Source organism: Dromaius novaehollandiae, chromosome 14, assembly GCF_036370855.1.
Source record: "Dromaius novaehollandiae isolate bDroNov1 chromosome 14, bDroNov1.hap1, whole genome shotgun sequence".
NCBI classification, from domain to species: Eukaryota; Metazoa; Chordata; class Aves; order Casuariiformes; family Dromaiidae; genus Dromaius; species Dromaius novaehollandiae.
Genome location: NC_088111.1, coordinates 22,642,435 through 22,777,976, shown reverse-complemented (window position 1 = coordinate 22,777,976; position 135,542 = coordinate 22,642,435).

Genomic DNA, 135,542 nt, shown 5'->3' with positions numbered 1-135,542 from the left:
TGCTGGCTCTGCTTGTGAGGTCACAGCAGCCTCAGTGCCTCATAGGCCAGTGGTAGGCTCATGGCTGATGGCTGTGCTTGTGAGGCCACAGCAGACTCAGTGCCTGCTAGGTTAGTCTACAACGCCCCCTGCTGGCTGTGCATGTGAGGTCAGAGCAGCCTCAGTGCCTCCTAGGCCAGTTGCAGACTCCTGGCTGCTGGCTGTGCTTGTGAGGTCACAGCAGCCTGAGTGTCACCTAGGCCAGTGTCAGGCTCCTGGCGGCTGTCTGTGTTTGTGAGGTCACAGCAGCCTCACTGATGACTGTGTTTGTGAGGTCACAGCAGCCTCAGTGCCTCCTAGGTTAGTCTACAGCACCCCCTGCTGGATGTGCTTGTGAGGTGACAGCCACCGGAATGCTTCCTAGGCCAGTGGCAGGACTCTGGCTGATGGCTCTGCTTTTGAGGTCATAGCAGCCGGAATGCTTCCTAGGCCCGTGGCAGGATCCTGGCTGCTGGCTGTGCTTGTGACATCACAGCAGCCTGAGTGTCTCCTAGGCCAGTGGCAGGCTCCTGGCTGCTGGCTGTGCTTGTGACGTCATAGCAGCCTCAGTGCCTCATAGGTTAGTCTACAGCACCCCCTGCTGGCTGTGCTTGTGAGGTGACAGTAGCCTCAGTGCCTCCTACGCCAGTGTCAGACTCATGGCTGCTTGCTGCGCTTATGATGTCACAGCAGCCTCCGTGTCTCCGAGGCCAGTGGCAGGCTGCTGGCTGCTGGCTGTGCCTGTGAGGTCACAGCAGCCTCAGAACCTCATAGGTTAGTGGCAGGCTCCTGGCTGCTTTCTGGCTGTGCTTGTGAGGTCACAGTAGCCTGAGTGCCTCAGAGGCCAGTGTCAGGCTCATGGCGGATGGCTGTGCTTGTGAGGTCACAGAAGCCTGAGAGCCTGACAGGCCAGTGGCAGGCTCATGGCTGCTGGCTGTGCTTGTGAGGTGACAGCAGCCTGAGTGCCTCCGAGGCCAGTGGCAGGCTCCTGGCTGCTGGCTGTGCTTGTGAGGTCACAGCAGCCTGAGAGCATCATATGTTAATAGCAGACTAATGGCTGCTGGCTGTGCTTGTGAGGTCACAGCAGCCTCAGTGCCTCCTACGTTAGTCTACAGCGTCCCCTGTTGGCTGTGCTTGTGAGATCACAGCAGCCTCTGTGCCTCCGAGGCCAGTGGCAGGCTCATGGCTGCTGGCTGCGCTTGTGACATCACAGCAGCCTGAGTGCCTCCTAGGCCAGTGGCAGGCTCATGAGTGCTGGCTGTGCTTGTGAGGTCACAGCAGCCTCAGTGCCTCCGAGGCCAGTGGCAGGCTGCTGGCTGCTGGCTGTGCTTGTGAGGTCCCAGCAGCCTCAGAGCCTCATAGGCCAGTGGCAGGCTCACGGTGCTGGCTGTGCTTGTGACGTTACAGCAGCCTGAGTGCATCTGAGGCCAATGGCAGACTACTTGCTGCTGGCTGTGCTTGTGAGGTCACAGCAGCCATAGTTCATAGGAGGCCAGTGGCACGGTTATGTCTGCTGGCTGTGCCTGTGAGGTCACAGCAGCCTGAGTGTCACCTAGGCCAGTGGCAGGCTGCTGGCTGCTGGCTGTGCTTGTGAGGTCACAGCAGCCTCAGTGCCTCATAGGTTAGTGGCAGGATCCTGGCTGCTTGCTGGCTGTGCTTGTGAGGTCACAGCAGCCTCAGTGCCTGCTAGGCCAGTGTCTGGCTCATGGCTGCTGGCTGTGCTTGTGAGGTCACAGTAGCCTCCGTGCCTCCAAGGTCTGTCGCAGGCTCCTGGCTGCTGGCTGTGCTTGTGAGGTCACAGCAGCCTGAGAGCATCATATGTTAAGAGCAGACTAATGGCTGCTGGCTGTGCTTGTGATGTCACAGCAGCCTGAGTGCCTCCGAGGCCAGTGGCAGGCTCATGAGTGCTGGCTGCGCTTATGACGTCACAGAAGCCTGAGTGCGTCATAGGTTAGTGTCCTGCGCCCCCTGTTGGCTGTGCTTGTGAGGTCCCAGCAGCCTCAGTGCCTCCTAGGTTAGTCTACAGCGCCCCCTGCTGGCTGTGCTTGTGAGGTCACAGGAACCTCTGTCCCTCCTAGTCCAGTGGCAGGCTCATGCCTGCTGGCTGTGCTTGTGAGGTCACAGCAGCCTGAGTGCATCTGAGGCCAATGGCAGACTACTTGCTGCTGGCTGTGCTTGTGAGGTCACAGCAGCCTCGGTGCCTCCGAGGCCAGTGGCAGGCTCATGAGTGCTGGCTGTTCTTGTGAGGTCACAGCAGCCTCAGTGCCTCCTAGGTTAGTCTGCAGCGCCCCCTGCTGGCTGTGCTTGTGAGGTCACAGCAGCCTGAGAGCATCATATGTTAATAGCAGACTAATGGCTGCTGGCTGTACTTCTGAGGTCACAGCAGCCTCAGTGCCCCCTAGGCCAGTGGCAGGCTCATGGCTGCTCGCTTTGCTTGTGAGGTCACAGCAGACTCAGTGCCTCCTACGTTAGTCTACAGCGCCCCCTGTTGGCTGTGCTTGTGAGATCACAGCAGCCTCTGTGCCTCCGAGGCCAGTGGAAGGCTCATGGCTGCTGGCTGTGCTTGTGACATCACAGCAGCCTGAGTGCCTGCGAGGCCAGTGGCAGGCTCCTGGTTGCTTGCTGGACTTGTGAGGTCACAGCAGCCTCAGTGCCTCGCAGGCCAGTGGCAGGCTGCTGGCTGCTGGCTGTGCTTGTGAGGTCGCAGCAGCCTGCGTGTCACCTAGGCCAGTGGCAGGCTGATGGCTGATGGCTGTGCTTGTGAGGTCACAGCAGCCTCAGTGCCTCCTAGGACAGTGGCAGGCTCATGGCTGCTGGCTCTGCTTGTGACGTCACAGCAGCCTCAGTGCCTCATAGGCCAGTGGTAGGCTCACGGCTGATGGCTGTGCTTGTGAGGCCACAGCAGACTCAGTGCCTGCTAGGTTAGTCTACAACGCCCCCTGCTGGCTGTGCATGTGAGGTCACAGCAGCCTCAGTGCCTCCTAGGCCAGTTGCAGACTCCTGGCTGCTGGCTGTGCTTGTGAGGTCACAGCAGAATCAGTACCTCTGAGGGCAGTGGTAGGCTACCGGCTACTGGCTGTGCTTGTGAGGTCACAGCAGCCTCAGTGCCTCCTAGGCCAGTGTCAGGCTCCTGGCGGCTGGCTGTGTTTGTGAGGTCACAGCAGCCTCACTGATGGCTGTGTTTGTGAGGTCACAGCAGCCTCAGTGCCTCCTAGGTTAGTCTACAGCACCCCCTGCTGGATGTGCTTGCGAGGTGACAGCTGCCTGAATGCTTCCTAGGCCAGTGGCAGGACTCTGGCTGATGGCTCTGCTTTTGAGGTCATAGCAGCCGGAATGCTTCCTAGGCCCGTGGCAGGATCCTGGCTGCTGGCTGTGCTTGTGAGGTCACAGCAGCCTCAGTGCCTCGTAGTTTAGTCTGCAGCGCCCCCTGCTGGCCGTGCTTGTGAGGTCACAGCAGCCATAGTTCATAGGAGGCCAGTGGCACGGTTATGTCTGCTGGCTGTGCCTGTGCGGTCACAGCAGCCTGAGTGTCACCTAGGCCAGTGGCAGGCTGCTGGCTGCTGGCTGTGCTTGTGAGGTCACAGCAGCCTCAGTGCCTCATAGGTTAGTGGCAGGATCCTGGCTGCTTGCTGGCTGTGCTTGTGAGGTCACAGCAGCCTCAGTGCCTGCTAGGCCAGTGTATGGCTCATGGCTGCTGGCTGTGCTTGTGAGGTCACAGCAGCCTGAGAGCATCATATGTTAAGAGCAGACTAATGGCTGCTGGCTGTGCTTGTGACGTCACAGCAGACTCAGTGCCTCCGAGGCCAGTGGCAGGCTCATGAGTGCTGGCTGTGCTTGTGAGGTCACAGCAGCCTGAGTGCCTCCGAGGCCAGTGGCAGGCTCATGGCTGTTGGCTGCGCTTATGACATCACAGAAGCCTGAGTGGTTCATAGGTTAGTGTCCTGCGCCCCCTGTTGGCTGTGCTTGTGAGGTCCCAGCAGCCTCAGTGCCTCCTAGGTTAGTCTACAGCGCCCCCTGCTGGCTGTGCTTGTGAGGTCACAGCAGCCTCTGTGCCTCCGAGGCCAGTGGCAGGCTCATGCCTGCTGGCTGTGCTTGTGAGGTCACAGCAGCCTGAGAGCATCATATGTTAATAGCAGACTACTTGCTGCTGGTTGTGCTTCTGAGGTCACAGCAGCCTCAGTGCCTCCTAGGCCAGTGGCAGGCTCATGCCTGCTGGCTGTGCTTGTGAGGTCACAGCAGACTCAGTGCCTCCTACGTTAGTCTACAGCGCCCCCTGTTGGCTGTGCTTGTGAGATCACAGCAGCCTCTGTGCCTCCGAGGCCAGTGGCAGGCTCATGGCTGCTGGCTGCGCTTATGATGTCACAGCAGCCTGATTGCCTCATTGGTTAGTGTCCTGCGCCCCCTGTTGGCTGTGCTTGTGAAGTCACAGCAGCCTCTGTGCCTCCGAGGCCAGTGGCAGGCGCATGGCTGCTGGCTGTGCTTGTGACATCACAGCAGCCTGAGTGCCTCCCAGGCCAGTGGCAGGCTGATTGCTGCTGGGTGAGCTTGTGAGGTCACAGCAGCCTCAGTGCCTCCTAGGCCAGTGGCAGGCTGCTGGCTGCTGGCTGTGCTTGTGAGGTCACAGCAGCCTGCGTGTCACCTAGGCCAGTGGCAGGCTGATGGCTGATGGCTGTGCTTGTGAGGTCACAGCAGCCTCAGTGCCTCCTAGGACAGTGTCAGGCTCACGGCTGCTGGCTCTGCTTGTGAGGTCACAGCAGCCTCAGTGCCTCATAGGCCAGTGGTAGGCTCATGGCTGATGGCTGTGCTTGTGAGGCCACAGCAGACTCAGTGCCTGCTAGGTTAGTCTACAACGCCCCCTGCTGGCTGTGCATGTGAGGTCAGAGCAGCCTCAGTGCCTCCTAGGCCAGTTGCAGACTCCTGGCTGCTGGCTGTGCTTGTGAGGTCACAGCAGCCTGAGTGTCACCTAGGCCAGTGTCAGGCTCCTGGCGGCTGTCTGTGTTTGTGAGGTCACAGCAGCCTCACTGATGACTGTGTTTGTGAGGTCACAGCAGCCTCAGTGCCTCCTAGGTTAGTCTACAGCACCCCCTGCTGGATGTGCTTGTGAGGTGACAGCCACCGGAATGCTTCCTAGGCCAGTGGCAGGACTCTGGCTGATGGCTCTGCTTTTGAGGTCATAGCAGCCGGAATGCTTCCTAGGCCCGTGGCAGGATCCTGGCTGCTGGCTGTGCTTGTGACATCACAGCAGCCTGAGTGCCTCCTAGGCCAGTGGCAGGCTCCTGGCTGCTGGCTGTGCTTGTGACGTCATAGCAGCCTCAGTGCCTCATAGGTTAGTCTACAGCACCCCCTGCTGGCTGTGCTTGTGAGGTGACAGTAGCCTCAGTGCCTCCTACGCCAGTGTCAGACTCATGGCTGCTTGCTGCGCTTATGATGTCACAGCAGCCTCCGTGTCTCCGAGGCCAGTGGCAGGCTGCTGGCTGCTGGCTGTGCCTGTGAGGTCACAGCAGCCTCAGAACCTCATAGGTTAGTGGCAGGCTCCTGGCTGCTTTCTGGCTGTGCTTGTGAGGTCACAGTAGCCTGAGTGCCTCAGAGGCCAGTGTCAGGCTCATGGCGGATGGCTGTGCTTGTGAGGTCACAGAAGCCTGAGAGCCTGACAGGCCAGTGGCAGGCTCATGGCTGCTGGCTGTGCTTGTGAGGTGACAGCAGCCTGAGTGCCTCCGAGGCCAGTGGCAGGCTCCTGGCTGCTGGCTGTGCTTGTGAGGTCACAGCAGCCTGAGAGCATCATATGTTAATAGCAGACTAATGGCTGCTGGCTGTGCTTGTGAGGTCACAGCAGCCTCAGTGCCTCCTACGTTAGTCTACAGCGTCCCCTGTTGGCTGTGCTTGTGAGATCACAGCAGCCTCTGTGCCTCCGAGGCCAGTGGCAGGCTCATGGCTGCTGGCTGCGCTTGTGACATCACAGCAGCCTGAGTGCCTCCTAGGCCAGTGGCAGGCTCATGAGTGCTGGCTGTGCTTGTGAGGTCACAGCAGCCTCAGTGCCTCCGAGGCCAGTGGCAGGCTGCTGGCTGCTGGCTGTGCTTGTGAGGTCCCAGCAGCCTCAGAGCCTCATAGGCCAGTGGCAGGCTCACGGTGCTGGCTGTGCTTGTGACGTTACAGCAGCCTGAGTGCATCTGAGGCCAATGGCAGACTACTTGCTGCTGGCTGTGCTTGTGAGGTCACAGCAGCCATAGTTCATAGGAGGCCAGTGGCACGGTTATGTCTGCTGGCTGTGCCTGTGAGGTCACAGCAGCCTGAGTGTCACCTAGGCCAGTGGCAGGCTGCTGGCTGCTGGCTGTGCTTGTGAGGTCACAGCAGCCTCAGTGCCTCATAGGTTAGTGGCAGGATCCTGGCTGCTTGCTGGCTGTGCTTGTGAGGTCACAGCAGCCTCAGTGCCTGCTAGGCCAGTGTCTGGCTCATGGCTGCTGGCTGTGCTTGTGAGGTCACAGTAGCCTCCGTGCCTCCAAGGTCTGTCGCAGGCTCCTGGCTGCTGGCTGTGCTTGTGAGGTCACAGCAGCCTGAGAGCATCATATGTTAAGAGCAGACTAATGGCTGCTGGCTGTGCTTGTGATGTCACAGCAGCCTGAGTGCCTCCGAGGCCAGTGGCAGGCTCATGAGTGCTGGCTGCGCTTATGACGTCACAGAAGCCTGAGTGCGTCATAGGTTAGTGTCCTGCGCCCCCTGTTGGCTGTGCTTGTGAGGTCCCAGCAGCCTCAGTGCCTCCTAGGTTAGTCTACAGCGCCCCCTGCTGGCTGTGCTTGTGAGGTCACAGGAACCTCTGTCCCTCCTAGTCCAGTGGCAGGCTCATGCCTGCTGGCTGTGCTTGTGAGGTCACAGCAGCCTGAGTGCATCTGAGGCCAATGGCAGACTACTTGCTGCTGGCTGTGCTTGTGAGGTCACAGCAGCCTCGGTGCGTCCGAGGCCAGTGGCAGGCTCATGAGTGCTGGCTGTTCTTGTGAGGTCACAGCAGCCTAAGTGCCTCCTAGGCCAGTGTCAGGCTCACGGCTGATGGCTGTGCTTGTGAGGTCACAGCAGCCTCAGTGCCTCCTAGGTTAGTCTGCAGCGCCCCCTGCTGGCTGTGCTTGTGAGGTCACAGCAGCCATAGTTCATAGGAGGCCAGTGGCACGGTTATGTCTGCTGGCTGTGCCTGTGCGGTCACAGCAGCCTGAGTGTCACCTAGGCCAGTGGCAGGCTGCTGGCTGCTGGCTGTGCTTGTGAGGTCACAGCAGCCTCAGTGCCTCATAGGTTAGTGGCAGGATCCTGGCTGCTTGCTGGCTGTGCTTGTGAGGTCACAGCAGCCTCAGTGCCTGCTAGGCCAGTGTCTGGCTCATGGCTGCTGGTGTGCTTGTGAGGTCACAGCGGCCTCACTGATGGCTGTGTTTGTGAGGTCACAGCAGCCTCAGTGCCTCCTAGGTTAGTCTACAGCACCCCCTGCTGGATGTGCTTGTGAGGTGACAGCTGCCTGAATGCTTCCTAGGCCAGTGGCAGGACTCTGGCTGATGGCTCTGCTTTTGAGGTCATAGCAGCCGGAATGCTTCCTAGGCCCGTGGCAGGATCTTGGCTTCTGGCTGTGCTTGTGAGGTCACAGCAGCCTCAGTGCCTCGTAGTTTAGTCTGCAGCGCCCCCTGCTGGCCGTGCTTGTGAGGTCACAGTAGCCATAGTTCTTAGGAGGCCAGTGGCACGGTTATGTCTGCTGGCTGTGCCTGTGCGGTCACAGCAGCCTGAGTGTCACCTAGGCCAGTGGCAGGCTGCTGGCTGCTGGCTGTGCTTGTGAGGTCACAGCAGCCTCAGTGCCTCATAGGTTAGTGGCAGGATCCTGGCTGCTTGCTGGCTGTGTTTGTGAGGTCACAGCAGCCTCAGTGCCTGCTAGGCCAGTGTATGGCTCATGGCTGCTGGCTGTGCTTGTGAGGTCACAGCAGCCTGAGAGCATCATATGTTAAGAGCAGACTAATGGCTGCTGGCTGTGCTTGTGACGTCACAGCAGACTCAGTGCCTCCGAGGCCAGTGGCAGGCTCATGAGTGCTGGCTGTGCTTGTGAGGTCACAGCAGCCTGAGTGCCTCCGAGGCCAGTGGCAGGCTCATGGCTGTTGGCTGCGCTTATGACGTCACAGAAGCCTGAGTGCGTCATAGGTTAGTGTCCTGCGCCCCCTGTTGGCTGTGCTTGTCAGGTCCCAGCAGCCTCAGTGCCTCCTAGGTTAGTCTACAGCGCCCCCTGCTGGCTGTGCTTGTGAGGTCACAGCAGCCTCTGTGCCTCCGAGGCCAGTGGCAGGCTCATGCCTGCTGGCTGTGCTTGTGAGGTCACAGCAGCCTGAGAGCATCATATGTTAATAGCAGACTACTTGCTGCTGGTTGTGCTTCTGAGGTCACAGCAGCCTCAGTGCCTCCTAGGCCAGTGGCAGGCTCATGCCTGCTGGCTGTGCTTGTGAGGTCACAGCAGACTCAGTGCCTCCTACGTTAGTCTACAGCGCCCCCTGTTTGCTGTGCTTGTGAGATCACAGCAGCCTCAGTGCCCCCTAGGCCAGTGGCAGGCTCATGGCTGCTGGCTGTGCTTGTGAGGTCACAGCAGACTCAGTGCCTCATTGGTTAGTGTCCTGCGCCCCCTGTTGGCTGTGCTTGTGAAGTCACAGCAGCCTCTGTGCCTCCGAGGCCAGTGGCAGGCGCATGGCTGCTGGCTGTGCTTGTGACATCACAGCAGCCTGAGTGCCTCCCAGGCCAGTGGCAGGCTGATTGCTGCTGGGTGAGCTTGTGAGGTCACAGCAGCCTCAGTGCCTCCTAGGCCAGTGGCAGGCTGCTGGCTGCTGGCTGTGCTTGTGAGGTCACAGCAGCCTGCGTGTCACCTAGGCCAGTGGCAGGCTGATGGCTGATGGCTGTGCTTGTGAGGTCACAGCAGCCTCAGTGCCTCCTAGGACAGTGGCAGGCTCACGGCTGCTGGCTCTGCTTGTGAGGTCACAGCAGCCTCAGTGCCTCATAGGCCAGTGGTAGGCTCATGGCTGATGGATGTGCTTGTGAGGCCACAGCAGACTCAGTGCCTGCTAGGTTAGTCTACAACGCCCCCTGCTGGCTGTGCATGTGAGGTCAGAGCAGCCTCAGTGCCTCCTAGGCCAGTTGCAGACTCCTGGCTGCTGGCTGTGCTTGTGAGGTCACAGCAGCCTGAGTGTCACCTAGGCCAGTGTCAGGCTCCTGGCGGCTGTCTGTGTTTGTGAGGTCACAGCAGCCTCACTGATGACTGTGTTTGTGAGGTCACAGCAGCCTCAGTGCCTCCTAGGTTAGTCTACAGCACCCCCTGCTGGATGTGCTTGTGAGGTGACAGCCACCGGAATGCTTCCTAGGCCAGTGGCAGGACTCTGGCTGATGGCTCTGCTTTTGAGGTCATAGCAGCCGGAATGCTTCCTAGGCCCGTGGCAGGATCCTGGCTGCTGGCTGTGCTTGTGACATCACAGCAGCCTGAGTGCCTCCTAGGCCAGTGGCAGGCTCCTGGCTGCTGGCTGTGCTTGTGACGTCATAGCAGCCTCAGTGCCTCATAGGTTAGTCTACAGCACCCCCTGCTGGCTGTGCTTGTGAGGTGACAGTAGCCTCAGTGCCTCCTACGCCAGTGTCAGACTCATGGCTGCTTGCTGCGCTTATGATGTCACAGCAGCCTCCGTGTCTCCGAGGCCAGTGGCAGGCTGCTGGCTGCTGGCTGTGCCTGTGAGGTCACAGCAGCCTCAGAGCCTCATAGGTTAGTGGCAGGCTCCTGGCTGCTTTCTGGCTGTGCTTGTGAGGTCACAGTAGCCTGAGTGCCTCTGAGGCCAGTGTCTGGCTCATGGCGGATGGCTGTGCTTGTGAGGTCACAGAAGCCTGAGAGCCTGACAGGCCAGTGGCAGGCTCATGGCTGCTGGCTGTGCTTGTGAGGTCACAGCAGCCTGAGTGCCTCCGAGGCCAGTGGCAGGCTCCTGGCTGCTGGCTGTGCTTCTGAGGTCACAGCAGCCTGAGAGCATCATATGTTAATAGCAGACTAATGGCTGCTGGCTGTGCTTCTGAGGTCACAGCAGCCTCAGTGCCTCCTACGTTAGTCTACAGCGTCCCCTGTTGGCTGTGCTTGTGAGATCACAGCAGCCTCTGTGCCTCCGAGGCCAGTGGCAGGCTCATGGCTGCTGGCTGCGCTTGTGACATCACAGCAGCCTGAGTGCCTCCTAGGCCAGTGGCAGGCTCATGAGTGCTGGCTGTGCTTGTGAGGTCACAGCAGCCTCAGTGCCTCCGAGGCCAGTGGCAGGCTGCTGGCTGCTGGCTGTGCTTGTGAGGTCCCAGCAGCCTCAGAGCCTCATAGGCCAGTGGCAGGCTCACGGTGCTGGCTGTGCTTGTGACGTTACAGCAGCCTGAGTGCATCTGAGGCCAATGGCAGACTACTTGCTGCTGGCTGTGCTTGTGAGGTCACAGCAGCCATAGTTCATAGGAGGCCAGTGGCACGGTTATGTCTGCTGGCTGTGCCTGTGAGGTCACAGCAGCCTGAGTGTCACCTAGGCCAGTGGCAGGCTGCTGGCTGCTGGCTGTGCTTGTGAGGTCACAGCAGCCTCAGTGCCTCATAGGTTAGTGGCAGGATCCTGGCTGCTTGCTGGCTGTGCTTGTGAGGTCACAGCAGCCTCAGTGCCTGCTAGGCCAGTGTCTGGCTCATGGCTGCTGGCTGTGCTTGTGAGGTCACAGTAGCCTCCGTGCCTCCAAGGTCTGTCGCAGGCTCCTGGCTGCTGGCTGTGCTTGTGAGGTCACAGCAGCCTGAGAGCATCATATGTTAAGAGCAGACTAATGGCTGCTGGCTCTGCTTGTGATGTCACAGCAGCCTGAGTGCCTCCGAGGCCAGTGGCAGGCTCATGAGTGCTGGCTGCGCTTTTGACGTCACAGAAGCCTGAGTGCGTCATAGGTTAGTGTCCTGCGCCCCCTGTTGGCTGTGCTTGTGAGGTCCCAGCAGCCTCAGTGCCTCCTAGGTTAGTCTACAGCGCCCCCTGCTGGCTGTGCTTGTGAGGTCACAGGAACCTCTGTCCCTCCTAGTCCAGTGGCAGGCTCATGCCTGCTGGCTGTGCTTGTGAGGTCACAGCAGCCTGAGTGCATCTGAGGCCAATGGCAGACTACTTGCTGCTGGCTGTGCTTGTGAGGTCACAGCAGCCTCGGTGCCTCCGAGGCCAGTGGCAGGCTCATGAGTGCTGGCTGTGCTTGTGAGGTCACAGCAGCCTAAGTGCCTCCTAGGCCAGTGTCAGGCTCACGGCTGATGGCTGTGCTTGTGAGGTCACAGCAGCCTCAGTGCCTCCTAGGTTAGTCTGCAGCGCCCCCTGCTGGCTGTGCTTGTGAGGTCACAGCAGCCATAGTTCATAGGAGGCCAGTGGCACGGTTATGTCTGCTGGCTGTGCCTGTGCGGTCACAGCAGCCTGAGTGTCACCTAGGCCAGTGGCAGGCTGCTGGCTGCTGGCTGTGCTTGTGAGGTCACAGCAGCCTCAGTGCCTCATAGGTTAGTGGCAGGATCCTGGCTGCTTGCTGGCTGTGCTTGTGAGGTCACAGCAGCCTCAGTGCCTGCTAGGCCAGTGTCTGGCTCATGGCTGCTGGTGTGCTTGTGAGGTCACAGCGGCCTCCGTGCCTCACAGTTTAGTGTCAGGCTACTGGCTGCTGGCTGTGCTTGTGACGTCACAGCAGACTCAGTGCCTCCGAGGCCAGTGGCAGGCTCATGAGTGCTGGCTGTGCTTGTGAGGTCACAGCAGCCTGAGTGCCTCCGAGGCCAGTGGCAGGCTCATGGCTGTTGGCTGCGCTTATGACGTCACAGAAGCCTGAGTGCGTCATAGTTTAGTGTCCTGCGCCCCCTGTTGGCTGTGCTTGTGAGGTCCCAGCAGCCTCAGTGCCTCCTAGGATAGTCTACAGCGCCCCCTGCTGGCTGTGCTTGTGAGGTCACAGAAGCCTCAGTGCCTCCTAGGCCAGTGTCAGGCTCATGGCTGATGGCTGTGCTTGTGAGGCCACAGCAGCCTCAGTGCCTCCTAGGTTAGTCTGCAGCGCCCCCTGCTGGCTGTGCTTGTGAGGTCACAGCAGCCATAGTTCATAGGAGGCCAGTGGCACGGTTATGTCTGCTGGCTGTGCCTGTGAGGTCACAGCAGCCTGAGTGTCACCTAGGCCAGTGGCAGGCTGCTGGCTGCTGGCTGTGCTTGTGAGGTCCCAGCAACCTCAGTGCCTCACAGGTTAGTGGCAGGATCCTGGCTGCGTTTGTGAGGTCACAGCAGCCTCAGTGCCTGCTAGGCCAGTGTCTGGCTCATGGCTGCTGGCTGTGCTTGTGAGGTCACAGTAGCCTCCGTGCCTCCAAGGTCTGTCGCAGGCTCCTGGCTGCTGGCTGTGCTTGTGAGGTCACAGCAGCCTGAGAGCATCATATGTTAAGAGCAGACTAATGGCTGCTGGCTGTGCTTGTGACGTCACAGCAGACTCAGTGCCTCCGAGGCCAGTGGCAGGCTTATGAGTGCTGGCTGTGCTTGTGAGGTCACAGCAGCCTGAGTGCCTCCGAGGCCAGTGGCAGGCTCATGGCTGTTGGCTGCGCTTATGACATCACAGAAGCCTGAGAGCGTCATAGGTTAGTGTCCTGCGCCCCCTGTTGGCTGTGCTTGTGAGGTCCCAGCAGCCTCAGTGCCTCCTAGGTTAGTCTACAGCGCCCCCTGGTGGCTGTGCTTGTGAGGTCACAGCAGCCTCTGTGCCTCCGAGGCCAGTGGCAGGCTCATGCCTGCTGGCTGTGCTTGTGAGGTCACAGCAGCCTGAGAGCATCATATGTTAATAGCAGACTAATGGCTGCTGGCTGTGCTTCTGAGGTCACAGCAACCTCAGTGCCTCCTAGGCCAGTGGCAGGCTCATGCCTGCTGGCTGTGCTTGTGAGGTCACAGCAGCCTCAGTGCCTCCTACGTTAGTCTACAGCGCCCCCTGTTGGCTGTGCTTGTGAGGTCACAGCAGCCTCTGCGCCTCCGAGGCCAGTGGCAGGCTCATGGCTGCTGGCTGCGCTTATGATGTCACAGCAGCCTGATTGCCTCATTGGTTAGTGTCCTGCGCCCCCTGTTCGCTGTGCTTGTGAAGTCACAGCAGCCTCTGTGCCTCCGAGGCCAGTGGCAGGCTCATGGCTGCTGGCTGTGCTTGTGACATCACAGCAGCCTGAGTGCCGCCGAGGCCAGTGGCAGGCTCCTGGTTGCTTGCTGGACTTGTGAGGTCACAGCAGCCTCAGTGCCTCCCAGGCCACTGGCAGGCTGCTGGCTGCTGGCTGTGCTTGTGAGGTCACAGCAGCCTGCGTGTCACCTAGGCCAGTGGCAGGCTGATGGCTGATGGCTGTGCTTGTGAGGTCACAGCAGCCTCAGTGCCTCCTAGGACAGTGGCAGGCTCATGGCTGCTGGCTCTGCTTGTGAGGTCACAGCAGCCTCAGTGCCTCATAGGCCAGTGGTAGGCTCACGGCTGATGGCTGTGCTTGTGAGGCCACAGCAGACTCAGTGCCTGCTAGGTTAGTCTACAACGCCCCCTGCTGGCTGTGCATGTGAGGTCACAGCAGCCTCAGTGCCTCCTAGGCCAGTGGCAGACTCCTGGCTACTGGCTGTGCTTCTGAGGTCACAGCAGCCTGAGTGTCACCTAGGCCAGTGTCAGGCTCCTGCGGGCTGGCTGTGTTTGTGATGTCACAGCAGCCTCACTGATGGCTGTGTTTGTGAGGTCACAGCAGCCTCAGTGCCTCCTAGGTTAGTCTACAGCACCCCCTGCTGGATGTGATTGTGAGGTGACAGCCACCTGAATGCTTCCTAGGCCAGTGGCAGGACTCTGGCTGATGGCTCTGCTTTTGAGGTCATAGCAGCCGGAATGCTTCCTAGGCCCGTGGCAGGATCCTGGCTGCTGGCTGTGCTTGTGACATCACAGCAGCCTGAGTGCCTCCTAGGCCAGTGGCAGGCTCCTGGCTGCTGGCTGTGCTTGTGACGTCATAGCAGCCTCAGTGCCTCCTAGGTTAGTCTACAGCACCCCCTGCTGGCTGTGCTTGTGAGGTGACAGTAGCCTCAGTGCCTCCTACGCCAGTGTCAGACTCATGGCTGCTTGCTGCGCTTATGATGTCACAGCAGCCTCCGTGTCTCCGAGGCCCGTGGCAGGCTGCTGGCTGCTGGCTGCTGGCTGTGCCTGTGAGGTCACAGCAGCCTCAGAGCCTCATAGGTTAGTGGCAGGCTCCTGGCTGCTTTCTGGCTGTGCTTGTGAGGTCACAGTAGCCTGAGTGCCTCTGAGGCCAGTGTCGGGCTCATGGCGGATGGCTGTGCTTGTGAGGTCACAGAAACCTGAGAGCCTGACAGGCCAGTGGCAGGCTCATGGCTGCTGGCTGTGGTTGTGACGTCACAGCAGCCTGAGTGCCTCCGAGGCCAGTGGCAGGCTCATGGCTGCTGGCTGTGCTTGTGAGGTCACAGCAGCCTGAGAGCATCATATGTTAATAGCAGACTAATGGCTGCTGGCTGTGCTTCTGAGGTCACAGCAGCCTCAGTGCCTCCTACGTTAGTCTACAGCGTCCCCTGTTGGCTGTGCTTGTGAGATCACAGCAGCCTCTGTGCCTCCGAGGCCAGTGGCAGGCTCATGGCTGCTGGCTGCGCTTATGATGTCACAGCAGCCTGATTGCCTCATTGGTTAGTGTCCTGCGCCCCCTGTTGGCTCTGCTTGTGAGGTCACAGCAGCCTCTGTGCCTCCGAGGCCAGTGGCAGGCTCATGGCTGCTGGCTGTGCTTGTGACATCACAGCAGCCTCAGTGCATCTGAGGCCAGTGGCAGGCTCATGAGTGCTGGCTGTGCTTGTGAGGTCACAGCAGCCTGAGTGCCTCCTAGGCCAGTGGCAGGCTGCTGGCTGCTGGCTGTGCTTGTGAGGTCCCAGCAGCCTCAGAGCCTCATAGGCCAGTGGCAGGCTCACGGCTGCTGGCTGTGCTTGTGACGTTACAGCAGCCTGAGTGCATCTGAGGCCAATGGCAGACTACTTGCTGCTGGCTGTGCTTGTGAGGTCACAGCAGCCTCGGTGCCTCCGAAGCCAGTGGCAGGCTCATGAGTGCTGGCTGTGCTTGTGAGGTCACAGCAGCCTAAGTGCCTCCTAGGCCAGTGTCAGGCTCATGGCTGCTGGCTGTGCTTGTGACGTCACAGCAGCCTGAGTGCCTCTGAGGCCAGTGGCAGGCTCATGGCGGATGGCTGTGCTTGTGAGGTCACAGAAGCCTGAGAGCCTGACAGGCCAGTGGCAGGCTCATGGCTGCTGGCTGTGCTTGTGAGGTCACAGCAGCCTGAGAGCATCATATGTTAATAGCAGACTAATGGCTGCTGGCTGTGCTTGTGAGGCCACAGCAGCCTCAGTGCCTCCTGTGTTAGTCTACAGCGTCCCCTGTTGGCTGTGCTTGTGAGATCACAGCAGCCTCTGTGCCTCCTAGGCCAGTGGCAGGCTCATGGCTGCTGGCTGCGCTTACGATATCACAGCAGCCTGATTGCCTCATTGGTTAGTGTCCTGCGCCCCCTGTTGGCTGTGCTTGTGAGGTCACAGCAGCGTCTGTGCCTCCGAGGCCAGTGGCAGGCTCACGGCTGCTGGCTGTGCTTGTGACATCACAGCAGCCTGAGTGCATCTGAGGCCAATGGCAGACTACTTGCTGCTGGCTGTGCTTGTGAGGTCACAGCAGCCTCAGTGCCTCCTAGGTTAGTCTGCAGCGCCCCCTGCTGGCTGTGCTTGTGAGGTCACAGCAGCCATAGTTCATAGGAGGCCAGTGGCACGGTTATGTCTGCTGGCTGTGCCTGTGAGGTCACAGCAGCCTGAGTGTCACCTAGGCCAGTGGCAGGCTGCTGGCTGCTGACTGTGCTTGTGAGGTCACAGCAGCCTCAGTGCCTGCTAGGCCAGTGTCTGGCTCATGGCTGATGGCTGTGCTTGTGAGGTCAAGAAGCCTGAGAGCCTGACAGGCCAGTGGCAGGCTCACGGCTGCTGGCTGTGCTTGTGACGTTACAGCAGCCTGAGTGCATCCGAGGCCAATGGCAGACTACTGGCTGCTGGCTGTGCTTGTGAGGTCACAGCAGCCTCGGTGCCTCCGAGGCCAGTGGCAGGCTCATGAGTGCTAGCTGTGCTTGTGAGGTCACAGCAGCCTCAGTGCCTCCTAGGCCAGTGTTAGGCTCACGGCTGATGGCTGTGCTTGTGAGGTCACAGCAGCCTCAGTGCCACCTAGGTTAGTCTGCAGCGCCCCCTGCTGGCTGTGCTTGTGAGGTCACAGCAGCCATAGTACACAGGAGGCCAGTGGCACGGTTATGTCTGCTGGCTGTGCCTGTGAGGTCACAGCAGCCTGAGTGTCACCTAGGCCAGTGGCAGGCTGCTGGCTGCTGGCTGTGCTTGTGAGGTCACAGCAGCCTGAGAGCATCATATGTTAATAGCAGACTAATGGCTGCTGGCTGTGCTTGTGAGGTCACAGCAGCCTCAGTGCCTCCTACGTTAGTCTACAGCGTCCCCTGTTGGCTGTGCTTGTGAGATCACAGCAGCTTCTGTGCCTCCGAGGCCAGTGGCAGGCTCCTGGCTGCTGGCTGCGCTTATGATGTCACAGCAGCCTGATTGCCTCATTGGTTAGTGTCCTGCGCCCCCTGTTGGCTGTGCTTGTGAGGTCACAGCAGCCTCTGTGCCTCCGAGGCCAGTGGCAGGCTCATGGCTGCTGGCTGTGCTTGTGACATCACAGTAGCCTGAGTGCCTCCTAGGCCAGTGGCAGGCTCATGGCTGCTGGCTGTGCTTGTGAGGTCACAGCAGCCTCAGTGCCTCCTAGGTTAGTCTGCAGCGCCCCCTGCTGGCTGTGCTTGTGAGGTCACAGCAGCCTGAGACCATCATATGTTAATAGCAGACTAATGGCTGCTGGCTGTGCTTCTGAGGTCACAGCAGCCTCAGTGCCTCCTAGGCCAGTGGCAGGCTCATGGCTGCTGGCTGTGCTTGTGACATCACAGCAGCCTGAGTGCCTCCCAGGCCAGTGGCAAGCTCCTGGTTGCTTGCTGGACTTGTGAGGTCACAGCAGCCTCAGTGCCTCCCAGGCCAGTGGCAGGCTCCTGGCTGCTGGCTGTGCTTGGGAGGTCGCAGCAGCCTGCGTGTCACCTAGGACAGTGGCAGGCTGATGGCTGATGGCTGTGCTTGTGAGGTCACAGCAGCCTCAGTGCCTCCGAGGCCAGTGGCAGGCTCATGGCTGCTGGCTCTGCTTGTGAGGTCACAGCAGCCTCAGTGCCTCATAGGCCAGTGGTAGGCTCACGGCTGATGGCTGTGCTTGTGAGGCCACAGCAGACTCAGTGCCTCATAGGCCAGTGGCAGGCTCATGGCTACTGGCTGTGCTTGTGAGGCCACAGCAGACTCAGTGCCTGCTAGGTTAGTCTACAACGCCCCCTGCTGGCTGTGCATGTGAGGTCACAGCAGCCTCAGTGCCTCCTAGGCCAGTTGCAGACTCCTGGCTGCTGGCTGTGCTTGTGAGGTCACAGCAGAATCAGTACCTCTGAGGGCAGTGGCAGGCTACTGGCTACTGGCTGTGCTTGTGAGGTCACAGGAGCCTGAGTGTCACCTAGGCCAGTGTCAGGCTCCTGGCGGCTGGCTGTGTTTGTGAGGTCACAGCAGCCTCACTGATGACTGTGTTTGTGAGGTCACAGCAGCCTCAGTGCCTCCTAGGTTAGTCTACAGCACCCCCTGCTGGATGTGCTTGTGAGGTGACAGCCGCCTGAATGCTTCCTAGGCCAGTGGCAGGACTCTGGCTGATGGCTCTGCTTTTGAGGTCATAGCAGCCGGAATGCTTCCTAGGCCCGTGGCAGGATCCTGGCTGCTGGCTGTGCTTGTGACATCACAGCAGCCTGAGTGCCTCCTAGGCCAGTGGCAGGCTCCTGGCTGCTGGCTGTGCTTGTGACGTCATAGCAGCCTCAGTGCCTCCTAGGTTAGTCTACAGCACCCCCTGCTGGCTGTGCTTGTGAGGTGACAGTAGCCTCAGTGCCTCCTACGCCAGTGTCAGACTCATGGCTGCTTGCTGCGCTTATGATGTCACAGCAGCCTCCGTGTCTCCGAGGCCCGTGGCAGGCTGCTGGCTGCTGGCTGTGCCTGTGAGGTCACAGCAGCCTCAGAGCCTCATAGGTTAGTGGCAGGCTCCTGGCTGCTTTCTGGCTGTGCTTGTGAGGTCACAGTAGCCTGAGTGCCTCTGAGGCCAGTGTCAGGCTCATGGCGGATGGCTGTGCTTGTGAGGTCACAGAAGCCTGAGAGCCTGACAGGCCAGTGGCAGGCTCATGGCTGCTGGCTGTGCTTGTGAGGTCACAGCAGCCTGAGTGCCTCCGAGGCCAGTGGCAGGCTCATGGCTGCTGGCTGCGCTTATGATGTCACAGCAGCCTGATTGCCTCATTGGTTAGTGTCCTGCGCCCCCTGTTGGCTGTGCTTGTGAGGTCACAGCAGCCTCTGTGCCTCCGAGGCCAGTGGCAGGCTGCTGGCTGCTGGCTGTGCTTGTGACATCACAGCAGCCTGAGTGCCTCCTAGGCCAGTGGCAGGCTCACGGCTGCTGGCTGTGCTTGTGACCTTACAGCAGCCTGAGTGCATCTGAGGCCAATGGCAGACTACTTGCTGCTGGCTGTGCTTGTGAGGTCACAGCAGCCTCGGTGCCTCCGAGGCCAGTGGCAGGCTCATGAGTGCTGGCTGTGCTTGTGAGGTCACAGCAGCCTCGGTGCCTCCGAGGCCAGTGGCAGGCTCATGAGTGCTGGCTGTGCTTGTGAGGTCACAGCAGCCTCAGTGCCTCCTAGGTTAGTCTGCAGCGCCCCCTGCTGGCTGTGCTTGTGAGGTCACAGCAGCCATAGTTCATAGGAGGCCAGTGGCACGGTTATGTCTGCTGGCTGTGCCTGTGAGGTCACAGCAGCCTGAGTGTCACCTAGGCCAGTGGCAGGCTGCTGGCTGCTGGCTGTGCTTGTGAGGTCACAGCAGCCTGAGAGCATCATATGTTAATAGCAGACTAATGGCTGCTGGCTGTGCTTGTGAGGTCACAGCAGCCTCAGTGCCTCCTACGTTAGTCTACAGCGTCCCCTGTTGGCTGTGCTTGTGAGATCACAGCAGCCTCTGTGCTTCCGAGGCCAGTGGCAGGCTCCTGGCTGCTGGCTGCACTTATGATGTCACAGCAGCCTGATTGCCTCATTGGTTAGTGTCCTGCGTCCCCTGTTGGCTGTGCTTGTGAGGTCACAGCAGCCTCTGTGCCTCCGAGGCCAGTGGCAGGCTCATGGCTGCTGGCTGTGCTTGTGACGTTACAGCAGCCTGAGTGCATCTAAGGCCAATGGCAAACTACTTGCTGCTGGCTGTGCTTGTGAGGTCACAGCAGCCTCGGTGCCTCCGAGGCCAGTGGCAGGCTCATGAGTGCTGGCTGTGCTTGTGAGGTCACAGCAGCCTAAGTGCCTCCGAGGCCAGTGTCAGGCTCACGGCTGATGGCTGTGCTTGTGAGGTCACAGCAGCCTCAGTGCCTCCTAGGTTAGTCTGCAGCGCCCCCTGCTGGCTGTGCTTGTGAGGTCACAGCAGCCATAGTTCATAGGAGGCCAGTGGCACGGTTATGTCTGCTGGCTGTGCTTGTGAGGTCACAGCAGCCTGAGTGTCACCTAGGCCAGTGGCAGGCTGCTGGCTGCTGGCTGTGTTTGTGAGGTCACAGCAGCCTCAGTGCCTGCTAGGCCAGTGTCTGGCTCATGGCTGATGGCTGTGCTTGTGAGGTCAAGTAGCCTGTGAGCCTGACAGGCCAGTGGCACGCTCATGGCTACTGGCTGTGCCTGTGACGTCACAGCACCCTGAGTGCGTCTTAGGCCAGTGGCAGGCTCCTGGCTGCTGGCTGTGCTTGCGACGTCACAGCAGCCTGAGTGCCTCCGAGGCCAGTGGCAGGCTCACGGCTGCTGGCTGTGCTTGTGAGGTCACAGCAGCCTGAGAGCATCATATGTTAAGAGCAGACTAATGGCTGCTGGCTGTGCTTGTGACGTCACAGCAGCCTGAGTGCCTCTGAGGCCAGTGGCAGGCTCATGGCGGATGGCTGTGCTTGTGAGGTCACAGAAGCCTGAGAGCCTGACAGGCCAGTGGCAGGCTCATGGCTGCTGGCTGTGCTTGTGAGGTCACAGCAGCCTGAGAGCATCATATGTTAATAGCAGACTAATGGCTGCTGGCTGTGCTTGTGAGGCCACAGCAGCCTCAGTGCCTCCTGTGTTAGTCTACAGCGTCCCCTGTTGGCTGTGCTTGTGAGATCACAGCAGCCTCTGTGCCTCCTAGGCCAGTGGCAGGCTCATGGCTGCTGGCTGCGCTTACGATATCACAGCAGCCTGATTGCCTCATTGGTTAGTGTCCTGCGCCCCCTGTTGGCTGTGCTTGTGAGGTCACAGCAGCCTCTGTGCCTCCGAGGCCAGTGGCAGGCTCACGGCTGCTGGCTGTGCTTGTGACATCACAGCAGCCTGAGTGCATCTGAGGCCAATGGCAGACTACTTGCTGCTGGCTGTGCTTGTGAGGTCACAGCAGCCTCTGTGCCTCCGAGGCCAGTGGCAGGCTCATGAGTGCTGGCTGTGCTTGTGAGGTCACAGCAGCCTCAGTGCCTCCTAGGTTAGTCTGCAGCGCCCCCTGCTGGCTGTGCTTGTGAGGTCACAGCAGCCATAGTTCATAGGAGGCCAGTGGCACGGTTATGTCTGCTGGCTGTGCCTGTGAGGTCACAGCAGCCTGAGTGTCACCTAGGCCAGTGGCAGGCTGCTGGCTGCTGACTGTGCTTGTGAGCTCACAGCAGCCTCAGTGCCTGCTAGGCCAGTGTCTGGCTCATGGCTGATGGCTGTGCTTGTGAGGTCAAGAAGCCTGAGAGCCTGACAGGCCAGTGGCAGGCTCACGGCTGCTGGCTGTGCTTGTGACGTTACAGCAGCCTGAGTGCATCCGAGGCCAATGGCAGACTACTGGCTGCTGGCTGTGCTTGTGAGGTCACAGCAGCCTCGGTGCCTCCGAGGCCAGTGGCAGGCTCATGAGTGCTAGCTGTGCTTGTGAGGTCACAGCAGCCTCAGTGCCTCCTAGGCCAGTGGCAGGCTGCTGGCTGCTGGCTGTGCTTGTGAGGTCACAGCAGCCTGAGAGCATCATATGTTAATAGCAGACTAATGGCTGCTGGCTGTGCTTGTGAGGTCACAGCAGCCTCAGTGCCTCCTACGTTAGTCTACAGCGTCCCCTGTTGGCTGTGCTTGTGAGATCACAGCAGCTTCTGTGCCTCCGAGGCCAGTGGCAGGCTCCTGGCTGCTGGCTGCGCTTATGATGTCACAGCAGCCTGATTGCCTCATTGGTTAGTGTCCTGCGCCCCCTGTTGGCTGTGCTTGTGAGGTCACAGCAGCCTCTGTGCCTCCGAGGCCAGTGGCAGGCTCATGGCTGCTGGCTGTGCTTGTGACATCACAGTAGCCTGAGTGCCTCCTAGGCCAGTGGCAGGCTCATGGCTGCTGGCTGTGCTTGTGAGGTCACAGCAGCCTCAGTGCCTCCTAGGTTAGTCTGCAGCGCCCCCTGCTGGCTGTGCTTGTGAGGTCACAGCAGCCTGAGACCATCATATGTTAATAGCAGACTAATGGCTGCTGGCTGTGCTTCTGAGGTCACAGCAGCCTCAGTGCCTCCTAGGCCAGTGGCAGGCTCATGCCTGCTGGCTGTGCTTGTGAGGTCACAGCAGACTCAGTGCCTCCTACGTTAGTCTACAGCGCTCCCTGTTGGCTGTGCTTGTGAGATCACAGCAGCCTCTGTGCCTCCGAGGCCAGTGGCAGGCTCATGGCTGCTGGCTGTGCTTGGGAGGTCGCAGCAGCCTGCGTGTCACCTAGGACAGTGGCAGGCTGATGGCTGATGGCTGTGCTTGTGAGGTCACAGCAGCCTCAGTGCCTCCCAGGCCAGTGGCAGGCTCATGGCTGCTGGCTCTGCTTGTGAGGTCACAGCAGCCTCAGTGCCTCATAGGCCAGTGGTAGGCTCACGGCTGATGGCTGTGCTTGTGAGGCCACAGCAGACTCAGTGCCTCATAGGCCAGTGGCAGGCTCATGGCTACTGGCTGTGCTTGTGAGGCCACAGCAGACTCAGTGCCTGCTAGGTTAGTCTACAACGCCCCCTGCTGGCTGTGCATGTGAGGTCACAGCAGCCTCAGTGCCTCCTAGGCCAGTTGCAGACTCCTGGCTGCTGGCTGTGCTTGTGAGGTCACAGCAGAATCAGTACCTCTGAGGGCAGTGGCAGGCTACTGGCTACTGGCTGTGCTTGTGAGGTCACAGGAGCCTGAGTGTCACCTAGGCCAGTGTCAGGCTCCTGGCGGCTGGCTGTGTTTGTGAGGTCACAGCAGCCTCACTGATGGCTGTGTTTGTGAGGTCACAGCAGCCTCAGTGCCTCCTAGGTTAGTCTACAGCACCCCCTGCTGGATGTGCTTGTGAGGTGACAGCCGCCTGAATGCTTCCTAGGCCAGTGGCAGGACTCTGGCTGATGGCTCTGCTTTTGAGGTCATAGCAGCCGGAATGCTTCCTAGGCCCGTGGCAGGATCCTGGCTGCTGGCTGTGCTTGTGACATCACAGCAGCCTGAGTGCCTCCTAGGCCAGTGGCAGGCTCCTGGCTGCTGGCTGTGCTTGTGACGTCATAGCAGCCTCAGTGCCTCCTAGGTTAGTCTACAGCACCCCCTGCTGGCTGTGCTTGTGAGGTGACAGTAGCCTCAGTGCCTCCTACGCCAGTGTCAGACTCATGGCTGCTTGCTGCGCTTATGATGTCACAGCAGCCTCCGTGTCTCCGAGGCCCGTGGCAGGCTGCTGGCTGCTGGCTGTGCCTGTGAGGTCACAGCAGCCTCAGAGCCTCATAGGTTAGTGGCAGGCTCCTGGCTGCTTTCTGGCTGTGCTTGTGAGGTCACAGTAGCCTGAGTGCCTCTGAGGCCAGTGTCAGGCTCATGGCGGATGGCTGTGCTTGTGAGGTCACAGAAGCCTGAGAGCCTGACAGGCCAGTGGCAGGCTCATGGCTGCTGGCTGTGCTTGTGAGGTCACAGCAGCCTGAGTGCCTCCGAGGCCAGTGGCAGGCTCATGGCTGCTGGCTGCGCTTATGATGTCACAGCAGCCTGATTGCCTCATTGGTTAGTGTCCTGCGCCCCCTGTTGGCTGTGCTTGTGAGGTCACAGCAGCCTCTGTGCCTCCGAGGCCAGTGGCAGGCTGCTGGCTGCTGGCTGTGCTTGTGACATCACAGCAGCCTGAGTGCCTCCTAGGCCAGTGGCAGGCTCACGGCTGCTGGCTGTGCTTGTGACATCACAGCAGCCTGAGTGCCTCCGAGGCCAGTGGCAGGCTCCTGGTTGCTTGCTGGACTTGTGAGGTCACAGCAGCCTCAGTGCCTCCTAGGCCAGTGGCAGGCTCCTGGCTGCTGGCTGTGCTTGGGAGGTCGCAGCAGCCTGCGTGTCACCTAGGACAGTGGCAGGCTGATGGCTGATGGCTGTGCTTGTGAGGTCACAGCAGCCTCAGTGCCTCCGAGGCCAGTGGCAGGCTCATGGCTGCTGGCTCTGCTTGTGAGGTCACAGCAGCCTCAGTGCCTCATAGGCCAGTGGTAGGCTCACGGCTGATGGCTGTGCTTGTGAGGCCACAGCAGACTCAGTGCCTCATAGGCCAGTGGCAGGCTCATGGCTACTGGCTGTGCTTGTGAGGCCACAGCAGACTCAGTGCCTGCTAGGTTAGTCTACAACGCCCCCTGCTGGCTGTGCATGTGAGGTCACAGCAGCCTCAGTGCCTCCTAGGCCAGTTGCAGACTCCTGGCTGCTGGCTGTGCTTGTGAGGTCACAGCAGAATCAGTACCTCTGAGGGCAGTGGCAGGCTACTGGCTACTGGCTGTGCTTGTGAGGTCACAGGAGCCTGAGTGTCACCTAGGCCAGTGTCAGGCTCCTGGCGGCTGGCTGTGCTTGTGAGGTCACAGCAGCCTCACTGATGGCTGTGTTTGTGAGGTCACAGCAGCCTCAGTGCCTCCTAGGTTAGTCTACAGCACCCCCTGCTGGATGTGCTTGTGAGGTGACAGCCGCCTGAATGCTTCCTAGGCCAGTGGCAGGACTCTGGCTGATGGCTCTGCTTTTGAGGTCATAGCAGCCGGAATGCTTCCTAGGCCCGTGGCAGGATCCTGGCTGCTGGCTGTGCTTGTGACATCACAGCAGCCTGAGTGCCTCCTAGGCCAGTGGCAGGCTGCTGGCTGCTGGCTGTGCTTGTGACGTCATAGCAGCCTCAGTGCCTCCTAGGTTAGTCTACAGCACCCCCTGCTGGCTGTGCTTGTGAGGTGACAGTAGCCTCCGTGCCTCCTACGCCAGTGTCAGACTCATGGCTGCTTGCTGCGCTTATGATGTCACAGCAGCCTCCGTGTCTCCGAGGCCCGTGGCAGGCTGCTGGCTGCTGGCTGTGCCTGTGAGGTCACAGCAGCCTCAGAGCCTCATAGGTTAGTGGCAGGCTCCTGGCTGCTTTCTGGCTGTGCTTGTGAGGTCACAGTAGCCTGAGTGCCTCTGAGGCCAGTGTCAGGCTCATGGCGGATGGCTGTGCTTGTGAGGTCACAGAAGCCTGAGAGCCTGACAGGCCAGTGGCAGGCTCATGGCTGCTGGCTGTGCTTGTGAGGTCACAGCAGCCTGAGTGCCTCCGAGGCCAGTGGCAGGCTCATGGCTGCTGGCTGCGCTTATGATGTCACAGCAGCCTGATTGCCTCATTGGTTAGTGTCCTGCGCCCCCTGTTGGCTGTGCTTGTGAGGTCACAGCAGCCTCTGTGCCTCCGAGGCCAGTGGCAGGCTGCTGGCTGCTGGCTGTGCTTGTGACATCACAGCAGCCTGAGTGCCTCCTAGGCCAGTGGCAGGCTCACGGCTGCTGGCTGTGCTTGTGACCTTACAGCAGCCTGAGTGCATCTGAGGCCAATGGCAGACTACTTGCTGCTGGCTGTGCTTGTGAGGTCACAGCAGCCTCGGTGCCTCCGAGGCCAGTGGCAGGCTCATGAGTGCTGGCTGTGCTTGTGAGGTCACAGCAGCCTCGGTGCCTCCGAGGCCAGTGGCAGGCTCATGAGTGCTGGCTGTGCTTGTGAGGTCACAGCAGCCTCAGTGCCTCCTAGGTTAGTCTGCAGCGCCCCCTGCTGGCTGTGCTTGTGAGGTCACAGCAGCCATAGTTCATAGGAGGCCAGTGGCACGGTTATGTCTGCTGGCTGTGCCTGTGAGGTCACAGCAGCCTGAGTGTCACCTAGGCCAGTGGCAGGCTGCTGGCTGCTGGCTGTGCTTGTGAGGTCACAGCAGCCTGAGAGCATCATATGTTAATAGCAGACTAATGGCTGCTGGCTGTGCTTGTGAGGTCACAGCAGCCTCAGTGCCTCCTACGTTAGTCTACAGCGTCCCCTGTTGGCTGTGCTTGTGAGATCACAGCAGCCTCTGTGCTTCCGAGGCCAGTGGCAGGCTCCTGGCTGCTGGCTGCGCTTATGATGTCACAGCAGCCTGATTGCCTCATTGGTTAGTGTCCTGCGTCCCCTGTTGGCTGTGCTTGTGAGGTCACAGCAGCCTCTGTGCCTCCGAGGCCAGTGGCAGGCTCATGGCTGCTGGCTGTGCTTGTGACGTTACAGCAGCCTGAGTGCATCTAAGGCCAATGGCAAACTACTTGCTGCTGGCTGTGCTTGTGAGGTCACAGCAGCCTCGGTGCCTCCGAGGCCAGTGGCAGGCTCATGAGTGCTGGCTGTGCTTGTGAGGTCACAGCAGCCTAAGTGCCTCCTAGGCCAGTGTCAGGCTCACGGCTGATGGCTGTGCTTGTGAGGTCACAGCAGCCTCAGTGCCTCCTAGGTTAGTCTGCAGCGCCCCCTGCTGGCTGTGCTTGTGAGGTCACAGCAGCCATAGTTCATAGGAGGCCAGTGGCACGGTTATGTCTGCTGGCTGTGCTTGTGAGGTCACAGCAGCCTGAGTGTCACCTAGGCCAGTGGCAGGCTGCTGGCTGCTGGCTGTGTTTGTGAGGTCACAGCAGCCTCAGTGCCTGCTAGGCCAGTGTCTGGCTCATGGCTGATGGCTGTGCTTGTGAGGTCAAGTAGCCTGTGAGCCTGACAGGCCAGTGGCACGCTCATGGCTACTGGCTGTGCCTGTGACGTCACAGCACCCTGAGTGCGTCTTAGGCCAGTGGCAGGCTCCTGGCTGCTGGCTGTGCTTGCGACGTCACAGCAGCCTGAGTGCCTCCGAGGCCAGTGGCAGGCTCACGGCTGCTGGCTGTGCTTGTGAGGTCACAGCAGCCTGAGAGCATCATATGTTAAGAGCAGACTAATGGCTGCTGGCTGTGCTTGTGACGTCACAGCAGACTCAGTGCCTCCGAGGCCAGTGGCAGGCTCATGAGTGCTGGCTGTGCTTGTGAGGTCACAGCAGCCTGAGTGCCTCCGAGGCCAGTGGCAGGCTCATGGCTGTTGGCTGCGCTTATGACGTCACAGAAGCCTGAGTGCGTCATAGGTTAGTGTCCTGCGCCCCCTGTTGGCTGTGCTTGTGAGGTCCCAGCAGCCTCAGTGCCTCCTAGGTTAGTCTGCAGCGCCCCCTGCTGGCTGTGCTTGTGAGGTCACAGCAGCCTCTGTGCCTCCTAGTCCAGTGGCAGGCTCATGCCTGCTGGCTGTGCTTGTGAGGTCACAGCAGCCATAGTTCATAGGAGGCCAGTGGCACGGTTATGTCTGCTGGCTGTGCCTGTGAGGTCACAGCAGCCTGAGTGTCACCTAGGCCAGTGGCAGGCTGCTGGCTGCTGGCTGTGCTTGTGAGGTCACAGCAGCCTGAGAGCATCACATGTTAATAGCAGACGAATGGCTGCTGGCTGTGCTTGTGAGGTCACAGCAGCCTCAGTGCCTCCCACGTTAGTCTACAGCGTCCCCTGTTGGCTGTGCTTGTGAGATCACAGCAGCCTCTGTGCCTCCGAGGCCAGTGGCAGGCTCCTGGCTCCTGGCTGCGCTTATGATGTCACAGCAGCCTGATTGCCTCATTGTTTAGTGTCCTGCGCCCCCTGTTGGCTGTGATTGTGAGGTCACAGCAGCCTCTGTGCCTCCGAGGCCAGTGGCAGGCTCATGGCTGCTGGCTGTGCTTGTGACATCACAGCAGCCTGAGTGCCTCCTAGGCCAGTGGCAGGCTCCTGGCTGCTGGCTGTGCTTGTGAGGTCACAGCAGCCTCAGTGCCTCCGAGGCCAGTGGCAGGCTGCTGGCTGCTGGCTGTGCTTGTGAGGTCCCAGCAGCCTCAGAGCCTCATAGGCGAGTGGCAGGCTCACGGCTGCTGGCTGTGCTTGTGACGTTACAGCAGACTCAGTGCCTCCGAGGCCAATGGCAGACTACTTGCTGCTGGCTGTGCTTGTGAGGTCACAGCAGCCTAAGTGCCTCCTAGGCCAGTGTCAGGCTCACGGCTGATGGCTGTGCTTGTGAGGTCACAGCAGCCTCAGTGCCTCCTAGGTTAGTCTGCAGCGCCCCCTGCTGGCTGTGCCTGTGAGGTCACAGCAGCCTGAGTGTCACCTAGGCCAGTGGCAGGCTGCTGGCTGCTGGCTGTGCTTGTGAGGTCACAGCAGCCTCAGTGCCTGCTAGGCCAGTGTCTGGCTCATGGCTGATGGCTGTGCTTGTGAGGTCAAGAAGCTTCAGAGCCTGACAGGCCAGTGGCACGCTCATGGCTACTGGCTGTGCCTGCGACGTCACAGCACCCTGAGTGCGTCTTAGGCCAGTGGCAGGCTCCTGGCTGCTGGCTGTGCTTGCGACGTCACAGCAGCCTGAGTGCCTCCGAGGCCAGTGGCAGGCTCATGAGTGCTGGTGTGCTTGTGAGGTCACAGCGGCCTCAGTGCCTCACAGTTTAGTGTCAGGCTCATGGCTGCTGGCTGTGCTTGTGAGGTCACAGCAGCCTCATTGCCTCCAAGGTCTGTCGCAGGCTGCTGGCTGCTGGCTGTGCTTGTGACATCACAGCAGCCTGAGAGCATCATATGTTAAGAGCAGACTAATGGCTGCTGGCTGTGCTTGTGACGTCACAGCAGACTCAGTGCCTCCGAGGCCAGTGGCAGGCTCATGAGTGCTGGCTGTGCTTGTGAGGTCACAGCAGCCTGAGAGCATCATATGTTAATAGCAGACTAATGGCTGCTGGCTGTGCTTCTGAGGTCACAGCAGCCTCAGTGCCTCCTAGGCCAGTGGCAGGCTCATGAGTGCTGGCTGTGCTTGTGAGGTCACAGCAGCCTGAGAGCATCATATGTTAATAGCAGACTAATGGCTGCTGGCTGTGCTTGTGAGGCCACAGCAGACTCAGTGCCTGCTAGGTTAGTCTACAACGCCCCCTGCTGGCTGTGCATGTGAGGTCACAGCAGCCTCAGTGCCTCCTAGGCCAGTTGCAGACTCCTGGCTGCTGGCTGTGCTTGTGAGGTCACAGCAGAATCACTACCTCTGAGGGCAGTGTCAGGCTACTGGCTACTGGCTGTGCTTGTGAGGTCACAGCAGCCTCACTGATGGCTGTGTTTGTGAGGTCACAGCAGCCTCAGTGCCTCCTACGTTAGTCTACAGCGCCCCCTGCTGGCTGTGCTTGTGAGGTCACAGCAGCCATAGTTCATAGGAGGCCAGTGGCACGGTTATGTCTGCTGGCTGTGCCTGTGAGGTCACAGCAGCCTGAGTGTCACCTAGGCCAGTGGCAGGCTGCTGGCTGCTGGCTGTGCTTGTGAGGTCACAGCAGCCTCAGTGCCTCCTAGGTTAGTCTACAGCACCGCCTGCTGGATGTGCTTGTGAGGTGACAGCCGCCTGAATGCTTCCTAGGCCAGTGGCAGGACTCTGGCTGATGGCTCTGCTTTTGAGGTCATAGCAGCCGGAATGCTTCCTAGGCCCGTGGCAGGATCCTGGCTGCTGGCTGTGCTTGTGACATCACAGCAGCCTGAGTGCCTCCTAGGCCAGTGGCAGGCTCCTGGCTGCTGGCTGTGCTTGTGACGTCATAGCAGACTCAGTGCCTGCTGGGTTAGTCTACAGCGCCCCCTGCTGGCTGTGCTTGTGAGGTCACAGCAGACTCAGTGCCTCCGAGGCCAGTGGCAGAGTCCTGGCTGCTGGCTGTGCTTGTGAGGTCACAGCAGAATCAGTACCTCTGAGGGCAGTGGCAGGCTCCTGGCTACTGGCTGTGCTTGTGAAGTCACAGCAGCCTCAGTGCCTCCTAGGCCAGTGTCAGGCTCCTGGCTGCTGGCTGTGCTTGTGAGGTGACAGCAGCCTGAGTGCCTCCTAGGCCAGTGGTAGGCTCCTGTCTGCTGGCTGTGCTTGTGAGGTCACAGCAGCCTCAGTGCCTCCTAGGTCAATGGCAGGCTCCTGGTTGCTTGCTGGACTTGCTAGGTCACAGCAGCCTCAGTGCCTCCCAGGCCAGTGGCAGGCTCCTGGCTGCTGGCTGTGCTTGGGAGGTCACATAGCCTCAGTGGCTGATAGGCCAGTGGGAGGCTGCTGGCTGTGCTTGTGAGGTCACAGCAGCCTCAGTGCCTCCTAGGACAGTGTCAGGCACATGCCTGCTGGCTGTGCTTGTGAGATCACAGCAGCCTCAGTGCCTCCGAGGCCAGTGGCAGGCTCCTGGCTGCTGGCTGTGCTTGTGAGGTCACAGCAGCCTCAGTGCCTCCGAGGCCAGTGGCAGGGTCATGGCTACTGGCTGTGCTTGTGAGGTCACAGCAGCCTGAGAGCATCATATGTTAATAGCAGACTAATGGCTGCTGGCTGTGCTTGTGAGGTCACAGCAGCCTCAGTGCCTCCTACGTTAGTCTACAGCGTCCCCTGTTGGCTGTGCTTGTGAGGTCACAGCAGCCTCTGTGCCTCCGAGGCCAGTGGCAGGCTCATGGCTGCTGGCTGCGCTTATGATGTCACAGCAGCCTGATTGCGTCATTGGTTAGTGTCCTGCGCCCCCTGTTGGCTGTGCTTGTGAGGTCCCAGCAGCCTCTGTGCCTCCGAGGCCAGTGGCAGGCTCATGGCTGCTGGCTGTGCTTGTGACATCACAGCAGCCTGAGTGCCTCCTAGGCCAGTGGCAGGCTCATGGCTGCTGGCTGTGCTTGTGAGGTCACAGCAGCCTCAGTGCCTCCGAGGCCAGTGGCAGGCTGCTGGCTGCTGGCTGTGCTTGTGAGGTCCCAGCAGCCTCAGAGCCTTATAGGCCAGTGGCAGGCTCACGGCTGCTGGCTGTGCTTGTGACGTTACAGCAGCCTGAGTGCATCTGAGGCCAATGGCAGACTACTTGCTGCTGGCTGTGCTTGTGAGGTCACAGCAGCCTCGGTGCCTCCGAGGCCAGTGGCAGGCTCATGAGTGCTGGCTGTGCTTGTGAGGTCACAGCAGCCTAAGTGCCTCCGAGGCCAGTGTCAGGCTCACGGCTGATGGCTGTGCTTGTGAGGTCACAGCAGCCTCAGTGCCTCCTAGGTTAGTCTGCAGCGCCCCCTGCTGGCTGTGCTTGTGAGGTCACAGCAGCCATAGTTCATAGGAGGCCAGTGGCACGGTTATGTCTGCTGGCTGTGCCTGTGTGGTCACAGCAGCCTGAGTGTCACCTAGGCCAGTGGCAGGCTGCTGGCTGCTGGCTGTGCTTGTGAGGTCACAGCAGCCTCAGTGCCTGCTAGGCCAGTGTCTGGCTCATGGCTGATGGCTGTGCTTGTGAGGTCACAGCAGCCTCAGTGCCTCCGAGGCCAGTGGCAGGCTGCTGGCTGCTGGCTGTGCTTGTGAGGTCCCAGCAGCCTCAGAGCCTCATAGGCCAGTGGCAGGCTCACGGCTGCTGGCTGTGCTTGTGACGTTACAGCAGACTCAGTGCCTCCTAGGCCAATGGCAGACTACTTGCTGCTGGCTGTGCTTGTGAGGTCACAGCAGCCTAAGTGCCTCCTAGGCCAGTGTCAGGCTCACGGCTGATGGCTGGGCTTGTGAGGTCACAGCAGCCTCAGTGCCTCCTATGTTAGTCTGCAGCACCCCCTGCTGGCTGTGCTTGTGAGGTCACAGCAGCCATAGTTCATAGGAGGCCAGTGGCACGGTTATGTCTGCTGGCTGTGCCTGTGAGGTCACAGCAGCCTGAGTGTCACCTAGGCCAGTGGCAGGCTGCTGGCTGCTGGCTGTGCTTGTGAGGTCACAGCAGCCTCAGTGCCTGCTAGGCCAGTGTCTGGCTCATGGCTGATGGCTGTGCTTGTGAGGTCAAGAAGCTTCAGAGCCTGACAGGCCAGTGGCACGCTCATGGCTACTGGCTGTGCCTGCGACGTCACAGCACCCTGAGTGCGTCTTAGGCCAGTGGCAGGCTCCTGGCTGCTGGCTGTGCTTGCGACGTCACAGCAGCCTGAGTGCCTCCGAGGCCAGTGGCAGGCTCATGAGTGCTGGTGTGCTTGTGAGGTCACAGCGGCCTCAGTGCCTCACAGTTTAGTGTCAGGCTCCTGGCTGCTGGCTGTGCTTGTGAGGTCACAGCAGCCTCAGTGCCTCCAAGGTCTGTCGCAGGCTCCTGGCTGCTGGCTGTGCTTGTGAGGTCACAGCAGCCTGAGAGCATCATATGTTAAGAGCAGACTAATGGCTGCTGGCTGTGCTTGTGACGTCACAGCAGACTCAGTGCCTCCGAGGCCAGTGGCAGGCTCATGAGTGCTGGCTGTGCTTGTGAGGTCACAGCAGCCTGAGAGCATCATATGTTAATAGCAGACTAATGGCTGCTGGCTGTGCTTCTGAGGTCACAGCAGCCTCAGTGCCTCCTAGGCCAGTGGCAGGCTCCTGGCTGCTGGCTGTGCTTGTGAGGCCACAGCAGACTCAGTGCCTGCTAGGTTAGTCTACAACGCCCCCTGCTGGCTGTGCATGTGAGGTCACAGCAGCCTCAGTGCCTCCTAGGCCAGTTGCAGACTCCTGGCTGCTGGCTGTGCTTGTGAGGTCACAGCAGAATCACTACCTCTGAGGGCAGTGTCAGGCTACTGGCTACTGGCTGTGCTTGTGAGGTCACAGCAGCCTCACTGATGGCTGTGTTTGTGAGGTCACAGCAGCCTCAGTGCCTCCTAGGTTAGTCTACAGCACCCCCTGCTGGATGTGCTTGTGAGGTGACAGCCGCCTGAATGCTTCCTAGGCCAGTGGCAGGACTCTGGCTGATGGCTCTGCTTTTGAGGTCATAGCAGCCGGAATGCTTCCTAGGCCCGTGGCAGGATCCTGGCTGCTGGCTGTGCTTGTGACATCACAGCAGCCTGAGTGCCTCCTAGGCCAGTGGCAGGCTCCTGGATGCTGGCTGTGCTTGTGACGTCATAGCAGACTCAGTGCCTGCTGGGTTAGTCTACAGCGCCCCCTGCTGGCTGTGCTTGTGAGGTCACAGCAGACTCAGTGCCTCCGAGGCCAGTGGCAGGCTCCTGGCTGCTGGCTGTGCTTGTGACGTCATAGCAGACTCAGTGCCTGCTGGGTTAGTCTACAGCGCCCCCTGCTGGCTGTGCTTGTGAGGTCACAGCAGCCTCAGTGCCTCCGAGGCCAGTGGCAGACTCCTGGCTGCTGGCTGTGCTTGTGAGGTCACAGCAGAATCAGTACCTCTGAGGGCAGTGGCAGGCTCCTGGCTACTGGCTGTGCTTGTGAAGTCACAGCAGCCTCAGTGCCTCCGAGGCCAGTGTCAGGCTCCTGGCTGCTGGCTGTGCTTGTGAGGTGACAGCAGCCTGAGTGCCTCCTAGGCCAGTGGCAGGCTACTGGCTACTGGCTGTGCTTGTGAGGTGACAGCAGCCTGAGTGCCTCCTAGGCCAGTGGCAGGCTCCTGGCTGCTGGCTGTGCTTGTGAGGTCACAGCAGCCTCAGTGCCTCCTAGGTCAATGGCAGGCTCCTGGTTGCTTGCTGGACTTGCTAGGTCACAGCAGCCTCAGTGCCTCCCAGGCCAGTGGCAGGCTCCTGGCTGCTGGCTGTGCTTGGGAGGTCACATAGCCTCAGTGCCTGATAGGCCAGTGGGAGGCTGCTGGCTGTGCTTGTGAGGTCACAGCAGCCTCAGTGCCTCCTAGGACAGTGTCAGGCACATGCCTGCTGGCTGTGCTTGTGAGATCACAGCAGCCTCAGTGCCTCCGAGGCCAGTGGCAGGCTCCTGGCTGCTGGCTGTGCTTGTGAGGTCACAGCAGCCTCAGTGCCTCCGAGGCCAGTGGCAGGGTCATGGCTACTGGCTGTGCTTGTGAGGCCACAGCAGACTCAGTGCCTGCTAGGTTAGTCTACAGCGCCCCCTGCTGGCTGTGCTTGTGAGGTCACAGCAGCCTCAGTGCCTCCTAGGTCAATGGCAGGCTCCTGGTTGCTTGCTGGACTTGCTAGGTCATAGCAGCCTCAGTGCCTCCCAGGCCAGTGGCAGGCTCCTGGCTGCTGGCTGTGCTTGGGAGGTCACATAGCCTCAGTGCCTGATAGGCCAGTGGGAGGCTGCTGGCTGTGCTTGTGAGGTCACAGCAGCCTCAGTGCCTCCCACGTTAGTCTACACCGTCCCCTGTTGGCTGTGCTTGTGAGATCACAGCAGCCTCTGTGCTTCCGAGGCCAGTGGCAGGCTCCTGGCTGCTGGCTGCGCTTATGATGTCACAGCAGCCTGATTGCCTCATTGGTTAGTGTCCTGCGTCCCCTGTTGGCTGTGCTTGTGAGGTCACAGCAGCCTCTGTGCCTCCGAGGCCAGTGGCAGGCTCATGGCTGCTGGCTGTGCTTGTGACGTTACAGCAGCCTGAGTGCATCTAAGGCCAATGGCAAACTACTTGCTGCTGGCTGTGCTTGTGAGGTCACAGCAGCCTCGGTGCCTCCGAGGCCAGTGGCAGGCTCATGAGTGCTGGCTGTGCTTGTGAGGTCACAGCAGCCTAAGTGCCTCCGAGGCCAGTGTCAGGCTCACGGCTGATGGCTGTGCTTGTGAGGTCACAGCAGCCTCAGTGCCTCCTAGGTTAGTCTGCAGCGCCCCCTGCTGGCTGTGCTTGTGAGGTCACAGCAGCCATAGTTCATAGGAGGCCAGTGGCACGGTTATGTCTGCTGGCTGTGCTTGTGAGGTCACAGCAGCCTGAGTGTCACCTAGGCCAGTGGCAGGCTGCTGGCTGCTGGCTGTGTTTGTGAGGTCACAGCAGCCTCAGTGCCTGCTAGGCCAGTGTCTGGCTCATGGCTGATGGCTGTGCTTGTGAGGTCAAGTAGCCTGTGAGCCTGACAGGCCAGTGGCACGCTCATGGCTACTGGCTGTGCCTGTGACGTCACAGCACCCTGAGTGCGTCTTAGGCCAGTGGCAGGCTCCTGGCTGCTGGCTGTGCTTGCGACGTCACAGCAGCCTGAGTGCCTCCGAGGCCAGTGGCAGGCTCACGGCTGCTGGCTGTGCTTGTGAGGTCACAGCAGCCTGAGAGCATCATATGTTAAGAGCAGACTAATGGCTGCTGGCTGTGCTTGTGACGTCACAGCAGACTCAGTGCCTCCGAGGCCAGTGGCAGGCTCATGAGTGCTGGCTGTGCTTGTGAGGTCACAGCAGCCTGAGTGCCTCCGAGGCCAGTGGCAGGCTCATGGCTGTTGGCTGCGCTTATGACGTCACAGAAGCCTGAGTGCGTCATAGGTTAGTGTCCTGCGCCCCCTGTTGGCTGTGCTTGTGAGGTCCCAGCAGCCTCAGTGCCTCCTAGGTTAGTCTGCAGCGCCCCCTGCTGGCTGTGCTTGTGAGGTCACAGCAGCCTCTGTGCCTCCTAGTCCAGTGGCAGGCTCATGCCTGCTGGCTGTGCTTGTGAGGTCACAGCAGCCATAGTTCATAGGAGGCCAGTGGCACGGTTATGTCTGCTGGCTGTGCCTGTGAGGTCACAGCAGCCTGAGTGTCACCTAGGCCAGTGGCAGGCTGCTGGCTGCTGGCTGTGCTTGTGAGGTCACAGCAGCCTGAGAGCATCACATGTTAATAGCAGACGAATGGCTGCTGGCTGTGCTTGTGAGGTCACAGCAGCCTCAGTGCCTCCCACGTTAGTCTACAGCGTCCCCTGTTGGCTGTGCTTGTGAGATCACAGCAGCCTCTGTGCCTCCGAGGCCAGTGGCAGGCTCCTGGCTCCTGGCTGCGCTTATGATGTCACAGCAGCCTGATTGCCTCATTGGTTAGTGTCCTGCGCCCCCTGTTGGCTGTGCTTGTGAGGTCACAGCAGCCTCTGTGCCTCCGAGGCCAGTGGCAGGCTCATGGCTGCTGGCTGTGCTTGTGACATCACAGCAGCCTGAGTGCCTCCTAGGCCAGTGGCAGGCTCCTGGCTGCTGGCTGTGCTTGTGAGGTCACAGCAGCCTCAGTGCCTCCGAGGCCAGTGGCAGGCTGCTGGCTGCTGGCTGTGCTTGTGAGGTCCCAGCAGCCTCAGAGCCTCATAGGCGAGTGGCAGGCTCACGGCTGCTGGCTGTGCTTGTGACGTTACAGCAGACTCAGTGCCTCCGAGGCCAATGGCAGACTACTTGCTGCTGGCTGTGCTTGTGAGGTCACAGCAGCCTAAGTGCCTCCTAGGCCAGTGTCAGGCTCACGGCTGATGGCTGTGCTTGTGAGGTCACAGCAGCCTCAGTGCCTCCTAGGTTAGTCTGCAGCGCCCCCTGCTGGCTGTGCCTGTGAGGTCACAGCAGCCTGAGTGTCACCTAGGCCAGTGGCAGGCTGCTGGCTGCTGGCTGTGCTTGTGAGGTCACAGCAGCCTCAGTGCCTGCTAGGCCAGTGTCTGGCTCATGGCTGATGGCTGTGCTTGTGAGGTCAAGAAGCTTCAGAGCCTGACAGGCCAGTGGCACGCTCATGGCTACTGGCTGTGCCTGCGACGTCACAGCACCCTGAGTGCGTCTTAGGCCAGTGGCAGGCTCCTGGCTGCTGGCTGTGCTTGCGACGTCACAGCAGCCTGAGTGCCTCCGAGGCCAGTGGCAGGCTCATGAGTGCTGGTGTGCTTGTGAGGTCACAGCGGCCTCAGTGCCTCACAGTTTAGTGTCAGGCTCATGGCTGCTGGCTGTGCTTGTGAGGTCACAGCAGCCTCATTGCCTCCAAGGTCTGTCGCAGGCTGCTGGCTGCTGGCTGTGCTTGTGACATCACAGCAGCCTGAGAGCATCATATGTTAAGAGCAGACTAATGGCTGCTGGCTGTGCTTGTGACGTCACAGCAGACTCAGTGCCTCCGAGGCCAGTGGCAGGCTCATGAGTGCTGGCTGTGCTTGTGAGGTCACAGCAGCCTGAGAGCATCATATGTTAATAGCAGACTAATGGCTGCTGGCTGTGCTTCTGAGGTCACAGCAGCCTCAGTGCCTCCTAGGCCAGTGGCAGGCTCATGAGTGCTGGCTGTGCTTGTGAGGTCACAGCAGCCTGAGAGCATCATATGTTAATAGCAGACTAATGGCTGCTGGCTGTGCTTGTGAGGCCACAGCAGACTCAGTGCCTGCTAGGTTAGTCTACAACGCCCCCTGCTGGCTGTGCATGTGAGGTCACAGCAGCCTCAGTGCCTCCTAGGCCAGTTGCAGACTCCTGGCTGCTGGCTGTGCTTGTGAGGTCACAGCAGAATCACTACCTCTGAGGGCAGTGTCAGGCTACTGGCTACTGGCTGTGCTTGTGAGGTCACAGCAGCCTCACTGATGGCTGTGTTTGTGAGGTCACAGCAGCCTCAGTGCCTCCTACGTTAGTCTACAGCACCCCCTGCTGGATGTGCTTGTGAGGTGACAGCCGCCTGAATGCTTCCTAGGCCAGTGGCAGGACTCTGGCTGATGGCTCTGCTTTTGAGGTCATAGCAGCCGGAATGCTTCCTAGGCCCGTGGCAGGATCCTGGCTGCTGGCTGTGCTTGTGACATCACAGCAGCCTGAGTGCCTCCTAGGCCAGTGGCAGGCTCCTGGCTGCTGGCTGTGCTTGTGACGTCATAGCAGACTCAGTGCCTGCTGGGTTAGTCTACAGCGCCCCCTGCTGGCTGTGCTTGTGAGGTCACAGCAGACTCAGTGCCTCCGAGGCCAGTGGCAGAGTCCTGGCTGCTGGCTGTGCTTGTGAGGTCACAGCAGAATCAGTACCTCTGAGGGCAGTGGCAGGCTCCTGGCTACTGGCTGTGCTTGTGAAGTCACAGCAGCCTCAGTGCCTCCTAGGCCAGTGTCAGGCTCCTGGCTGCTGGCTGTGCTTGTGAGGTGACAGCAGCCTGAGTGCCTCCTAGGCCAGTGGTAGGCTCCTGTCTGCTGGCTGTGCTTGTGAGGTCACAGCAGCCTCAGTGCCTCCTAGGTCAATGGCAGGCTCCTGGTTGCTTGCTGGACTTGCTAGGTCACAGCAGCCTCAGTGCCTCCCAGGCCAGTGGCAGGCTCCTGGCTGCTGGCTGTGCTTGGGAGGTCACATAGCCTCAGTGCCTGATAGGCCAGTGGGAGGCTGCTGGCTGTGCTTGTGAGGTCACAGCAGCCTCAGTGCCTCCTAGGACAGTGTCAGGCACATGCCTGCTGGCTGTGCTTGTGAGATCACAGCAGCCTCAGTGCCTCCGAGGCCAGTGGCAGGCTCCTGGCTGCTGGCTGTGCTTGTGAGGTCACAGCAGCCTCAGTGCCTCCGAGGCCAGTGGCAGGGTCATGGCTACTGGCTGTGCTTGTGAGGTCACAGCAGCCTGAGAGCATCATATGTTAATAGCAGACTAATGGCTGCTGGCTGTGCTTGTGAGGTCACAGCAGCCTCAGTGCCTCCCACGTTAGTCTACAGCGTCCCCTGTTGGCTGTGCTTGTGAGGTCACAGCAGCCTCTGTGCCTCCGAGGCCAGTGGCAGGCTCATGGCTGCTGGCTGCGCTTATGATGTCACAGCAGCCTGATTGCGTCATTGGTTAGTGTCCTGCGCCCCCTGTTGGCTGTGCTTGTGAGGTCCCAGCAGCCTCTGTGCCTCCGAGGCCAGTGGCAGGCTCATGGCTGCTGGCTGTGCTTGTGACATCACAGCAGCCTGAGTGCCTCCTAGGCCAGTGGCAGGCTCATGGCTGCTGGCTGTGCTTGTGAGGTCACAGCAGCCTCAGTGCCTCCGAGGCCAGTGGCAGGCTGCTGGCTGCTGGCTGTGCTTGTGAGGTCCCAGCAGCCTCAGAGCCTTATAGGCCAGTGGCAGGCTCACGGCTGCTGGCTGTGCTTGTGACGTTACAGCAGCCTGAGTGCATCTGAGGCCAATGGCAGACTACTTGCTGCTGGCTGTGCTTGTGAGGTCACAGCAGCCTCGGTGCCTCCGAGGCCAGTGGCAGGCTCATGAGTGCTGGCTGTGCTTGTGAGGTCACAGCAGCCTAAGTGCCTCCGAGGCCAGTGTCAGGCTCACGGCTGATGGCTGTGCTTGTGAGGTCACAGCAGCCTCAGTGCCTCCTAGGTTAGTCTGCAGCGCCCCCTGCTGGCTGTGCTTGTGAGGTCACAGCAGCCATAGTTCATAGGAGGCCAGTGGCACGGTTATGTCTGCTGGCTGTGCCTGTGTGGTCACAGCAGCCTGAGTGTCACCTAGGCCAGTGGCAGGCTGCTGGCTGCTGGCTGTGCTTGTGAGGTCACAGCAGCCTCAGTGCCTGCTAGGCCAGTGTCTGGCTCATGGCTGATGGCTGTGCTTGTGAGGTCAAGAAGCCTGAGAGCCTGACAGGCCAGTGGCATGCTCATGGCTACTGGCTGTGCCTGCGACGTCACAGCACCCTGAGTGCGTCTTAGGCCAGTGGCAGGCTCCTGGCTGCTGGCTGTGCTTGAGACGTCACAGCAGCCTGAGTGCCTCCGAGGCCAGTGGCAGGCTCATGAGTGCTGGTGTGCTTGTGAGGTCACAGCGGCCTCAGTGCCTCACAGTTTAGTGTCAGGCTCATGGCTGCTGGCTGTGCTTGTGAGGTCACAGTAGCCTCCGTGCCTCCAAGGTCTGTCGCAGGCTCCTGGCTGCTGGCTGTGCTTGTGAGGTCACAACAGCCTGAGAGCATCATATGTTAAGAGCAGACTAATGGCTGCTGGCTGTGCTTGTGACGTCACAGCAGACTCAGTGCCTCCGAGGCCAGTGGCAGGCTCATGAGTGCTGGCTGTGCTTGTGAGGTCACAGCAGCCTCAGTGTCTCCGAGGCCAGTGGCAGGCTCCTGGCTGTTGGCTGTGCTTGTGAGGTCACAGCAGCCTCAGTGCCTCCGAGGCCAGTGGCAGGCTGCTGGCTGCTGGCTGTGCTTGTGAGGTCCCAGCAGCCTCAGAGCCTCATAGGCCAGTGGCAGGCTCACGGCTGCTGGCTGTGCTTGTGAGGTCACAGCAGCCTCGGTGCCTCCGAGGCCAGTGGCAGGCTCATGAGTGCTGGCTGTGCTTGTGAGGTCACAGCAGCCTAAATGCCTCCTAGGCCAGTGTCAGGCTCACGGCTGATGGCTGTGCTTGTGAGGTCACAGCAGCCTCAGTGCCTCCTAGGTTAGTCTGCAGCGCCCCCTGCTGGCTGTGCTTGTGAGGTCACAGCAGCCATAGTTCATAGGAGGCCAGTGGCACGGTTATGTCTGCTGGCTGTGCCTGTGAGGTCACAGCAGCCTGAGTGTCACCTAGGCCAGTGGCAGGCTGCTGGCTGCTGGCTGTGCTTGTGAGGTCACAGCAGCCTGAGAGCATCACATGTTAATAGCAGAAGAATGGCTGCTGGCTGTGCTTGTGAGGTCACAGCAGCCTCAGTGCCTCCCACGTTAGTCTACAGCGTCCCCTGTTGGCTGTGCTTGTGAGATCACAGCAGCCTCTGTGCCTCCGAGGCCAGTGGCAGGCTCCTGGCTCCTGGCTGCGCTTATGATGTCACAGCAGCCTGATTGCCTCATTGGTTAGTGTCCTGCGCCCCCTGTTGGCTGTGCTTGTGAGGTCACAGCAGCCTCTGTGCCTCCGAGGCCAGTGGCAGGCTCATGGCTGCTGGCTGTGCTTGTGACATCACAGCAGCCTGAGTGCCTCCTAGGCCAGTGGCAGGCTCCTGGCTGCTGGCTGTGCTTGTGAGGTCACAGCAGCCTCAGTGCCTCCGAGGCCAGTGGCAGGCTGCTGGCTGCTGGCTGTGCTTGTGAGGTCCCAGCAGCCTCAGAGCCTCATAGGCCAGTGGCAGGCTCACGGCTGCTGGCTGTGCTTGTGACGTTACAGCAGACTCAGTGCCTCCTAGGCCAATGGCAGACTACTTGCTGCTGGCTGTGCTTGTGAGGTCACAGCAGCCTAAGTGCCTCCTAGGCCAGTGTCAGGCTCACGGCTGATGGCTGGGCTTGTGAGGTCACAGCAGCCTCAGTGCCTCCTATGTTAGTCTGCAGCACCCCCTGCTGGCTGTGCTTGTGAGGTCACAGCAGCCATAGTTCATAGGAGGCCAGTGGCACGGTTATGTCTGCTGGCTGTGCCTGTGAGGTCACAGCAGCCTGAGTGTCACCTAGGCCAGTGGCAGGCTGCTGGCTGCTGGCTGTGCTTGTGAGGTCACAGCAGCCTCAGTGCCTGCTAGGCCAGTGTCTGGCTCATGGCTGATGGCTGTGCTTGTGAGGTCAAGAAGCTTCAGAGCCTGACAGGCCAGTGGCACGCTCATGGCTACTGGCTGTGCCTGCGACGTCACAGCACCCTGAGTGCGTCTTAGGCCAGTGGCAGGCTCCTGGCTGCTGGCTGTGCTTGCGACGTCACAGCAGCCTGAGTGCCTCCGAGGCCAGTGGCAGGCTCATGAGTGCTGGTGTGCTTGTGAGGTCACAGCGGCCTCAGTGCCTCACAGTTTAGTGTCAGGCTCCTGGCTGCTGGCTGTGCTTGTGAGGTCACAGCAGCCTCAGTGCCTCCAAGGTCTGTCGCAGGCTCCTGGCTGCTGGCTGTGCTTGTGAGGTCACAGCAGCCTGAGAGCATCATATGTTAAGAGCAGACTAATGGCTGCTGGCTGTGCTTGTGACGTCACAGCAGACTCAGTGCCTCCGAGGCCAGTGGCAGGCTCATGAGTGCTGGCTGTGCTTGTGAGGTCACAGCAGCCTGAGAGCATCATATGTTAATAGCAGACTAATGGCTGCTGGCTGTGCTTCTGAGGTCACAGCAGCCTCAGTGCCTCCTAGGCCAGTGGCAGGCTCCTGGCTGCTGGCTGTGCTTGTGAGGCCACAGCAGACTCAGTGCCTGCTAGGTTAGTCTACAACGCCCCCTGCTGGCTGTGCATGTGAGGTCACAGCAGCCTCAGTGCCTCCTAGGCCAGTTGCAGACTCCTGGCTGCTGGCTGTGCTTGTGAGGTCACAGCAGAATCACTACCTCTGAGGGCAGTGTCAGGCTACTGGCTACTGGCTGTGCTTGTGAGGTCACAGCAGCCTCACTGATGGCTGTGTTTGTGAGGTCACAGCAGCCTCAGTGCCTCCTAGGTTAGTCTACAGCACCCCCTGCTGGATGTGCTTGTGAGGTGACAGCCGCCTGAATGCTTCCTAGGCCAGTGGCAGGACTCTGGCTGATGGCTCTGCTTTTGAGGTCATAGCAGCCGGAATGCTTCCTAGGCCCGTGGCAGGATCCTGGCTGCTGGCTGTGCTTGTGACATCACAGCAGCCTGAGTGCCTCCTAGGCCAGTGGCAGGCTCCTGGATGCTGGCTGTGCTTGTGACGTCATAGCAGACTCAGTGCCTGCTGGGTTAGTCTACAGCGCCCCCTGCTGGTTGTGCTTGTGAGGTCACAGCAGACTCAGTGCCTCCGAGGCCAGTGGCAGGCTCCTGGCTGCTGGCTGTGCTTGTGACGTCATAGCAGACTCAGTGCCTGCTGGGTTAGTCTACAGCGCCCCCTGCTGGCTGTGCTTGTGAGGTCACAGCAGCCTCAGTGCCTCCGAGGCCAGTGGCAGACTCCTGGCTGCTGGCTGTGCTTGTGAGGTCACAGCAGAATCAGTACCTCTGAGGGCAGTGGCAGGCTCCTGGCTACTGGCTGTGCTTGTGAAGTCACAGCAGCCTCCGTGCCTCCGAGGCCAGTGTCAGGCTCCTGGCTGCTGGCTGTGCTTGTGAGGTGACAGCAGCCTGAGTGCCTCCTAGGCCAGTGGCAGGCTACTGGCTACTGGCTGTGCTTGTGAGGTGACAGCAGCCTGAGTGCCTCCTAGGCCAGTGGTAGGCTCCTGGCTGCTGGCTGTGCTTGTGAGGTCACAGCAGCCTCAGTGCCTCCTAGGTCAATGGCAGGCTCCTGGTTGCTTGCTGGACTTGCTAGGTCACAGCAGCCTCAGTGCCTCCCAGGCCAGTGGCAGGCTCCTGGCTGCTGGCTGTGCTTGTGAGGTCACATAGCCTCAGTGCCTGATAGGCCAGTGGGAGGCTGCTGGCTGTGCTTGTGAGGTCACAGCAGCCTCAGTGCCTCCTAGGACAGTGTCAGGCACATGCCTGCTGGCTGTGCTTGTGAGATCACAGCAGCCTCAGTGCCTCCGAGGCCAGTGGCAGGCTCCTGGCTGCTGGCTGTGCTTGTGAGGTCACAGCAGCCTCAGTGCCTCCGAGGCCAGTGGCAGGGTCATGGCTACTGGCTGTGCTTGTGAGGCCACAGCAGACTCAGTGCCTGCTAGGTTAGTCTACAGCGCCCCCTGCTGGCTGTGCTTGTGAGGTCACAGCAGCCTCAGTGCCTCCTAGGTCAATGGCAGGCTCCTGGTTGCTTGCTGGACTTGCTAGGTCATAGCAGCCTCAGTGCCTCCCAGGCCAGTGGCAGGCTCCTGGCTGCTGGCTGTGCTTGGGAGGTCACATAGCCTCAGTGCCTGATAGGCCAGTGGGAGGCTGCTGGCTGTGCTTGTGAGGTCACAGCAGCCTCAGTGCCTCCTAGGACAGTGTCAGGCACATGCCTGCTGGCTGTGCTTGTGAGATCACAGCAGCCTCAGTGCCTCCGAGTCCAGTGGCAGGCTCCTGGCTGCTGGCTGTGCTTGTGAGGTCACAGCAGCCTCAGTGCCTCCGAGGCCAGTGGCAGGGTCATGGCTACTGGCTGTGCTTGTGAGGCCACAGCAGACTCAGTGCCTGCTAGGTTAGTCTACAGCGCCCCCTGCTGGCTATGCTTGTGAGATCACAGCAGCCTCTGTGCCTCCGAGGCCAGTGGCAGGCTCATGGCTGTTGGCTGCGCTTATGACGTCACAGAAGCCTGAGTGCGTCATAGGTTAGTGTCCTGCGCCCCCTGATGGCTGTGCTTGTGAGGTCCCAGCAGCCTCAGTGCCTCCTAGGTTAGTCTACAGTGCCACCTGCTGGCTGTGCTTGTGAGGTCACAGCAGCCTCTGTGCCTCCTAGTCCAGGGGCAGGCTCATGCCTGCTGGCTGTCCTTGTGAGGTCACAGCAGCCTGAGAGCATCATATGTTAATAGCAGACTAATGGCTGCTGGCTGTGCTTCTGAGGTCACAGCAGCCTCAGTGCCTCCTAGGCCAGTGGCAGGCTCCTGGCTGCTGGCTGTGCTTGTGAGGTCACTGCAGACTCAGTGCCTCCTACGTTAGTCTACAGCGCCCCCTGTTGGCTATGCTTGTGAGGTCACAGCAGCCTCTGTGCCTCCGAGGCCAGTGGCAGGCTCATGGCTGCTGGCTGTGCTTGTGAGGTCACAGCAGCCTGAGAGCATCATATGTTAATAGCAGACTAATGGCTGCTGGCTGTGCTTGTGAGGTCACAGCAGCCTCAGTGCCTCCTACGTTAGTCTACAGCGCCCCCTGTTGGCTGTGCTTGTGAGATCACAGCAGCCTCTGTGCCTCCGAGGCCAGTGGCAGGCTCCTGGCTGCTGGCTGCGCTTATGATGTCACAGCAGCCTGATTGCCTCATTGGTTAGTGTCCTGCGCCCCCTGTTGGCTGTGCTTGTGAAGTCACAGCAGCCTCTGTGCCTCCGAGGCCAGTGGCAGGCTCATGGCTGCTGGCTGTGCTTGTGACATCACAGCAGCCTGAGTGCCTCCGAGGCCAGTGGCAGGCTCCTGGTTGCTTGCTGGACTTGTGAGGTCACAGCAGCCTCAGTGCCTCCCAGGCCAGTGGCAGGCTCCTGGCTGCTGGCTGTGCTTGTGAGGTCACAGCAGCCTGCGTGTCACCTAGGCCAGTGGCAGGCTGATGGCTGATGGCTGTGCTTGTGAGGTCACAGCAGCCTGAGTGCCTTCTAGGCCAGTGTCAGACTCATGGCTGCTGGCTGTGCTTGTGAGGTCACAGCAGCCTCAGTGCCTCCGAGGCCAGTGGTAGGCTCACGGATGATGGCTGTGCTTGTGAGGCCACAGCAGACTCAGTGCCTGCTAGGTTAGTCTACAGCGCCCCCTGCTGGCTGTGCATGTGAGGTCACAGCAGCCTCAGTGCCTGCTAGGCCAGTTGCAGACTCCTGGCTGCTGGCTGTGCTTGTGAGGTCACAGCAGAATCACTACCTCTGAGGGCAGTGTCAGGCTACTGGCTACTGGCTGTGCTTGTGAGGTCACAGCAGCCTCACTGATGGCTGTGTTTGTGAGGTCACAGCAGCCTCAGTGCCTCCTAGGTTAGTCTACAGCACCCCCTGCTGGATGTGCTTGTGAGGTGACAGCCGCCTGAATGCTTCCTAGGCCAGTGGCAGGACTCTGGCTGATGGCTCTGCTTTTGAGGTCATAGCAGCCGGAATGCTTCCTAGGCCCGTGGCAGGATCCTGGCTGCTGGCTGTGCTTGTGACATCACAGCAGCCTGAGTGCCTCCTAGGCCAGTGGCAGGCTCCTGGATGCTGGCTGTGCTTGTGACGTCATAGCAGACTCAGTGCCTGCTGGGTTAGTCTACAGCGCCCCCTGCTGGCTGTGCTTGTGAGGTCACAGCAGACTCAGTGCCTCCGAGGCCAGTGGCAGACTCCTGGCTGCTGGCTGTGCTTGTGAGGTCACAGCAGAATCACTACCTCTGAGGGCAGTGGCAGGCTCATGGCTACTGGCTGTGCTTGTGAAGTCACAGCAGCCTCAGTGCCTCCTAGGCCAGTGTCAGGCTCCTGGCTGCTGGCTGTGCTTGTGAGGTGACAGCAGCCTGAGTGCCTCCTAGGCCAGTGGCAGGCTCATGGCTACTGGCTGTGCTTGTGAGGTGACAGCAGCCTGAGTGCCTCCTAGGCCAGTGGTAGGCTCCTGGCTGCTGGCTGTGCTTGTGAGGTCACAGCAGCCTCAGTGCCTCCCAGGCCAGTGGCAGGCTCCTGGCTGCTGGCTGTGCTTGGGAGGTCATAGCAGACTCAGTGCCTGCTGGGTTAGTCTACAGCGCCCCCAGCTGGCTGTGCTTGTGAGGTCACAGCAGCCTCAGTGCCTCCCAGGCCAGTGGCAGGCTCCTGGCTGCTGGCTGTGCTTGGGAGGTCATAGCAGACTCAGTGCCTGCTGGGTTAGTCTACAGCGCCCCCTGCTGGCTGTGCTTGTGAGGTCACAGCAGACTCAGTGCCTCCGAGGCCAGTGGCAGACTCCTGGCTGCTGGCTGTGCTTGTGAGGTCACAGCAGAATCAGTACCTCTGAGGGCAGTGGCAGGCTACTGGCTACTGGCTGTGCTTGTGAAGTCACAGCAGCCTCAGTGCCTCCTAGGCCAGTGTCAGGCTCCTGGCTGCTGGCTGTGCTTGTGAGGTGACAGCAGCCTGAGTGCCTCCTAGGCCAGTGGCAGGCTACTGGCTACTGGCTGTGCTTGTGAAGTGACAGCAGCCTGAGTGCCTCCTAGGCCAGTGGTACGCTCCTGGCTGCTGGCTGTGCTTGTGAGGTCACAGCAGCCTCAGTGCCTCCTAGGTCAATGGCAGGCTCCTGGTTGCTTGCTGGACTTGCTAGGTCACAGCAGCCTCAGTGCCTCCCAGGCCAGTGGCAGGCTCCTGGCTGCTGGCTGTGCTTGGGAGGTCACATAGCCTCAGTGCCTGATAGGCCAGTGCGAGGCTGCTGGCTGTGCTTGTGAGGTCACAGCAGCCTCAGTGCCTCCTAGGACAGTGTCAGGCAGATGCCTGCTGGCTGTGCTTGTGAGATCACAGCAGCCTCAGTGCCTCCGAGGCCAGTGGCAGGCTCCTGGCTGCTGGCTGTGCTTGTGAGGTCACAGCAGCCTCAGTGCCTCCGAGGCCAGTGGCAGGGTCATGGCTACTGGCTGTGCTTGTGAGGCCACAGCAGACTCAGTGCCTGCTAGGTTAGTCTACAGCGCCCCCTGCTGGCTATGCTTGTGAGGTCACAGCAGCCTCAGTGCCTCCTAGGTCAATGGCAGGCTCCTGGTTGCTTGCTGGACTTGCTAGGTCATAGCAGCCTCAGTGCCTCCCAGGCCAGTGGCAGGCTCCTGGCTGCTGGCTGTGCTTGGGAGGTCACATAGCCTCAGTGCCTGATAGGCCAGTGGGAGGCTGCTGGCTGTGCTTGTGAGGTCACAGCAGCCTCAGTGCCTCCTAGGACAGTGTCAGGCACATGCCTGCTGGCTGTGCTTGTGAGATCACAGCAGCCTCAGTGCCTCCGATGCCAGTGGCAGGCTCCTGGCTGCTGGCTGTGCTTGTGAGGTCACAGCAGCCTCAGTGCCTCCGAGGCCAGTGGCAGGGTCATGGCTACTGGCTGTGCTTGTGAGGCCACAGCAGACTCAGTGCCTGCTAGGTTAGTCTACAGCGCCCCCTGCTGGCTATGCTTGTGAGATCACAGCAGCCTCTGTGCCTCCGAGGCCAGTGGCAGGCTCATGGCTGTTGGCTGCGCTTATGACGTCACAGAAGCCTGAGTGCGTCATAGGTTAGTGTCCTGCGCCCCCTGTTGGCTGTGCTTGTGAGGTCCCAGCAGCCTCAGTGCCTCCTAGGTTAGTCTACAGTGCCACCTGCTGGCTGTGCTTGTGAGGTCACAGCAGCCTCTGTGCCTCCTAGTCCAGGGGCAGGCTCATGCCTGCTGGCTGTGCTTGTGAGGTCACAGCAGCCTGAGAGCATCATATGTTAATAGCAGACTAATGGCTGCTGGCTGTGCTTCTGAGGTCACAGCAGCCTCAGTGCCTCCTAGGCCAGTGGCAGGCTCCTGGCTGCTGGCTGTGCTTGTGAGGTCACAGCAGCCTGAGAGCATCATATGTTAATAGCAGACTAATGGCTGCTGGCTGTGCTTGTGAGGTCACAGCAGCCTCAGTGCCTCCTACGTTAGTCTACAGCGTCCCCTGTTGGCTATGCTTGTGAGGTCACAGCAGCCTCTGTGCCTCCGAGGCCAGTGGCAGGCTCCTGGCTGCTGGCTGTGCTTGTGAGGTCACAGCAGCCTGAGAGCATCATATGTTAATAGCAGACTAATGGCTGCTGGCTGTGCTTGTGAGGTCACAGCAGCCTCAGTGCCTCCTACGTTAGTCTACAGCGCCCCCTGTTGGCTGTGCTTGTGAGATCACAGCAGCCTCTCTGCCTCCGAGGCCAGTGGCAGGCTCCTGGCTGCTGGCTGCGCTTATGATGTCACAGCAGCCTGATTGCCTCATTGGTTAGTGTCCTGCGCCCCCTGTTGGCTGTGCTTGTGAAGTCACAGCAGCCTCTGTGCCTCCGAGGCCAGTGGCAGGCTCATGGCTGCTGGCTGTGCTTGTGACATCACAGCAGCCTGAGTGCCTCCGAGGCCAGTGGCAGGCTCCTGGTTGCTTGCTGGACTTGTGAGGTCACAGCAGCCTCACTGCCTCCCAGGCCACTGGCAGGCTCCTGGCTGCTGGCTGTGCTTGTGAGGTCACAGCAGCCTGCGTGTCACCTAGGCCAGTGGCAGGCTGATGGCTGATGGCTGTGCTTGTGAGGTCACAGCAGCCTGAGTGCCTTCTAGGCCAGTGTCAGACTCATGGCTGCTGGCTGTGCTTGTGAGGTCACAGCAGCCTCAGTGCCTCCGAGGCCAGTGGTAGGCTCACGGATGATGGCTGTGCTTGTGAGGCCACAGCAGACTCAGTGCCTGCTAGGTTAGTCTACAACGCCCCCTGCTGGCTGTGCATGTGAGGTCACAGCAGCCTCAGTGCCTGCTAGGCCAGTTGCAGACTCCTGGCTGCTGGCTGTGCTTGTGAGGTCACAGCAGAATCACTACCTCTGAGGGCAGTGTCAGGCTACTGGCTACTGGCTGTGCTTGTGAGGTCACAGCAGCCTCACTGATGGCTGTGTTTGTGAGGTCACAGCAGCCTCAGTGCCTCCTAGGTTAGTCTACAGCACCCCCTGCTGGATGTGCTTGTGAGGTGACAGCCGCCTGAATGCTTCCTAGGCCAGTGGCAGGACTCTGGCTGATGGCTCTGCTTTTGAGGTCATAGCAGCCGGAATGCTTCCTAGGCCCGTGGCAGGATCCTGGCTGCTGGCTGTGCTTGTGACATCACAGCAGCCTGAGTGCCTCCTAGGCCAGTGGCAGGCTCCTGGCTGCTGGCTGTGCTTGTGACGTCATAGCAGACTCAGTGCCTGCTGGGTTAGTCTACAGCGCCCCCTGCTGGCTGTGCTTGTGAGGTCACAGCAGACTCAGTGCCTCCGAGGCCAGTGGCAGAGTCCTGGCTGCTGGCTGTGCTTGTGAGGTCACAGCAGAATCAGTACCTCTGAGGGCAGTGGCAGGCTACTGGCTACTGGCTGTGCTTGTGAGGTCACAGCAGCCTCAGTGCCTCCTAGGCCAGTGGCAGGCTACTGGCTACTGGCTGTGCTTGTGAGGTCACAGCAGCCTGAGTGCCTCCTAGGCCAGTGGCAGACTCCTGGCTGCTGGCTGTGCTTGTGAGGTCACAGCAGAATCACTACCTCTGAGGGCAGTGGCAGGCTCATGGCTACTGGCTGTGCTTGTGAAGTCACAGCAGCCTCAGTGCCTCCGAGGCCAGTGTCAGGCTCCTGGCTGCTGGCTGTGCTTGTGAGGTGACAGCAGCCTGAGTGCCTCCTAGGCCAGTGGCAGGCTCATGGCTACTGGCTGTGCTTGTGAGGTGACAGCAGCCTGAGTGCCTCCTAGGCCAGTGGTAGGCTCCTGGCTGCTGGCTGTGCTTGTGAGGTCACAGCAGCCTCAGTGCCTCCCAGGCCAGTGGCAGGCTCCTGGCTGCTGGCTGTGCTTGGGAGGTCACATAGCCTCAGTGCCTGATAGGCCAGTGGGAGGCTGCTGGCTGTGCTTGTGAGGTCACAGCAGCCTCAGTGCCTCCTAGGACAGTGTCAGGCTGCTGGCTGCTGGCTGTGCTTGTGAGATCACAGCAGCCTCAGTGCCTCCGATGCCAGTGGCAGGCTCCTGGCTGCTGGCTGTGCTTGTGAGGTCACAGCAGCCTCAGTGCCTCCGAGGCCAGTGGCAGGCTCATGGCTACTGGCTGTGCTTGTGAGGCCACAGCAGACTCAGTGCCTGCTAGGTTGGTCTACAGCGCCCCCTGCTGGCTATGCTTGTGAGGTCACAGCAGCCTCAGTACCTCCTAGGCCAGTGTCAGGCTCCTGGCTGCTGGCTGTGCTTGTGAGGTCACAGCAGCCTGAGAGCATCATATGTTAATAGCAGACTAATGGCTGCTGGCTGTGCTTCTGAGGTCACAGCAGCCTCTGTGCCTCCTAGGCCAGTGGCAGGCTCCTGGCTGCTGGCTGTGCTTGTGAGGTCACAGCAGACTCAGTGCCTCCTACGTTAGTCTACAGCGCCCCCTGTTGGCTATGCTTGTGAGATCACAGCAGCCTCTGTGCCTCCGAGGCCAGTGGCAGGCTCATGGCTGCTGGCTGTGCTTGTGAGGTCACAGCAGCCTGAGAGCATCATATGTTAATAGCACACTAATGGCTGCTGGCTGTGCTTGTGAGGTCACAGCAGCCTCAGTGCCTCCTACGTTAGTCTACAGCGCCCCCTGTTGGCTGTGCTTGTGAGATCACAGCAGCCTCTGTGCCTCCGAGGCCAGTGGCAGGCTCCTAGCTGCTGGCTGCGCTTATGATGTCACAGCAGCCTGATTGACTCATTGGTTAGTGTCCTGCGCCCCCTGTTGGCTGTGCTTGTGAGGTCACAGCAGCCTCTGTGCCTCCGAGGCCAGTGGCAGGCTCATGGCTGCTGGCTGTGCTTGTGACATCACAGCAGCCTGAGTGCCTCCGAGGCCAGTGGCAGGCTCCTGGTTGCTTGCTGGACTTGTGAGGTCACAGCAGCCTCACTGCCTCCCAGGCCAGTGGCAGGCTCCTGGCTGCTGGCTGTGCTTGTGAGGTCACAGCAGCCTGCGTGTCACCTAGGCCAGTGGCAGGCTGATGGCTGATGGCTGTGCTTGTGAGGTCACAGCAGCCTCAGTGCCTCCTAGGCCAGTGTCAGACTCATGGCTGCTGGCTGTGCTTGTGAGGTCACAGCAGCCTCAGTGCCTCATAGGCCAGTTGCAGACTCCTGGCTGCTGGCTGTGCTTGTGAGGTCACAGCAGAATCAGTACCTCTGAGGGCAGTGGCAGGCTACTGGCTACTGGCTGTGCTTGTGAGGTCACAGCAGCCTGAGTGTCACCTAGGCCAGTGTCAGGCTCCTGGCGGCTGGCTGTGTTTGTGAGGTCACAGCAGCCTCACTGATGGCTGTGTTTGTGAGGTCACAGCAGCCTCAGTGCCTCCTAGGTTAGTCTACAGCACCCCCTGCTGGATGTGCTTGTGAGGTGACAGCCGCCTGAATGCTTCCTAGGCCAGTGGCAGGACTCTGGCTGATGGCTCTGCTTTTGAGGTCATAGCAGCCGGAATGCTTCCTAGGCCCGTGGCAGGATCCTGGCTGCTGGCTGTGCTTGTGACATCACAGCAGCCTGAGTGCCTCCTAGGCCAGTGGCAGGCTCCTGGATGCTGGCTGTGCTTGTGACGTCATAGCAGACTCAGTGCCTGCTGGGTTAGTCTACAGCGCCCCCTGCTGGCTGTGCTTGTGAGGTCACAGCAGACTCAGTGCCTCCGAGGCCAGTGGCAGACTCCTGGCTGCTGGCTGTGCTTGTGAGGTCACAGCAGAATCAGTACCTCTGAGGGCAGTGGCAGGCTACTGGCTACTGGCTGTGCTTGTGAGGTCACAGCAGCCTCAGTGCCTCCTAGGCCAGTGGCAGGCTACTGGCTACTGGCTGTGCTTGTGAGGTGACAGCAGCCTGAGTGCCTCCTAGGCCAGTGGCAGGCTCCTGGCTGCTGGCTGTGCTTGTGAGGTCACAGCAGCCTCAGTGCCTCCTAGGTCAATGGCAGGCTCCTGGTTGCTTGCTGGACTTGCTAGGTCACAGCAGCCTCAGTGCCTCCCAGGCCAGTGGCAGGCTCCTGGCTGCTGGCTGTGCTTGGGAGGTCACATAGCCTCAGTGCCTGATAGGCCAGTGCGAGGCTGCTGGCTGTGCTTGTGAGGTCCCAGCAGCCTCAGTGCCTCCTAGGCCAGTGTCAGGCACATGGCTGCTGGCTGTGCTTGTGACATCACAGCAGGCTCAGTGCCTCCTAGGCCAGTGGCAGGCTCATGGCTGCTGGCTGTGCTTGTGAGGTCACAGCAGCCTCAGTGCCTCCGAGGCCAGTGGCAGGCTCATGGCTACTGGCTGTGCTTGTGAGGCCACAGCAGACTCAGTGCCTGCTGGGTTAGTCTACAGCGCCCCCTGCTGGCTGTGCTTGTGAGGTCACAGCAGCCTCAGTGCCTCCGAGGCCAGTGGCAGACTCCTGGCTGCTGGCTATGCTTGTGAGGTCACAGCAGAATCAGTACCTCTGAGGGCAGTGGCAGGCTACTGGCTACTGGCTGTGCTTGTGAGGTCACAGCAGCCTCAGTGCCTCCTAGGCCAGTGGCAGGCTCCTGGCTGCTGGCTGTGCTTGTGAGGTCACAGCAGCCTCAGTGCCTCCTAGGCCAGTGGCAGGCTACTGGCTACTGGCTGTGCTTGTGAGGTGACAGCAGCCTGAGTGCCTCCTAGGCCAGTGGCAGGCTCCTGGCTGCTGGCTGTGCTTGTGAGGTCCCAGCAGCCTCAGTGCCTCCTAGGTCAATGGCAGGCTCCTGGTTGCTTGCTGGACTTGCTAGGTCACAGCAGCCTCAGTGCCTCCCAGGCCAGTGGCAGGCTCCTGCCTGCTGGCTGTGCTTGGGAGGTCACATAGCCTCAGTGCCTGATAGGCCAGTGGGAGGATGCTGGCTGTGCTTGTGAGGTCACAGCAGCCTCAGTGCCTCCTAGGCCAGTGTCAGGCACATGGCTGCTGGCTGTGCTTGAGACATCACAGCAGCCTCAGTGCCTCCGAGGCCAGTGGCAGGGTGCTGGCTGCTGGCTGTGCTTGTGAGGTCACAGCAGCCTCAGTGCCTCCGAGGCCAGTGGCAGGCTCATGGCTACTGGCTGTGCTTGTGAGGCCACAGCAGACTCAGTGCCTGCTAGGTTAGTCTACAGCGCCCCCTGCTGGCTGTGCTTGTGAGGTCACAGCAGCCTCAGTACCTCCTAGGCCAGTGTCAGGCTCCTGGCTGCTGGCTGTGCTTTTGAGGTCACAGCAGAATCAGTACCTCTGAGGGCAGTGGCAGGCTCATGGCTGCTGGCTGTGCTTGTGACATCAGAGCAGCCTCAGTGCCTCCTAGGTTAGTCTACAGCGCCCCCTGCTGGCTGTGCTTATGAGGTCACAGCAGCCTCTGTGCCTCCGAGGCCAGTGGCAGGCTCATGCCTGCTGGCTGTGCTTGTGAGGTCACAGCAGCCTGAGAGCATCATATGTTAATAGCAGACTAATGGCTGCTGGCTGTGCTTCTGAGGTCACAGCAGCCTCAGTGCCTCCTAGGCCAGTGGCAGGCTCCTGGCTGCTGGCTGTGCTTTTGAGGTCACAGCAGACTCAGTGCCTCCTACGTTAGTCTACAGCGCCCCCTGTTGGCTGTGCTTGTGAGATCACAGCAGCCTCTGTGCCTCCGAGGCCAGTGGCAGGCTCATGGCTGCTGGCTGCGCTTATGACGTCACAGCAGCCTGATTGCCTCATTGGTTAGTGTCCTGCGCCCCCTGTTGGCTGTGCTTGTGAGGTCACAGCAGCCTCTGTGCCTCCGAGGCCAGTGGCAGGCTCATGGCTGCTGGCTGTGCTTGTGACATCACAGCAGCCTGAGTGCCTCCGAGGCCAGTGGCAGGCTCCTGGTTGCTTGCTGGACTTGTGAGGTCACAGCAGCCTCCGTGTCTCCGAGGCCAGTGGCAGGCTGCTGGCTGCTGGCTGCTGGCTGTGCCTGTGAGGTCACAGCAGCCTCAGAGCCTCATAGGTTAGTGACAGGCTGCTGGCTGCTTTCTGGCTGTGCTTGTGAGGTCACAGTAGCCTGAGTGCCTCTGAGGCCAGTGTCAGGCTCATGGCGGATGGCTGTGCTTGTGAGGTCACAGAAGCCTGAGAGCCTGACAGGCCAGTGGCAGGCTCATGGCTGCTGGCTGTGCTTGTGACGTCACAGCACCCTGAATGCATCCGAGGCCAGTGGCAGGCTCATGGCTGCTGGCTGTGCTTGTGACATCACAGCAGCCTGAGTGCCTCCTAGGCCAGTGGCAGGCTCCTGGCTGCTGGCTGTGCTTGTGAGGTCACAGCAGCCTCAGTGCCTCCGAGGCCAGTGGCAGGCTGCTGGCTGCTGGCTGTGCTTGTGAGGTCCCAGCAGCCTCAGAGCCTCATAGGCCAGTGGCAGGCTCATGGCTGCTGGCTGTGCTTGTGAGGTCACAGCAGCCTCGGTGCCTCTGAGGCCAGTGGCAGGCTCATGAGTGCTGGCTGTGCTTGTGAGGTCACAGCAGCCTAAGTGCCTCCTAGGCCAGTGGTAGGCTCATGGGTGATGGCTGTGCTTGTGAGGTCACAGCAGCCTAAGTGCCTCCTAGGTTAGTCTGCAGCGCGCCCTGCTGGCTGTGCTTGTGAGGTCACAGCAGCCATAGTTCATAGGAGGCCAGTGGCACGGTTATGTCTGCTGGCTGTGCCTGTGCGGTCACAGCAGCCTGAGTGTCACCTAGGCCAGTGGCAGGCTGCTGGCTGCTGGCTGTGCTTGTGAGGTCACAGCAGCCTCAGTGCCTCCTAGGTTAGTCTACAGTGCCACCTGCTGGCTGTGCTTGTGAGGTCACAGCAGCCTCAGTGCCTCCTAGGTTAGTCTACAGTGCCACCTGCTGGCTGTGCTTGTGAGGTCACAGCAGCCTGAGAGCATCATATGTTAATAGCAGACTAATGGCTGCTGGCTGTGCTTCTGAGGTCACAGCAGCCTCAGTGCCTCCTAGGCCAGTGGCAGGCTCCTGGCTGCTGGCTGTGCTTGTGAGGTCACAGCAGACTCAGTGCCTCCTACGTTAGTCTACAGCGCCCCCTGTTGGCTATGCTTGTGAGATCACAGCAGCCTCTGTGCCTGCGAGGCCAGTGGCAGGCTCCTGGCTGCTGGCTGTGCTTGTGAGGTCACAGCAGCCTGAGAGCATCATATGTTAATAGCAGACTAATGGCTGCTGGCTGTGCTTGTGAGGTCACAGCAGCCTCAGTGCCTCCTACGTTAGTCTACAGCGCCCCCTGTTGGCTGTGCTTGTGAGATCACAGCAGCCTCTGTGCTTCCGAGGCCAGTGGCAGGCTCATGGCTGCTGGCTGCGCTTATGGTGTCACAGCAGCCTGATTGCCTCATTGGTTAGTGTCCTGCGCCCCCTGTTGGCTGTGCTTGTGAGGTCACAGCAGCCTCTGTGCCTCCTAGTCCAGTGGCAGGCTCATGGCTGCTGGCTGTGCTTGTGAGGTCACAGCAGTCTCACTGCCTCCCAGGCCAGTGGCAGGCTCCTGGCTGCTGGCTGTGCTTGTGAGGTCACAGCAGCCTGCGTGTCACCTAGGCCAGTGGCAGGCTGATGGCTGATGGCTGTGCTTGTGAGATCACAGCAGCCTCAGTGCCTCCTAGGCCAGTGTCAGAATCATGGCTGCTGGCTGTGCTTGTGAGGTCACAGCAGCCTCAGTGCCTCATAGGCCAGTGGTAGGCTCACGGCTGATGGCTGTGCTTGTGAGGCCACAGCAGACTCAGTGCCTGCTAGGTTAGTCTACAATGCCCCCTGCTGGCTGTGCTTGTGAGGTCACAGCAGCCTCAGTGCCTCCTAGGCCAGTTGCAGACTCCTGGCTGCTGGCTGTGCTTGTAAGGTCACAGCAGAATCAGTACCTCTGAGGGCAGTGTCAGGCTACTGGCTACTGGCTGTGCTTGTGAGGTCACAGCAGCCTGAGTGTCACCTAGGCCAGTGTCAGGCTCCTGGCAGCTGGCTGTGTTTGTGAGGTCACAGCCGCCTCACTGATGGCTGTGTTTGTGAGGTCACAGCAGCCTCAGTGCCTCCTAGGTTAGTCTACAGCACCCCCTGCTGGATGTGCTTGTGAGGTGACAGCCGCCTGAATGCTTCCTAGGCCAGTGGCAGTACTCTGGCTGATGGCTCTGCTTTTGAGGTCATAGCAGCCGGAATGCTTCCTAGGCCCGTGGCAGGATCCTGGCTGCTGGCTGTGCTTGTGACATCACAGCAGCCTGAGTGCCTCCGAGGCCAGTGGCAGGCTCCTGGCTGCTTGCCGTGCTTGTGACGTCATAGCAGACTCAGTGCCTGCTGGGTTAGTCTACACCGCCCCCTGCTGGCTGTGCTTCTGAGGTCACAGCAGCCTCAGTGCCTCCGAGGCCAGTGGCAGACTCCTGGCTGCTGGCTGTGCTTGTGAGGTCACAGCAGAATCAGTACCTCTGAGGGCAGTGGCAGGCTCCTGGCTACTGGCTGTGCTTGTGAAGTCACAGCAGCCTCAGTGCCTCCTAGGCCAGTGTCAAGCTCCTGGCTGCTGGCTGTGCTTGTGAGGTCACAGCAGCCTCAGTGCCTCCTAGGCCAGTGGCAGGCTGCTGGCTACTGGCTGTGCTTGTGAGGTGACAGCAGCCTGAGTGCCTCCTAGGCCAGTGGCAGGCTACTGGCTACTGGCTGTGCTTGTGAGGTGACAGCAGCCTGAGTGCCTCCTAGGCCAGTGGCAGGCTCCTGGCTGCTGGCTGTGCTTGTGAGGTCACAGCAGCCTCAGTGCCTCCTAGGTCAATGGCAGGCTCCTGGTTGCTTACTGGACTTGCTAGGTCACAGCAGCCTCAGTGCCTCCGAGGCCAGTGGCAGGCTGCTGGCTGCTGGCTGTGCTTGTGAGGTCCCAGCAGCCTCAGAGCCTCATAGGCCAGTGGCAGGCTCACGGCTGCTGGCTGTGCTTGTGAGGTCACAGCAGCCTCGGTGCCTCCGAGGCCAGTGGCAGGCTCATGAGTGCTGGCTGTGCTTGTGAGGTCACAGCAGCCTAAGTGCCTCCTAGGCCAGTGTCAGGCTCACGGCTGATGGCTGTGCTTGTGAGGTCACAGCAGCCTGAGTGTCACCTAGGCCAGTGGCAGGCTGCTGGCTGCTGGTTGTGCTTGTGAGGTCACAGCAGCCTCAGTGCCTCATAGGTTAGTGGCAGGATCCTGGCTGCTTGCTGGCTGTGCTTGTGAGGTCACAGCAGCCTCAGTGCCTGCTAGGCCAGTGTCTGGCTCATGGCTGATGGCTGTGCTTGTGAGGTCAAGAAGCTTCAGAGCCTGACAGGCCAGTGGCACGCTCATGGCTACTGGCTGTGCCTGCGACGTCACAGCACCCTGAGTGCGTCTTAGGCCAGTGGCAGGCTCCTGGCTGCTGGCTGTGCTTGCGACGTCACAGCAGCCTGAGTGCCTCCGAGGCCAGTGTCAGGCTCATGAGTGCTGGTGTGCTTGTGAGGTCACAGCGGCCTCAGTGCCTCACAGTTTAGTGTCAGGCTCCTGGCTGCTGGCTGTGCTTGTGAGGTCACAGCAGCCTCAGTGCCTCCAAGGTCTGTCGCAGGCTCCTGGCTGCTGGCTGTGCTTGTGAGGTCACAGCAGCCTGAGAGCATCATATGTTAAGAGCAGACTAATGGCTGCTGGCTGTGCTTGTGAGGTCACAGCAGCCTCAGTGCCTCCGAGGCCAGTGGCAGGCTCATGAGTGCTGGCTGTGCTTGTGAGGTCACAGCAGCCTGAGTGCCTCCGAGGCCAGTGGCAGGCTCATGGCTGTTGGCTGCGCTTATGACGTCACAGAAGCCTGAGTGCGTCATAGTTTAGTGACCTGCGCCCCCTGTTTTCTGTGCTTGTGAGGTCCCAGCAGCCTCAGTGCCTCCTAGGTTAGTCTACAGTGCCACCTGCTGGCTGTGCTTGTGAGGTCACAGCAGCCTCAGTGCCTCCGAGGCCAGTGGCAGGCTCCTGGCTGCTGGCTGTGCTTGTGAGGTCACAGCAGCCTCTGTGCCTCCTAGTCCAGTGGCAGGCTCATGCCTGCTGGCTGTGCTTGTGAGGTCACAGCAGCCTGAGAGCATCATATGTTAATAGCAGACTAATGGCTGCTGGCTGTGCTTCTGAGGTCACAGCAGCCTCTGTGCCTCCTAGGCCAGTGGCAGGCTCCTGGCTGCTGGCTGTGCTTGTGAGGTCACAGCAGACTCAGTGCCTCCTACGTTAGTCTACAGCGCCCCCTGTTGGCTATGCTTGTGAGATCACAGCAGCCTCTGTGCCTCCGAGGCCAGTGGCAGGCTCATGGCTGCTGGCTGTGCTTGTGAGGTCACAGCAGCCTGAGAGCATCATATGTTAATAGCAGACTAATGGCTGCTGGCTGTGCTTGTGAGGTCACAGCAGCCTGAGTGCCTCCTACGTTAGTCTACAGCGCCCCCTGTTGGCTGTGCTTGTGAGATCACAGCAGCCTCTGTGCCTCCGAGGCCAGTGGCAGGCTCCTAGCTGCTGGCTGCGCTTATGATGTCACAGCAGCCTGATTGACTCATTGGTTAGTGTCCTGCGCCCCCTGTTGGCTGTGCTTGTGAGGTCACAGCAGCCTCTGTGCCTCCGAGGCCAGTGGCAGGCTCATGGCTGCTGGCTGTGCTTGTGACATCACAGCAGCCTGAGTGCCTCCGAGGCCAGTGGCAGGCTCCTGGTTGCTTGCTGGACTTGTGAGGTCACAGCAGCCTCACTGCCTCCCAGGCCAGTGGCAGGCTCCTGGCTGCTGGCTGTGCTTGTGAGGTCACAGCAGCCTGCGTGTCACCTAGGCCAGTGGCAGGCTGATGGCTGATGGCTGTGCTTGTGAGGTCACAGCAGCCTCAGTGCCTCCTAGGCCAGTGTCAGACTCATGGCTGCTGGCTGTGCTTGTGAGGTCACAGCAGCCTCAGTGCCTCATAGGCCAGTTGCAGACTCCTGGCTGCTGGCTGTGCTTGTGAGGTCACAGCAGAATCAGTACCTCTGAGGGCAGTGTCAGGCTACTGGCTACTGGCTGTGCTTGTGAGGTCACAGCAGCCTGAGTGTCACCTAGGCCAGTGTCAGGCTCCTGGCGGCTGGCTGTGTTTGTGAGGTCACAGCAGCCTCACTGATGGCTGTGTTTGTGAGGTCACAGCAGCCTCAGTGCCTCCTAGGTTAGTCTACAGCACCCCCTGCTGGATGTGCTTGTGAGGTGACAGCCGCCTGAATGCTTCCTAGGCCAGTGGCAGGACTCTGGCTGATGGCTCTGCTTTTGAGGTCATAGCAGCCGGAATGCTTCCTAGGCCCGTGGCAGGATCCTGGCTGCTGGCTGTGCTTGTGACATCACAGCAGCCTGAGTGCCTCCTAGGCCAGTGGCAGGTTCCTGGATGCTGGCTGTGCTTGTGACGTCATAGCAGACTCAGTGCCTGCTGGGTTAGTCTACAGCGCCCCCTGCTGGCTGTGCTTGTGAGGTCACAGCAGACTCAGTGCCTCCGAGGCCAGTGGCAGACTCCTGGCTGCTGGCTGTGCTTGTGAGGTCACAGCAGAATCAGTACCTCTGAGGGCAGTGGCAGGCTAATGGCTACTGGCTGTGCTTGTGAGGTCACAGCAGCCTCAGTGCCTCCTAGGCCAGTGGCAGGCTACTGGCTACTGGCTGTGCTTGTGAGGTGACAGCAGCCTGAGTGCCTCCTAGGCCAGTGGCAGGCTCCTGGCTGCTGGCTGTGCTTGTGAGGTCACAGCAGCCTCAGTGCCTCCTAGGTCAATGGCAGGCTCCTGGTTGCTTGCTGGACTTGCTAGGTCACAGCAGCCTCAGTGCCTCCCAGGCCAGTGGCAGGCTCCTGGCTGCTGGCTGTGCTTGGGAGGTCACATAGCCTCAGTGCCTGATAGGCCAGTGCGAGGCTGCTGGCTGTGCTTGTGAGGTCACAGCAGCCTCAGTGCCTCCTAGGCCAGTGTCAGGCACATGGCTGCTGGCTGTGCTTGTGACATCACAGCAGGCTCAGTGCCTCCTAGGCCAGTGGCAGGCTCATGGCTGCTGGCTGTGCTTGTGAGGTCACAGCAGCCTCAGTGCCTCCGAGGCCAGTGGCAGGCTCATGGCTACTGGCTGTGCTTGTGAGGCCACAGCAGACTCAGTGCCTGCTGGGTTAGTCTACAGCGCCCCCTGCTGGCTGTGCTTGTGAGGACACAGCAGCCTCAGTGCCTCCGAGGCCAGTGGCAGACTCCTGGCTGCTGGCTATGCTTGTGAGGTCACAGCAGAATCAGTACCTCTGAGGGCAGTGGCAGGCTACTGGCTACTGGCTGTGCTTGTGAGGTCACAGCAGCCTCAGTGCCTCCTAGGCCAGTGGCAGGCTCCTGGCTGCTGGCTGTGCTTGTGAGGTCACAGCAGCCTCAGTGCCTCCTAGGCCAGTGGCAGGCTACTGGCTACTGGCTGTGCTTGTGAGGTGACAGCAGCCTGAGTGCCTCCTAGGCCAGTGGCAGGCTCCTGGCTGCTGGCTGTGCTTGTGAGGTCCCAGCAGCCTCAGTGCCTCCTAGGTCAATGGCAGGCTCCTGGTTGCTTGCTGGACTTGCTAGGTCACAGCAGCCTCAGTGCCTCCCAGGCCAGTGGCAGGCTCCTGCCTGCTGGCTGTGCTTGGGAGGTCACATAGCCTCAGTGCCTGATAGGCCAGTGGGAGGATGCTGGCTGTGCTTGTGAGGTCACAGCAGCCTCAGTGCCTCCTAGGCCAGTGTCAGGCACATGGCTGCTGGCTGTGCTTGAGACATCACAGCAGCCTCAGTGCCTCCGAGGCCAGTGGCAGGGTGCTGGCTGCTGGCTGTGCTTGTGAGGTCACAGCAGCCTCAGTGCCTCCGAGGCCAGTGGCAGGCTCATGGCTACTGGCTGTGCTTGTGAGGCCACAGCAGACTCAGTGCCTGCTAGGTTAGTCTACAGCGCCCCCTGCTGGCTGTGCTTGTGAGGTCACAGCATCCTCAGTACCTCCTAGGCCAGTGTCAGGCTCCTGGCTGCTGGCTGTGCTTTTGAGGTCACAGCAGAATCAGTACCTCTGAGGGCAGTGGCAGGCTCATGGCTGCTGGCTGTGCTTGTGACATCAGAGCAGCCTCAGTGCCTCCTAGGTTAGTCTACAGCGCTCCCTGCTGGCTGTGCTTGTGAGGTCACAGCAGCCTCTGTGCCTCCTAGTCCAGTGGCAGGCTCATGCCTGCTGGCTGTGCTTGTGAGGTCACAGCAGCCTGAGAGCATCATATGTTAATAGCAGACTAATGGCTGCTGGCTGTGCTTCTGAGGTCACAGCAGCCTCAGTGCCTCCTAGGCCAGTGGCAGGCTCCTGGCTGCTGGCTGTGCTTTTGAGGTCACAGCAGACTCAGTGCCTCCTACGTTAGTCTACAGCGCCCCCTGCTGGCTGTGCTTGTGAGATCACAGCAGCCTCTGTGCCTCCGAGGCCAGTGGCAGGCTCATGGCTGCTGGCTGCGCTTATGACGTCACAGCAGCCTGATTGCCTCATTGGTTAGTGTCCTGCGCCCCCTGTTGGCTGTGCTTGTGAAGTCACAGCAGCCTCTGTGCCTCCGAGGCCAGTGGCAGGCTCATGGCTGCTGGCTGTGCTTGTGACATCACAGCAGCCTGAGTGCCTCCGAGGCCAGTGGCAGGCTCCTGGTTGCTTGCTGGACTTGTGAGGTCACAGCAGCCTCCGTGTCTCCGAGGCCAGTGGCAGGCTGCTGGCTGCTGGCTGCTGGCTGTGCCTGTGAGGTCACAGCAGCCTCAGAGCCTCATAGGTTAGTGACAGGCTGCTGGCTGCTTTCTGGCTGTGCTTGTGAGGTCACAGTAGCCTGAGTGCCTCTGAGGCCAGTGTCAGGCTCATGGCGGATGGCTGTGCTTGTGAGGTCACAGAAGCCTGAGAGCCTGACAGGCCAGTGGCAGGCTCATGGCTGCTGGCTGTGCTTGTGACGTCACAGCACCCTGAATGCATCCGAGGCCAGTGGCAGGCTCATGGCTGCTGGCTGTGCTTGTGACATCACAGCAGCCTGATTGCCTCTTTGGTTAGTGTCCTGTGCCTCCTGTTGGCTGTGCTTGTGAGGTCACAGCAGCCTCTGTGCCTCCGAGGCCAGTGGCAGGCTCATGGCTGCTGGCTGTGCTTGTGACATCACAGCAGCCTGAGTGCCTCCTAGGCCAGTGGCAGGCTCCTGGCTGCTGGCTGTGCTTGTGAGGTCACAGCAGCCTCAGTGCCTCCGAGGCCAGTGGCAGGCTGCTGGCTGCTGGCTGTGCTTGTGAGGTCCCAGCAGCCTCAGAGCCTCATAGGCCAGTGGCAGGCTCATGGCTGCTGGCTGTGCTTGTGAGGTCACAGCAGCCTCGGTGCCTCCGAGGCCAGTGGCAGGCTCATGAGTGCTGGCTGTGCTTGTGAGGTCACAGCAGCCTAAGTGCCTCCTAGGCCAGTGGCAGGCTCATGGCTGATGGCTGTGCTTGTGAGGTCACAGCAGCCTAAGTGCCTCCTAGGTTAGTCTGCAGCGCGCCCTGCTGGCTGTGCTTGTGAGGTCACAGCAGCCATAGTTCATAGGAGGCCAGTGGCACGGTTATGTCTGCTGGCTGTGCCTGTGCGGTCACAGCAGCCTGAGTGTCACCTAGGCCAGTGGCAGGCTGCTGGCTGCTGGCTGTGCTTGTGAGGTCACAGCAGCCCCAGTGCCTCATAGGTTAGTGGCAGGATCCTGGCTGCTTGCTGGCTGTGCTTGTGAGGTCACAGCAGCCTCAGTGCCTGCTAGGCCAGTGTCTGGCTCATGGCTGATGGCTGTGCTTGTGAGGTCAAGAAGCTTCAGAGCCTGACAGGCCAGTGGCACGCTCATGGCTACTGGCTGTGCCTGCGACGTCACAGCACCCTGAGTGCGTCTTAGGCCAGTGGCAGGCTCCTGGCTGCTGGCTGTGCTTGCGACGTCACAGCAGCCTGAGTGCCTCCGAGGCCAGTGTCAGGCTCATGAGTGCTGGTGTGCTTGTGAGGTCACAGCGGCCTCAGTGCCTCCAAGGTCTGTCGCAGGCTCCTGGCTGCTGGCTGTGCTTGTGAGGTCACAGCAGCCTGAGACCATCATATGTTAAGAGCAGACTAATGGCTGCTGGCTGTGCTTGTGACGTCACAGCAGCCTCAGTGCCTCCGAGGCCAGTGGCAGGCTCATGGGTGCTGGCTGTGCTTGTGAGGTCACAGCAGCCTGAGTGCCTCCGAGGCCAGTGGCAGGCTCATGGCTGTTGGCTGCGCGTATGACGTCACAGAAGCCTGAGTGCGTCATAGGTTAGTGTCCTGCGCCCCCTGTTGGCTGTGCTTGTGAGGTCACAGCAGCCTCAGTGCCTCCTAGGTTAGTCTACAGTGCCACCTGCTGGCTGTGCTTGTGAGGTCACAGCAGCCTCTGTGCCTCCTAGTCCAGTGGCAGGCTCATGCCTGCTGGCTGTGCTTGTGAGGTCACAGCAGCCTGAGAGCATCATATGTTAATAGCAGACTAATGGCTGCTGGCTGTGCTTCTGAGGTCACAGCAGCCTCAGTGCCTCCTAGGCCAGTGGCAGGCTCCTGGCTGCTGGCTGTGCTTGTGAGGTCACAGCAGACTCAGTGCCTCCTACGTTAGTCTACAGCGCCCCCTGTTGGCTATGCTTGTGAGATCACAGCAGCCTCTGTGCCTGCGAGGCCAGTGGCAGGCTCCTGGCTGCTGGCTGTGCTTGTGAGGTCACAGCAGCCTGAGAGCATCATATGTTAATAGCAGACTAATGGCTGCTGGCTGTGCTTCTGAGGTCACAGCAGCCTCAGTGCCTCCTACGTTAGTCTACAGCGCCCCCTGTTGGCTGTGCTTGTGAGATCACAGCAGCCTCTGTGCCTCCGAGGCCAGTGGCAGGCTCCTGGCTGCTGGCTGCGCTTATGATGTCACAGCAGCCTGATTGCCTCATTGGTTAGTGTCCTGCGCCCCCTGTTGGCTGTGCTTGTGAGGTCACAGCAGCCTCTGTGCCTCCTAGTCCAGTGGCAGGCTCATGGCTGCTGGCTGTGCTTGTGAGGTCACAGCAGTCTCACTGCCTCCCAGGCCAGTGGCAGGCTCCTGGCTGCTGGCTGTGCTTGTGAGGTCACAGCAGCCTGCGTGTCACCTAGGCCAGTGGCAGGCTGATGGCTGATGGCTGTGCTTGTGAGATCACAGCAGCCTCAGTGCCTCCTAGGCCAGTGTCAGAATCATGGCTGCTGGCTGTGCTTGTGAGGTCACAGCAGCCTCAGTGCCTCATAGGCCAGTGGTAGGCTCACGGCTGATGGCTGTGCTTGTGAGGCCACAGCAGACTCAGTGCCTGCTAGGTTAGTCTACAATGCCCCCTGCTGGCTGTGCTTGTGAGGTCACAGCAGCCTCAGTGCCTCCTAGGCCAGTTGCAGACTCCTGGCTGCTGGCTGTGCTTGTGAGGTCACAGCAGAATCAGTACCTCTGAGGGCAGTGTCAGGCTACTGGCTACTGGCTGTGCTTGTGAGGTCACAGCAGCCTGAGTGTCACCTAGGCCAGTGTCAGGCTCCTGGCGGCTGGCTGTGTTTGTGAGGTCACAGCAGCCTCACTGATGGCTGTGTTTGTGAGGTCACAGCAGCCTCAGTGCCTCCTAGGTTAGTCTACAGCACCCCCTGCTGGATGTGCTTGTGAGGTGACAGCCGCCTGAATGCTTCCTAGGCCAGTGGCAGGACTCTGGCTGATGGCTCTGCTTTTGAGGTCATAGCAGCCGGAATGCTTCCTAGGCCCGTGGCAGGATCCTGGCTGCTGGCTGTGCTTGTGACATCACAGCAGCCTGAGTGCCTCCTAGGCCAGTGGCAGGCTCCTGGCTGCTTGCCGTGCTTGTGACGTCATAGCAGACTCAGTGCCTGCTGGGTTAGTCTACACCGCCCCTTGCTGGCTGTGCTTCTGAGGTCACAGCAGCCTCAGTGCCTCCGAGGCCAGTGGCAGACTCCTGGCTGCTGGCTGTGCTTGTGAGGTCACAGCAGAATCAGTACCTCTGAGGGCAGTGGCAGGCTACTAGCTACTGGCTGTGCTTGTGAAGTCACAGCAGCCTCAGTGCCTCCTAGGCCAGTGTCAAGCTCCTGGCTGCTGGCTGTGCTTGTGAGGTCACAGCAGCCTCAGTGCCTCCTAGGCCAGTGGCAGGCTGCTGGCTTCTGGCTGTGCTTGTGAGGTGACAGCAGCCTGAGTGCCTCCTAGGCCAGTGGCAGGCTACTGGCTACTGGCTGTGCTTGTGAGGTGACAGCAGCCTGAGTGCCTCCTAGGCCAGTGGCAGGCTCCTGGCTGCTGGCTGTGCTTGTGAGGTCACAGCAGCCTCAGTGCCTCCTAGGTCAATGGCAGGCTCCTGGTTGCTTGCTGGACTTGCTAGGTCACAGCAGCCTCAGTGCCTCCGAGGCCAGTGGCAGGCTGCTGGCTGCTGGCTGTGCTTGTGAGGTCCCAGCAGCCTCAGAGCCTCATAGGCCAGTGGCAGGCTCACGGCTGCTGGCTGTGCTTGTGAGGTCACAGCAGCCTCGGTGCCTCCGAGGCCAGTGGCAGGCTCATGAGTGCTGGCTGTGCTTGTGAGGTCACAGCAGCCTAAGTGCCTCCTAGGCCAGTGTCAGGCTCACGGCTGCTGGCTGTGCTTGTGAGGTCACAGCAGCCTGAGTGTCACCTAGGCCAGTGGCAGGATCCTGGCTGCTTGCTGGCTGTGCTTGTGAGGTCACAGCAGCCTCAGTGCCTGCTAGGCCAGTGTCTGGCTCATGGCTGATGGCTGTGCTTGTGAGGTCAAGAAGCTTCAGAGCCTGACAGGCCAGTGGCACGCTCATGGCTACTGGCTGTGCTTGCGACGTCACAGCACCCTGAGTGCGTCTTAGGCCAGTGGCAGGCTCCTGGCTGCTGGCTGTGCTTGCGACGTCACAGCAGCCTGAGTGCCTCCGAGGCCAGTGGCAGGCTCATGAGTGCTGGTGTGCTTGTGAGGTCACAGCGGCCTCAGTGCCTCACAGTTTAGTGTCAGGCTCCTGGCTGCTGGCTGTGCTTGTGAGGTCACAGCAGCCTCAGTGCCTCCAAGGTCTGTCGCAGGCTCCTGGCTGCTGGCTGTGCTTGTGAGGTCACAGCAGCCTGAGAGCATCATATGTTAAGAGCAGACTAATGGCTGCTGGCTGTGCTTGTGAGGTCCCAGCAGCCTCAGTGCCTCCTAGGTTAGTCTACAGTGCCACCTGCTGGCTGTGCTTGTGAGGTCACAGCAGCCTCTGTGCCTCCTAGTCCAGTGGCAGGCTCATGCCTGCTGGCTGTGCTTGTGAGGTCACAGCAGCCTGAGAGCATCATATGTTAATAGCAGACTAATGGCTCCTGGCTGTGCTTCTGAGGTCACAGCAGCCTCAGTGCCTCCTAGGCCAGTGGCAGGCTCCTGGTTGCTGGCTGTGCTTGTGAGGTCACAGCAGACTCAGTGCCTCCTACGTTAGTCTACAGCGCCCCCTGTTGGCTATGATTGTGAGATCACAGAAGCCTCTGTGCCTCCGAGGCCAGTGGCAGGCTCAAAGCTGCTGGCTGTGCTTGTGAGGTCACAGCAGCCTGAGAGCATCATATGTTAATAGCAGACTAATGGCTGCTGGCTGTGCTTTTGAGGTCACAGCAGACTCAGTGCCTCCTACGTTAGTCTACAGCGCCCCCTGTTGGCTGTGCTTGTGAGATCACAGCAGCCTCTCTGCCTCCGAGGCCAGTGGCAGGCTCATGGCTGCTGGCTGCGCTTATGATGTCACAGCAGCCTGATTGCCTCATTGGTTAGTGTCCTGCGCCCCCTGTTGGCTGTGCTTGTGAAGTCACAGCAGCCTCTGTGCCTCCGAGGCCAGTGGCAGGCTCATGGCTGCTGGCTGTGCTTGTGACATCACAGCAGCCTGAGTGCCTCCGAGGCCAGTGGCAGGCTCCTGGTTGCTTGCTGGACTTGTGAGGTCACAGCAGCCTCACTGCCTCCCAGGCCACTGGCAGGCTCCTGGCTGCTGGCTGTGCTTGTGAGGTCACAGCAGCCTGCGTGTCACCTAGGCCAGTGGCAGGCTGATGGCTGATGGCTGTGCTTGTGAGGTCACAGCAGCCTGAGTGCCTTCTAGGCCAGTGTCAGACTCATGGCTGCTGGCTGTGCTTGTGAGGTCACAGCAGCCTCAGTGCCTCCGAGGCCAGTGGTAGGCTCACGGATGATGGCTGTGCTTGTGAGGCCACAGCAGACTCAGTGCCTGCTAGGTTAGTCTACAACGCCCCCTGCTGGCTGTGCATGTGAGGTCACAGCAGCCTCAGTGCCTGCTAGGCCAGTTGCAGACTCCTGGCTGCTGGCTGTGCTTGTGAGGTCACAGCAGAATCAGTACCTCTGAGGGCAGTGTCAGGCTACTGGCTACTGGCTGTGCTTGTGAGGTCACAGCAGCCTCACTGATGGCTGTGTTTGTGAGGTCACAGCAGCCTCAGTGCCTCCTAGGTTAGTCTACAGCACCCCCTGCTGGATGTGCTTGTGAGGTGACAGCCGCCTGAATGCTTCCTAGGCCAGTGGCAGGACTCTGGCTGATGGCTCTGCTTTTGAGGTCATAGCAGCTGGAATGCTTCCTAGGCCAGTGGCAGGATCCTGGCTGCTGGCTGTGCTTGTGACATCACAGCAGCCTGAGTGCCTCCTAGGCCAGTGGCAGGCTCCTGGCTGCTGGCTGTGCTTGTGACGTCATAGCAGACTCAGTGCCTGCTGGGTTAGTCTACAGCGCCCCCTGCTGGCTGTGCTTGTGAGGTCACAGCAGCCTCAGTGCCTCCGAGGCCAGTGGCAGACTCCTGGCTGCTGGCTGTGCTTGTGAGGTCACAGCAGAATCAGTACCTCTGAGGGCAGTGGCAGGCTACTGGCTACTGGCTGTGCTTGTGAGGTCACAGCAGCCTCAGTGCCTCCTAGGCCAGTGTCAGGCTCCTGGCTGCTGGCTGTGCTTGTGAGGTCACAGCAGCCTCAGTGCCTCCTAGGCCAGTGGCAGGCTACTGGCTACTGGCTGTGCTTGTGAGGTGACAGCAGCCTGAGTGCCTCCTAGGCCAGTGGCAGGCTCATGGCTGCTGGCTGTGCTTGTGAGGTCACAGCAGTCTCAGTGCCTCCTAGGTCAATGGCAGGCTCCTGGTTGCTTGCTGGACTTGCTAGGTCACAGCAGCCTCAGTGCCTCCCAGGCCAGTGGCAGGCTCCTGGCTGCTGGCTGTGCTTGGGAGGTCACATAGCCTCAGTGCCTGATAGGCCAGTGGGAGGCTGCTGGCTGTGCTTGTGAGGTCACAGCAGCCTCAGTGCCTCCTAGGACAGTGTCAGGCACATGGCTGCTGGCTGTGCTTGTGACATCACAGCAGCCTCAGTGCCTCCTAGGACAGTGGCAGGCTCATGGCTGCTGGCTGTGCTTGTGAGGTCACAGCAGCCTCAGTGCCTCCGAGGCCAGTGGCAGGCTCATGAGTGCTGGCTGTGCTTGTGAGGCCACAGCAGACTCAGTGCCTGCTAGGTTAGTCTACAGCGCCCCCTGCTGGCTGTGCTTGTGAGGTCACAGCAGCCTCAGTACCTCCTAGGCCAGTGTCAGGCTCCTGGCTGCTGGCTGTGCTTTTGAAGTCACAGCAGAATCAGTACCTCTGAGGGCAGTGGCAGGCTACTGGCTACTGGCTGTGCTTGTGAGGTCCCAGCAGCCTCAGTGCCTCCTAGGTTAGTCTACAGCGCCCCCTGCTGGCTGTGCTTGTGAGGTCACAGCAGCCTCTGTGCCTCCTAGTCCAGTGGCAGGCTCATGCCTGCTGGCTGTGCTTGTGAGGTCACAGCAGCCTGAGAGCATCATATGTTAATAGCAGACTAATGGCTGCTGGCTGTGATTCTGAGGTCACAGCAGCCTCAGTGCCTCCTAGGCCAGTGGCAGGCTCATGGCTGCTGGCTGTGCTTGTGACATCACAGCAGCCTGAGTGCCTCTGAGGCCAGTGGCAGGCTCCTGGTTGCTTGCTGGACTTGTGAGGTCACAGCAGCCTCCGTGTCTCCGAGGCCAGTGGCAGGCTGCTGGCTGCTGGCTGCTGGCTGTGCCTGTGAGGTCACAGCAGCCTCAGAGCCTCATAGGTTAGTGGCAGGCTCCTGGCTGCTTTCTGGCTGTGCTTGTGAGGTCACAGTAGCCTGAGTGCCTCTGAGGCCAGTGTCAGGCTCATGGCGGATGGCTGTGCTTGTGAGGTCACAGAAGCCTGAGAGCCTGACAGGCCAGTGGCAGGCTCATGGCTGCTGGCTGTGCTTGTGACGTCACAGCACCCTGAATGCATCCGAGGCCAGTGGCAGGCCCATGGCTGCTGGCTGTGCTTGTGACATCACAGCCGCCTGATTGCCTCATTGGTTAGTGTCCTGTGCCTCCTGTTGGCTGTGCTTGTGAGGTCACAGCAGCCTCTGTGCCTCCGAGGCCAGTGGCAGGCTCATGGCTGCTGGCTGTGCTTGTGACATCACAGCAGCCTGAGTGCCTCCTAGGCCAGTGGCAGGCTCATGGCTGCTGGCTGTGCTTGTGAGGTCACAGCAGCCTCAGTGCCTCCGAGGCCAGTGGCAGGCTGCTGGCTGCTGGCTGTGCTTGTGAGGTCCCAGCAGCCTCAGAGCCTCATAGGCCAGTGGCAGGCTCACGGCTGCTGGCTGTGCTTGTGAGGTCACAGCAGCCTCGGTGCCTCCGAGGCCAGTGGCAGGCTCATGAGTGCTGGCTGTGCTTGTGAGGTCACAGCAGCCTAAGTGCCTCCTAGGCCAGTGTCAGGCTCACGGCTGATGGCTGTGCTTGTGAGGTCACAGCAGCCTCAGTGCCTCCTAGGTTAGTCTGCAGCGCCCCCTGCTGGCTGTGCTTGTGAGGTCACAGCAGCCATAGTTCATAGGAGGCCAGTGGCAGGCTCATGCCTGCTGGCTGTGCCTGTGCGGTCACAGCAGCCTGAGTGTCACCTAGGCCAGTGGCAGGCTGCTGGCTGCTGGCTGTGCTTGTGAGGTCACAGCAGCCTCAGTGCCTCATAGGTTAGTGGCAGGATCCTGGCTGCTTGCTGGCTGTGCTTGTGAGGTCACAGCAGCCTCAGTGCCTGCTAGGCCAGTGTCTGGCTCATGGCTGATGGCTGTGCTTGTGAGGTCAAGAAGCTTCAGAGCCTGACAGGCCAGTGGCACGCTCATGGCTACTGGCTGTGCATGCGACGTCACAGCACCCTGAGTGCGTCTTAGGCCAGTGGCAGGCTCCTGGCTGCTGGCTGTGCTTGTGAGGTCACAGCAGCCTGAGTGCCTCCGAGGCCAGTGGCAGGCTCATGAGTGCTGGTGTGCTTGTGAGGTCACAGCGGCCTCAGTGCCTCACAGTTTAGTGTCAGGCTCATGGCTGCTGGCTGCGCTTGTGAGGTCACAGCAGCCTCAGTGCCTCCAAGGTCTGTCGCAGGCTCCTGGCTGCTGGCTGTGCTTGTGAGGTCACAGCAGCCTGAGACCATCATATGTTAAGAGCAGACTAATGGCTGCTGGCTGTGCTTATGACGTCACAGCAGCCTCAGTGCCTCCGAGGCCAGTGGCATGCTCCTGGCTGCTGGCTGTGCTTGTGAGGTCACAGCAGCCTGAGTGCCTCCGAGGCCAGTGGCAGGCTCATGGCTGTTGGCTGCGCTTATGACGTCACAGAAGCCTGAGTGCGTCATAGGTTAGTGTCCTGCGCCCCCTGTTGGCTGTGCTTGTGAGGTCCCAGCAGCCTCAGTGCCTCCTAGGTTAGTCTACAGTGCCACCTGCTGGCTGTGCTTGTGAGGTCACAGCAGCCTCTGTGCCTCCTAGTCCAGTGGCAGGCTCCTGGCTGCTGGCTGTGCTTGTGAGGTCACAGCAGACTCAGTGCCTCCTACGTTAGTCTACAGCGCCCCCTGTTGGCTATGCTTGTGAGATCACAGAAGCCTCTGTGCCTCCGAGGCCAGTGGCAGGCTCAAAGCTGCTGGCTGTGCTTGTGAGGTCACAGCAGCCTGAGAGCATCATATGTTAATAGCAGACTAATGGCTGCTGGCTGTGCTTGTGAGGTCACAGCAGACTCAGTGCCTCCTACGTTAGTCTACAGAGCCCCCTGTTGGCTGTGCTTGTGAGATCACAGCAGCCTCTGTGCCTCCGAGGCCAGTGGCAGGCTCCTGGCTGCTGGCTGCGCTTATGATGTCACAGCAGCCTGATTGCCTCATTGGTTAGTGTCCTGCGCCCCCTGTTGGCTGTGCTTGTGAAGTCACAGCAGCCTCTGTGCCTCCGAGGCCAGTGTCAGAATCATGGCTGCTGGCTGTGCTTGTGAGGTCACAGCAGCCTCAGTGCCTCATAGGCCAGTTGCAGACTCCTGGCTGCTGGCTGTGCTTGTGAGGTCACAGCAGAATCAGTACCTCTGAGGGTAGTGTCAGGCTACTGGCTACTGGCTGTGCTTGTGAGGTCACAGCAGCCTGAGTGTCACCTAGGCCAGTGTCAGGCTCCTGGCGGCTGGCTGTGTTTGTGAGGTCACAGCAGCCTCACTGATGGCTGTGTTTGTGAGGTCACAGCAGCCTCAGTGCCTCCTAGGCCAGTGTCAGGCTCATGGCTGATGGCTGTGTTTGTGAGGTCACAGCAGCCTCAGTGCCTCCTAGGTTAGTCTACAGCACCCCCTGCTGGATGTGCTTGTGAGGTGACAGCCGCCTGAATGCTTCCTAGGCCAGTGGCAGGACTCTGGCTGATGGCTCTGCTTTTGAGGTCATAGCAGCCGGAATGCTTCCTAGGCCCGTGGCAGGATCCTGGCTGCTGGCTGTGCTTGTGACATCACAGCAGCCTGAGTGCCTCCTAGGCCAGTGGCAGGCTCCTGGATGCTGGCTGTGCTTGTGACGTCATAGCAGACTCAGTGCCTGCTGGGTTAGTCTACAGCGCCCCCTGCTGGCTGTGCTTGTGAGGTCACAGCAGACTCAGTGCCTCCGAGGCCAGTGGCAGACTCCTGGCTGCTGGCTGTGCTTGTGAGGTCACAGCAGAATCAGTACCTCTGAGGGCAGTGGCAGGCTACTGGCTACTGGCTGTGCTTGTGAGGTCACAGCAGCCTCAGTGCCTCCTAGGCCAGTGGCAGGCTACTGGCTACTGGCTGTGCTTGTGAGGTGACAGCAGCCTGAGTGCCTCCTAGGCCAGTGGCAGGCTCCTGGCTGCTGGCTGTGCTTGTGAGGTCACAGCAGCCTCAGTGCCTCCTAGGTCAATGGCAGGCTCCTGGTTGCTTGCTGGACTTGCTAGGTCACAGCAGCCTCAGTGCCTCCCAGGCCAGTGGCAGGCTCCTGGCTGCTGGCTGTGCTTGGGAGGTCACATAGCCTCAGTGCCTGATAGGCCAGTGGGAGGCTGCTGGCTGTGCTTGTGAGGTCACAGCAGCCTCAGTGCCTCCTAGGCCAGTGTCAGGCACATGGCTGCTGGCTGTGCTTGTGACATCACAGCAGGCTCAGTGCCTCCTAGGCCAGTGGCAGGCTCATGGCTGCTGGCTGTGCTTGTGAGGTCACAGCAGCCTCAGTGCCTCCGAGGCCAGTGGCAGGCTCATGGCTACTGGCTGTGCTTGTGAGGCCACAGCAGACTCAGTGCCTGCTGGGTTAGTCTACAGCGCCCCCTGCTGGCTGTGCTTGTGAGGACACAGCAGCCTCAGTGCCTCCGAGGCCAGTGGCAGACTCCTGGCTGCTGGCTATGCTTGTGAGGTCACAGCAGAATCAGTACCTCTGAGGGCAGTGGCAGGCTACTGGCTACTGGCTGTGCTTGTGAGGTCACAGCAGCCTCAGTGCCTCCTAGGCCAGTGGCAGGCTCCTGGCTGCTGGCTGTGCTTGTGAGGTCACAGCAGCCTCAGTGCCTCCTAGGCCAGTGGCAGGCTACTGGCTACTGGCTGTGCTTGTGAGGTGACAGCAGCCTGAGTGCCTCCTAGGCCAGTGGCAGGCTCCTGGCTGCTGGCTGTGCTTGTGAGGTCCCAGCAGCCTCAGTGCCTCCTAGGTCAATGGCAGGCTCCTGGTTGCTTGCTGGACTTGCTAGGTCACAGCAGCCTCAGTGCCTCCCAGGCCAGTGGCAGGCTCCTGCCTGCTGGCTGTGCTTGGGAGGTCACATAGCCTCAGTGCCTGATAGGCCAGTGGGAGGATGCTGGCTGTGCTTGTGAGGTCACAGCAGCCTCAGTGCCTCCTAGGCCAGTGTCAGGCACATGGCTGCTGGCTGTGCTTGAGACATCACAGCAGCCTCAGTGCCTCCGAGGCCAGTGGCAGGGTGCTGGCTGCTGGCTGTGCTTGTGAGGTCACAGCAGCCTCAGTGCCTCCGAGGCCAGTGGCAGGCTCATGGCTACTGGCTGTGCTTGTGAGGCCACAGCAGACTCAGTGCCTGCTAGGTTAGTCTACAGCGCCCCCTGCTGGCTGTGCTTGTGAGGTCACAGCAGCCTCAGTACCTCCTAGGCCAGTGTCAGGCTCCTGGCTGCTGGCTGTGCTTTTGAGGTCACAGCAGAATCAGTACCTCTGAGGGCAGTGGCAGGCTCATGGCTGCTGGCTGTGCTTGTGACATCAGAGCAGCCTCAGTGCCTCCTACGTTAGTCTACAGCGCTCCCTGCTGGCTGTGCTTGTGAGGTCACAGCAGCCTCTGTGCCTCCTAGTCCAGTGGCAGGCTCATGCCTGCTGGCTGTGCTTGTGAGGTCACAGCAGCCTGAGAGCATCATATGTTAATAGCAGACTAATGGCTGCTGGCTGTGCTTCTGAGGTCACAGCAGCCTCAGTGCCTCCTAGGCCAGTGGCAGGCTCCTGGCTGCTGGCTGTGCTTTTGAGGTCACAGCAGACTCAGTGCCTCCTACGTTAGTCTACAGCGCCCCCTGTTGGCTGTGCTTGTGAGATCACAGCAGCCTCTGTGCCTCCGAGGCCAGTGGCAGGCTCATGGCTGCTGGCTGCGCTTATGACGTCACAGCAGCCTGATTGCCTCATTGGTTACTGTCCTGCGCCCCCTGTTGGCTGTGCTTGTGAAGTCACAGCAGCCTCTGTGCCTCCGAGGCCAGTGGCAGGCTCATGGCTGCTGGCTGTGCTTGTGACATCACAGCAGCCTGAGTGCCTCCGAGGCCAGTGGCAGGCTCCTGGTTGCTTGCTGGACTTGTGAGGTCACAGCAGCCTCCGTGTCTCCGAGGCCAGTGGCAGGCTGCTGGCTGCTGGCTGCTGGCTGTGCCTGTGAGGTCACAGCAGCCTCAGAGCCTCATAGGTTAGTGACAGGCTGCTGGCTGCTTTCTGGCTGTGCTTGTGAGGTCACAGTAGCCTGAGTGCCTCTGAGGCCAGTGTCAGGCTCATGGCGGATGGCTGTGCTTGTGAGGTCACAGAAGCCTGAGAGCCTGACAGGCCAGTGGCAGGCTCATGGCTGCTGGCTGTGCTTGTGACGTCACAGCACCCTGAATGCATCCGAGGCCAGTGGCAGGCTCATGGCTGCTGGCTGTGCTTGTGACATCACAGCAGCCTGATTGCCTCTTTGGTTAGTGTCCTGTGCCTCCTGTTGGCTGTGCTTGTGAGGTCACAGCAGCCTCTGTGCCTCCGAGGCCAGTGGCAGGCTCATGGCTGCTGGCTGTGCTTGTGACATCACAGCAGCCTGAGTGCCTCCTAGGCCAGTGGCAGGCTCCTGGCTGCTGGCTGTGCTTGTGAGGTCACAGCAGCCTCAGTGCCTCCGAGGCCAGTGGCAGGCTGCTGGCTGCTGGCTGTGCTTGTGAGGTCCCAGCAGCCTCAGAGCCTCATAGGCCAGTGGCAGGCTCATGGCTGCTGGCTGTGCTTGTGAGGTCACAGCAGCCTCGGTGCCTCCGAGGCCAGTGGCAGGCTCATGAGTGCTGGCTGTGCTTGTGAGGTCACAGCAGCCTAAGTGCCTCCTAGGCCAGTGGCAGGCTCATGGCTGATGGCTGTGCTTGTGAGGTCACAGCAGCCTAAGTGCCTCCTAGGTTAGTCTGCAGCGCGCCCTGCTGGCTGTGCTTGTGAGGTCACAGCAGCCATAGTTCATAGGAGGCCAGTGGCACGGTTATGTCTGCTGGCTGTGCCTGTGCGGTCACAGCAGCCTGAGTGTCACCTAGGCCAGTGGCAGGCTGCTGGCTGCTGGCTGTGCTTGTGAGGTCACAGCAGCCCCAGTGCCTCATAGGTTAGTGGCAGGATCCTGGCTGCTTGCTGGCTGTGCTTGTGAGGTCACAGCAGCCTCAGTGCCTGCTAGGCCAGTGTCTGGCTCATGGCTGATGGCTGTGCTTGTGAGGTCAAGAAGCTTCAGAGCCTGACAGGCCAGTGGCACGCTCATGGCTACTGGCTGTGCCTGCGACGTCACAGCACCCTGAGTGCGTCTTAGGCCAGTGGCAGGCTCCTGGCTGCTGGCTGTGCTTGCGACGTCACAGCAGCCTGAGTGCCTCCGAGGCCAGTGTCAGGCTCATGAGTGCTGGTGTGCTTGTGAGGTCACAGCGGCCTCAGTGCCTCCAAGGTCTGTCGCAGGCTCCTGGCTGCTGGCTGTGCTTGTGAGGTCACAGCAGCCTGAGACCATCATATGTTAAGAGCAGACTAATGGCTGCTGGCTGTGCTTGTGACGTCACAGCAGCCTCAGTGCCTCCGAGGCCAGTGGCAGGCTCATGAGTGCTGGCTGTGCTTGTGAGGTCACAGCAGCCTGAGTGCCTCCGAGGCCAGTGGCAGGCTCATGGCTGTTGGCTGCGCGTATGACGTCACAGAAGCCTGAGTGCGTCATAGGTTAGTGTCCTGCGCCCCCTGTTGGCTGTGCTTGTGAGGTCACAGCAGCCTCAGTGCCTCCTAGGTTAGTCTACAGTGCCACCTGCTGGCTGTGCTTGTGAGGTCACAGCAGCCTCTGTGCCTCCTAGTCCAGTGGCAGGCTCATGCCTGCTGGCTGTGCTTGTGAGGTCACAGCAGCCTGAGAGCATCATATGTTAATAGCAGACTAATGGCTGCTGGCTGTGCTTCTGAGGTCACAGCAGCCTCAGTGCCTCCTAGGCCAGTGGCAGGCTCCTGGCTGCTGGCTGTGCTTGTGAGGTCACAGCAGACTCAGTGCCTCCTACGTTAGTCTACAGCGCCCCCTGTTGGCTATGCTTGTGAGATCACAGCAGCCTCTGTGCCTGCGAGGCCAGTGGCAGGCTCCTGGCTGCTGGCTGTGCTTGTGAGGTCACAGCAGCCTGAGAGCATCATATGTTAATAGCAGACTAATGGCTGCTGGCTGTGCTTCTGAGGTCACAGCAGCCTCAGTGCCTCCTACGTTAGTCTACAGCGCCCCCTGTTGGCTGTGCTTGTGAGATCACAGCAGCCTCTGTGCCTCCGAGGCCAGTGGCAGGCTCATGGCTGCTGGCTGCGCTTATGATGTCACAGCAGCCTGATTGCCTCATTGGTTAGTGTCCTGCGCCCCCTGTTGGCTGTGCTTGTGAGGTCACAGCAGCCTCTGTGCCTCCTAGTCCAGTGGCAGGCTCATGGCTGCTGGCTGTGCTTGTGAGGTCACAGCAGTCTCACTGCCTCCCAGGCCAGTGGCAGGCTCCTGGCTGCTGGCTGTGCTTGTGAGGTCACAGCAGCCTGCGTGTCACCTAGGCCAGTGGCAGGCTGATGGCTGATGGCTGTGCTTGTGAGATCACAGCAGCCTCAGTGCCTCCTAGGCCAGTGTCAGAATCATGGCTGCTGGCTGTGCTTGTGAGGTCACAGCAGCCTCAGTGCCTCATAGGCCAGTGGTAGGCTCACGGCTGATGGCTGTGCTTGTGAGGCCACAGCAGACTCAGTGCCTGCTAGGTTAGTCTACAATGCCCCCTGCTGGCTGTGCTTGTGAGGTCACAGCAGCCTCAGTGCCTCCTAGGCCAGTTGCAGACTCCTGGCTGCTGGCTGTGCTTGTGAGGTCACAGCAGAATCAGTACCTCTGAGGGCAGTGTCAGGCTACTGGCTACTGGCTGTGCTTGTGAGGTCACAGCAGCCTGAGTGTCACCTAGGCCAGTGTCAGGCTCCTGGCGGCTGGCTGTGTTTGTGAGGTCACAGCAGCCTCACTGATGGCTGTGTTTGTGAGGTCACAGCAGCCTCAGTGCCTCCTAGGTTAGTCTACAGCACCCCCTGCTGGATGTGCTTGTGAGGTGACAGCCGCCTGAATGCTTCCTAGGCCAGTGGCAGTACTCTGGCTGATGGCTCTGCTTTTGAGGTCATAGCAGCCGGAATGCTTCCTAGGCCCGTGGCAGGATCCTGGCTGCTGGCTGTGCTTGTGACATCACAGCAGCCTGAGTGCCTCCTAGGCCAGTGGCAGGCTCCTGGCTGCTTGCCGTGCTTGTGACGTCATAGCAGACTCAGTGCCTGCTGGGTTAGTCTACACCGCCCCTTGCTGGCTGTGCTTCTGAGGTCACAGCAGCCTCAGTGCCTCCGAGGCCAGTGGCAGACTCCTGGCTGCTGGCTGTGCTTGTGAGGTCACAGCAGAATCAGTACCTCTGAGGGCAGTGGCAGGCTACTAGCTACTGGCTGTGCTTGTGAAGTCACAGCAGCCTCAGTGCCTCCTAGGCCAGTGTCAAGCTCCTGGCTGCTGGCTGTGCTTGTGAGGTCACAGCAGCCTCAGTGCCTCCTAGGCCAGTGGCAGGCTGCTGGCTTCTGGCTGTGCTTGTGAGGTGACAGCAGCCTGAGTGCCTCCTAGGCCAGTGGCAGGCTACTGGCTACTGGCTGTGCTTGTGAGGTGACAGCAGCCTGAGTGCCTCCTAGGCCAGTGGCAGGCTCCTGGCTGCTGGCTGTGCTTGTGAGGTCACAGCAGCCTCAGTGCCTCCTAGGTCAATGGCAGGCTCCTGGTTGCTTGCTGGACTTGCTAGGTCACAGCAGCCTCAGTGCCTCCGAGGCCAGTGGCAGGCTGCTGGCTGCTGGCTGTGCTTGTGAGGTCCCAGCAGCCTCAGAGCCTCATAGGCCAGTGGCAGGCTCACGGCTGCTGGCTGTGCTTGTGAGGTCACAGCAGCCTCGGTGCCTCCGAGGCCAGTGGCAGGCTCATGAGTGCTGGCTGTGCTTGTGAGGTCACAGCAGCCTAAGTGCCTCCTAGGCCAGTGTCAGGCTCACGGCTGATGGCTGTGCTTGTGAGGTCACAGCAGCCTGAGTGTCACCTAGGCCAGTGGCAGGATCCTGGCTGCTTGCTGGCTGTGCTTGTGAGGTCACAGCAGCCTCAGTGCCTGCTAGGCCAGTGTCTGGCTCATGGCTGATGGCTGTGCTTGTGAGGTCAAGAAGCTTCAGAGCCTGACAGGCCAGTGGCACGCTCATGGCTACTGGCTGTGCCTGCGACGTCACAGCACCCTGAGTGCGTCTTAGGCCAGTGGCAGGCTCCTGGCTGCTGGCTGTGCTTGCGACGTCACAGCAGCCTGAGTGCCTCCGAGGCCAGTGGCAGGCTCATGAGTGCTGGTGTGCTTGTGAGGTCACAGCGGCCTCAGTGCCTCACAGTTTAGTGTCAGGCTCCTGGCTGCTGGCTGTGCTTGTGAGGTCACAGCAGCCTCAGTGCCTCCAAGGTCTGTCGCAGGCTCCTGGCTGCTGGCTGTGCTTGTGAGGTCACAGCAGCCTGAGAGCATCATATGTTAAGAGCAGACTAATGGCTGCTGGCTGTGCTTGTGAGGTCCCAGCAGCCTCAGTGCCTCCTAGGTTAGTCTACAGTGCCACCTGCTGGCTGTGCTTGTGAGGTCACAGCAGCCTCTGTGCCTCCTAGTCCAGTGGCAGGCTCATGCCTGCTGGCTGTGCTTGTGAGGTCACAGCAGCCTGAGAGCATCATATGTTAATAGCAGACTAATGGCTCCTGGCTGTGCTTCTGAGGTCACAGCAGCCTCAGTGCCTCCTAGGCCAGTGGCAGGCTCCTGGTTGCTGGCTGTGCTTGTGAGGTCACAGCAGACTCAGTGCCTCCTACGTTAGTCTACAGCGCCCCCTGTTGGCTATGATTGTGAGATCACAGAAGCCTCTGTGCCTCCGAGGCCAGTGGCAGGCTCAAAGCTGCTGGCTGTGCTTGTGAGGTCACAGCAGCCTGAGAGCATCATATGTTAATAGCAGACTAATGGCTGCTGGCTGTGCTTTTGAGGTCACAGCAGACTCAGTGCCTCCTACGTTAGTCTACAGCGCCCCCTGTTGGCTGTGCTTGTGAGATCACAGCAGCCTCTGTGCCTCCGAGGCCAGGGGCAGGCTCATGGCTGCTGGCTGCGCTTATGATGTCACAGCAGCCTGATTGCCTCATTGGTTAGTGTCCTGCGCCCCCTGTTGGCTGTGCTTGTGAAGTCACAGCAGCCTCTGTGCCTCCGAGGCCAGTGGCAGGCTCATGGCTGCTGGCTGTGCTTGTGACATCACAGCAGCCTGAGTGCCTCCGAGGCCAGTGGCAGGCTCCTGGTTGCTTGCTGGACTTGTGAGGTCACAGCAGCCTCACTGCCTCCCAGGCCACTGGCAGGCTCCTGGCTGCTGGCTGTGCTTGTGAGGTCACAGCAGCCTGCGTGTCACCTAGGCCAGTGGCAGGCTGATGGCTGATGGCTGTGCTTGTGAGGTCACAGCAGCCTGAGTGCCTTCTAGGCCAGTGTCAGACTCATGGCTGCTGGCTGTGCTTGTGAGGTCACAGCAGCCTCAGTGCCTCCGAGGCCAGTGGTAGGCTCACGGATGATGGCTGTGCTTGTGAGGCCACAGCAGACTCAGTGCCTGCTAGGTTAGTCTACAACGCCCCCTGCTGGCTGTGCATGTGAGGTCACAGCAGCCTCAGTGCCTGCTAGGCCAGTTGCAGACTCCTGGCTGCTGGCTGTGCTTGTGAGGTCACAGCAGAATCAGTACCTCTGAGGGCAGTGTCAGGCTACTGGCTACTGGCTGTGCTTGTGAGGTCACAGCAGCCTCACTGATGGCTGTGTTTGTGAGGTCACAGCAGCCTCAGTGCCTCCTAGGTTAGTCTACAGCACCCCCTGCTGGATGTGCTTGTGAGGTGACAGCCGCCTGAATGCTTCCTAGGCCAGTGGCAGGACTCTGGCTGATGGCTCTGCTTTTGAGGTCATAGCAGCTGGAATGCTTCCTAGGCCAGTGGCAGGATCCTGGCTGCTGGCTGTGCTTGTGACATCACAGCAGCCTGAGTGCCTCCTAGGCCAGTGGCAGGCTCCTGGCTGCTGGCTGTGCTTGTGACGTCATAGCAGACTCAGTGCCTGCTGGGTTAGTCTACAGCGCCCCCTGCTGGCTGTGCTTGTGAGGTCACAGCAGCCTCAGTGCCTCCGAGGCCAGTGGCAGACTCCTGGCTGCTGGCTGTGCTTGTGAGGTCACAGCAGAATCAGTACCTCTGAGGGCAGTGGCAGGCTACTGGCTACTGGCTGTGCTTGTGAGGTCACAGCAGCCTCAGTGCCTCCTAGGCCAGTGTCAGGCTCCTGGCTGCTGGCTGTGCTTGTGAGGTCACAGCAGCCTCAGTGCCTCCTAGGCCAGTGGCAGGCTACTGGCTACTGGCTGTGCTTGTGAGGTGACAGCAGCCTGAGTGCCTCCTAGGCCAGTGGCAGGCTCATGGCTGCTGGCTGTGCTTGTGAGGTCACAGCAGTCTCAGTGCCTCCTAGGTCAATGGCAGGCTCCTGGTTGCTTGCTGGACTTGCTAGGTCACAGCAGCCTCAGTGCCTCCCAGGCCAGTGGCAGGCTCCTGGCTGCTGGCTGTGCTTGGGAGGTCACATAGCCTCAGTGCCTGATAGGCCAGTGGGAGGCTGCTGGCTGTGCTTGTGAGGTCACAGCAGCCTCAGTGCCTCCTAGGACAGTGTCAGGCACATGGCTGCTGGCTGTGCTTGTGACATCACAGCAGCCTCAGTGCCTCCTAGGACAGTGGCAGGCTCATGGCTGCTGGCTGTGCTTGTGAGGTCACAGCAGCCTCAGTGCCTCCGAGGCCAGTGGCAGGCTCATGAGTGCTGGCTGTGCTTGTGAGGCCACAGCAGACTCAGTGCCTGCTAGGTTAGTCTACAGCGCCCCCTGCTGGCTGTGCTTGTGAGGTCAGAGCAGCCTCAGTACCTCCTAGGCCAGTGTCAGGCTCCTGGCTGCTGGCTGTGCTTTTGAAGTCACAGCAGAATCAGTACCTCTGAGGGCAGTGGCAGGCTACTGGCTACTGGCTGTGCTTGTGAGGTCCCAGCAGCCTCAGTGCCTCCTAGGTTAGTCTACAGCGCCCCCTGCTGGCTGTGCTTGTGAGGTCACAGCAGCCTCTGTGCCTCCTAGTCCAGTGGCAGGCTCATGCCTGCTGGCTGTGCTTGTGAGGTCACAGCAGCCTGAGAGCATCATATGTTAATAGCAGACTAATGGCTGCTGGCTGTGATTCTGAGGTCACAGCAGCCTCAGTGCCTCCTAGGCCAGTGGCAGGCTCATGGCTGCTGGCTGTGCTTGTGACATCACAGCAGCCTGAGTGCCTCTGAGGCCAGTGGCAGGCTCCTGGTTGCTTGCTGGACTTGTGAGGTCACAGCAGCCTCCGTGTCTCCGAGGCCAGTGGCAGGCTGCTGGCTGCTGGCTGCTGGCTGTGCCTGTGAGGTCACAGCAGCCTCAGAGCCTCATAGGTTAGTGGCAGGCTCCTGGCTGCTTTCTGGCTGTGCTTGTGAGGTCACAGTAGCCTGAGTGCCTCTGAGGCCAGTGTCAGGCTCATGGCGGATGGCTGTGCTTGTGAGGTCACAGAAGCCTGAGAGCCTGACAGGCCAGTGGCAGGCTCATGGCTGCTGGCTGTGCTTGTGACGTCACAGCACCCTGAATGCATCCGAGGCCAGTGGCAGGCCCATGGCTGCTGGCTGTGCTTGTGACATCACAGCCGCCTGATTGCCTCATTGGTTAGTGTCCTGTGCCTCCTGTTGGCTGTGCTTGTGAGGTCACAGCAGCCTCTGTGCCTCCGAGGCCAGTGGCAGGCTCATGGCTGCTGGCTGTGCTTGTGACATCACAGCAGCCTGAGTGCCTCCTAGGCCAGTGGCAGGCTCATGGCTGCTGGCTGTGCTTGTGAGGTCACAGCAGCCTCAGTGCCTCCGAGGCCAGTGGCAGGCTGCTGGCTGCTGGCTGTGCTTGTGAGGTCCCAGCAGCCTCAGAGCCTCATAGGCCAGTGGCAGGCTCACGGCTGCTGGCTGTGCTTGTGAGGTCACAGCAGCCTCGGTGCCTCCGAGGCCAGTGGCAGGCTCATGAGTGCTGGCTGTGCTTGTGAGGTCACAGCAGCCTAAGTGCCTCCTAGGCCAGTGTCAGGCTCACGGCTGATGGCTGTGCTTGTGAGGTCACAGCAGCCTCAGTGCCTCCTAGGTTAGTCTGCAGCGCCCCCTGCTGGCTGTGCTTGTGAGGTCACAGCAGCCATAGTTCATAGGAGGCCAGTGGCAGGCTCATGCCTGCTGGCTGTGCCTGTGCGGTCACAGCAGCCTGAGTGTCACCTAGGCCAGTGGCAGGCTGCTGGCTGCTGGCTGTGCTTGTGAGGTCACAGCAGCCTCAGTGCCTCATAGGTTAGTGGCAGGATCCTGGCTGCTTGCTGGCTGTGCTTGTGAGGTCACAGCAGCCTCAGTGCCTGCTAGGCCAGTGTCTGGCTCATGGCTGATGGCTGTGCTTGTGAGGTCAAGAAGCTTCAGAGCCTGACAGGCCAGTGGCACGCTCATGGCTACTGGCTGTGCCTGCGACGTCACAGCACCCTGAGTGCGTCTTAGGCCAGTGGCAGGCTCCTGGCTGCTGGCTGTGCTTGTGAGGTCACAGCAGCCTGAGTGCCTCCGAGGCCAGTGGCAGGCTCATGGCTGCTGGCTGTGCTTGTGAGGTCACAGCGGCCTCAGTGCCTCACAGTTTAGTGTCAGGCTCATGGCTGCTGGCTGCGCTTGTGAGGTCACAGCAGCCTCAGTGCCTCCAAGGTCTGTCGCAGGCTCCTGGCTGCTGGCTGTGCTTGTGAGGTCACAGCAGCCTGAGAGCATCATATGTTAAGAGCAGACTAATGGCTGCTGGCTGTGCTTGTGACGTCACAGCAGCCTCAGTGCCTCCGAGGCCAGTGGCAGGCTCCTGGCTGCTGGCTGTGCTTGTGAGGTCACAGCAGCCTGAGTGCCTCCGAGGCCAGTGGCAGGCTCATGGCTGCTGGCTGTGCTTGTGAGGTCACAGCGGCCTCAGTGCCTCACAGTTTAGTGTCAGGCTCATGGCTGCTGGCTGCGCTTGTGAGGTCACAGCAGCCTCAGTGCCTCCAAGGTCTGTCGCAGGCTCCTGGCTGCTGGCTGTGCTTGTGAGGTCACAGCAGCCTGAGAGCATCATATGTTAAGAGCAGACTAATGGCTGCTGGCTGTGCTTGTGACGTCACAGCAGCCTGAGTGCCTCCGAGGCCAGTGGCAGGCTCATGGCTGTTGGCTGCGCTTATGACATCACAGAAGCCTGAGTGCGTCAGAGGTTAGTGTCCTGCGCCCCCTGCTGGCTGTGCTTGTGAGGTCCCAGCAGCCTCAGTGCCTCCTAGGTTAGTCTACAGTGCCACCTGCTGGCTGTGCTTGTGAGGTCACAGCAGCCTCTGTGCCTCCTAGTCCAGTGGCAGGCTCATGCCTGCTGGCTGTGCTTGTGAGGTCACAGCAGCCTGAGAGCATCATATGTTAAGAGCAGACTAATGGCTGCTGGCTGTGCTTCTGAGGTCACAGTAGCCTGAGTGCCTCCTAGTCCAGTGGCAGGCTCCTGGCTGCTGGCTGTGCTTGTGAGGTCACAGCAGACTCAGTGCCTCCTACGTTAGTCTACAGCGCCCCCTGTTGGCTATGCTTCTGAGATCACAGAAGCCTCTGTGCCTCCGAGGCCAGTGGCAGGCTCAAAGCTGCTGGCTGTGCTTGTGAGGTCACAGCAGCCTGAGAGCATCATATGTTAATAGCAGACTAATGGCTGCTGGCTGTGCTTGTGAGGTCACAGCAGACTCAGTGCCTCCTACGTTAGTCTACAGCGCCCCCTGTTGGCTGTGCTTGTGAGATCACAGCAGCCTCTGTGCCTCCGAGGCCAGTGGCAGGCTCCTGGCTGCTGGCTGCGCTTATGATGTCACAGCAGCCTGATTGCCTCATTGGTTAGTGTCCTGCGCCCCCTGTTGGCTGTGCTTGTGAAGTCACAGCAGCCTGAGTGCCTCCGAGGCCAGTGGCAGGCTCATGGCTGCTGGCTGTGCTTGTGAGGTCACAGCAGCCTGAGTGCCTCCGAGGCCAGTGGCAGGCTCCTGGTTGCTTGCTGGACTTGTGAGGTCACAGCAGCCTCAGTGCCTCCCAGGCCAGTGGCAGGCTCCTGGCTGCTGGCTGTGCTTGTGAGGTCACAGCAGCCTGCGTGTCACCTAGGCCAGTGGCAGGCTGATGGCTGATGGCTGTGCTTGTGAGGTCACAGCAGCCTCAGTGCCTCCTAGGCCAGTGTCAGACTCATGGCTGCTGGCTGTGCTTGTGAGGTCACAGCAGCCTCAGTGCCTCTTAGGCCAATGGTAGGCTCACGGCTGATGGCTGTGCTTGTGAGGCCACAGCAGACTCAGTGCCTGCTAGGTTAGTCTACAACGCCCCCTGCTGGCTGTGCTTGTGAGGTCACAGCAGCCTCAGTGCCTCCTAGGCCAGTTGCAGACTCCTGGCTGCTGGCTGTGCTTGTGAGGTCACAGCAGAATCAGTACCTCTGAGGGCAGTGTCAGGCTCCTGGCGGCTGTCTGTGCTTGTGAGGTCACAGCAGCCTGAGTGTCACCTAGGCCAGTGTCAGGCTCCTGGCGGCTGGCTGTGTTTGTGAGGTCACAGCAGCCTCACTGATGGCTGTGTTTGTGAGGTCACAGCAGCCTCAGTGCCTCCTAGGTTAGTCTACAGCACCCCCTGCTGGATGTGCTTGTGAGGTGACAGCCGCCTGAATGCTTCCTAGGCCAGTGGCAGGACTCTGGCTGATGGCTCTGCTTTTGAGGTCATAGCAGCCGGAATGCTTCCTAGGCCAGTGGCAGGCTCCTGGCTGCTGGCTGTGCTTGTGACATCACAGCAGCCTGAGTGCCTCCTAGGCCAGTGGCAGGCTCCTGGCTGCTGGCTGTGCTTGTGACGTCATAGCAGACTCAGTGCCTGCTGGGTTAGTCTACAGCGCTCCCTGCTGGCTGTGTTTGTGAGGTCACAGCAGCCTCAGTGCCTCCGAGGCCAGTGGCAGACTCCTGGCTGCTGGCTGTGCTTGTGAGGTCACAGCAGAATCAGTACCTCTGAGGGCAGTGGCAGGCTACTGGCTACTGGCTGTGCTTGTGAGGTCACAGCAGCCTCAGTGCCTCCTAGGCCAGTGTCAGGCTCCTGGCTGCTGGCTGTGCTTGTGAGGTCACAGCAGCCTCAGTGCCTCCTAGGCCAGTGGCAGGCTCATGGCGGATGGCTGTGCTTGTGAGGTGACAGCAGCCTGAGTGCCTCCTAGGCCAGTGGCAGATTCATGGCTGCTGGCTGTGCTTGTGAGGTCACAGCAGTCTCAGTGCCTCCTAGGTCAATGGCAGGCTCCTGGTTGCTTGCTGGACTTGCTAGGTCACAGCAGCCTCAGTGCCTCCCAGGCCAGTGGCAGGCTCCTGGCTGCTGGCTGTGCTTGGGAGGTCACATAGCCTCAGTGCCTGATAGGCCAGTGGGAGGCTGCTGGCTGTGCTTGTGAGGTCACAGCAGCCTCAGTGCCTCCTAGGCCAGTGTCAGGCACATGGCTGCTGGCTGTGCTTTTGAGGTCACAGCAGAATCAGTACCTCTGAGGGCAGTGGCAGCCTACTGGCTACTGGCTGTGCTTGTGAGGTCCCAGCAGCCTCAGTGCCTCCTAGGTTAGTCTACAGCGCCCCCTGCTGGCTGTGCTTGTGAGGTCACAGCAGCCTCTATGCCTCCTAGTCCAGTGGCAGGCTCATGGCTGCTGGCTGTGCTTGTGAGGTCACAGCAGCCTGAGAGCATCATATGTTAATAGCAGACTAATGGCTGCTGGCTGTGCTTCTGAGGTCACAGCAGCCTCAGTGCCTCCTAGGCCAGTGGCAGGCTCATGCCTGCTGGCTGAGCTTGTGAGGTCACAGCAGACTCAGTGCCTCCTACGTTAGTCTACAGCGCCCCCTGTTGGCTGTGCTTGTGAGATCACAGCAGCCTCTGTGCCTCCGAGGCCAGTGGCAGGCTCATGGCTGCTGGCTGCGCTTATGACGTCACAGAAGCCTGAGTGCGTCATAGGTTAGTGTCCTGCGCCCCCTGTTGCCTGTGCTTGTGAGGTCCCAGCAGCCTCAGTACCTCCTAGGTTAGTCTGCAGTGCCCCCTGCTGGCTGTGTTTTTGAGGTCACAGCAGCCATAGTTCACAGGAGGCCAGTGGCACGGTTATGTCTGCTGGCTGTGCCTGTGAGGTCACAGCAGCCTGAGTGTCACCTAGGCCAGTGGCAGGCTGCAGGCTGCTGGCTGTGCTTGTGAGGTCACAGCAGCCTCAGTGCCTCATAGGTTAGTGGCAGGATCCTGGCTGCTTGCTGGCTGTGCTTGTGAGGTCCCAGCAGCCTCAGTACCTCCTAGGTTAGTCTACAGCGCCCCCTGCTGGCTGTGCTTGTGAGGTCACAGCAGCCTCTGTGCCTCCTAGTCCAGTGGCAGGCTCCTGCCTGCTGGCTGTGCTTGTGAGGTCACAGCAGACTCAGTGCCTCCTACGTTAGTCTACAGCGCCCCCTGTTGGCTGTGCTAGTGAGATCATAGCAGCCTCTGTGCCTCCGAGGCCAGTGGCAGGCTCATGGCTGCTGGCTGAGCTTATGATGTCACAGCAGCCTGAGTGCCTCCGAGGCCAGTGGCAGGCTCATGGCTGCTGGCTGTGCTTGTGAGGTCACAGCAGCCTCAGTGCCTCCGAGGCCAGTGGCAGATTGCTGGCTGCTGGCTGTGCTTGTGAGGTCCCAGCAGCCTCAGAGCCTCATAGGCCAGTGGCAGGCTCACGGCTGCTGGCTGTGCTTGTGACGTTACAGCAGCCTGAGTGCATCTGAGGCCAATGGCAGACTACTTGCTGCTGGCTGTGCTTGTGAGGTCACAGCAGCCTGAGTGTCACCTAGGCCAGTGGCAGGCTGCTGGCTGCTGGCTGTGCTTGTGAGGTCACAGCAGCCTCAGTGCCTCATAGGTTAGTGGCAGGATCCTGGCTGCTTGCTGGCTGTGCTTGTGAGGTCACAGCAGCCTCACTGCCTGCTAGGCCAGTGTCTGGCTCATGGCTGCTGGCTGTGCTTGTGAGGTCACAGTAGCCTCCGTGCCTCCAAGGTCTGTCGCAGGCTCATGGCTGCTGGCTGTGCTTGTGAGGTCACAGCAGCCTGAGTGCCTCCTAGGCCAGTGGCAGGCTCCTGGCTGCTGGCTGTGCTTGTGAGGTCACAGCAGACTCAGTGCCTCCTACGTTAGTCTACAGCGCCCCCTGTTGGCTATGCTTGTGAGATCACAGAAGCCTCTGTGCCTCCGAGGCCAGTGGCAGGCTCATGGTTGCTGGCTGCGCTTATGATATCACAGCAGCCTGACTGCCTCATTGGTTAGTGTCCTGCGCCCCCTGTTGGCTGTGCTTGTGAAGTCACAGCAGCCTCTGTGCCTCCGAGGCCAGTGGCAGGCTCATGGCTGCTGGCTGTGCTTGTGACATCACAGCAGCCTGAGTGCCTCCTAGGCCAGTGGCAGGCTCATGGCTGCTGGCTGTGCTTGTGACGTCACAGCAGCCTCAGTGCCTCCGAGGCCAGTGGCAGGCTGCTGGCTGCTGGCTGTGCTTGTGAGGTCCCAGCAGCCTCAGAGCCTCTGAGGCCAGTGGCAGGCTCACGGCTGCTGGCTGTGCTTGTGACGTTACAGCAGCCTGAGTGCATCTGAGGCCAATGGCAGACTACTTGCTGCTGGCTGTGCTTGTGAGGTCACAGCAGCCTCGGTGCCTCCGAGGCCAGTGGCAGGCTCATGAGTGCTGGCTGTGCTTGTGAGGTCCCAGCAGCCTAAGTGCCTCCTAGGCCAGTGTCAGGCTCACGGCTGATGGCTGTGCTTGTGAGGTCACAGCAGCCTGAGTGTCACCTAGGCCAGTGGCAGGCTGTTGGCTGCTGGCTGTGCTTGTGAGGTCACAGCAGCCTCAGTGCCTCCTAGGCCAGTGGCAGGCTCATGGCTGCTGGCTGTGCTTGTGAGGTCACAGTAGCCTCCGTGCCTCCAAGGTCTGTCGCAGGCTCCTGGCTGCTGGCTGTGCTTGTGAGGTCACAGCAGCCTGAGAGCATCGTATGTTAAGAGCAGACTAATGGCTGCTGGCTGTGCTTGTGACGTCACAGCAGACTCAGTGCCTCCGAGGCCAGTGGCAGTCTCATGAGTGCTGGCTGTGCTTGTGAGGTCACAGCAGCCTGAGTGCCTCCGAGGCCAGTGGCAGGCTCATGGCTGTTGGCTGCGCTTATGACGTCACAGAAGCCTGAGTGCGTCATAGGTTAGTGTCCTGCGCCCCCTGTTGGCTGTGCTTGTGAGGTCCCAGCAGCCTCAGTACCTCCTAGGTTAGTCTACAGCGCCCCCTGTTGGCTGTGCTTGTGAGGTCCCAGCAGCCTCAGTACCTCCTAGGTTAGTCTACAGCGCCCCCTGCTGGCTGTGCTTGTGAGGTCACAGTAGCCTCCGTGCCTCCAAGGTCTGTCGCAGGCTCATGCCTGCTGGCTGTGCTTGTGAGGTCACAGCAGCCTCAGAGCCTCATAGGCCAGTGGCAGGCTCACGGCTGCTGGCTGTGCTTGTGACGTTACAGCAGCCTGAGTGCATCTGAGGCCAATGGCAGACTACTTGCTGCTGGCTGTGCTTGTGAGGTCACAGCAGCCTGAGTGTCACCTAGGCCAGTGGCAGGCTGCTGGCTGCTGGCTGTGCTTGTGAGGTCACAGCAGCCTCAGTGCCTCATAGGTTAGTGGCAGGATCCTGGCTGCTTGCTGGCTGTGCTTGTGAGGTCACAGCAGCCTCAGTGCCTGCTAGGCCAGTGTCTGGCTCATGGCTGCTGGCTGTGCTTGTGAGGTCACAGTAGCCTCCGTGCCTCCAAGGTCTGTCGCAGGCTCATGGCTGCTGGCTGTGCTTGTGAGGTCACAGCAGCCTGAGTGCCTCCTAGGCCAGTGGCAGGCTCCTGGCTGCTGGCTGTGCTTGTGAGGTCACAGCAGACTCAGTGCCTCCTACGTTAGTCTACAGCGCCCCCTGTTGGCTATGCTTGTGAGATCACAGAAGCCTCTGTGCCTCCGAGGCCAGTGGCAGGCTCATGGTTGCTGGCTGCGCTTATGATATCACAGCAGCCTGACTGCCTCATTGGTTAGTGTCCTGCGCCCCCTGTTGGCTGTGCTTGTGAAGTCACAGCAGCCTCTGTGCCTCCGAGGCCAGTGGCAGGCTCATGGCTGCTGGCTGTGCTTGTGACATCACAGCAGCCTGAGTGCCTCCTAGGCCAGTGGCAGGCTCATGGCTGCTGGCTGTGCTTGTGACGTCACAGCAGCCTCAGTGCCTCCGAGGCCAGTGGCAGGCTGCTGGCTGCTGGCTGTGCTTGTGAGGTCCCAGCAGCCTCAGAGCCTCTGAGGCCAGTGGCAGGCTCACGGCTGCTGGCTGTGCTTGTGACGTTACAGCAGCCTGAGTGCATCTGAGGCCAATGGCAGACTACTTGCTGCTGGCTGTGCTTGTGAGGTCACAGCAGCCTCGGTGCCTCCGAGGCCAGTGGCAGGCTCATGAGTGCTGGCTGTGCTTGTGAGGTCACAGCAGCCTAAGTGCCTCCTAGGCCAGTGTCAGGCTCACGGCTGATGGCTGTGCTTGTGAGGTCACAGCAGCCTGAGTGTCACCTAGGCCAGTGGCAGGCTGTTGGCTGCTGGCTGTGCTTGTGAGGTCACAGCAGCCTCAGTGCCTCCTAGGCCAGTGGCAGGCTCATGGCTGCTGGCTGTGCTTGTGAGGTCACAGTAGCCTCCGTGCCTCCAAGGTCTGTCGCAGGCTCCTGGCTGCTGGCTGTGCTTGTGAGGTCACAGCAGCCTGAGAGCATCGTATGTTAAGAGCAGACTAATGGCTGCTGGCTGTGCTTGTGACGTCACAGCAGACTCAGTGCCTCCGAGGCCAGTGGCAGTCTCATGAGTGCTGGCTGTGCTTGTGAGGTCACAGCAGCCTGAGTGCCTCCGAGGCCAGTGGCAGGCTCATGGCTGTTGGCTGCGCTTATGACGTCACAGAAGCCTGAGTGCGTCATAGGTTAGTGTCCTGCGCCCCCTGTTGGCTGTGCTTGTGAGGTCCCAGCAGCCTCAGTACCTCCTAGGTTAGTCTACAGCGCCCCCTGTTGGCTGTGCTTGTGAGGTCCCAGCAGCCTCAGTACCTCCTAGGTTAGTCTACAGCGCCCCCTGCTGGCTGTGCTTGTGAGGTCACAGTAGCCTCCGTGCCTCCAAGGTCTGTCGCAGGCTCATGCCTGCTGGCTGTGCTTGTGAGGTCACAGCAGCCTGAGAGCATCATATGTTAATAGCAGAGTAATGGCTGCTGGCTGTGCTTCTGAGGTCCCAGCAGCCTCAGAGCCTCCTAGGCCAGTGGCAGGCTCATGCCTGCTGGCTGTGCTTGTGAGGTCACAGCAGACTCAGTGCCTCCTACGTTAGTCTACAGCGCCCCCTGTTGGCTGTGCTTGTGAGATCACAGCAGCCTCTGTGCCTCCGAGGCCAGTGGCAGGCTGCTGGCTGCTGGCTGTGCTTGTGACATCACAGCAGCCTGAGTGCCTCCTAGGCCAGTGGCAGGCTCATGGCTGCTGGCTGTGCTTGTGAGGTCACAGCAGCCTCAGTGCCTCCGAGGCCAGTGGCAGGCTGCTGGCTGCTGGCTGTGCTTGTGAGGTCCCAGCAGCCTCAGAGCCTCATAGGCCAGTGGCAGGCTCACGGCTGCTGGCTGTGCTTGTGACGTTACAGCAGCCTGAGTGCATCTGAGGCCAATGGCAGACTACTTGCTGCTGGCTGTGCTTGTGAGGTCACAGCAGCCTCGGTGCCTCCGAGGCCAGTGGCAGGCTCATGAGTGCTGGCTGTGCTTGTGAGGTCACAGCAGCCTAAGTGCCTCCTAGGCCAGTGTCAGGCTCACGGCTGCTGGCTGTGCTTGTGAGGTCACAGCAGCCTGAGTGTCACCTAGGCCAGTGGCAGGCTGCTGGCTGCTGGCTGTGCTTGTGAGGTCACAGCAGCCTCAGTGCCTCATAGGTTAGTGGCAGGATCCTGGCTGCTTGCTGGCTGTGCTTGTGAGGTCACAGCAGCCTCAGTGCCTCCTAGGCCAGTGGCAGGCTCATGGCTGCTGGCTGTGCTTGTGAGGTCACAGCAGCCTGAGACCATCATATGTTAAGAGCAGACTAATGGCTGCTGGCTGTGCTTGTGACGTCACAGCAGACTCAGTGCCTCCGAGGCCAGTGGCAGGCTCATGAGTGCTGGCTGTGCTTGTGAGGTCACAGCAGCCTGAGTGCCTCCGAGGCCAGTGGCAGGCTCATGGCTGTTGGCTGCGCTTATGACGTCACAGAAGCCTGAGTGCGTCATAGGTTAGTGTCCTGCACCCCCTGTTGGCTGTGCTTGTGAGGTCCCAGCAGCCTCAGTACCTCCTAGGTTAGCCTAAAGCGTCCACTGCTGGCTGTGCTTGTGAGGTCACAGCAGCCTCTGTGCCTCCTAGTCCAGTGGCAGGCTCATGCCTGCTGGCTGTGCTTGTGAGGTCACAGCAGCCTGAGAGCATCATATGTTAATAGCAGACTAATGGCTGCTGGCTGTGCTTGTGAGGTCACAGCAGCCTCAGTGCCTCCTAGGCCAGTGGCAGGCTCATGCCTGCTGGCTGTGCTTGTGAGGTCACAGCAGACTCAGTGCCTCCTACGTTAGTCTACAGCGCCCCCTGTTGGCTGTGCTTGTGAGATCACAGCAGCCTCTGTGCCTCCGAGGCCAGTGGCAGGCTCATGGCTGCTGGCTGTGCTTGTGAGGTCACAGCAGCCTCAGTGCCTCCGAGGCCAGTGGCAGGCTGCTGGCTGCTGGCTGTGCTTGTGAGGTCCCAGCAGCCTCAGAGCCTCATAGGCCAGTGGCAGGCTCACGGCTGCTGGCTGTGCTTGTGACGTTACAGCAGCCTGAGTGCATCTGAGGCCAATGGCAGACTACTTGCTGCTGGCTGTGCTTGTGAGGTCACAGCAGCCTCGGTGCCTCCGAGGCCAGTGGCAGGCTCATGAGTGCTGGCTGTGCTTGTGAGGTCACAGCAGCCTAAGTGCCTCCTAGGCCAGTGTCAGGCTCACGGCTGATGGCTGTGCTTGTGAGGTCACAGCAGCCTGAGTGTCACCTAGGCCAGTGGCAGGCTGCTGGCTGCTGGCTGTGCTTGAGAGGTCACAGCAGCCTCAGTGCCTCATAGGTTAGTGGCAGGATCCTGGCTGCTTGCTGGCTGTGCTTGTGAGGTCACAGCAGCCTCAGTGCCTGCTAGGCCAGTGTCTGGCTCATGGCTGCTGGCTGTGCTTGTGAGGTCACAGTAGCCTCAGTGCCTCCAAGGTCTGTCGCAGGCTCCTGGCTGCTGGCTGTGCTTGTGAGGTCACAGCAGCCTGAGAGCATCATATGTTAAGAGCAGACTAATGGCTGCTGGCTGTGCTTGTGACGTCACAGCAGCCTGAGTGCCTCCGAGGCCAGTGGCAGGCTCATGAGTGCTGGCTGTGCTTGTGAGGTCACAGCAGCCTGAGTGCCTCCGAGGCCAGTGGCAGGCTCATGGCTGTTGGCTGCGCTTATGACGTCACAGAAGCCTGAGTGCGTCATAGGTTAGTGTCCTGCGCCCCCTGTTGCCTGTGCTTGTGAGGTCCCAGCAGCCTCAGTACCTCCTAGGTTAGTCTACAGCGCCCCCTGCTGGCTGTGCTTGTGAGGTCACAGCAGCCTGAGAGCATCATATGTTAATAGCAGACTAATGGCTGCTGGCTGTGCTTGTGAGGTCACAGCAGCCTCAGTGCCTCCTAGGCCAGTGGCAGGCTCATGCCTGCTGGCTGTGCTTGTGAGGTCACAGCAGACTCAGTGCCTCCTACGTTAGTCTACAGCGCCCCCTGTTGGCTGTGCTTGTGAGATCACAGCAGCCTCTGTGCCTCCGAGGCCAGTGGCAGGCTCATGGCTGCTGGCTGCGCTTATGATGTCACAGCAGCCTGAGTGCCTCATAGGCCAGTGGCAGGCTCATGGCTGCTGGCTGTGCTTGTGAGGTCACAGCAGCCTCAGTGCCTCCGAGGCCAGTGGCAGGCTGCTGGCTGCTGGCTGTGCTTGTGAGGTCCCAGCAGCCTCAGAGCCTCATAGGCCAGTGGCAGGCTCACGGCTGCTGGCTGTGCTTGTGACGTTACAGCAGCCTGAGTGCATCTGAGGCCAATGGCAGACTACTTGCTGCTGGCTGTGCTTGTGACGTCACAGCAGACTCAGTGCCTCCGAGGCCAGTGGCAGGCTCATGAGTGCTGGCTGTGCTTGTGAGGTCACAGCAGCCTAAGTGCCTCCTAGGCCAGTGGCAGGCTCACGGCTGATGGCTGTGCTTGTGAGGTCACAGCAGCCTCAGTGCCTCCTAGGTTAGTCTGCAGCGCCCCCTGCTGGCTGTGCTTGTGAGGTCACAGCAGCCATAGTTCATAGGAGGCCAGTGGCACGGTTATGTCTGCTGGCTGTGCCTGTGAGGTCACAGCAGCCTGAGTGTCACCTAGGCCAGTGGCAGGCTGCTGGCTGCTGGCTGTGCTTGTGAGGTCACAGCAGCCTCAGTGCCTCATAGGTTAGTGGCAGGATCCTGGCTGCTTGCTGGCTGTGCTTGTGAGGTCACAGCAGCCTCAGTGCCTGCTAGGCCAGTGTCTGGCTCATGGCTGCTGGCTGTGCTTGTGAGGTCACAGTAGCCTCCGTGCCTCCAAGGTCTGTCGCAGGCTCCTGGCTGCTGGCTGTCCTTGTGAGGTCACAGCAGCCTGAGAGCATCATATGTTAAGAGCAGACTAATGGCTGCTGGCTGTGCTTCTGAGGTCACAGCAGCCTCAGTGCCTCCTAGGCCAGTGGCAGGCTTCTGGCTGCTGGCTGTGCTTGTGAGGTCACAGCAGCCTCAGTGCCTCCTACGTTAGTCTACAGCGTCCCCTGTTGGCTGTGCTTGTGAGATCACAGCAGCCTCTGTGCCTCCGAGGCCAGTGGCAGGCTCATGGCTGCTGGCTGCGCTTATGATATCACAGCAGCCTGATTGCCTCATTGGTTAGTGTCCTGCGCCCCCTGTTGGCTGTGCTTGTGAAGTCACAGCAGCCTCTGTGCCTCCTAGGCCAGTGGCAGGCTCATGGCTGCTGGCTGTGCTTGTGACATCACAGCAGCCTGAGTGCCTCCTAGGCCAGTGGCAGGCTCACGGCTGCTGGCTGTGCTTGTGACGTTACAGCAGCCTGAGTGCATCTGAGGCCAATGGCAGATTACTTGCTGCTGGCTGTGCTTGTGAGGTCCCAGCAGCCTCGGTGCCTCCGAGGCCAGTGGCAGGCTCATGAGTGCTGGCTGTGCTTGTGAGGTCACAGCAGCCTAAGTGCCTCCTAGGGCAGTGTCAGGCTCACGGCTGATGGCTGTGCTTGTGAGGTCACAGTAGCCTGAGTGTCACCTAGGCCAGTGGCAGGCTGCTGGCTGCTGGCTGTGCTTGTGAGGTCACAGCAGCCTCAGTGCCTGCTAGGCCAGTGTCTGGCTCATGGCTGCTGGCTGTGCTTGTGAGGTCACAGTAGCCTCCGTGCCTCCAAGGTCTGTCGCAGGCTCCTGGCTGCTGGCTGTGCTTGTGAGGTCACAGCAGCCTGAGAGCATCATATGTTAAGAGCAGACTAATGGCTGCTGGCTGTGCTTGTGACGTCACAGCAGAGTCAGTGCCTCCGAGGCCAGTGGCAGGCTCATGAGTGCTGGCTGTGCTTGTGAGGTCACAGCAGCCTGAGTGCCTCCGAGGCCAGTGGCAGGCTCATGGCTGTTGGCTGCGCTTATGACGTCACAGAAGCCTGAGTGCGTCATAGGTTAGTGTCCTGCGCCCCCTGTTGCCTGTGCTTGTGAGGTCCCAGCAGCCTCTGTGCCTCCTAGTCCAGTGGCAGGCTCATGCCTGGTGGCTGTCCTTGTGAGGTCACAGCAGCCTGAGAGCATCATATGTTAAGAGCAGACTAATGGCTGCTGGCTGTGCTTCTGAGGTCACAGCAGCCTCAGTGCCTCCTAGGCCAGTGGCAGGCTCATGCCTGCTGGCTGTGCTTGTGAGGTCACAGCAGACTCAGTGCCTCCTACGTTAGTCTACAGCGCCCCCTGTTGGCTGTGCTTGTGAGATCACAGCAGCCTCTGTGCCTCCGAGGCCAGTGGCAGGCTCATGGCTGCTGGCTGCGCTTATGATGTCACAGCAGCCTGAGTGCCTCCTAGGCCAGTGGCAGGCTCATGGCTGCTGGCTGTGCTTGTGAGGTCACAGCAGCCTCAGTGCCTCCGAGGCCAGTGGCAGGCTGCTGGCTGCTGGCTGTGCTTGTGAGGTCCCAGCAGCCTCAGAGCCTCTGAGGCCAGTGGCAGGCTCACGGCTGCTGGCTGTGCTTGTGACGTTACAGCAGCCTGAGTGCATCTGAGGCCAATGGCAGATTACTTGCTGCTGGCTGTGCTTGTGAGGTCACAGCAGCCTCGGTGCCTCCGAGGCCAGTGGCAGGCTCATGGCTGCTGGCTGCGCTTATGATATCACAGCAGCCTGATTGCCTCATTGGTTAGTGTCCTGCGCCCCCTGTTGGCTGTGCTTGTGAAGTCACAGCAGCCTCTGTGCCTCCGAGGCCAGTGGCAGGCTCATGGCTGCTGGCTGTGCTTGTGACATCACAGCAGCCTGAGTGCCTCCTAGGCCAGTGGCAGGCTCACGGCTGCTGGCTGTGCTTGTGACGTTACAGCAGCCTGAGTGCATCTGAGGCCAATGGCAGATTACTTGCTGCTGGCTGTACTTCTGAGGTCACAGCAGCCTCGGTGCCTCCGAGGCCAGTGGCAGGCTCATGAGTGCTGGCTGTGCTTGTGAGGTCACAGCAGCCTAAGTGCCTCCTAGGGCAGTGTCAGGCTCACGGCTGATGGCTGTGCTTGTGAGGTCACAGTAGCCTGAGTGTCACCTAGGCCAGTGGCAGGCTGCTGGCTGCTGGCTGTGCTTGTGAGGTCACAGCAGCCTCAGTGCCTGCTAGGCCAGTGTCTGGCTCATGGCTGCTGGCTGTGCTTGTGAGGTCACAGTAGCCTCCGTGCCTCCAAGGTCTGTCGCAGGCTCCTGGCTGCTGGCTGTGCTTGTGAGGTCACAGCAGCCTGAGAGCATCATATGTTAAGAGCAGACTAATGGCTGCTGGCTGTGCTTGTGACGTCACAGCAGACTCAGTGCCTCCGAGGCCAGTGGCAGGCTCATGAGTGCTGGCTGTGCTTGTGAGGTCACAGCAGCCTGAGTGCCTCCGAGGCCAGTGGCAGGCTCATGGCTGTTGGCTGCGCTTATGACGTCACAGAAGCCTGAGTGCGTCATAGGTTAGTGTCCTGCGCCCCCTGTTGCCTGTGCTTGTGAGGTCCCAGCAGCCTCTGTGCCTCCTAGTCCAGTGGCAGGCTCATGCCTGGTGGCTGTGCTTGTGAGGTCACAGCAGCCTGAGAGCATCATATGTTAATAGCAGACTAATGGCTGCTGGCTGTGCTTCTGAGGTCACAGCAGCCTCAGTGCCTCCTAGGCCAGTGGCAGGCTCATGCCTGCTGGCTGTGCTTGTGAGGTCACAGCAGACTCAGTGCCTCCTACGTTAGTCTACAGCGCCCCCTGTTGGCTGTGCTTGTGAGATCACAGCAGCCTCTGTGCCTCCGAGGCCAGTGGCAGGCTCATGGCTGCTGGCTGCGCTTATGATGTCAGAGCAGCCTGAGTGCCTCCTAGGCCAGTGGCAGGCTCATGGCTGCTGGCTGTGCTTGTGAGGTCACAGCAGCCTCAGTGCCTCCGAGGCCAGTGGCAGGCTGCTGGCTGCTGGCTGTGCTTGTGAGGTCCCAGCAGCCTCAGAGCCTCATAGGCCAGTGGCAGGCTCACGGCTGCTGGCTGTGCTTGTGACGTTACAGCAGCCTGAGTGCATCTGAGGCCAATGGCAGATTACTTGCTGCTGGCTGTGCTTGTGAGGTCACAGCAGCCTCGGTGCCTCCGAGGCCAGTGGCAGGCTCATGAGTGCTGGCTGTGCTTGTGAGGTCACAGCAGCCTAAGTGCCTCCTAGGGCAGTGTCAGGCTCACGGCTGATGGCTGTGCTTGTGAGGTCACAGTAGCCTGAGTGTCACCTAGGCCAGTGGCAGGCTGCTGGCTGCTGGCTGTGCTTGTGAGGTCACAGCAGCCTCAGTGCCTGCTAGGCCAGTGTCTGGCTCATGGCTGATGGCTGTGCTTGTGAGGTCACAGTAACCTCCGTGCCTCCAAGGTCTGTCGCAGGCTCCTGGCTGCTGGCTGTGCTTGTGAGGTCACAGCAGCCTGAGAGCATCATATGTTAAGAGCAGACTAATGGCTGCTGGCTGTGCTTGTGACGTCACAGCAGACTCAGTGCCTCCGAGGCCAGTGGCAGGCTCATGCCTGCTGGCTGTGCTTGTGAGGTCACAGCAGCCTGAGTGCCTCCGAGGCCAGTGGCAGGCTCATGGCTGTTGGCTGCGCTTATGACGTCACAGAAGCCTGAGTGCGTCATAGGTTAGTGTCCTGCGCCCCCTGTTGCCTGTGCTTGTGAGGTCCCAGCAGCCTCTGTGCCTCCTAGTCCAGTGGCAGGCTCATGCCTGGTGGCTGTGCTTGTGAGGTCACAGCAGCCTGAGAGCATCATATGTTAATAGCAGACTAATGGCTGCTGGCTGTGCTTGTGAGGTCACAGCAGCCTCAGTGCCTCCTAGGCCAGTGGCAGGCTCATGCCTGCTGGCTGTGCTTGTGAGGTCACAGCAGACTCAGTGCCTCCTACGTTAGTCTACAGCGCCCCCTGTTGGCTGTGCTTGTGAGATCACAGCAGCCTCTGTGCCTCCGAGGCCAGTGGCAGGCTCATGGCTGCTGGCTGCGCTTATGATGTCAGAGCAGCCTGAGTGCCTCCTAGTCCAGTGGCAGGCTCATGGCTGCTGGCTGTGCTTGTGAGGTCACAGCAGCCTCAGTGCCTCCGAGGCCAGTGGCAGGCTGCTGGCTGCTGGCTGTGCTTGTGAGGTCCCAGCAGCCTCAGAGCCTCTGAGGCCAGTGGCAGGCTCACGGCTGCTGGCTGTGCTTGTGACGTTACAGCAGCCTGAGTGCATCTGAGGCCAATGGCAGACTACTTGCTGCTGGCTGTGCTTGTGAGGTCACAGCAGCCTCGGTGCCTCCGAGGCCAGTGGCAGGCTCATGAGTGCTGGCTGTGCTTGTGAGGTCACAGCAGCCTAAGTGCCTCCTAGGCCAGTGTCAGGCTCACGGCTGATGGCTGTGCTTGTGAGGTCACAGCAGCCTGAGTGTCACCTAGGCCAGTGGCAGGATCCTGGCTGCTTGCTGGCTGTGCTTGTGAGGTCACAGCAGCCTCAGTGCCTGCTAGGCCAGTGTCTGGCTCATGGCTGATGGCTGTGCTTGTGAGGTCACAGTAGCCTCCATGCCTCCAAGGTCTGTCGCAGGCTCCTGGCTGCTGGCTGTGCTTGTGAGGTCACAGCAGCCTGAGAGCATCATATGTTAAGAGCAGACTAATGGCTGCTGGCTGTGCTTGTGAGGTCACAGCAGCCTGAGTGCCTCCGAGGCCAGTGGCAGGCTCATGGCTGTTGGCTGCGCTTATGACGTCACAGAAGCCTGAGTGCGTCATAGGTTAGTGTCCTGCGCCCCCTGTTGCCTGTGCTTGTGAGGTCCCAGCAGCCTCAGTACCTCCTAGGTTAGTCTACAGCGCCCCCTGCTGGCTGTGCTTGTGAGGTCACAGCAGCCTCTGTGCCTCCTAGTCCAGTGGCAGGCTCATGCCTGCTGGCTGTGCTTGTGAGGTCACAGCAGCCTGAGAGCATCATATGTTAATAGCAGACTAATGGCTGCTGGCTGTGCTTCTGAGGTCACAGCAGCCTCAGTGCCTCCTAGGCCAGTGGCAGGCTCCTGGCTGCTGGCTGTGCTTGTGAGGTCACAGCAGACTCAGTGCCTCCTACGTTAGTCTACAGCGCCCCCTGTTGGCTGCGCTTGTGAGATCACAGCAGCCTCTGTGCCTCCGAGGCCAGTGGCAGGCTCATGGCTGCTGGCTGCGCTTATGATGTCACAGCAACCTGAGTGCCTCCTAGGCCAGTGGCAGGCTCATGGCTGCTGGCTGTGCTTGTGAGGTCACAGCAGCCTCAGTGCCTCCGAGGCCAGTGGCAGGCTGCTGGCTGCTGGCTGTGCTTGTGAGGTCCCAGCAGCCTCAGAGCCTCATAGGCCAGTGGCAGGCTCACGTCTGCTGGCTGTGCTTGTGACGTTACAGCAGCCTGAGTGCATCTGAGGCCAATGGCAGACTACTTGCTGCTGGCTGTGCTTGTGAGGTCACAGCAGCCTCGGTGCCTCCAAGGCCAGTGGCAGGCTCATGAGTGCTGGCTGTGCTTGTGAAGTCACAGCAGCCTAAGTGCCTCCTAGGCCAGTGGCAGGCTCACGGCTGATGGCTGTGCTTGTGAGGTCACAGCAGCCTCAGTGCCTCCTAGGTTAGTCTGCAGAACCCCCTGCTGGCTGTGCTTGTGAGGTCACAGCAGCCATAGTTCATAGGAGGCCAGTGGCACGGTTATGTCTGCTGGCTGTGCCTGTGAGGTCACAGCAGCCTGAGTGTCACCTAGGCCAGTCGCAGGCTGCTGGCTGCTGGCTGTGCTTGTGAGGTCACAGCAGCCTCAGTGCCTCATAGGTTAGTGGCAGGATCCTGGCTGCTTGCTGGCTGTGCTTGTGAGGTCACAGCAGCCTCAGTGCCTGCTAGGCCAGTGTCTGGCTCATGGCTGCTGGCTGTGCTTGTGAGGTCACAGTAGCCTCCGTGCCTCCAAGGTCTGTCGCAGGCTCCTGGCTGCTGGCTGTGCTTGTGAGGTCAGAGCAGCCTGAGAGCATCATATGTTAAGAGCAGACTAATGGCTGCTGGCTGTGCCTGCGACGTCACAGCAGCCTGAGTGCCTCCGAGGCCAGTGGCAGGCTCATGGCTGTTGGCTGCGCTTATGACGGTACAGAAGCCTGAGTGCGTCATAGGTTAGTGTCCTGCGCCCCCTGTTGGCTGTGCTTGTGAGGTCCCAGCAGCCTCAGTGCCTCCTAGGTTAGTCTACAGCGCCCCCTGCTGGCTGTGCTTCTGAGGTCACAGCAGCCTGAGTGCATCTGAGGCCAATGGCAGACTACTTGCTGCTGGCTGTGCTTGTGAGGTCACAGCAGCCTCGGTGCCTCCGAGGCCAGTGGCAGGCTCCTGAGTGCTGGCTGTGCTTGTGAGGTCACAGCGGCCTAAGTGCCTCCTAGGCCAGTGTCAGGCTCACGGCTGATGGCTGTGCTTGTGAGGTCACAGCAGCCTCAGTGCCTCCTAGGTTAGTCTGCAGCGCCCCCTGCTGGCTGTGCTTGTGAGGTCACAGCAGCCATAGTCCCAGCCATAGTTCATAGGAGGCCACTGGCACGGTTATGTCTGCTGGCTGTGCCTGTGAGGTCACAGCAGCCTGAGTGTCACCTAGGCCAGTGGCAGGCTGCTGGCTGCTGGCTGTGCTTGTGAGGTCACAGCAGCCTCAGTGCCTCATAGGTTAGTGGCAGGATCCTGGCTGCTTGCTGGCTGTGCTTGTGAGGTCACAGCAGCCTCAGTGCCTGCTAGGCCAGTGTCTGGCTCATGGCTGCTGGCTGTGCTTGTGAGGTCACAGTAGCCTCCGTGCCTCCAAGGTCTGTCGCAGGCTCCTGGCTGCTGCCTGTGCTTGTGAGGTCACAGCAGCCTGAGAGCATCATATGTTAAGAGCAGACTAATGGCTGCTGGCTGTGCTTGTGACGTCACAGCAGACTCAGTGCCTCCGAGGCCAGTGGCAGGCTCATGAGTGCTGGCTGTGCTTGTGAGGTCACAGCAGCCTGAGTGCTTCCGAGGCCAGTGGCAGGCTCATGGCTGTTGGCTGCGCTTATGACGTCACAGAAGCCTGAGTGAGTCATAGGTTAGTGTCCTGCGCCCCCTGTTGGCTGTGCTTGTGAGGTCCCAGCAGCCTCAGTGCCTCCTAGGTTAGTCTAGAGCGCCCCCTGCTGGCTGTGCTTGTGAGGTCACAGCAGCCTCTGTGCCTCCTAGTCCAGTGGCAGGCTCATGCCTGCTGGCTGTGCTTGTGAGGTCACAGCAGCCTGAGAGCATCATATGTTAATAGCAGACTAATGGCTGCTGGCTGTGCTTGTGAGGTCACAGCAGCCTCAGTGCCTCCTAGGCCAGTGGCAGGCTCATGGCTGCTGGCTGTGCTTGTGAGGTCACAGCAGACTCAGTGCCTCCTACGTTAGTCTACAGCGCCCCCTGTTGGCTGTGCTTGTGAGATCACAGCAGCCTCTGTGCCTCCGAGGCCAGTGGCAGGCTCATGGCTGCTGGCTGCGCTTATGATGTCACAGCCGCCTGAGTGCCTCCGAGGCCAGTGGCAGGCTCATGGCTGCTGGCTGTGCTTGTGAGGTCCCAGCAGCCTCAGAGCCTCATAGGCCAGTGGCAGGCTCACGGCTGCTGGCTGTGCTTGTGACGTTACAGCAGCCTGAGTGCATCTGAGGCCAATGGCAGACTACTTGCTGCTGGCTGTGCTTGTGAGGTCACAGCAGCCTCGGTGCCTCCGAGGCCAGTGGCAGGCTCATGAGTGCTGGCTGTGCTTGTGAGGTCACAGCAGCCTAAGTGCCTCCTAGGCCAGTGGCAGGCTCACGGCTGATGGCTGTGCTTGTGAGGTCACAGCAGCCTCAGTGCCTCCTAGGTTAGTCTGCAGCGCCCCCTGCTGGCTGTGCTTGTGAGGTCACAGCAGCCATAGTTCCAGCCATAGTTCATAGGAGGCCAGTGGCACGGTTATGTCTGCTGGCTGTGCCTGTGAGGTCACAGCAGCCTGAGTGTCACCTAGGCCAGTGGCAGGCTGCTGGCTGCTGGCTGTGCTTGTGAGGTCACAGCAGCCTCAGTGCCTCATAGGTTAGTGGCAGGATCCTGGCTGCTTGCTGGCTGTGCTTGTGAGGTCACAGCAGCCTCAGTGCCTGCTAGGCCAGTGTCTGGCTCATGGCTGATGGCTGTGCTTGTGAGGTCAAGAAGCTTCAGCGCCTGACAGGCCAGTGGCAGGCTCATGACTACTGGCTGTGCCTGCGACGTCACAGCACCCTGAGTGCGTCTTAGGCCAGTGGCAGGCTCCTGGCTGCTGGCTGTGCTTGCGACGTCACAGCAGCCTGAGTGCCTCCGAGGCCAGTGGCAGGCTCCTGGCTGCTGGTGTGCTTGTGAGGTCACAGCGGCCTCAGTGCCTCACAGTTTAGTGTCAGGCTCATGGCTGCTGGCTGTGCTTGTGAGGTCACAGTAGCCTCCGTGCCTCCAAGGTCTGTCACAGGCTCCTGGCTGCTGGCTGTGCTTGTGAGGTCCCAGCAGCCTGAGAGCATCATATGTTAAGAGCAGACTAATGGCTGCTGGCTGTGCTTGTGACGTCACAGCAGACTCAGTGCCTCCGAGGCCAGTGGCAGGCTCATGGCTGCTGGCTGTGCTTGTGAGGTCACAGCAGCCTGAGTGCCTCCGAGGCCAGTGGCAGGCTCATGGCTGTTGGCTGCGCTTATGACGTCACAGAAGCCTAAGTGCCTCCTAGGCCAGTGTCAGGCTCACGGCTGATGGCTGTGCTTGTGAGGTCACAGCAGCCTCAGTGCCTCCTAGGTTAGTCTGCAGCGCCCCCTGCTGGCTGTGTTTGTGAGGTCACAGCAGCCATAGTTCCAGCCATAGTTCATAGGAGGCCAGTGGCACGGTTATGTCTGCTGGCTGTGCCTGTGAGGTCACAGCAGCCATAGTTCATAGGAGGCCAGTGACACGGTTATGTCTGCTGGCTGTGCCTGTGCGGTCACAGCAGCCTGAGTGTCACCTAGGCCAGTGGCAGGCTGCTGGCTGCTGGCTGTGCTTGTGAGGTCACAGCAGCCTCTGTGCCTCCGAGGCCAGTGGCAGGCTCATGGCTGTTGGCTGCGCTTATGATGTCACAGAAGCCTGAGTGCGTCATAGGTTAGTGTCCTGCGCCCCCTGTTGGCTGTGCTTGTGAGGTCCCAGCAGCCTCAGTGCCTCCTAGGTTAGTCTACAGTGCCACCTGCTGGCTGTGCTTGTGAGGTCACAGCAGCCTCAGTGCCTCATAGGTTAGTGGCAGGATCCTGGCTGCTTGCTGGCTGTGCTTGTGAGGTCACAGCAGCCTCAGTGCCTGCTAGGCCAGTGTCTGGCTCATGGCTGATGGCTGTGCTTGTGAGGTCAAGAAGCTTCAGAGCCTGACAGGCCAGTGGCACGCTCATGGCTACTGGCTGTGCCTGCGACGTCACAGCACCCTGAGTGCGTCTTAGGCCAGTGGCAGGCTCCTGGCTGCTGGCTGTGCTTGTGAGGTCACAGCAGCTTGAGTGCCTCCGAGGCCAGTGGCAGGCTCATGAGTGCTGGTGTGCTTGTGAGGTCACAGCAGCCTGAGTGCCTCCAAGGTCTGTCGCAGGCTCCTGGCTGCTGGCTGTGCTTGTGAGGTCACAGCAGCCTGAGAGCATCATATGTTAAGAGCAGACTAATGGCTGCTGGCTGTGCTTGTGACGTCACAGCAGCCTCAGTGCCTCCGAGGCCAGTGGCAGGCTCCTGGCTGCTGGCTGTGCTTGTGAGGTCACAGCAGCCTGAGTGCCTCCGAGGCCAGTGGCAGGCTCATGGCTGTTGGCTGCGCTTATGACGTCACAGAAGCCTGAGTGCGTCATAGGTTAGTGTCCTGCGCCCCCTGCTGGCTGTGCTTGTGAGGTCCCAGCAGCCTCAGTGCCTCCTAGGTTAGTCTACAGTGCCACCTGCTGGCTGTGCTTGTGAGGTCACAGCAGCCTCTGTGCCTCCTAGTCCAGTGGCAGGCTCATGCCTGCTGGCTGTGCTTGGGAGGTCACAGCAGCCTGAGAGCATCATATGTTAATAGCAGACTAATGGCTGCTGGCTGTGCTTCTGAGGTCACAGCAGCCTCAGTGCCTCCTAGGCCAGTGGCAGGCTCCTGGCTGCTGGCTGTGCTTGTGAGGTCACAGCAGACTCAGTGCCTCCTACGTTAGTCTACAGCGCCCCCTGTTGGCTGTGCTTCTGAGATCACAGAAGCCTCTGTGCCTCCGAGGCCAGTGGCAGGCTCAAAGCTGCTGGCTGTGCTTGTGAGGTCACAGCAGCCTGAGACCATCATATGTTAAGAGCAGACTAATGGCTGCTGGCTGTGCTTGTGACGTCACAGCAGACTCAGTGCCTCCTACGTTAGTCTACAGCGCCCCCTGCTGGCAGTGCTTGTGAGGTCACAGCAGCCTGAGTGCCTCCGAGGCCAGTGGCAGGCTCCTGGTTGCTTGCTGGACTTGTGAGGTCACAGCAACCTCAGTGCCTCCCAGGCCAGTGGCAGGCTCCTGGCTGCTGGCTGTGCTTGTGAGGTCACAGCAGCCTGCGTGTCACCTAGGCCAGTGGCAGGCTGATGGCTGATGGCTGTGCTTGTGAGGTCACAGCAGCCTCAGTGCCTCCTAGGCCAGTTTCAGACTCATGGCTGCTGGCTGTGCTTGTGAGGTCACAGCAGCCTCAGTGCCTCTTAGGCCAGTGGTAGGCTCACGGCTGATGGCTGTGCTTGTGAGGCCACAGCAGACTCAGTGCCTGCTAGGTTAGTCTACAACGCCCCCTGCTGGCTGTGCTTGTGAGGTCACAGCAGCCTCAGTGCCTCCTAGGCCAGTTGCAGACTCCTGGCTGCTGGCTGTGCTTGTGAGGTCACAGCAGAATCAGTACCTCTGAGGGCAGTGGCAGGCTACTGGCTACTGGCTGTGCTTGTGAGGTCACAGCAGCCTGAGTGTCACCTAGGCCAGTATCAGGCTCCTGGCGGCTGGCTGTGTTTGTGAGGTCACAGCAGCCTCACTGATGGCTGTGTTTGTGAGGTCACAGCAGCCTCAGTGCCTCCTAGGTTAGTCTACAGCACCCCCTGCTGGATGTGCTTGTGAGGTGACAGCCGCCTGAATGCTTCCTAGGCCAGTGGCAGGACTCTGGCTGATGGCTCTGCTTTTGAGGTCATAGCAGCCGGAATGCTTCCTAGGCCAGTGGCAGGCTCCTGGCTGCTGGCTGTGCTTGTGACATCACAGCAGCCTGAGTGCCTCCTAGGCCAGTGGCAGGCTCCTGGCTGCTGGCTGTGCTTGTGACGTCATAGCAGACTCAGTACCTGCTGGGTTAGTCTACAGCGCTCCCTGCTGGCTGTGCTTGTGAGGTCACAGCAGCCTCAGTGCCTCCGAGGCCAGTGGCAGACTCCTGGCTGCTGGCTGTGCTTGTGAGGTCACAGCAGAATCAGTACCTCTGAGGGCAGTGGCAGGCTACTGGCTGCTGGCTGTGCTTGTGAGGTCACAGCAGCCTCAGTGCCTCCTAGGCCAGTGTCAGGCTCCTGGCTGCTGGCTGTGCTTGTGAGGTCACAGCAGCCTCAGTGCCTCCTAGGCCAGTGGCAGGCTACTGGCTACTGGCTGTGCTTGTGAGGTGACAGCAGCCTGAGTGCCTCCTAGGCCAGTGGCAGATTCATGGCTGCTGGCTGTGCTTGTGAGGTCACAGCAGTCTCAGTGCCTCCTAGGTCAATGGCAGGCTCCTGGTTGCTTGCTGGACTTGCTAGGTCACAGCAGCCTCAGTGCCTCCCAGGCCAGTGGCAGGCTCCTGGCTGCTGGCTGTGCTTGGGAGGTCACATAGCCTCAGTGCCTGATAGGCCAGTGGGAGGCTGCTGGCTGTGCTTGTGAGGTCACAGCAGCCTCAGTGCCTCCTAGGCCAGTGTCAGGCACATGGCTGCTGGCTGTGCTTGTGACATCACAGCAGCCTCAGTGCCTCCGAGGCCAGTGGCAGGCTCATGGCTGCTGGCTGTGCTTGTGAGGTCACAGCAGCCTCAGTGCCTCCGAGGCCAGTGGCAGGCTCATGGCTACTGGCTGTGCTTGTGAGGCCACAGCAGACTCAGTGCCTGCTAGGTTAGTCTACAGCGCCCGCTGCTGGCTGTGCTTGTGAGGTCACAGCAGCCTCAGTACCTCCGAGGCCAGTGTCAGGCTCCTGGCTGCTGGCTGTGCTTTTGAGGTCACAGCAGAAGCAGTAACTCTGAGGGCAGTGGCAGGCTACTGGCTACTGGCTGTGCTTGTGAGGTCCCAGCAGCCTCAGTGCCTCCTAGGTTAGTCTACAGCGCCCCCTGCTGGCTGTGCTTGTGAGGTCACAGCAGCCTGAGAGCATCATATGTTAATAGCAGACTAATGGCTGCTGGCTGTGCTTCTGAGGTCACAGCAGCCTCAGTGCCTCCTAGGCCAGTGGCAGGCTCATGCCTGCTGGCTGAGCTTGTGAGGTCACAGCAGACTCAGTGCCTCCTACGTTAGTCTACAGCGCCCCCTGTTGGCTGTGCTTGTGAGATCACAGCAGCCTCTGTGCCTCCGAGGCCAGTGGCAGGCTCATGGCTGCTGGCTGCGCTTATGACGTCACAGAAGCCTGAGTGCGTCATAGGTTAGTGTCCTGCGCCCCCTGTTGCCTGTGCTTGTGAGGTCCCAACAGCCTCAGTACCTCCTAGGTTAGTCTACAGCGCCCCCTGCTGGCTGTGCTTGTGAGGTCACAGCAGCCTCTGTGCCTCCTAGTCCAGTGGCAGGCTCATGCCTGCTGGCTGTGCTTGTGAGGTCACAGCAGACTCAGTGCCTCCTACGTTAGTCTACAGCGCCCCCTGTTGGCTGTGCTTGTGAGATCATAGCAGCCTCTGTGCCTCCGAGGCCAGTGGCAGGCTCATGGCTGCTGGCTGAGCTTATGATGTCACAGCAGCCTGAGTGCCTCCGAGGCCAGTGGCAGGCTCATGGCTGCTGGCTGTGCTTGTGAGGTCACAGCAGCCTCAGTGCCTCCGAGGCCAGTGGCAGATTGCTGGCTGCTGGCTGTGCTTGTGAGGTCCCAGCAGCCTCAGAGCCTCATAGGCCAGTGGCAGGCTCACGGCTGCTGGCTGTGCTTGTGACGTTACAGCAGCCTGAGTGCATCTGAGGCCAATGGCAGACTACTTGCTGCTGGCTGTGCTTGTGAGGTCACAGCAGCCTGAGTGTCACCTAGGCCAGTGGCAGGCTGCTGGCTGCTGGCTGTGCTTGTGAGGTCACAGCAGCCTCAGTGCCTCATAGGTTAGTGGCAGGATCCTGGCTGCTTGCTGGCTGTGCTTGTGAGGTCACAGCAGCCTCAGTGCCTGCTAGGCCAGTGTCTGGCTCATGGCTGCTGGCTGTGCTTTGAGGTCACAGTAGCCTCCGTGCCTCCAAGGTCTGTCGCAGGCTCATGGCTGCTGGCTGTGCTTGTGAGGTGACAGCAGCCTGAGTGCCTCCTAGGCCAGTGGCAGGCTGCTGGCTGCTGGCTGTGCTTGTGAGGTCACAGCAGACTCAGTGCCTCCTACGTTAGTCTACAGCGCCCCCTGTTGGCTATGCTTGTGAGATCACAGAAGCCTCTGTGCCTCCGAGGCCAGTGGCAGGCTCATGGTTGCTGGCTGCGCTTATGATATCACAGCAGCCTGACTGCCTCATTGGTTAGTGTCCTGCGCCCCCTGTTGGCTGTGCTTGTGAAGTCACAGCAGCCTCTGTGCCTCCTAGGCCAGTGGCAGGCTCATGGCTGCTGGCGCTGCTTGTGACGTCACAGCAGCCTCAGTGCCTCCGAGGCCAGTGGCAGGCTGCTGGCTGCTGGCTGTGCTTGTGAGGTCCCAGCAGCCTCAGAGCCTCATAGGCCAGTGGCAGGCTCACGGCTGCTGGCTGTGCTTGTGACGTTACAGCAGCCTGAGTGCATCTGAGGCCAATGGCAGACTACTTGCTGCTGGCTGTGCTTGTGAGGTCACAGCAGCCTCGGTGCCTCCGAGGCCAGTGGCAGGCTCATGAGTGCTGGCTGTGCTTGTGAGGTCACAGTAGCCTCCGTGCCTCCAAGGTCTGTCGCAGGCTCCTGGCTGCTGGCTGTGCTTGTGAGGTCACAGCAGCCTGAGAGCATCTTATGTTAAGAGCAGACTAATGGCTGCTGGCTGTGCTTGTGACGTCACAGCAGACTCAATGCCTCCGAGGCCAGTGGCAGGCTCATGAGTGCTGGCTGTGCTTGTGAGGTCACAGCAGCCTGAGTGCCTCCGAGGCCAGTGGCAGGCTCATGGCTGTTGGCTGCGCTTATGACGTCACAGAAGCCTGAGTGCGTCATAGGTTAGTGTCCTGCGCCCCCTGTTGGCTGTGCTTGTGAGGTCCCAGCAGCCTCAGAGCCTCATAGGCCAGTGGCAGGCTCACGGCTGCTGTCTGTGCTTGTGACGTTACAGCAGCCTGAGTGCATCTGAGGCCAATGGCAGACTACTTGCTGCTGGCTGTGCTTGTGAGGTCACAGCAGCCTCGGTGCCTCCGAGGCCAGTGGCAGGCTCATGAGTGCTGGCTGTGCTTGTGAGGTCCCAGCAGCCTAAGTGCCTCCTAGGCCAGTGTCAGGCTCACGGCTGATGGCTGTGCTTGTGAGGTCACAGCAGCCTGAGTGTCACCTAGGCCAGTGGCAGGCTGCTGGCTGCTGGCTGTGCTTGTGAGGTCACAGCAGCCTCAGTGCCTCCTAGGCCAGTGGCAGGCTCATGGCTGCTGGCTGTGCTTGTGAGGTCACAGTAGCCTCCGTGCCTCCAAGGTCTGTCGCAGGCTCCTGGCTGCTGGCTGTGCTTGTGAGGTCACAGCAGCCTGAGAGCATCGTATGTTAAGAGCAGACTAATGGCTGCTGGCTGTGCTTGTGACGTCACAGCAGCCTCAGTGCCTCCGAGGCCAGTGGCAGGCTCATGAGTGCTGGCTGTGCTTGTGAGGTCACAGCAGCCTGAGTGCCTCCGAGGCCAGTGGCAGGCTCATGGCTGTTGGCTGCGCTTATGACGTCACAGAAGCCTGAGTGCGTCATAGGTTAGTGTCCTGCGCCCCCTGTTGGCTGTGCTTGTGAGGTCCCAGCAGCCTCAGTACCTCCTAGGTTAGTCTACAGCGCCCCCTGCTGGCTGTGCTTGTGAGGTCACAGCAGCCTCTGTGCCTCCTAGTCCAGTGGCAGGCTCATGCCTGCTGGCTGTGCTTGTGAGGTCACAGCAGCCTGAGAGCATCATATGTTAATAGCAGAGTAATGGCTGCTGGCTGTGCTTCTGAGGTCCCAGCAGCCTCAGAGCCTCCTAGGCCAGTGGCAGGCTCATGCCTGCTGCCTGTGCTTGTGAGGTCACAGCAGACTCAGTGCCTCCTACGTTAGTCTACAGCGCCCCCTGTTGGCTGTGCTTGTGAGATCACAGCAGCCTCTGTGCCTCCGAGGCCAGTGGCAGGCTCCTGGCTGCTGGCTGCGCTTATGATGTCACAGCAGCCTGAGTGCCTCCTAGTCCAGTGGCAGGCTCATGGCTGCTGGCTGTGCTTGTGAGGTCACAGCAGCCTCAGTGCCTCCGAGGCCAGTGGTAGGCTCATGGCTGCTGGCTGTGCTTGTGAGGTCCCAGCAGCCTCAGAGCCTCATAGGCGAGTGGCAGGCTCACGGCTGCTGGCTGTGCTTGTGACGTTACAGCAGCCTGAGTGCATCTGAGGCCAATGGCAGACTACTTGCTGCTGGCTGTGCTTGTGAGGTCACAGCAGCCTCGGTGCCTCCGAGGCCAGTGGCAGGCTCATGAGTGCTGGCTGTGCTTGTGAGGTCACAGCAGCCTAAGTCCCTCCTAGGCCAGTGTCAGGCTCACGGCTGATGGCTGTGCTTGTGAGGTCACAGCAGCCTGAGTGTCACCTAGGCCAGTGGCAGGCTGCTGGCTGCTGGCTGTGCTTGTGAGGTCACAGCAGCCTCAGTGCCTCATAGGTTAGTGGCAGGATCCTGGCTGCTTGCTGGCTGTGCTTGTGAGCTCACAGCAGCCTCAGTGCCTCCTAGGCCAGTGGCAGGCTCATGGCTGCTGGCTGTGGTTGTGAGGTCACAGCAGCCTGAGAGCATCATATGTTAAGAGCAGACTAATGGCTGCTGGCTGTGCTTGTGACGTCACAGCAGACTCAGTGCCTCCGAGGCCAGTGGCAGGCTCATGAGTGCTGGCTGTGCTTGTGAGGTCACAGCAGCCTGAGTGCCTCCGAGGCCAGTGGCAGGCTCATGGCTGTTGGCTGCGCTTATGACGTCACAGAAGCCTGAGTGCGTCATAGGTTAGTGTCCTGCACGCCCTGTTGGCTGTGCTTGTGAGGTCCCAGCAGCCTCAGTACCTCCTAGGTTAGCCTACAGCGCCCACTGCTGGCTGTGCTTGTGAGGTCACAGCAGCCTCTGTGCCTCCTAGTCCAGTGGCAGGCTCATGCCTGCTGGCTGTGCTTGTGAGGTCACAGCAGCCTGAGAGCATCATATGTTAATAGCAGACTAATGGCTGCTGGCTGTGCTTGTGAGGTCACAGCAGCCTCAGTGCCTCCTAGGCCAGTGGCAGGCTCATGCCTCCTGACTGTGCTTGTGAGGTCACAGCAGACTCAGTGCCTCCTACGTTAGTCTACAGCGCCCCCTGTTGGCTGTGCTTGTGAGATCACAGCAGCCTCTGTGCCTCCGAGGCCAGTGGCAGGCTCATGGCTGCTGGCTGCGCTTATGATGTCACAGCAGCCTGAGTGCCTCCTAGGCCAGTGGCAGGCTCATGGCTGCTGGCTGTGCTTGTGAGGTCACAGCAGCCTCAGTGCCTCCGAGGCCAGTGGCAGGCTGCTGGCTGCTGGCTGTGCTTGTGAGGTCCCAGCAGCCTCAGAGCCTCATAGGCCAGTGGCAGGCTCACGGCTGCTGGCTGTGCTTGTGACGTTACAGCAGCCTGAGTGCATCTGAGGCCAATGGCAGACTACTTGCTGCTGGCTGTGCTTGTGAGGTCACAGCAGCCTCGGTGCCTCCGAGGCCAGTGGCAGGCTCATGAATGCTGGCTGTGCTTGTGAGGTCACAGCAGCCTAAGTGCCTCCTAGGCCAGTGTCAGGCTCACGGCTGATGGCTGTGCTTGTGAGGTCACAGCAGCCTGAGTGTCACCTAGGCCAGTGGCAGGCTGCTGGCTGCTGGCTGTGCTTGTGAGGTCACAGCAGCCTCAGTGCCTCATAGGTTAGTGGCAGGATCCTGGCTGCTTGCTGGCTGTGCTTGTGAGGTCACAGCAGCCTCAGTGCCTGCTAGGCCTGTGTCTGGCTCATGGCTGCTGGCTGTGCTTGTAAGGTCACAGTAGCCTCCATGCCTCCAAGGTCTGTCGCAGGCTCCTGGCTGCTGGCTGTGCTTGTGAGGTCACAGCAGCCTGAGAGCATCATATGTTAAGAGCAGACTAATGGCTGCTGGCTGTGCTTGTGAGGTCACAGCAGCCTGAGTGCCTCCGAGGCCAGTGGCAGGCTCATGGCTGTTGGCTGCGCTTATGACCTCACAGAAGCCTGAGTGCATCATAGGTTAGTGTCCTGCGCCCCCTGTTGCCTGTGCTTGTGAGGTCCCAGCAGCCTCAGTACCTCCTAGGTTAGTCTACAGCGCCCCCTGCTGGCTGTGCTTGTGAGGTCACAGCAGCCTCTGTGCCTCCTAGTCCAGTGGCAGGCTCATGCCTGCTGGCTGTGCTTGTGAGGTCACAGCAGCCTGAGAGCATCATATGTTAATAGCAGACTAATGGCTGCTGGCTGTGCTTGTGAGGTGACAGCAGCCTCAGTGCCTCCTAGGCCAGTGGCAGGCTCATGCCTGCTGGCTGTGCTTGTGAGGTCACAGCAGACTCAGTGCCTCCTACGTTAGTCTACAGCGCCCCCTGTTGGCTGTGCTTGTGAGATCACAGCAGCCTCTGTGCCTCCGAGGCCAGTGGCAGGCTCATGGCTGCTGGCTGCGCTTATGATGTCACAGCAGCCTGAGTGCCTCCTAGGCCAGTGGCAGGCTCATGGCTGCTGGCTGTGCTTGTGAGGTCACAGCAGCCTCAGTGCCTCCGAGGCCAGTGGCAGGCTGCTGGCTGCTGGCTGTGCTTGTGAGGTCCCAGCAGCCTCAGAGCCTCATAGGCCAGTGGCAGGCTCACGGCTGCTGGCTGTGCTTGTGACGTTACAGCAGCCTGAGTGCATCTGAGGCCAATGGCAGACTACTTGCTGCTGGCTGTGCTTGTGAGGTCACAGCAGCCTCGGTGCCTCCGAGGCCAGTGGCAGGCTCATGAGTGCTGGCTGTGCTTGTGAGGTCACAGCAGCCTAAGTGCCTCCTAGGCCAGTGTCAGGCTCACGGCTGATGGCTGTGCTTGTGAGGTCACAGCAGCCTCAGTGCCTCCTAGGTTAGTCTGCAGCGCCCCCTGCTGGCTGTGCTTGTGAGGTCACAGCAGCCATAGTTCATAGGAGGCCAGTGGCACGGTTATGTCTGCTGGCTGTGCCTGTGAGGTCACAGCAGCCTGAGTGTCACCTAGGCCAGTGGCAGGCTGCTGGCTGCTGGCTGTGCTTGTGAGGTCACAGCAGCCTCAGTGCCTCATAGGTTAGTGGCAGGATCCTGGCTGCTTGCTGGCTGTGCTTGTGAGGTCACAGCAGCCTCAGTGCCTGCTAGGCCAGTGTCTGGCTCATGGCTGCTGGCTGTGCTTGTGAGGTCACAGTAGCCTCCGTGCCTCCAAGGTCTGTCGCAGGCTCCTGGCTGCTGGCTGTGCTTGTGAGGTCACAGCAGCCTGAGAGCATCATATGTTAAGAGCAGACTAATGGCTGCTGGCTGTGCTTCTGAGGTCACAGCAGCCTCAGTGCCTCCTAGGCCAGTGGCAGGCTTCTGGCTGCTGGCTGTGCTTGTGAGGTCACAGCAGCCTCAGTGCCTCCTACGTTAGTCTACAGCGTCCCCTGCTGGCTGTGCTTGTGACGTCACAGCAGGCTGAGTGCCTCCGAGGCCAGTGGCAGGCTCATGGCTGCTGGCTGTGCTTATGATATCACAGCAGCCTGATTGCCTCATTGGTTAGTGTCCTGCGCCCCCTGTTGGCTGTGCTTGTGAAGTCACAGCAGCCTCTGTGCCTCCGAGGCCAGTGGCAGGCTCATGGCTGCTGGCTGTGCTTGTGACATCACAGCAGCCTGAGTGCCTCCTAGGCCAGTGGCAGGCTCACGGCTGCTGGCTGTGCTTGTGACGTTACAGCAGCCTGAGTGCATCTGAGGCCAATGGCAGATTACTTGCTGCTGGCTGTGCTTGTGAGGTCACAGCAGCCTCGGTGCCTCCGAGGCCAGTGGCAGGCTCATGAGTGCTGGCTGTGCTTGTGAGGTCACAGCAGCCTAAGTGCCTCCTAGGGCAGTGTCAGGCTCACGGCTGATGGCTGTGCTTGTGAGGTCACAGTAGCCTGAGTGTCACCTAGGCCAGTGGCAGGCTGCTGGCTGCTGGCTGTGCTTGTGAGGTCACAGCAGCCTCAGTGCCTGCTAGGCCAGTGTCTGGCTCATGGCTGCTGGCTGTGCTTGTGAGGTCACAGTAGCCTCCGTGCCTCCAAGGTCTGTCGCAGGCTCCTGGCTGCTGGCTGTGCTTGTGAGGTCACAGCAGCCTGAGAGCATCATATGTTAAGAGCAGACTAATGGCTGCTGGCTGTGCTTGTGACGTCACAGCAGACTCAGTGCCTCCGAGGCCAGTGGCAGGCTCATGAGTGCTGGCTGTGCTTGTGAGGTCACAGCAGCCTGAGTGCCTCCGAGGCCAGTGGCAGGCTCATGGCTGTTGGCTGCGCTTATGACGTCACAGAAGCCTGAGTGCGTCATAGGTTAGTGTCCTGCGCCCCCTGTTGCCTGTGCTTGTGAGGTCCCAGCAGCCTCTGTGCCTCCTAGTCCAGTGGCAGGCTCATGCCTGGTGGCTGTGCTTGTGAGGTCACAGCAGCCTGAGAGCATCATATGTTAATAGCAGACTAATGGCTGCTGGCTGTGCTTGTGAGGTCACAGCAGCCTCAGTGCCTCCTAGGCCAGTGGCAGGCTCATGCCTGCTGGCTGTGCTTGTGAGGTCACAGCAGACTCAGTGCCTCCTACGTTAGTCTACAGCGCCCCCTGTTGGCTGTGCTTGTGAGATCACAGCAGCCTCTGTGCCTCCGAGGCCAGTGGCAGGCTCATGGCTGCTGGCTGCGCTTATGATGTCACAGCAGCCTGAGTGCCTCCTAGGCCAGTGGCAGGCTCATGGCTGCTGGCTGTGCTTGTGAGGTCACAGCAGCCTCAGTGCCTCCGAGGCCAGTGGCAGGCTGCTGGCTGCTGGCTGTGCTTGTGAGGTCCCAGCAGCCTCAGAGCCTCATAGGCCAGTGGCAGGCTCACGGCTGCTGGCTGTGCTTGTGACGTTACAGCAGCCTGAGTGCATCTGAGGCCAATGGCAGACTACTTGCTGCTGGCTGTGCTTGTGAGGTCACAGCAGCCTCGGTGCCTCCGAGGCCAGTGGCAGGCTCATGAGTGCTGGCTGTGCTTGTGAGGTCACAGCAGCCTAAGTGCCTCCTAGGCCAGTGTCAGGCTCACGGCTGATGGCTGTGCTTGTGAGGTCACAGCAGCCTGAGTGTCACCTAGGCCAGTGGCAGGATCCTGGCTGCTTGCTGGCTGTGCTTGTGAGGTCACAGCAGCCTCAGTGCCTGCTAGGCCAGTGTCTGGCTCATGGCTGATGGCTGTGCTTGTGAGGTCACAGTAGCCTCCGTGCCTCCAAGGTCTGTCGCAGGCTCCTGGCTGCTGGCTGTGCTTGTGACGTCACAGCAGCCTGAGAGCATCATATGTTAAGAGCAGACTAATGGCTGCTGGCTGTGCTTGTGAGGTCACAGCAGCCTGAGTGCCTCCGAGGCCAGTGGCAGGCTCATGGCTGTTGGCTGCGCTTATGACGTCACAGAAGCCTGAGTGCGTCATAGGTTAGTGTCCTGCGCCCCCTGTTGCCTGTGCTTGTGAGGTCCCAGCAGCCTCAGTACCTCCTAGGTTAGTCTACAGCGCCCCCTGCTGGCTGTGCTTGTGAGGTCACAGCAGCCTCTGTGCCTCCTAGTCCAGTGGCAGGCTCATGCCTGCTGGCTGTGCTTGTGAGGTCACAGTAGCCTGAGAGCATCATATGTTAATAGCAGGCTAATGGCTGCTGGCTGTGCTTCTGAGGTCACAGCAGCCTCAGTGCCTCCTAGGCCAGTGGCAGGCTCCTGGCTGCTGGCTGTGCTTGTGAGGTCACAGCAGACTCAGTGCCTCCTACGTTAGTCTACAGCGCCCCCTGTTGGCTGCGCTTGTGAGATCACAGCAGCCTCTGTGCCTCCGAGGCCAGTGGCAGGCTCATGGCTGCTGGCTGAGCTTATGATGTCACAGCAGCCTGAGTGCCTCCTAGTCCAGTGGCAGGCTCATGGCTGCTGGCTGTGCTTGTGAGGTCACAGCAGCCTCAGTGCCTCCGAGGCCAGTGGCAGGCTGCTGGCTGCTGGCTGTGCTTGTGAGGTCCCAGCAGCCTCAGAGCCTCATAGGCCAGTGGCAGGCTCACGGCTGCTGGCTGTGCTTGTGACGTTACAGCAGCCTGAGTGCATCTGAGGCCAATGGCAGACTACTTGCTGCTGGCTGTGCTTGTGAGGTCACAGCAGCCTCGGTGCCTCCAAGGCCAGTGGCAGGCTCATGAGTGCTGGCTGTGCTTGTGAGGTCACAGCAGCCTAAGTGCCTCCTAGGCCAGTGGCAGGCTCACGGCTGATGGCTGTGCTTGTGAGGTCACAGCAGCCTCTGTGCCTCCTAGGTTAGTCTGCAGCGCCCCCTGCTGGCTGTGCTTGTGAGGTCACAGCAGCCATAGTTCATAGGAGGCCAGTGGCACGGTTATGTCTGCTGGCTGTGCCTGTGAGGTCACAGCAGCCTGAGTGTCACCTAGGCCAGTCGCAGGCTGCTGGCTGCTGGCTGTGCTTGTGAGGTCACAGCAGCCTCAGTGCCTCATAGGTTAGTGGCAGGATCCTGGCTGCTTGCTGGCTGTGCTTGTGAGGTCACAGCAGCCTCAGTGCCTGCTAGGCCAGTGTCTGGCTCATGGCTGCTGGCTGTGCTTGTGAGGTCACAGTAGCCTCCGTGCCTCCAAGGTCTGTCGCAGGCTCCTGGCTGCTGGCTGTGCTTGTGAGGTCACAGCAGCCTGAGAGCATCATATGTTAAGAGCAGACTAATGGCTGCTGGCTGTGCTTCTGAGGTCACAGCATCCTCAGTGCCTCCTAGGCCAGTGGCAGGCTTCTGGCTGCTGGCTGTGCTTGTGAGGTCACAGCAGCCTCAGTGCCTCCTACGTTAGTCTACAGCGTCCCCTGTTGGCTGTGCTTGTGAGATCACAGCAGCCTCTGTGCCTCCGAGGCCAGTGGCAGGCTCATGGCTGCTGGCTGCGCTTATGATATCACAGCAGCCTGATTGCCTCATTGGTTAGTGTCCTGCGCCCCCTGTTGGCTGTGCTTGTGAAGTCACAGCAGCCTCTGTGCCTCCGAGGCCAGTGGCAGGCTCATGGCTGCTGGCTGTGCTTGTGACATCACAGCAGCCTGAGTGCCTCCTAGGCCAGTGGCAGGCTCACGGCTGCTGGCTGTGCTTGTGACGTTACAGCAGCCTGAGTGCATCTGAGGCCAATGGCAGATTACTTGCTGCTGGCTGTGCTTGTGAGGTCACAGCAGCCTCGGTGCCTCCGAGGCCAGTGGCAGGCTCATGAGTGCTGGCTGTGCTTGTGAGGTCACAGTAGCCTCCGTGCCTCCAAGGTCTGTCGCAGGCTCCTGGCTGCTGGCTGTGCTTGTGAGGTCACAGCAGCCTGAGAGCATCATATGTTAAGAGCAGACTAATGGCTGCTGGCTGTGCTTGTGACGTCACAGCAGACTCAGTGCCTCCGAGGCCAGTGGCAGGCTCATGAGTGCTGGCTGTGCTTGTGAGGTCACAGCAGCCTGAGTGCCTCCGAGGCCAGTGGCAGGCTCATGGCTGTTGGCTGCGCTTATGACGTCACAGAAGCCTGAGTGCGTCATAGGTTAGTGTCCTGCGCCCCCTGTTGCCTGTGCTTGTGAGGTCCCAGCAGCCTCTGTGCCTCCTAGTCCAGTGGCAGGCTCATGCCTGCTGGCTGTGCTTGTGAGGTCACAGCAGCCTGAGAGCATCATATGTTAATAGCAGACTAATGGCTGCTGGCTGTGCTTCTGAGGTCACAGCAGCCTCAGTGCCTCCTAGGCCAGTGGCAGGCTCATGCCTGCTGGCAGTGCTTGTGAGGTCACAGCAGACTCAGTGCCTCCTACGTTAGTCTACAGCGCCCCCTGTTGGCTGTGCTTGTGAGATCACAGCAGCCTCTGTGCCTCCGAGGCCAGTGGCAGGCTCATGGCTGCTGGCTGCGCTTATGATGTCACAGCAGCCTGAGTGCCTCCTAGGCCAGTGGCAGGCTCATGGCTGCTGGCTGTGCTTGTGAGGTCACAGCAGCCTCAGTGCCTCCGAGGCCAGTGGCAGGCTGCTGGCTGCTGGCTGTGCTTGTGAGGTCCCAGCAGCCTCAGAGCCTCATAGGCCAGTGGCAGGCTCACGGCTGCTGGCTGTGCTTGTGACGATACAGCAGCCTGAGTGCATCTGAGGCCAATGGCAGACTACTTGCTGCTGGCTGTGCTTGTGAGGTCACAGCAGCCTCGGTGCCTCCGAGGCCAGTGGCAGGCTCATGAGTGCTGGCTGTGCTTGTGAGGTCACAGCAGCCTAAGTGCCTCCTAGGCCAGTGTCAGGCTCACGGCTGATGGCTGTGCTTGTGAGGTCACAGCAGCCTGAGTGTCACCTAGGCCAGTGGCAGGATCCTGGCTGCTTGCTGGCTGTGCTTGTGAGGTCACAGCAGCCTCAGTGCCTGCTAGGCCAGTGTCTGGCTCATGGCTGATGGCTGTGCTTGTGAGGTCACAGCAGCCTCTGTGCCTCCTAGTCCAGTGGCAGGCTCCTGGCTGCTGGCTGTGCTTGTGAGGTCACAGCAGCCTGAGAGCATCATATGTTAATAGCAGACTAATGGCTGCTGGCTGTGCTTCTGAGGTCACAGCAGCCTCAGTGCCTCCTAGGCCAGTGGCAGGCTCCTGGCTGCTGGCTGTGCTTGTGAGGTCACAGCAGACTCAGTGCCTCCTACGTTAGTCTACAGCGCCCCCTGTTGGCTGCGCTTGTGAGATCACAGCAGCCTCTGTGCCTCCGAGGCCAGTGGCAGGCTCATGGCTGCTGGCTGCGCTTATGATGTCACAGCAGCCTGAGTGCCTCCTAGGCCAGTGGCAGGCTCATGGCTGCTGGCTGTGCTTGTGAGGTCACAGCAGCCTCAGTGCCTCCGAGGCCAGTGGCAGGCTGCTGGCTGCTGGCTGTGCTTGTGAGGTCCCAGCAGCCTCAGAGCCTCATAGGCCAGTGGCAGGCTCACGGCTGCTGGCTGTGCTTGTGACGTTACAGCAGCCTGAGTGCATCTGAGGCCAATGGCAGACTACTTGCTGCTGGCTGTGCTTGTGAGGTCACAGCAGCCTCGGTGCCTCCAAGGCCAGTGGCAGGCTCATGAGTGCTGGCTGTGCTTGTGAGGTCACAGCAGCCTAAGTGCCTCCTAGGCCAGTGGCAGGCTCACGGCTGATGGCTGTGCTTGTGAGGTCACAGCAGCCTCAGTGCCTCCTAGGTTAGTCTGCAGCGCCCCCTGCTGGCTGTGCTTGTGAGGTCACAGCAGCCATAGTTCATAGGAGGCCAGTGGCACGGTTATGTCTGCTGGCTGTGCCTGTGAGGTCACAGCAGCCTGAGTGTCACCTAGGCCAGTCGCAGGCTGCTGGCTGCTGGCTGTGCTTGTGAGGTCACAGCAGACTGAGTGCCTCATAGGTTAGTGGCAGGATCCTGGCTGCTTGCTGGCTGTGCTTGTGAGGTCACAGCAGCCTCAGTGCCTGCTAGGCCAGTGTCTGGCTCATGGCTGCTGGCTGTGCTTGTGAGGTCACAGTAGCCTCCGTGCCTCCAAGGTCTGTCGCAGGCTCCTGGCTGCTGGCTGTGCTTGTGAGGTCACAGCAGCCTGAGAGCATCATATGTTAAGAGCAGACTAATGGCTGCTGGCTGTGCTTCTGAGGTCACAGCATCCTCAGTGCCTCCTAGGCCAGTGGCAGGCTTCTGGCTGCTGGCTGTGCTTGTGAGGTCACAGCAGCCTCAGTGCCTCCTACGTTAGTCTACAGCGTCCCCTGTTGGCTGTGCTTGTGAGATCACAGCAGCCTCTGTGCCTCCGAGGCCAGTGGCAGGCTCATGGCTGCTGGCTGTGCTTGTGAGGTCCCAGCAGCCTGAGTGCCTCCTAGGCCAGTGGCAGGCTCACGGCTGCTGGCTGTGCTTGTGACGTTACAGCAGCCTGAGTGCATCTGAGGCCAATGGCAGATTACTTGCTGCTGGCTGTGCTTGTGAGGTCACAGCAGCCTCGGTGCCTCCGAGGCCAGTGGCAGGCTCATGAGTGCTGGCTGTGCTTGTGAGGTCACAGCAGCCTAAGTGCCTCCTAGGGCAGTGTCAGGCTCACGGCTGATGGCTGTGCTTGTGAGGTCACAGTAGCCTGAGTGTCACCTAGGCCAGTGGCAGGCTGCTGGCTGCTGGCTGTGCTTGTGAGGTCACAGCAGCCTCAGTGCCTGCTAGGCCAGTGTCTGGCTCATGGCTGCTGGCTGTGCTTGTGAGGTCACAGTAGCCTCCGTGCCTCCAAGGTCTGTCGCAGGCTCCTGGCTGCTGGCTGTGCTTGTGAGGTCACAGCAGCCTGAGAGCATCATATGTTAAGAGCAGACTAATGGCTGCTGGCTGTGCTTGTGACGTCACAGCAGACTCAGTGCCTCCGAGGCCAGTGGCAGGCTCATGAGTGCTGGCTGTGCTTGTGAGGTCACAGCAGCCTGAGTGCCTCCGAGGCCAGTGGCAGGCTCATGGCTGTTGGCTGCGCTTATGACGTCACAGAAGCCTGAGTGCGTCATAGGTTAGTGTCCTGCGCCCCCTGTTGCCTGTGCTTGTGAGGTCCCAGCAGCCTCTGTGCCTCCTAGTCCAGTGGCAGGCTCATGCCTGCTGGCTGTGCTTGTGAGGTCACAGCACCCTGAGAGCATCATATGTTAATAGCAGACTAATGGCTGCTGGCTGTGCTTGTGAGGTCACAGCAGCCTCAGTGCCTCCTAGGCCAGTGGCAGGCTCATGCCTGCTGGCTGTGCTTGTGAGGTCACAGCAGACTCAGTGCCTCCTACGTTAGTCTACAGCGCCCCCTGTTGGCTGTGCTTGTGAGATCACAGCAGCCTCTGTGCCTCCGAGGCCAGTGGCAGGCTCATGGCTGCTGGCTGCGCTTATGATGTCACAGCAGCCTGAGTGCCTCCTAGTCCAGTGGCAGGCTCATGGCTGCTGGCTGTGCTTGTGAGGTCACAGCAGCCTCAGTGCCTCCGAGGCCAGTGGCAGGCTGCTGGCTGCTGGCTGTGCTTGTGAGGTCCCAGCAGCCTCAGAGCCTCATAGGCCAGTGGCAGGCTCACGGCTGCTGGCTGTGCTTGTGACGTTACAGCAGCCTGAGTGCATCTGAGGCCAATGGCAGACTACTTGCTGCTGGCTGTGCTTGTGAGGTCACAGCAGCCTCGGTGCCTCCGAGGCCAGTGGCAGGCTCATGAGTGCTGGCTGTGCTTGTGAGGTCACAGCAGCCTAAGTGCCTCCTAGGCCAGTGTCAGGCTCACGGCTGATGGCTGTGCTTGTGAGGTCACAGCAGCCTGAGTGTCACCTAGGCCAGTGGCAGGATCCTGGCTGCTTGCTGGCTGTGCTTGTGAGGTCACAGCAGCCTCAGTGCCTGCTAGGCCAGTGTCTGGCTCATGGCTGATGGCTGTGCTTGTGAGGTCACAGTAGCCTCCGTGCCTCCAAGGTCTGTCGCAGGCTCCTGGCTGCTGGCTGTGCTTGTGAGGTCACAGCAGCCTGAGAGCATCATATGTTAAGAGCAGACTAATGGCTGCTGGCTGTGCTTGTGAGGTCACAGCAGCCTGAGTGCCTCCGAGGCCAGTGGCAGGCTCATGGCTGTTGGCTGCGCTTCTGACGTCACAGAAGCCTGAGTGCGTCATAGGTTAGTGTCCTGCGCCCCCTGTTGCCTGTGCTTGTGAGGTCCCAGCAGCCTCAGTACCTCCTAGGTTAGTCTACAGCGCCCCCTGCTGGCTGTGCTTGTGAGGTCACAGCAGCCTCTGTGCCTCCTAGTCCAGTGGCAGGCTCATGCCTGCTGGCTGTGCTTGTGAGGTCACAGCAGCCTGAGAGCATCATATGTTAATAGCAGACTAATGGCTGCTGGCTGTGCTTCTGAGGTCACAGCAGCCTCAGTGCCTCCTAGGCCAGTGGCAGGCTCCTGGCTGCTGGCTGTGCTTGTGAGGTCACAGCAGACTCAGTGCCTCCTACGTTAGTCTACAGCGCCCCCTGTTGGCTGCGCTTGTGAGATCACAGCAGCCTCTGTGCCTCCGAGGCCAGTGGCAGGCTCATGGCTGCTGGCTGCGCTTATGATGTCACAGCAGCCTGAGTGCCTCCTAGTCCAGTGGCAGGCTCATGGCTGCTGGCTGTGCTTGTGAGGTCACAGCAGCCTCAGTGCCTCCAAGGTCAGTGGCAGGCTGCTGGCTGCTGGCTGTGCTTGTGAGGTCCCAGCAGCCTGATTGCCTCATTGGTTAGTGTCCTGCGCCCCCTGTTGGCTGTGCTTGTGAAGTCACAGCAGCCTCTGTGCCTCCGAGGCCAGTGGCAGGCTCATGGCTGCTGGCTGTGCTTGTGACATCACAGCAGCCTGAGTGCCTCCTAGGCCAGTGGCAGGCTCACGGCTGCTGGCTGTGCTTGTGACGTTACAGCAGCCTGAGTGCATCTGAGGCCAATGGCAGATTACTTGCTGCTGGCTGTGCTTGTGAGGTCCCAGCAGCCTCGGTGCCTCCGAGGCCAGTGGCAGGCTCATGAGTGCTGGCTGTGCTTGTGAGGTCACAGCAGCCTAAGTGCCTCCTAGGGCAGTGTCAGGCTCACGGCTGATGGCTGTGCTTGTGAGGTCACAGTAGCCTGAGTGTCACCTAGGCCAGTGGCAGGCTGCTGGCTGCTGGCTGTGCTTGTGAGGTCACAGCAGCCTCAGTGCCTGCTAGGCCAGTGTCTGGCTCATGGCTGCTGGCTGTGCTTGTGAGGTCACAGTAGCCTCCGTGCCTCCAAGGTCTGTCGCAGGCTCCTGGCTGCTGGCTGTGCTTGTGAGGTCACAGCAGCCTGAGAGCATCATATGTTAAGAGCAGACTAATGGCTGCTGGCTGTGCTTGTGACGTCACAGCAGACTCAGTGCCTCCGAGGCCAGTGGCAGGCTCATGAGTGCTGGCTGTGCTTGTGAGGTCACAGCAGCTTGAGTGCCTCCGAGGCCAGTGGCAGGCTCATGGCTGTTGGCTGCGCTTATGACGTCACAGAAGCCTGAGTGCGTCATAGGTTAGTGTCCTGCGCCCCCTGTTGCCTGTGCTTGTGAGGTCCCAGCAGCCTCTGTGCCTCCTAGTCCAGTGGCAGGCTCATGCCTGCTGGCTGTGCTTGTGAGGTCACAGCACCCTGAGAGCATCATATGTTAATAGCAGACTAATGGCTGCTGGCTGTGCTTGTGAGGTCACAGCAGCCTCAGTGCCTCCTAGGCCAGTGGCAGGCTCATGCCTGCTGGCTGTGCTTGTGAGGTCACAGCAGACTCAGTGCCTCCTACGTTAGTCTACAGCGCCCCCTGTTGGCTGTGCTTGTGAGATCACAGCAGCCTCTGTGCCTCCGAGGCCAGTGGCAGGCTCATGGCTGCTGGCTGCGCTTATGATGTCACAGCAGCCTGAGTGCCTCCTAGGCCAGTGGCAGGCTCATGGCTGCTGGCTGTGCTTGTGAGGTCACAGCAGCCTCAGTGCCTCCGAGGCCAGTGGCAGGCTGCTGGCTGCTGGCTGTGCTTGTGAGGTCCCAGCAGCCTCAGAGCCTCATAGGCCAGTGGCAGGCTCACGGCTGCTGGCTGTGCTTGTGACGTTACAGCAGCCTGAGTGCATCTGAGGCCAATGGCAGACTACTTGCTGCTGGCTGTGCTTGTGAGGTCACAGCAGCCTCGGTGCCTCCGAGGCCAGTGGCAGGCTCATGAGTGCTGGCTGTGCTTGTGAGGTCACAGCAGCCTAAGAGCCTCCTAGGCCAGTGTCAGGCTCACGGCTGATGGCTGTGCTTGTGAGGTCACAGCAGCCTGAGTGTCACCTAGGCCAGTGGCAGGATCCTGGCTGCTTGCTGGCTGTGCTTGTGAGGTCACAGCAGCCTCAGTGCCTGCTAGGCCAGTGTCTGGCTCATGGCTGATGGCTGTGCTTGTGAGGTCACAGTAGCCTCCGTGCCTCCAAGGTCTGTCGCAGGCTCCTGGCTGCTGGCTGTGCTTGTGAGGTCACAGCAGCCTGAGAGCATCATATGTTAAGAGCAGACTAATGGCTGCTGGCTGTGCTTGTGAGGTCACAGCAGCCTGAGTGCCTCCGAGGCCAGTGGCAGGCTCATGGCTGTTGGCTGCGCTTCTGACGTCACAGAAGCCTGAGTGCGTCATAGGTTAGTATCCTGCGCCCCCTGTTGCCTGTGCTTGTGAGGTCCCAGCAGCCTCAGTACCTCCTAGGTTAGTCTACAGCGCCCCCTGCTGGCTGTGCTTGTGAGGTCACAGCAGCCTCTGTGCCTCCTAGTCCAGTGGCAGGCTCATGCCTGCTGGCTGTGCTTGTGAGGTCACAGCAGCCTGAGAGCATCATATGTTAATAGCAGACTAATGGCTGCTGGCTGTGCTTCTGAGGTCACAGCAGCCTCAGTGCCTCCTAGGCCAGTGGCAGGCTCCTGGCTGCTGGCTGTGCTTGTGAGGTCACAGCAGACTCAGTGCCTCCTACGTTAGTCTACAGCGCCCCCTGTTGGCTGCGCTTGTGAGATCACAGCAGCCTCTGTGCCTCCGAGGCCAGTGGCAGGCTCATGGCTGCTGGCTGCGCTTATGATGTCACAGCAGCCTGAGTGCCTCCTAGTCCAGTGGCAGGCTCATGGCTGCTGGCTGTGCTTGTGAGGTCACAGCAGCCTCAGTGCCTCCAAGGCCAGTGGCAGGCTCCTGGCTGCTGGCTGTGCTTGTGAGGTCACAGCAGCCTCAGAGCCTCATAGGCCAGTGGCAGCCTCATGAGTGCTGGCTGTGCTTGTGAGGTCACAGCAGCCTAAGTGCCTCCTAGGCCAGTGGCAGGCTCACGGCTGATGGCTGTGCTTGTGAGGTCACAGCAGCCTCAGTGCCTCCTAGGTTAGTCTGCAGCGCCCCCTGCTGGCTGTGCTTGTGAGGTCACAGCAGCCATAGTTCATAGGAGGCCAGTGGCACGGTTATGTCTGCTGGCTGTGCCTGTGAGGTCACAGCAGCCTGAGTGTCACCTAGGCCAGTGGCAGGCTGCTGGCTGCTGGCTGTGCTTGTGAGGTCACAGCAGCCTCAGTGCCTCATAGGTTAGTGGCAGGATCCTGGCTGCTTGCTGGCTGTGCTTGTGAGGTCACAGCAGCCTCAGTGCCTGCTAGGCCAGTGTCTGGCTCATGGCTGCTGGCTGTGCTTGTGAGGTCACAGTAGCCTCCGTGCCTCCAAGGTCTGTCGCAGGCTCCTGGCTGCTGGCTGTGCTTGTGAGGTCACAGCAGCCTGAGAGCATCATATGTTAAGAGCAGACTAATGGCTGCTGGCTGTGCTTGTGAGGTCACAGCAGACTCAGTGCCTCCGAGGCCAGTGGCAGGCTCATGGCTGTTGGCTGCGCTTATGACGTCACAGAAGCCTGAGTGCGTCATAGGTTAGTGTCCTGCGCCCCCTGTTGCCTGTGCTTGTGAGGTCCCAGCAGCCTCAGTACCTCCTAGGTTAGTCTACAGCGCCCCCTGCTGGCTGTGCTTGTGAGGTCACAGCAGCCTCTGTGCCTCCTAGTCCAGTGGCAGGCTCATGCCTGCTGGCTGTGCTTGTGAGGTCACAGCAGCCTGAGAGCATCATATGTTAATAGCAGACTAATGGCTGCTGGCTGTGCTTCTGAGGTCACAGCAGCCTCAGTGCCTCCTAGGCCAGTGGCAGGCTCCTGGCTGCTGGCTGTGCTTGTGAGGTCACAGCAGACTCAGTGCCTCCTACGTTAGTCTACAGCGCCCCCTGTTGGCTGCGCTTGTGAGATCACAGCAGCCTCTGTGCCTCCGAGGCCAGTGGCAGGCTCATGGCTGCTGGCTGCGCTTATGATGTCACAGCAGCCTGAGTGCCTCCTAGTCCAGTGGCAGGCTCATGGCTGCTGGCTGTGCTTGTGAGGTCACAGCAGCCTCAGTGCCTCCGAGGCCAGTGGCAGGCTGCTGGCTGCTGGCTGTGCTTGTGAGGTCCCAGCAGCCTCAGAGCCTCATAGGCCAGTGGCAGGCTCACGGCTGCTGGCTGTGCTTGTGACGTTACAGCAGCCTGAGTGCATCTGAGGCCAATGGCAGACTACTTGCTGCTGGCTGTGCTTGTGAGGTCACAGCAGCCTCGGTGCCTCCAAGGCCAGTGGCAGGCTCATGAGTGCTGGCTGTGCTTGTGAGGTCACAGCAGCCTAAGTGCCTCCTAGGCCAGTGGCAGGCTCACGGTTGATGGCTGTGCTTGTGAGGTCACAGCAGCCTCAGTGCCTCCTAGGTTAGTCTGCAGCGCCCCCTGCTGGCTGTGCTTGTGAGGTCACAGCAGCCATAGTTCATAGGAGGCCAGTGGCACGGTTATGTCTGCTGGCTGTGCCTGTGAGGTCACAGCAGCCTGAGTGTCACCTAGGCCAGTGGCAGGCTGCTGGCTGCTGGCTGTGCTTGTGAGGTCACAGCAGCCTCAGTGCCTCATAGGTTAGTGGCAGGATCCTGGCTGCTTGCTGGCTGTGCTTGTGAGGTCACAGCAGCCTCAGTGCCTGCTAGGCCAGTGTCTGGCTCATGGCTGCTGGCTGTGCTTGTGAGGTCACAGTAGCCTCCGTGCCTCCAAGGTCTGTCGCAGGCTCCTGGCTGCTGGCTGTGCTTGTGAGGTCACAGCAGCCTGAGAGCATCATATGTTAAGAGCAGACTAATGGCTGCTGGCTGTGCCTGCGACGTCACAGCAGCCTGAGTGCCTCCGAGGCCAGTGGCAGGCTCATGGCTGTTGGCTGCGCTTATGACGGTACAGATGCCTGAGTGCGTCATAGGTTAGTGTCCTGCGCCCCCTGTTGGCTGTGCTTGTGAGGTCCCAGCAGCCTCAGTGCCTCCTAGGTTAGTCTACAGCGCCCCCTGCTGGCTGTGCTTGTGAGGTCACAGCAGCCTGAGTGCATCTGAGGCCAATGGCAGACTACTTGCTGCTGGCTGTGCTTGTGACATCACAGCAGCCTGAGTGCCTCCTGGGCCAGTGGCAGGCTCATGGCTGCTGGCTGTGCTTGTGAGGTCACAGCAGCCTCAGTGCCTCCGAGGCCAGTGGCAGGCTGCTGGCTGCTGGCTGTGCTTGTGAGGTCACAGCAGCCTAAGTGCCTCCTAGGCCAGTGTCTGGCTCACGGCTGATGGCTGTGCTTGTGAGGTCACAGCAGCCTCAGTGCCTCCTAGGTTAGTCTGCAGCGCCCCCTGCTGGCTGTGCTTGTGAGGTCACAGCAGCCATAGTTCATAGGAGGCCAGTGGCACGGTTATGTCTGCTGGCTGTGCCTGTGAGGTCACAGCAGCCTGAGTGTCACCTAGGCCAGTGGCAGGCTGCTGGCTGCTGGCTGTGCTTGTGAGGTCACAGCAGCCTCAGTGCCTCATAGGTTAGTGGCAGGATCCTGGCTGCTTGCTGGCTGTGCTTGTGAGGTCACAGCAGCCTCAGTGCCTGCTAGGCCAGTGTCTGGCTCATGGCTGATGGCTGTGCTTGTGAGGTCACAGCAGCCTGAGAGCATCATATGTTAAGAGCAGACTAATGGCTGCTGGCTGTGCTTGTGACGTCACAGCAGACTCAGTGCCTCCGAGGAAAGTGGCAGGCTCATGAGTGCTGGCTGTGCTTGTGAGGTCACAGCAGCCTGAGTGCCTCCGAGGCCAGTGGCAGGCTCATGGCTGTTGGCTGCGCTTATGACGTCACAGAAGCCTGAGTGAGTCATAGGTTAGTGTCCTGCGCCCCCTGTTGCCTGTGCTTGTGAGGTCCCAGCAGCCTCAGTGCCTCCTAGGTTAGTCTACAGCGCCCCCTGCTGGCTGTGCTTGTGAGGTCACAGCAGCCTCTGTGCCTCCTAGTCCAGTGGCAGGCTCATGCCTGCTGGCTGTGCTTGTGAGGTCCCAGCAGCCTGAGAGCATCATATGTTAATAGCAGACTAATGGCTGCTGGCTGTGCTTGTGAGGTCACAGCAGCCTCAGTGCCTCCTAGGCCAGTGGCAGGCTCATGCCTGCTGGCTGTGCTTGTGAGGTCACAGCAGACTCAGTGCCTCCTACGTTAGTCTACAGCGCCCCCTGTTGGCTGTGCTTGTGAGATCACAGCAGCCTCTGTGCCTCCGAGGCCAGTGGCAGGCTCATGGCTGCTGGCTGCGCTTATGATGTCACAGCCGCCTGAGTGCCTCCTAGGCCAGTGGCAGGCTCATGGCTGCTGGCTGTGCTTGTGAGGTCCCAGCAGCCTCAGAGCCTCCGAGGCCAGTGGCAGGCTCACGGCTGCTGGCTGTGCTTGTGACGTTACAGCAGCCTGAGTGCATCTGAGGCCAATGGCAGACTACTTGCTGCTGGCTGTGCTTGTGAGGTCACAGCAGCCTCGGTGCCTCCGAGGCCAGTGGCAGGCTCATGAGTGCTGGCTGTGCTTGTGAGGTCACAGCAGCCTAAGTGCCTCCTAGGCCAGTGTCAGGCTCACGGCTGATGGCTGTGCTTGTGAGGTCACAGCAGCCTCAGTGCCTCCTAGGTTAGTCTGCAGCGCCCCCTGCTGGCTGTGCTTGTGAGGTCACAGCAGCCATAGTTCCAGCCATAGTTCATAGGAGGCCAGTGGCACGGTTATGTCTGCTGGCTGTGCCTGTGAGGTCACAGCAGCCTGAGTGTCACCTAGGCCAGTGGCAGGCTGCTGGCTGCTGGCTGTGCTTGTGAGGTCACAGCAGCCTCAGTGCCTCATAGGTTAGTGGCAGGATCCTGGCTGCTTGCTGGCTGTGCTTGTGAGGTCACAGCAGCCTCAGTGCCTGCTAGGCCAGTGTCTGGCTCATGGCTGATGGCTGTGCTTGTGAGGTCAAGAAGCTTCAGAGCCTGACAGGCCAGTGGCACGCTCATGGCTACTGGCTGTGCCTGCGACGTCACAGCACCCTGAGTGCGTCTTAGGCCAGTGGCAGGCTCCTGGCTGCTGCCTGTGCCTGCGACGTCACAGCAGCCTGAGTGCCTCCGAGGCCAGTGGCAGGCTCCTGGCTGCTGGTGTGCTTGTGAGGTCACAGCGGCCTCTGTGCCTCCAAGGTCTGTCACAGGCTCCTGGCGGCTGGCTGTGCTTGTGAGGTCCCAGCAGCCTGAGAGCATCGTATGTTAAGAGCAGACTAATGGCTGCTGGCTGTGCTTGTGACGTCACAGCAGACTCAGTGCCTCCGAGGCCAGTGGCAGGCTCATGCCTGCTGGCTGTGCTTGTGAGGTCACAGCAGCCTCAGTGCCTCATAGGCCAGTGGCAGGCTCATGGCTGTTGGCTGTTCTTGTGAGGTCACAGCAGACTCAGTGCCTGCTAGGTTAGTCTACAACGCCCCCTGCTGGCTGTGCATGTGAGGTCACAGCAGCCTCAGTGCCTCCTAGGCCAGTTGCAGACTCCTGGCTGCTGGCTGTGCTTGTGAGGTCACAGCAGAATCAGTACCTCTGAGGGCAGTGGCAGGCTACTGGGTACTGGCTGTGCTTGTGAGGTCACAGCAGCCTCAGTGCCTCCTAGGCCAGTGTCAGGCTCCTGCGGGCTGGCTGTGTTTGTGATGTCACAGCAGCCTCACTGATGGCTGTGTTTGTGAGGTCACAGCAGCCTCAGTGCCTACGAGGTTAGTCTACAGCACCCCCTGCTGGATGTGCTTGTGAGGTGACAGCCGCCTGAATGCTTCCTAGGCCAGTGGCAGGACTCTGGCTGATGGCTCTGCTTTTGAGGTCATAGCAGCCGGAATGCTTCCTAGGCCCGTGGCAGGATCCTGGCTGCTGGCTGTGCTTGTGACATCACAGCAGCCTCAGTGCCTCCTAGGTTAGTCTACAGCACCCCCTGCTGGCTGTGCTTGTGAGGTGACAGTAGCCTCAGTGCCTCCTACGCCAGTGTCAGACTCATGGCTGCTTGCTGCGCTTACGATGTCACAGCAGCCTCCGTGTCTCCAAGGCCAGTGGCAGGCTGCTGGCTGCTGGCTGCTGGCTGCTGGCTGCTGGCTGCTGGCTGTGCCTGTGAGGTCACAGCAGCCTCAGAGCCTCATAGGTTAGTGGCAGGCTCCTGGCTGCTTTCTGGCTGTGCTTGTGAGGTCACAGTAGCCTGAGTGCCTCTGAGGCCAGTGGCAGGATCATGGCGGATGGCTGTGCTTGTGAGGTCACAGAAGCCTGAGAGCTTGACAGGCCAGTGGCAGGCTCATGGCTGCTGGCTGTGCTTGTGACGTCACAGCACCCTGAATGCATCCGAGGCCAGTGGCAGGCTCATGGCTGCTGGCTGTGCTTGTGACATCACAGCAGCCTGAGTGCCTCCTACGCCGGTGGCAGGCTCATGGCTGCTGGCTGTGCTTGTGAGGTCACAGCAGCCTCAGTGCCTCCGAGGCCAGTGGCAGGCTGCTGGCTGCTGGCTGTGCTTGTGAGGTCCCAGCAGCCTCAGAGCCTCATAGGCCAGTGGCAGGCTCATGAGTGCTGGCTGTGCTTGTGAGGTCACAGCAGCCTGAGTGCCTCCGAGGCCAGTGTCAGGCTCATGGCTGCTGGCTGTGCTTGTGAGGTCACAGCAGCCTCAGTGCCTCCTAGGTTAGTCTGCAGCGCCCCCTGCTGGCTGTGCTTGTGAGGTCACAGCAGCCATAGTTCATAGGAGGCCAGTGGCACGGTTATGTCTGCTGGCTGTGCCTGTGCGGTCACAGCAGCCTGAGTGTCACCTAGGCCAGTGGCAGGCTGCTGGCTGCTGGCTGTGCTTGTGAGGTCACAGCAGCCTCAGTGCCTCATAGGTTAGTGGCAGGATCCTGGCTGCTTGCTGGCTGTGCTTGTGAGGTCACAGCAGCCTCAGTGCCTGCTAGGCCAGTGTCTGGCTCATGGCTGATGGCTGTGCTTGTGAGGTCAAGAAGCTTCAGAGCCTGACAGGCCAGTTGCACGCTCATGGCTACTGGCTGTGCCTGCGACGTCACAGCACCCTGAGTGCGTCTTAGGCCAGTGGCAGGCTCCTGGCTGCTGGCTGTGCCTGCGACGTCACAGCAGCCTGAGTGCCTCCAAGGCCAGTGGCAGGCTCATGAGTGCTGGTGTGCTTGTGAGGTCACAGCGGCCTCAGTGCCTCACAGTTTAGTGTCAGGCTCATGGCTGCTGGCTGCGCTTGTGAGGTCACAGTAGCCTCCGTGCCTCCAAGGTCTGTCGCAGGCTCCCGTCTGCTGGCTGTGCTTGTGAGGTCACAGCAGCCTGAGAGCATCATATGTTAAGAGCAGACTAATGGCTGCTGGCTGTGCTTGTGACGTCACAGCAGACTCAGTGCCTCCGAGGCCAGTGGCAGGCTCATGAGTGCTGGCTGTGCTTGTGAGGTCACAGCAGCCTGAGTGCCTCCGAGGCCAGTGGCAGGCTCATGGCTGTTCGCTGCGCTTATGACGTCACAGAAGCCTGAGTGCGTCATAGGTTAGTGTCCTGCGCCCCCTGTTGGCTGTGCTTGTGAGGTCCCAGCAGTCTCAGTGCCTCCTAGGTTAGTCTACAGCGCCCCCTGCTGGCTGTGCTTGTGAGGTCACAGCAGCCTCTGTGCCTCCTAGTCCAGTGGCAGGCTCATGCCTGCTGGCTGTGCTTGTGAGGTCACAGCAGCCTGAGAGCATCATATGTTAATAGCAGACTAATGGCTGCTGGCTGTGCTTCTGAGGTCACAGCAGCCTCAGTGCCTCCTAGGCCAGTGGCAGGCTCCTGGCTGTTGGCTGTGCTTGTGTGGTCACAGCAGACTCAGTGGCTCCTACGTTAGTCTACAGCGCGCCCTGTTGGCTATGCTTGTGAGATCACAGCAGCCTCTGTGCCTCCGAGGCCAGTGGCAGGCTCATGGCTGCTGGCTGTGCTTGTGAGCTCACAGCAGCCTGAGAGCATCATATGTTAATAGCAGACTAATGGCTGCTGGTGTGCTTGTGAGGTCACAGCGGCCTCAGTGCCTCACAGTTTAGTGTCAGGCTCATGGCTGCTGGCTGTGCTTGTGAGGTCACAGTAGCCTCCGTGCCTCCAAGGTCTGTCGCAGGCTCCTGGCTGCTGGCTGTGCTTGTGAGGTCACAGCAGCCTGAGAGCATCATATGTTAATAGCAGACTAATGGTTGCTGGCTGTGCTTGTGAGGTCACAGCAGCCTCAGTGCCTCCTACGTTAGTCTACAGCGTCCCCTGTTGGCTGTGCTTGTGAGATCAAAGCAGCCTCAGTGCCTCCGAGGCCAGTGGCAGGCTGCTGGCTGCTGGCTGTGCTTGTGACATCACAGCAGCCTGAGTGCCTCCTGGGCCAGTGGCAGGCTCATGGCTGCTGGCTGTGCTTGTGAAGTCACAGCAGCCTCAGTGCCTCCGAGGCCAGTGGCAGGCTGCTGGCTGCTGGCTGTGCTTGTGAGGTCACAGCAGCCTAAGTGCCTCCTAGGCCAGTGTCTGGCTCACGGCTGATGGCTGTGCTTGTGAGGTCACAGCAGCCTCAGTGCCTCCTAGGTTAGTCTGCAGCGCCCCCTGCTGGCTGTGCTTGTGAGGTCACAGCAGCCATAGTTCATAGGAGGCCAGTGGCACGGTTATGTCTGCTGGCTGTGCCTGTGAGGTCACAGCAGCCTGAGTGTCACCTAGGCCAGTGGCAGGCTGCTGGCTGCTGGCTGTGCTTGTGAGGTCACAGCAGCCTCAGTGCCTCATAGGTTAGTGGCAGGATCCTGGCTGCTTGCTGGCTGTGCTTGTGAGGTCACAGCAGCCTCAGTGCCTGCTAGGCCAGTGTCTGGCTCATGGCTGATGGCTGTGCTTGTGAGGTCAAGAAGCTTCAGAGCCTGACACGCCAGTGGCACGCTCATGGCTACTGGCTGTGCCTGCGACGTCACAGCACCCTGAGTGCGACTTAGGCCAGTGGCAGGCTCCTGGCTGCTGGCTGTGCCTGCGATGTCACAGCAGCCTGAGTGCCTCCGAGGCCAGTGGCAGGCTCCTGGCTGCTGGTGTGCTTGTGAGGTCACAGCAGCCTCAGTGCCTCACAGTTTAGTGTCAGGCTCATGGCTGCTGGCTGTGCTTGTGAGGTCACAGTAGCCTCCGTGCCTCCAAGGTCTGTCGCAGGCTCCTGGCTGCTGGCTGTGCTTGTGAGGTCACAGCAGCCTGAGAGCATCATATGTTAATAGCAGACTAATGGCTGCTGGCTGTGCTTGTGAGGTCCCAGCAGCCTCAGAGCCTCCTAGGCCAGTGGCAGGCTCCTGGCTGCTGGCTGTGCTTGTGAGGTCACAGCAGACTCAGTGCCTCCTACGTTAGTCTACAGCGCCCCCTGTTGGCTGTGCTTGTGAGATCACAGCAGCCTCTGTGCCTCCGAGGCCAGTGGCAGGCTCATGGCTGCTGGCTGCGCTTATGACATCACAGCAGCCTGATTGCCTCATTGGTTAGTGTCCTGCGCCCCCTGTTGGCTGTGCTTGTGAAGTCACAGCAGCCTCTGTGCCTCCGAGGCCAGTGGCAGGCTGCTGGCTGCTGGCTGTGCTTGTGCGGTCAGAGCAGCCAGAGAGCATCATATGTTAATAGCAGACTAATGGCTGCTGGCTGTGCTTCTGAGGTCACAGTAGCCTCAGTGCCTCCTACTTTAGTCTACAGCGTCCCCTGTTGGCTGTGCTTGTGAGGTCACAGCAGCCTCAGTGCATCCGAGGCCAGTGGCAGGCTCATGGCTGCTGGCTGTGCTTGTGACATCACAGCAGCCTGAGTGCCTCCTGGGCCAGTGGCAGGCTCATGGCTGCTGGCTGTGCTTGTGAGGTCACAGCAGCCTCTGTGCCTCCTAGGCCAGTGGCAGGCTGCTGGCTGCTGGCTGTGCTTGTGAGGTCACAGCAGCCTCAGTGCCTCCTACGTTAGTCTACAGTGCCCCCTGTTGGCTGTGCTTGTGAGATCACAGCAGCCTCTGTGCCTCCGAGGCCAGTGGCAGGCTCATGGCTGCTGGCTGCGCTTATGACATCACAGCAGCCTGATTGCCTCATTGGTTAGTGTCCTGCGCCCCCTGTTGGCTGTGCTTGTGAAGTCACAGCAGCCTCTGTGCCTCCGAGGCCAGTGGCAGGCTCATGGCTGCTGGCTGCGCTTATGATATCACAGCAGCCTGATTGCCTCACTGGTTAGTGTCCTGCGCCCCCTGTTGGCTGTGCTTGTGAAGTCACAGCAGCCTCTGTGCCTCTGAGGCCAGTGGCAGGCTCATGGCTGCTGGCTGTGCTTGTGCGGTCAGAGCAGCCAGAGAGCATCATATGTTAATAGCAGACTAATGGCTGCTGGCTGTGCTTCTGAGGTCACAGTAGCCTCAGTGCCTCCTACTTTAGTCTACAGCGTCCCCTGTTGGCTGTGCTTGTGAGGTCACAGCAGCCTCAGTGCATCCGAGGCCAGTGGCAGGCTCATGGCTGCTGGCTGTGCTTGTGACATCACAGCAGCCTGAGTGCCTCCTGGGCCAGTGGCAGGCTGCTGGCTGCTGGCTGTGCTTGTGAGGTCACAGCAGCCTCTGTGCCTCCGAGGCCAGTGGCAGGCTGCTGGCTGCTGGCTGTGCTTGTGAGGTCACAGCAGCCTCAGTGCCTCCGAGGCCAGTGGCAGGCTCACGGCTGCTGGCTGTGCTTGTGACGTTACAGCAGCCTGAGTTCATCTGAGGCCAATGGCAGACTACTTGCTGCTGGCTGTGCTTGTGAGGTCACAGCAGCCTCGGTGCCTCCGAGGCCAGTGGCAGGCTCATGAGTGCTGGCTGTGCTTGTGAGGTCACAGCAGCCTAAGTGCCTCCTAGGCCAGTGTCAGGCTGCTGGCTGATGGCTGTGCTTGTGAGGTCACAGCAACCTGAGTGTCACCGAGGCCAGTGGCAGGCTGCTGGCTGCTGGCTGTTCTTGTGAGGTCACAGCAGCCTCAGTGCCTGCTAGGCCAGTGTCTGGCTCATGGCTGATGGCTGTGCTTGTGAGGTCACAGTAGCCTCCGTGCCTCCAAGGTGTGTCGCAGGCTCCTGGCTGCTGGCTGTGCTTGTGAGGTCACAGCAGCCTGAGAGCATCATATGTTAAGAGCAGACTAATGGCTGCTGGCTGTGCTTGTGACGTCACAGCAGACTCAGTGCCTCCGAGGCCAGTGGCAGGCTCATGGCTGCTGGCTGTGCTTGTGAGGTCACAGCAGCCTGAGTGCCTCCGAGGCCAGTGGCAGGCTCATGGCTGTTGGCTGCGCTTATGACGTCACAGAAGCCTGAGTGCGTCATAGGTTAGTGTCCTGCGCCCCCTGTTGGCTGTGCTTGTGAGGTCCCAGCAGCCTCAGTACCTCCTAGGTTAGTCTACATTGCCCCCTGCTGGCTGTGCTTGTGAGGTCACAGCAGCCTCTGTGCCTCCTAGTCCAGTGGCAGGCTCATGCCTGCTGCCTGTGCTTGTGAGGTCACAGCAGCCTGAGAGCATCATATGTTAATAGCAGACTAATGGCTGCTGGCTGTGCTTCTGAGGTCACAGCAGCCTCTGTGCCTCCTAGGCCAGTGGCAGGCTCCTGGCTGCTGGCTGTGCTTGTGAGGTCACAGCAGACTCAGTGGCTCCTAGGTTAGTCTACAGCGCCCCCTGTTGGCTGTGCTTGTGAGGTCACAGCAGCCTCTGTGCCTCCGAGGCCAGTGGCAGGCTCATGGCTACTGGCTGCGCTTATGATGTCACAGCAGCCTGAGTGCCTCCTAGGCCAGTGGCAGGCTCATGGCTGCTGGCTGTGCTTGTGAGGTCACAGCAGCCTGAGTGCCTCCGAGGCCAGTGGCAGGCTCATGGCTGCTGGCTGTGCTTGTGAGGTCCCAGCAGCCTCAGAGCCTCATAGGCCAGTGGCAGGCTCACGGCTGCTGGCTGTGCTTGTGACGTTACAGCAGCCTGAGTGCATCTGAGGCCAATGGCAGACTATTGCTGCTGGCTGTGCTTGTGAGGTCACAGCAGCCTCGGTGCCTCCGAGGCCAGTGGCAGGCTCATGAGTGCTGGCTGTGCTTGTGAGGTCACAGCAGCCTCAGTGCCTCCTAGGCCAGTGTCAGGCTCACGGCTGATGGCTGTGCTTGTGAGGTCACAGCAGCCTGAGTGTCACCTAGGCCAGTGGCAGGCTGCTGGCTGCTGGCTGTGCTTGTGAGGTCACAGCAGCCTCAGTGCCTCATAGGTTAGTTGCAGGATCCTGGCTGCTTGCTGGCTGTGCTTGTGAGGTCACAGCAGCCTCAGTGCCTGCTAGGCCAGTGTCTGGCTCATGGCTGCTGGCTGTGCTTGTGAGGTCACAGTAGCCTCCGTGCCTCCAAGGTCTGTCGCAGGCTCCTGGCTGCTGGCTGTGCTTGTGAGGTCACAGCAGCCTGAGAGCATCATATGTTAAGAGCAGACTAATGGCCGCTGGCTGTGCTTGTGAGGTCACAGCAGACTCAGTGCCTCCTACGTTAGTCTACAGCGCCCCCTGTTGGCTGTGCTTGTGAGAGCACAGCAGCCTCGGTGCCTCCGAGGCCAGTGGCAGGCTCATGGCTGCTGGCTGCGCTTATGATGTCACAGCAGCCTGATTGCCTCATTGGTTAGTGTCCTGCGCCCCCTGTTGGCTGTGCTTCTGAGGTCACAGCAGCCTCTGTGCCTCCGAGGCCAGTGGCAGGCTCATGGCTGCTGGCTGCGCTTATGATGTCACAGCAGCCTGATTGCCTCATTGGTTAGTGTCCTGCGCCCCCTGTTGGCTGTGCTTGTGAGGTCACAGCAGCCTCTGTGCCTCCGAGGCCAGTGGCAGGCTCATGGCTGCTGGCTGTGCTTGTGACATCACAGCAGCCTCTGTGCCTCCTAGGCCAGTGGCAGGCTCATGGCTGCTGGCTGTGCTTGTGAGGTCACAGCAGCCTCAGTGCCTCCGAGGCCAGTGGCAGGCTGCTGGCTGCTGGCTGTGCTTGTGAGGTCCCAGCAGCCTCAGAGCCTCATAGGCCAGTGGCAGGTTCATGGCTGCTGGCTGTGCTTGTGACATTACAGCAGCGTGAGTGCATCTGAGGCCCATGGCAGACTACTTGCTGCTGGCTGTGCTTGTGAGGTCACAGCAGCCTCGGTGCCTCCGAGGCCAGTGGCAGGCTCATGAGTGCGGGCTGTGCTTGTGAGGTCACAGCAGCCTAAGTGCCTCCTAGGCCAGTGTCAGGCTCACGGCTGATGGCTGTGCTTGTGAGGTCACAGCAGCCTGAGAGCATCATATGTTAATAGCAGACTAATGGCTGCTGGCTGTGCTTGTGAGGTCACAGCAGCCTCAATGCCTCCTAGTCCAGTGGCAGGCTCATGGCTGCTGGCTGTGCTTGTGAGGTCACAGCAGCCTGAGAGCATCATATGTTAATAGCAGACTAATGGCTGCTGGCTGTGCTTGTGAGGTCACAGCAGCCTCAGTGCCTCCTAGTCCAGTGGCAGGCTCATGGCTGCTGGCTGTGCTTGTGAGGTCACAGCAGACTCAGTGCCTCCTACGTTAGTCTACAGCGCCCCCTGTTGGCTGTGCTTGTGAGATCACAGCAGCCTCTGTGCTTGCGAGGCCAGTGACAGGCTCATGGCTGCTGGCTGCGCTTATGATGTCACAGCAGCCTGATTGCCTCATTGGTTAGTGTCCTGCGCCCCCTGTTGGCTGTGCTTGTGAAGTCACAGCAGCCTCTGTGCCTCCGAGGCCAGTGGCAGGCTCATGGCTGCTGGCTGTGCTTGTGAGGTCACAGCAGCCTGAGTGCCTCCGAGGCCAGTGGCAGGCTCCTGGATGCTTGCTGGACTTATGAGGTCACAGCAGCCTCAGTGCCTCCGAGGCCAGTGGCAGGCTGCTGGCTGCTGGCTGTGCTTGTGAGGTTACAGCAGCCTGCGTGTCACCTAGGCCAGTGGCAGGCTGATGACTGATGGCTGTGCTTGTGAGGTCACAGCAGCCTCAGTGCCTCCTAGGACAGTGGCAGGCTCCTGGCTGCTGGCTCTGCTTGTGAGGTCCCAGCAGCCTCAGTGCCTCATAGGCCAGTGGTAGGCTCACGGCTGATGGCTGTGCTTGTGAGGCCACAGCGGACTCAGTGCCTGCTAGGTTAGTCTACAACGCCCCCTGCTGGCTGTGCATGTGAGGTCACAGCAGCCTCAGTGCCTCCTAGGCCAGTTGCAGATTCCT